General features: G+C 39.6%; 2 protein-coding genes across 13 annotated transcripts in view; both read left to right on the forward strand.

The window, feature by feature from the left end:
• Positions 1-66, forward strand: part of LOC118469919 (uncharacterized) — a 5108-nt gene extending 5042 nt beyond the window's left edge. For both annotated transcript variants that reach the window (XR_004846909.2, XM_055011155.1), the window contains exon 3: positions 1-66. This exon is cut by the window's left edge and continues 2016 nt beyond it. The gene's annotated coding sequence lies outside the window, so the exon portion shown is untranslated.
• A 23037-nt stretch (positions 67-23103) lies between these two features.
• pdzd2 (PDZ domain containing 2) lies at positions 23104-111626 on the forward strand. Of its 11 annotated transcripts, none has more exons than XM_035945717.2 (26): positions 23106-23513; positions 41122-41349; positions 42636-43114; positions 48255-48768; positions 50208-50353; positions 51069-51201; positions 52196-52351; positions 52861-52960; positions 53226-53374; positions 54216-54335; positions 62163-62277; positions 62412-62485; positions 62831-63053; positions 63955-64072; positions 64291-64423; positions 68220-68307; positions 69071-69174; positions 69688-69853; positions 71251-72185; positions 72353-72494; positions 85655-88229; positions 91519-91636; positions 91744-91845; positions 104196-104466; positions 104813-104947; positions 108204-108652. In XM_035945717.2, exons 2-26 carry the CDS (start codon positions 41230-41232, stop codon positions 108410-108412), a joined length of 7425 nt encoding a protein of 2474 aa, XP_035801610.2. In that variant the 5' UTR covers positions 23106-23513; positions 41122-41229; the 3' UTR covers positions 108413-108652. The 11 variants fall into 11 exon arrangements, with proteins under 11 accessions (XP_035801617.2, XP_054867268.1, XP_035801618.2 ...); XM_035945722.2 differs by having other exon boundaries at positions 88133-88229; XM_035945721.2 differs by having other exon boundaries at positions 72076-72185.
• Positions 111627-125653: the final 14027 nt, after the last annotated feature.

Genomic DNA, 125653 nt, shown 5'->3' on the forward strand with positions numbered 1-125653 from the left:
ATGCTACATTTTTTTTTTGTAAATCAATACTGCATTTGAGTTAATAAAACAGTGTTATGAAAAACATTTTAGTCTGTTTCAGTGCTTTTGTGACACTTCAGTGGAGGTTGAAGGCTGGAGGTATTGAGCATTGCCAATCTAAGCATCTCCTTTAATGGTAAGCAAATCGTATGTATCTTAGGGCTAAATTGTCATTGTTATTTGTCCTCACTGCTCTTGTGTAAATTATCTTGTCTTTCACTCCTGCCACCTTTCAGGCATTGCATCAAAACCCTTGTGAGTAGGAAAAACGGTGAGACTAATTCATTTAAACTCCAAAACCAAGCAGTTTTTAACTTACAAAAAATTGGTTTTGTAATATATGTCTGTTATTCATTTACTTTTACATGTATTTAATTCATTGAACAGTGTCTGTATAGATAACAGAAAACAATGGAGAGAGAGGGATTTGAAGCAAAGGGTCCAAGCTGGAATTTGATCTTGCTCTCAAGTACAGGCAAACATCTAAACACAGAGAGAGACAGATGGAGAGAGATGCAGAGAGACAGACAGACACAGGGACAGACAGACAGACACAGGGACAGACAGACACAGGGAGAGACAGACAGAGGGACAGACAGACAGACACAGGGACAGACAGACAGAAAAATAGACAGACAGACACTGAAAGATGGACCCAGACAGAGGAAAACAAACAGAAACAAAAAAACAGCCACAGTGCCTATAAAAGGAGAATTCCAGTATACTTAAACCTGAACCCATTACACCAGTAAAGGTAAATTCTCCATAAGCTGCAATGGATTCACCATCCATATGTAACCCTGAATTCCAAGTTCTCACAGTTTCAACAAGAACATAAAACTTAACCTATTATAAAACTGGAATAAGAACACCAAAGACATGTATAAAACCATATAAAATGGAACAGAACATTTTAAAGTGCATTTTTAGAAACAAATACAAAACAGAAGGTAAGCAAGTGCTTTGTTGTAAAGTACAGTGCAAAGGTTTTTAACACTGCAGACAACCATATTTTTTTCAGTGGATTTACAAACTAATCAACCTAAAATTAAATGTTTCCCATAGGAATGAACACAAATACATCATTAAATGTCAAAAATGTCTAACAAAATACAGCAGCTGTTTTATAAGCTGACTCAGATAAGCCAACTAAAAGGTTCCAAACCTTTGACACATTTTTTGGGTCAAATGACATGCTGTCAATTCAAGACCGAAAAAGGGTGTCCACCTGGCACAGCAATAACAAAGATGCCCTAGAGCAGGGGTGTCAAACTCATTTTGGTCCGAGGGCCACATACAGCCTAGTTTGATCTCAAGGGGACCGGACCAGTAAACTTATAGCGTAGTTACCGAGAAGTAACAATAAGTCTAAGTTTTCCAGATGTTTTAGCGCAAAGAAGAACAAGTATATGATAAAAATCTGTATATGTAATGAACTGTCCTTTTAAAAAATATATTATGAACAACCTGAGATTAAAGTAAGTGCAACTTCAACAACACTATGCCTCAGTTTAACATTTATTTTTGTGTGTTGTGCATTACAACTGATCACAGTGATTGTACAATGGCACAACATATTTAGTCACAAGTATGTGGAACTTAAAAACATAGTCCTGGAATTTTCAAAAAATCAAACTCATCAAAATATAGAAAATTTTTGAAGTCCATTTTTCACATCTGGAAAGTAATTCTGAACACCTAAATTAACTCTGCACACCTTTAAATCTTACGTAGCAGCTATTTTATACAGACAATTAAGAAAATAAAGTTGTCACCTGCTTTGTTTATGTATAAAATGTATACATTAAAAAACTATATACATAATATGGATGGCATGCATTAGAAATAATATTCCACTCAACCAAACACTTTTGTAGTGAATCTGTTGACCAACACTGAATTTCACAGTATTTACTAGAGCAAGTTTTCATTTAGTAACATTTTTTTTCCATCGTGCAAACAATGTTTAAAGCAGCATTTTAGAGGATTTACTCCTGCTTTGTATTTGCTCCTGAAACTTGACATCTTTGCCTGCACAAGTGCATCAATACCAGGCATCATGTCCTGAGTAACAGCCAATTTCAGAATGTCAGTTAAGTGCTTATGTGTGAGCTTTGTGCGCAGCTTTGTTTTATTAATGTTCATTACTGAGGAAACTTGCTCACAAAGATAGGTCGTCCCAAACATGCACAACACTTTTGCAGCCAGTGCTGTTAATTTAGGGTAGCCTGGAAGGAGATGCTGATAAAATGTTTCCAAGCCCAAAGAGGCAAATTTGTCCTTCAATTCTACATCACACTGCAAATCAATTATTTCAAGTTGCATGTCGGAGGGCACATCAGAAGCTTTTACTGTGAATGGTGAGCAAAAAACTGTGAATTCTGTCTCGAGTTCGCTAAAGACCTGAAATCGTTTCTCAAACTCCCACAGCAATCCCGTAATCTTGTCTTTGTACTGTCTCATGTCAGCATTGATGCTGGCTGCACATACATCTCTAAGACAGAGGAAATGAGCTGTGTCACCACTGGCAAGCTGTGTCTATGTGAGCTTCTACTTGAATGCACATATGCTGTCATAATACTGGGTGACAATTTTTTTGCGCCCTTGTAACATTTTGTTCAGATTATTCAAGTGCTCTGTAATATCAACCATAAATGCAAGGTCCTGCAGCCATTGTGGGCTTTGTAATTCCACAACAGGTTTACCTTTTTTCTCCATGAACTGTCCGATTTCCTCACGAAGATGGAAGAAGCGCTTTAGCACAGCACCTCGGCTTAGCCATCTTACTTCAGTGTGGTATGGCAGACCATGGGTAATGTTACTGTCACTGAGAAGGCAGTCAAACTGACGATGATTCACACCTCTGGCTCGGATGAAATTAACAGTTCGGACAACCACCTCCATGACGTGATCCATTTTTAACGACTTACAGCACAATGCCTCCTGATGCAAAATACAGTGGAATGTCCAAAAACAACTCCCTCCATTTGCGGCTTGTACTTTGTCTTTAAACTTTGCCACAACACCTGCCTTTTTCCCGATCATTGATGGCGCACCATCTGTAGCCAGACTGACAGTACGGGACCAGTCCACTCCAACCCTGTCCAGCGCACCAACGAGAGCACGGAAAATGTCCTCGGCTGTTGTGGTGTCTAACATAGGCACCAACTCAAGAAACTCCTCTGTGACAGTCAAAGTCTCATCAACTCCACGAATAAATATGGCCAGTTGAGCGACATCCGTAATATCAGTGCTCTCATCAATTGCAACAGAAAATGTCACAAATGACTCCACTTTGCGTTTTAATTGGTTGTCCAAATCCGTCGTTAGTTCTGAAATCCTGTCTGCCACGGTATTCCTCGTCAAGCTAATGTTGGCAAAAGCTTGTCGCCTCTCAGGACACACGATTTCTGCAGCCTTCAGCATGCAACTTTTAACAAACTCCCCGTCAGAGACTCTGATGCTAATGCTATTTTGCTAGCAACTATGTAGCTGGCTTTCACTGCAGCATCACTGACCTCACGGCTCCGGGTGAAAACAGACTGCTGTTTTCTCAAACCTGCCAACAATTCATTTATCTTCTGTCTTCTCAGTTCTCCTTGCAAGTTGTTGTAATTTTCGCCATGCCGAGTCTCATAGTGGCGCCGAAGATTAAATTCCTTGAGCACCGAAACTTGCTGCATACACACCAGGCACACAGGTTTCTCATTCACCTCAGTGAACAAATAGGAGTTGGTCCATTTTTCTTGGAAAATCCTACACTCGATGTCCACTTTTCTCCTTTTTGACAAAGACATCTTGCTGATGACTGTGTCAGGGCCAGCAGAAAAGCAGGTAAAATTCCAATAGACAAAATGCTGCTTACAGACCCGGATTCCGTATTGCTGCCATCTGCTGTAAGTTCTGAGTCACAGTGTTGTGTCATGCTGTCTACTCTGAATAAAACAGAGCGCCCCTAGCTGACAATATGGGAACTGCAGTTTTATCAAAAAACGTACTTCATAATTTTTAGGTATTTTTTTCATATTGTAGATTTATTCCATGGGCTGGATTGGACCCCCTGGCGGGCCGGTACCGCCCCGCGGGCCGTATGTTTGACACCCCTGCCCTAGAGGATGGCAAATGTCCTGTGATGTAATCACTGGGAGTGCATTCTGACTCTTACTGAAAGAGCCTGTTTTTGAGAGCGAGCGCTTTGTTGGAAAGTTTATCTCTGTCCAGTTCCATGAAAATCTTTTGGATGACCTCAAAGGTGTAGCAGAGGTTAGCAGGGTAGATCAGGTTCAGGGCATAAATCAGTCCAAATAGCATAGCAACAGCTGAGGCTATATTATCCAGATCTTTCAACACCTTGATGCCTTCAAGGACAATTCCAATGTTTTCTGGTTCTTCACTTGACACGTGTTCTTTCACAACATAAATTCCAATGGTTGTGTCTTCAATGGTCTCATTGATGGAGCCTTCATCCATGCCCTACACAAAACAGACAGAAGGAGGAAAATAAAATTGGGTAAATAGGACACTCATTATAGGTCAAGAGAGCTGAATGCACAACAAGTTCATAAAACACATGCAAACAGACAAAGCACTTTCAACTTAAAAAAAAAAAAAACTTCCTTAACTGGATAACATATGCAAGATTCCAACTTCAAATCTCAGACTGAGGTTGCATTGGCAATTCAAGTGCAAGTTCAGCCCTCTGAAGAAAATTTGAAATGATCAGAAGAGGAAAACAAGGAGTGAGCTTAACCTGCGAAACCATGCATTTTCTGTTCATCAACAGATTACTTCAGGTAGTCAAAACTGAAAAATACAGATACATGCCACATATTCCTGCACGAGGTTTTCTGGATCTTCACCCATGTAAATGCAGACTCCTTTGATGATACACTCCCATCCAGCATCCACATCATCACACTACAGAGAAATTCCTTATCAGTATCTTAACATCTACTTATGTAAAACTTGAAATTTAAAGTCAACTGCTATAAAGTGAAGTGTCATACAGTATGTATTGTCTGAAAACATAAAACCGGAAGACAAATAGAGCCTTGCTGTGTGCTCCAATTAATATCAGAAAAAGACATTAAGACATTAAAGTAAATGGAAAGAAAAGAAAATGTGCACAAATATATTGAGTAAAAATCAGAAAGGTTGACCTTCATCTACATAAACCTTTTCTATCAGAGTGCATTAAAGCACATGCCACAATTATAACACAGAGTCCAGGAACACCTACCTCATACATGTGTGCAACAAGTGCTTTGAGTTTTTTTCCCGAGCTGTCCTCCTCTGTTCTGAAACAACTTGGTCAGACTGGCAGAGTGGAGGTCCAGCTGCAACAGGAACTTGGACTGAAGAGGGACAGTGGTGATTCTCTTGAATTCAGCATTTATCTGAAAAACAGTAATAAGCACAAAGAAACAGTGTTAAAAAATTAGAGAGAAAGCCACCATCACATAATCAAGGTGACAGACCCAACTTACCTCAATGACTTCAAACAAAGCAGGCCACCTGGCCATGAACTCCTCCACCATTGGTGCATCACGAACAACTTTGTGTCTTCTGTGAGCAAAAGTCTTTTCCATCTTGAGTTTCACGACCTCTCTGTTGTTCCTCTGTTTTACATCCAAGAGTAGGTCTTTCTGCATGGCCTCCAGACTGCCCTCAGTTTCGCCTGACGGATATTCTGGGCAAAAATCACCTCTGCTCTCTTTGGCTTTTTGACACCAAACGCTGCGCTGCGCCTCCCTGCAGGTTTATTTCTTAAAGAGTTTACTGTGACCTCTGGCCAACCAAGTCTTCTCAGTTGTGTGTGGTAGTTAGACAGTTTATATTTCAAACTGATCTTCCATCCGCCACTTCCAGTGCTGGATCTCTTCTCAGATAAACATGTCTCTTGATAAGACTCTGTGCAACCTGCTCCATCTCCTTATCAGTTACATAGACTTTATACTGCACAATTTCTTGTACTAAACCATCGAGGATGGCTGACTTCAACTTGGAATCTGGGATAAGTGTTGTGCCATTCTGAATATAAGCAGTGTTTGCCTGTTGAAGTTTTAATTCTGCATCATAAGAAAACCTGGGGACATGAAAAACTGCAGGCCAAGAGGACCGTGAGGTTGTGGATTCACTTGATGACAATATGTCTGTATCCACGCATCCACTGGATGCTGACGAAGAGAAAGGACTCACTGGTTGAGAAGGGGCAACTGGACATGAAGCAGCACCACTATCCTCATGCTGCATCAGCATGGGCCTTGAAAGTTCAACAACTTTAAGAGTCCCTTTGTTTTCAACCTCTGACATTGAGGTTAGGTTAAGGAATTCATTCCCGAACGTGAGATCCATGAACTGCAGTCTAAAGTCAGTCTGAATCTCGCATTGGTTCATCACCTCAGCCATGAGGTCATCAGTGGTTGCTGGAATACCATGGGGTAGAGTCAGTCTCTGAGAGCTTCCATCCAATAATATGATCTTGAGGATCACAGGAGTTCCCATCTTTACAGTTTACTCTGTAAAGACACAAAAAAATTATCCGATCTCAGAAAATCCAGGAAAACTTTACATCATAATGTCACTGAGTGCTACAGATAAGCAAATATACAGTCAAAGAAGAAAATTAACAATGTAAAATATAATTATTAATAATGGAGACTAAACATACAGCAAAACAATATTACAAAGCGGACAATTTTTAGATTTTGACTACATTCAGAGCAATATCTTCCCAAAAAGACTTTTCCAAATTCAGTACAATGTATTATTGTGAGGTAGCAATGGTTGGCAACTATACATTTTAACACTAGTGACTTTAGTAGCAATAGTATTTTGAAATAAAGAGGTGATGAAGTCAAATATAAAACTTTTGATTACTTTTAGGGCAATTTTATTCTTGACTTCATTTAAGTGTTGTACTTTTTCCAATGGCAATCTTATTTTGAAAGTAAGATATGACTTCAAATATGATTTTGTTAAATATTTTTTAAAATGTTGTTAAAAAGCTTTTAAATTTAATTTTAGCAATTCCACTGCAATTTTAGAAATTAAGAAATGAACTCAAATTTAAGACTTATGTTTCTTATTTTGAAATTAAGACAATCAGTTTGAATACAAGACTTCAATGACTTTACAGACAGGTTTTTGGTTAAAATGAAGACCTAATGACTTTTAAAGCCAAACCCCTGTAAAATTCAATGTAGCTTAATTGACCAGCAGACACCTGGAATATCATTTATAAAGCAGATTAGGTTAAAAGCAATATTTTACAGGCACAAAGCAAAAAGATGATGCCACACCATCCTGTAACCATATTTAATAAAGAAAATCAAAATTAAGTTTTAAAAACACTCACTTGCATACCTTTTATTTCAATGTGCCTTTTCAAAGTCACCATTCGGACTGACCCAACCCTGTAGTCCACCAATGGATAGATGTCAGAGTTCATTGAGAGCCACAAGAGTGAATGTTCTTGTTGGTGATGGGGTGAGTTCAAAATATCTATAATGCTCTCTGTACCAACCACAGAGCTCTTTGATGATGTAGAATACACAATCACGTACGATGCAGATTTGGTCAATTTCACCAAATTCGGGCAATCCCCCTGTTGCTCTGTGTGCCAGTATCATGCCCTTCCTATAAGTTATGCCCTTGGAAGTCACACACTGGGCAAGGTGAACCTCACTTATGAGCTCTCTCATTTTTAAGTAAATCTACTGGTAGAGTAGACACAGCTGAGACCTCAAGGTTGGATGTGGTAAGACATGGAGCACTCTGGTGGTAGGCGATCATCATCTGATGCTTTGAGGCTAATGTGAGGGGTACATTTTTGTAGCACTTTGTATGCCTGATGACGCGCTCGAAAAAGCTATGCTTAGCTTCAAAGCTCATTGTCCACCAGCGCATTGAAGCATTATTGGTTAAAACTGATGATTCCTTAAGAATTATTCATCCTGAATTTTATTCAAATGAACTGACACTCCACCTGCCACTGAAACTAAATTCTTTCAGAACATTTATCTCAAAGTCACAAAACTGCGGAAAAAGGGCTGCAATATAAAAGGGACTAACAATGACATAAGTTACCTCTATAAAGCTTTTGAAGGCACAGGATTAACCTATGAAAGAAAATTAGAAAAAAAAACTGACATGAACTTTAAAATCTTGATACCAAAATAAAGATAACACTTGAGAAATTTCAGCAGAGGAGTCAGCATCAATACAGGTATTACTGGGTAAGACATAATAAAGTTGGAACATAATATAAATTCTTTCTTGCCTACCTATACACTATACTTTTAAACACTTCATTATTTTTTTAAAAATAAAAATCTCTTTGAAATGATGCTACCGCAGCTTAAAACCGTTTGGCATCTGTGCTATTTCTGTCTCTCTCAGTCCACAGAGTGTTTTTCTGCTGCCGTCTGTTTTCACTGAGTTTGGCGTTAAAAGCTGTGTGCCATTGATACTGACCCCCTCTTAGCGCTCAGCCGTTTTGTTCCGCTGTGCTCTCTCTCTCTGATGTTGTAAAAAGTCAGGATAACCGACTGTCCGGAGGGTGATGTTAAGGGCCGTTGTGTTAACGTTAATTAGCTAACTAGCTAGGTTGCAAATGTTAGCTAACCAACAATGTCGGTAACATAACCTACACTTACAAAAAACAATATAAAGTCGCTACTACAGTTGCTGCATGAACATGAACATGTCGCCAAAACAAAGACATTTATTTCATAAACTTACTTTTTCAGTGAGTCAGTGTCTGCCGAAGTTGACACTCTTGGCAACATCTCTCTCTCTCTTCCCGGTCAAAACGGCTTCTTCTTCTTCTTTGTGCCAGAATTAGATGGGTCCTCCAATCCAGCTCATTGGTTCAGTGCTGCCACCCTCTGCCCAATCACATGTCTTGGAACCCTTTAAATTTATTACTATTTCCGGTAATGACAAAACTTAATTACATCAATTTTAATATTCGGTTCTGTATTATTTTAAGTCAATGTGAAAGAAATGAGCGCGTTTAATAGGCCCCAGAGACACTTCAAATCTACGTCATTGAAACATGATCCCAAGAGAAATATAACTTAATCATGTTGGATACACTTGGTTCAATTTTGTAAATTCAAAGACCTGCATTTTCCCATTTTTTCAGTGTACTCCACCTCTGTCATGGAGCCCCCAGCTCCCCTGCCTCTTCTCCAGCACCAGCAACGCTCCACTCAGGCACCAGTTTTGACACCAGTACCAGCTCGGATACCGACACGTACACCATCAACATCAACCTCCAGCACGTCACAGCAACATCTTATCACTGGTAAGACACGGTAAACAGAGAGCATGGTTGATTTTCGCATTGTTATTATTGCTACAGGTGTAAATGCCTGCAAGCATGATCAGAACAGCGAGACCAACGACCAAGAATTCAGGCAGGTGTAAATGCAAACTGTGCAGCATGCCAGCTCAGGAACGCCTTATGAAAGCTACATGTAGCTACAGTGACATATAAACAGAACACATGCAGCTGCATTTTTTCCCCCATTGACTTAACAAGTAAGTTACTCTAATTAATTTACTCTCTGGTGCAATGTAGTATTGCAACCATCCTTCTTATAGTCACTAGGTAGCTGTGAAACTGAATGACTGGATGAAAATATAACACAGCTGTTCTTAGCAACTCCAAAATGTGCACAGGATGAAATGAAGTTCACACCATGTTGTTTTTAGTTGTGGTGGAGGAGGTACTGTTTGTGCTTCAGTTAAACTAAAGAGTGCCAAAAATTTATTAAAGTAAAACTATCAAAGACACGATCATGATTGAAAATGGATGGACAGGTGGCTAAACACATCACATCATAGCTGTGGAGTCCTTCAAGCTCCTGGGGACTACAATCTCTCAGGACCTGCAGTGGGAGACGAACATCCACTCCATCCTGATAAAGGCTCAGCAGAGGATGTATTTCCTACAACAGCTGAGGAGACATGGCCTGCCGCAGGAGCTGTTGATCCAGTTCTACACCGCAGTCATCCAATCTGCCCTGTGCACCTCTGGATCAGCCGCACAGCAGGACAGAAACAGACTACAGCCTATAGTACGGACTGCAGAAAATATCATCAGAGACCCCATAAACTGTCTCCCCCCTCCCCTCTGGCAGGCGCTACAGAGCCCTGTACACAAAAATCACCAGACACAAAAACAGTTTCTTCCCCACTGCCATCACTCTAATAAACAGCTGAGCCATTCCTACACACCTGTACAATAGTCAGTATTCCAATGGACATGTACAGCATTTTTTTTCACCATGAACAGCATTCTCTGCTTTTTGCACTACTGTGTTTATAGTAGTGGTGGGACGCGATTAAAAAATTTTATCTAATTAATTACAGGCTTTGTAATTAATTAATCGCAATTAATTGCAGTTTTGTCAAATAGCAATATTTGACACAATAAGTGAAGTTTTTCAGTTGAATCAATGAATAGACATATACGTGTTTATAATTTAAATTTTATTTTAAAAAAGGAAAATGGGACATATAAAAAAAAGTGATTTTGATGACTTAAAGCCTGAATTTAGTTGTTTTTTCCACTGTATGGCACATAAAATCAGCATAAGTAGTTCAAGGAGCTTCAGAAAGTTGAAAATCCAGAGATTCATTCTGTTTTCATCTTTTCTGGGTCTGATAAATAGTGTAATTTTGATGGTTATTTTTATAGGAATATCAACTTTTATGTAATTTTTTTTAAAAACAAAGTTTATAATTAAGTTATTAAAAGAGATATTTTTGTTGTTTAGGTTATTCCTCCTCCAAGGAGGCAGAGCCTCGACGGAGTAAAAACTTAAACCACAAAAATGTTTCATTTCTATTCATCTGCATTTTTCATCTGTCTGCTACATTCACAGATTACTGCAAATCTAAGTGCAATTTTTATTCAACATTTTCAGACTTTCTGTAAACTCAAGCACTGTGTAGAAAAGTGGTCTATTATGGGATGGCTACACCATTAGCTGTTAGCATGACTCGTAGCTAACGTTAGCTCTGGTGCTAACAGCAACATGTTTTACATTGAGGTGATACCGTCAGCTTGAAGAACTGCAGTGATCAGAAAACTCTTTGTTGTAAAGTTTGCACACAACCAGCCTTTTATCCAAGCTGCCATCGGGAAGATTTTTAAAAGGAAAATTTCTGCCCAACAAGCTCAATCTCATCTTCCTTCACTGTTCACACAGTTTTTTTTTGGTTTTTTTTTTATTCAGGCCAAATACAAACAAAATAGGTACAAAAAACAGTCTTTTACATTCAAGAAAACAAAAGCAAAAGAAAATAATAATATAGAACAGAGGGCTTGTGCTTTAAATAAAATCTTAATCAAAATGAAAATGGGCTATTATACAAACATATTGTCAATAAAGGAAGCTAATTTGGAAGCATGTTTTGTGTTAATCAAATGTAAAGATTTTGGCCAAAGTTTCAGATCATTTTTCCAGTGGGAAATATTGGGTTTTGTCTTAAAAAAGCGACATTTGTGTATATATTGTTTGCCAATCAAAATAAGGTTATTTAAGCCAAAGTTAATATGATTATTATCAAAGATTCCATATTTAATGTTTGTGACTGTCAAATTTGCTAATTGTAATCCTTTAGAATTAACCCACTCTTGAAAGTCAAGCCAAAATCTTTGTACTGTTTCACATAAGAAGAATAGATGATCCAAGTCTTCACACTCATTCTCACAAAAACTGCAATTGCCTACATCCATTTTAAATCTTTGTTTTAAAAATTCCTTTGTTGGATAAATGTTATTAATAATTTTGAATTGGAGTTCTTTTGTTTTTGGCGGGATTGGGGAAGTTAAGTATTTATATCTAATGTTTTTTGTTTCTTCTATTTCAAAATTTCTAAAAATATAATCTCTTTTAAGGGAGTTATTAAGGCAACTATTTAGAAAACAGCTCCTGATGAATTTGTTGTTACATTTAAAGTCTAGGATATTAATTCACTGTTCACACAGTGCCTGACTTCACTCAGTACTTCCTGTGCTTCTTCTTCACAGCTGCAGACAGACTTTAGGTTCATTACCGCCACCTACTGGGCTGGAGTGTTCATCAGAGTTACCGGTGTGCTAGAAATGAGGGAACTGAGGAGGGTGCAATCAATTACGCTATTAATGTTAACGCGTTATTTTAGCTGTAATTAATTAATCGCAATTAACGCGTTAAAGACCCAGCCCTAGTTTATAGCCATTATCATTTTGCTAATGTGTTCGTATATTCCTTTCTAGCTGTAAATTTCTGTCTATAATGTGTTCTATTTAATTTTACTACTATTTCTTTTTCCTCCCTGTTCCTCTTTCTATAGTTTCTTTATTTTTTATTATTCTCTTCCATATTCCTAGGGTGACACCAACAGCCGAAACCAAATTCCTTGTATGTTGTGTAAGTACTTGGCAATTAAAGCTGATTTTGATCACTTTTCTGTCTTTGGTCTAGGCAAGAGGAAAAGGTGCAACAGAAAATTGGACCTTCCAAGTGTACTTTTGGAGATGCAGGCTGAGGAGGAGCGGAACCGGCACCCAGCGTGATGAGAACATCCAGTTGCTCCTCAGTGAGGCAAGAGAGAATGAAGCGGCCTTGCAGCGGGAGGAGATGGCCCAGAATACTGCCTTCAACCAGTTACTCCTTTGTGTGCTGGGGCAGCTGGGGCAGGCAGTGGGCAGCCGGCGAGTGTGAGCGAGTCCACCTCCCAGAGACTTGAGATTTAGTTGTATATAATTTTACTCTTAGCCCTCCATTGTAGGAGAGGCCCATCACAGTTTGTACTTTGCACATTGTAAATAGTTTTGATTTTGCTGCTGACTAATAAACTATTTTTTGACCTTTGTGATTGCATCATAACTTTTCATTTTGTCTGTTAAGACACTGGTAGGAAAAGAGTCAACAGTCTGAACCAAACAATTTTGCATTCCCTAATAATGTATTTGTGTTTAATGGGATTTAACATGTTTTAACACAAGCTACTTTATGGTTCATAATTCCGTTGACCGAATTACACCAGAGCAATACTGATTTATCAAACTGGAATATTCTTAAAACAGCTGTTTTAATGTTTTGCTGTTTAATTTGTCATGTAATCTTGCTAACCTTCACAAATAAACAATAGCATAGACACATCTGCAAAAGGTACAAAAGTTTATTGTCAGAATTGCATTCAAGAAAACAATAGCGTCCGGGGACCGAAAAACAGAAGTATAACAAGAAGAATAACTTCTAACTTTTGCATGCCACGTCCTGCATCAGCGCATCCTGTACATCTCTGTCCTCCTCCTCTACACCTTGTGCCACTGCAGGCTCATGTGCTGCTGCTTCAGGTAAATCCCATGAAGTCTCATCAGAGAGCCATCTGAAACACATACACAGCATACATAGTTTAATACCTAATAGCGATAAATTGCAGCCATTACAGGGTCGTGCATAGGACTGATAAACGATAGCTAGCGAACTAGCATTAGCTTACCCTCATATGTCATCTAGTTCGTATCCTCTTGTCTTTGGCTTGATACTGCTCTACCGCCTCCCAAACTCTACTGTGTGTCTCCTGAGTGTTTCGACTCGCCTCTCAGCTTTCTCCGACTCTTCTATTGCTTTGAATCTGACAGAAAGCCACAGACCAAGCAGCAGGTGTACCATCGCCTCCGTGTCCATTGTAGTGTTGCGTTTGTGTTGCACACAAATGACGTTAAGGGACTTTTGGGCTGCCGTGCTATGACGACTCCACCCACGATGAGGTGGTACTCAATGTAATGGAAAAACAACTAAACTGAGACAAGCCGAGTCCAGTACAGTAGTGGTGAGCCATACCGCGCCAAGTAGGTGCTTATCGAAATGCGGCTTTAGTGTCTTTTCCTTCCAGCCTTGGTCTGGGTTATTGGAACATCTAGTCTGATGGACTGAGAGCTACAGAGAATATGAACATTCAGCTGTGCTTGTCTGAGGTGAAGAGTCTTCTCTCCTTCATCCCTGTGAGGAAGAGCAGCACTGATGTCCCCCTCATCCTTCCAGTAATAACAGTAATGTTACACTACAGATTCAGCTCTCTTCATAATACAACTTGTCTTGCGACTGTTCAGTGTTTACACTTCACTGTAAGCAACACATTATTTATTTCATCCATTCATTACGTGTTTTCACATCTTTCCAGTTCAGAATTGTTAAATCTAGTTTTTAAATGCACAATAAAGGTATTAATGAAGCTCCTGCCCTGAATGTGTTGATGTTTTAATGCTGTATATCTGCATATGACAGCAACATGTTCTCTGTATTGTAATTATGCTACAACAGTAGAGATGAAGATAAAGGTTAAAAATGGAACCTGCAAGAGGTTCCGGTTATGGCGGCTACGTAGCAAGACGTGTTTCACACTGCTCTATTCATATAACTTTAAATCTGACTAAATCTCTCTCACTTGGAACAAAAACCAATCCCAAAGTCTCGGAGTGATCATGGTAAAAAAAACAAGACAGGAAAGTTGGATGGAGAAAAGGGCAAATCATCCAAACAACCCAAGCTAACAGATTTCCACGCATGAGGCGAAACTGACAAAACACCTGAGGCTATGGCGGAGAAGGACGCTAGCGGCAGAGAAGGAATAATGGATGAGGGGACGAGCGCAGTGCTGGCTGCCATTAACGCCATGAGAATGGAGTTTTCATCTAAATTTGATGGGATTATAACAGCGATGGAAAATATGTGAAAGGAAATAAGTGACTGTACTGAACGAGTGTTGCAAGCGGAGCTTCGAATATCAAGTGCCGAAGATGATGTCGTCCGGTTGCAAACTAAACTGCTAATACTAGAGTTGAAATGTAGAACTCTAGAAGATAATGTTCTAGACTTGGAATTGCGTTCTAGATGGAACAACTTGAGGCTGGTGGGTCTCCCGGAGGGAGTGGAGGGACAAGACCCATGTTCCTTCTTGGAGAAGTGGATTCCAGATGCACTGAGCAACGCGGATCTGCAGTCATCGGTTGTTTTGGAGAGAGCTCACCGAATTGGCCCATGGAGAAATAGTAAGTCACCTCCGAGGACGCTGATCATGACGTTCCTCAACTATAGGGACAAACTTACAGTCACCAACGCGGCACGAGCTAAAAGGGAACTTAAATACCTGGACCAACAAGTGCGGTTTTACCCAGATTTGGTGCCAGGAATCCAGCAACTGAGGAAACTGTTTGACCCGGTTCGCAAAGGACTTCGCAACCTTGGGATTCGTCACGGGGTAATTCATTCGGCGAAGCTGGTGCTCACATATGAAGGAAAAACCCACACCTTCAAGACTCCTCAAGACACACAGGAGTTCATCAGAGAAATCCAAAAGGAGTAGATGAACATGACTAAAGTAGAGCATCCGAGTATATACGTAGATATGCACAATCTGAAACATAAATATGTCTACAAGTTGCAGACTGTAAAATGTTCCGATGATGTATAGTGTTGTAAAATTTCAAAGTAACTATTTAAAACGTTACATATAAGAGAGTTATTGTCATAAGAGCAGTAGTAGTGCCAGTGTGATAGATTAGTGGAGAGATAGAGTGGTTTGACTCATCCTCACAGTTGTGGAACAGTCACTATACGCTATGAAGAAAGACAATAGTAGTTTGGGGGGATTACCACGCAAGTGGGGAAAGGAAATATGTTTTTGTTTAGTGTGTTGGATGAATGTTTTATCATCCATGTTTGTGCTTCTCTGTATGTTTATCTTCACAATGCAAAGTAATCTAATATTAATCATAGATCAAAGTGTTAATCTTAATTTAGCTTCATGGAATTGCAGAGATCTACAAAAGCTTGTAAAGCTAAAAAAAAAAAGTCATGAATAAAATAAAAGACAGACTCAAAAATTGTTTTTTTTTTACAAGAAACTCATCTACTAGAGGAGGATAAGAATAAAATTAGAAGAAGATGGCAAGGTACCGCATTCACGTCTTCATTCTCATCCCGAGCCAGGGGAGTTATGATTGCTACACACAAAACAGTCCCATTCTATGTGGAAAATGTAATTAGAGACAAATTTGGAAGATATCTAATCATCCAAGGTTTCTTGCTATCAGAAAATATAAATTTGGTGAATGTATATGGTCCCAATACTGATGATTATTATTTCTTTGCTAATCTTTTTCTTACTTTAGCATCACTTACTGGTAAGCATATAATAGCAGGGGATTTTAACTGTACATTGATTCCCAGTATAGATAGATCAACAGATTTAGACAGTACTCACAATGGATGTAGAACGACGATTAAGCATTTCATGAAAGAATTGAGACTGTTGGATATATGGAGAGAATTCAAACCACAGGTCAAAGCCTACTCTTATTATTCTAATACCCATAAAACATTTTCTTGTATTGATTATTTCTTGATTTCCCAGAATTAAGGTCCAAGATTCATAACTCTTTCTATGACAACATTGTGATTTCAGATCATGCTCCCTGCTGTTTAGTGTATGTGGATAAAAAATTGATAAAGAACCCGGCTAGGTGAAATTTTCAACATAAGATCAGAATGGCTTTGTAACAGGAAGACAAGGCTCACACAATGTAAGAAGGGTACTTAATGTCATTCATTTCAATAAAGACACAGTGAACACAGCTCTCCTATCATTGGATGCTGAAAAGGCCTTTGATAAAGTTGAATGGCCTTATCGCTTCAAAATTTTAGAAAAGTTTGGACTTGGAAATAATTTCATAAAATGGGTCAAGATAATATACAATAATGCTACAGCAGAAATGTTAACGAATAGGAACATCTCAAAATCAATAAAAATCAACAAAGACTGTCGACAAGGTTGTCCACTTTCGCCCTTATTGTTCACTATTGAACCTTGAGCGATGGCAATACATTTACACTCACAATTTTATGGAATAAAAGTAGGACCAACAGAACATAAAATTTCCCTTGATGCTGACGACATAGTTCTATTCTTGTCAAATCTAAAAAAAAATGATTCCGACCTTGTTAGATTTAATAAAGAAATTTGGTGATGTATCAGGATATAAAATAAATCAAACAAAATCTTCAATATTATTGCTCAATGAGACTCAGAGAAAACACTCAGCCCCCGAAGTAACCCAATTCAATGTTGTAGAACAGTTCAAATATTTAGGAATTCAAATCCTACCTAGGCTACAAAATGTCACCCAATGCCAATTATGAATCCTTAATGACCAAAGTTAATGAGTCACTTCAAAGATGGAAGTATTTACCAATGTCGATGATAGGGAGAATTAATATACTTAAAGGTAATGTCTTACCAAAACTGCTTTACTTATTCCAAAATATTCCTTTGCCACCACCTTCACATTTATTTTCAAGAATTAAAAAAATGTTCATAGAATTTATATGGAACAATAGGAAGGCTAGACTATGTTTGTCTTTACTGTACTTAGCATTTGATCGAGGAGGTCTGAAATGTCCAAATGTAATATTGTATAACTGGTCTGCCCAACTGAGGTCTATGATGCATTATTTCTCAACAACTGATCCTCCTCATTGGACTGAAATGGAGTCTTAAACCTGCCTTTGCCTCTTCCCTTATTCATATGCTCAGACCTGGCTAAAAATCTATATATAATCTATATATATATATATATATATATATATATATATATATATATATATATATATATATATATATATATATATATATATATATATATATATATAAAATATATATATATATATATATATATATAAAAATAATATACTAACATGATCAAGATATGGAGTGATGTTAAAAAATATTTAAAAGAGTAGAGTAGAGCAGATGCAACATTTAAATTATGGCATTCAAAGGAATTTAAAAAATTCAAGATTTTTTCTGCCACATTCAAATACTATAATGTCTTTTGAAGAGCTGAGGATTCAATTTAATCTCAATAAAACACACTTTTTAAAATGCCTTCAGTTTAGAGATTTTATTTGATCAAATCAAAACAATGCTCTCACTCAACTTGCTTACTCACCCTTGGAAAAAATCTTGATTAAGGACAGTATAAGAAAAGGTATCATTTCAGAGTTGTGTAATTTTTTCATAGACTGAATGCCTGGAAAGAAGAACTCCAAATCGAAGTTTCAGAGGAACAGTGGGAAATGGCATGTGCAGGAGCTCAAACCAAATCAATAAATGCACATCTTAAAGTTATACATTATAAATGGTTAATGCGGCTCTATGTTACACCAGTGGAACTAAATGGACACGTACAAAATGTATGGAAAGTAAAGGAACTCTATTTCATTGTTTATGGCAATGTAGAAAAATTAGAATGTTTTGGGAAGAGGTGAGAATAACAATTGAAAGAATAATTTCAAAACAAATCACATTAAACCCTAAACTGTTTTTGTTGGGTTTATGCCCAGAAAAACATGACTTCAATAAAAGTGAAAGAGCGTTCATAGACCTCAGCTTGCTGAATGCCAAAAAATGCATTGCACTATTATGGAAAAAACTAATAGACCAGTTGTGACTCAGTGGCTGAGACAGATGTTATAAAATCTTCCACTTGAAAGAATAACATATATGCTAAAATCGAAACAGCATGAATTTAAGAAGATATGGCTGCCTTTTATTTATTATGTTATGAACTCAAATGTAACACCTGAAGAAGAAGGTGAATGATGTGGGTGTGCAGATTTCATGTTTGTGATTTCCTTTTTTTTAAATGAAGATCTTTGTAACATACTTTTTGTAACAGGTTACTTAGTCAAAGCGGAGAAGCACTGTTGTTGGTTTGATTTTGTCTGTGATTGTTATGACTGTATGTAGTTTTTGTTGTTTTGTTTTTGAAAAAATTTCAATAAAAAATACTGTGGGAAAAAATGGAACCTGCAAATACTAAGAACAGAACATAATAAACTGCAAAAGAGTTGGTCTGTGCTTCTGTAAGTGAAAGCTAAACTGGACGTGGTTCACTGAGGATGTCGTCCATTCAGTCTCCTTCTTCACAACCAGATGAGGTTTTCCTTCTGTTGACTTCACTCAGAAGATCCTCACAGTGAATATGAGACACCTGAGATGAAGACAGACGTAACACTATCAACAGCAGAGGTTCATTTTAAAGTGTTCCTGGAAAGATTTCCAATTTCATATAGTTTTCCAAGTACTGAAAGACAGAAAGGCCTGTAGTCACTTTAGCTTTAAGGGAGAGGATTTTATTATCCAGCTTATCTGTGCTGCAATTTAAATGTAATAACTGTAGTGTTCATCATTACTTTGGTCATATTCTGGGAGTTTATTTTTCCAATCTACACTGCAGGAATAAGTACTACAACGTGTCAATCAGTCATCAAACAACGCTAGCAATGAGAGAGTGGATTTACTGTTTTCTCCAGTTTAACTTCAGAGACTCAACAGATGTTCTGGACTACTGACAACACAGAACCTTAACGGTACTGTTTTAATCATATTTAGGTTTTATAAACATCACATTAATGTGATTCAGCACCTCCACACAGTTTTATTAATTAAATGTGCCACATTACACTAACAGAACACAAACATCGTTAACTTAATGCTGCTACATTTACCTTTAATCAGGCTACGACTGAACAGCTAGCTCGGTAAACATCGCTAATTCACATGAAAGCTAATAATTATTTATCAATAATTAATACATTTTAAATAAATTTTATTAGTAATGCACTTTTCATTTAGGCAAAATCTCAAAGTGCTACATTTACGCTATAAAACGGATAAAAACAAAACAGTCATGTAATAAAAACAAAACAATCAGATAAAATAACAGTAAAAATAGAAACATTCAGGGGCACGTTTAATTAAAGGCTTTGTTAAAAAGAAAGGTCTTTAGGCCTTTTTAAAAAACATCCACTGTGTGTGGAGCTCTCAGGTGCTCAGGGAGGGAGTTCCATATGTGAGGGGTGGCTGAGGGGAAGGGTCTGTCTCCCATGGTCCGGAGTTTGGTTCTGGGCAGGCGGAGGAGGTGACAGTTGTTGGTGTGGAGGTTTCTTTTTGATGCTAATATTTACTGGATGTTAACTCTTTTCTCTGGTCGACACACACAGAAATAAACTCCATTAGCATCTGGAGTGCATTGCACACATTATATCTGACACTAAAGCTGCGTATTGTTGGAGCTCAAGCCCAATTTACCAACAAAATAGACTAGGTGTCAGATAGCTCCTGCGCGTTCATTGAATGAAGCAATAGGAGAAAATAATTAGGTCTCACTACGAATGTTTATTTAACAGAAGATTGAATATAACAGAACAGAATTCTGGGTCCAGACTCCTTTCCCTAACAGCAACAGGGACACTGTCGGTTCATGAAGTCTGACTACGCCTAGTTTCACCCTGACCCAGGCTTATATACTACACAAAGTCATGCAAGCTTTTTTGGTGTCTTCTCCCTCTGATTGGCTTCTTCTTTCATCTTGTGTCCGCTCATGTACAGCTCGTGACCGCGCCCCTTGTTCTCCTTCTCACCTCAGGCTGGGGGCAACCCATCCCTGGAACCATTCAGCAGGTCCCGGTTGTGTAGTCTTCAACATGAGATACTGCCCTTGTTGATCTCTGAAACACAGATATTCACACAGCCCCAGACACCCGGTGCTTTTCCACTACAGCATACTACTCTAAGTTACAGCTACTGATACACATGTGGACAAAATTGTTGGTATCCCCTCAGTTAATGAAAGAAAAACCCACAATGGTCACAGAAATAATGTGAATCTGACAAAAGTAATAATAAATAAAAAATGCTATGAAAATTACCAATGAAAATCAGACATTGCTTTTGAACCGTGGTTTAACAGAATTATTTTTAAAAATAAATTCATGAAACAGGCCTGGAAAAAAATGATGGTACCCTTCACTTAAGATTTTGTTGCACAACCTTTTGAGGCAATCATTGCAATCAAACGATTTCTGTAACTGTCAATGAGACTTCTGCACCTCTCAGCAGGTATTTTGGTCCACTCCTCATGAGCAGACTGCTCCAGTTGTCTCAGGTTTGAAGGGTTCCTTCTCCAGACAGCATGTTTCAGCTCCTTCCACAGATGTTCAATAGGATTTAGATCAGGGCTCATAGAAGGCCACTTCAGAATAGTCCAGTGTTTTCCTCTTAGCCATTCTTGGCCTTTTTTAGTTGTGTGTTTTGGGTCATTATCCTGTTGCAAGACCCATGACCTGCGACTGAGACCAAGCTTTCTGGGACTGGGCAGCACATTTCTCTCTAGAATACCTTGATAGTCATGAGATTTCATTGTACCCTGCACAGATTCAAGACACCCTGTGCCAGATGTAGCAAAGCAGCCCCAGAACATAACAGAACCTCCTCCATGTTCCACAGCAGGGACAGTGTTCTTTTCTGGATGTGCTTCATTTTTGCATCTGTGAACATAGAGCTGATGTACCTTGCCAAAAAGTTCCAGTTTTGTCTTGTCTGACGTTCTCCCAGAAGCTTTGTGGCTTGTCAACATGCAGTTTGGCAAATTCCAGTCTGGCTTTTTTAGGATTTGTTTTCAACAATGGTGTCCTCTTTGGTCGTCTCCCATGAAGTCCACTTTGGCTCAAACAACGACGGATGGTGTGATCTGACACTGATGTACCTTGACCTTAGAGTTCACCTTTAATGTCTTTAGAGGTCATTCTGGGTTCTTTTCTTACCATTCATATTATCCGTCTCTTCCATTTGTCATCAATTTTCCTCCTGCGGCCACATCCATTGAGGTTGGCTACAGTCCCATGGATCTTAAATTTCTGAATAATATGTGCAACTGTAGTCACAGGAACATCAAGCTGCTTGGAGATGGTCTTATAGCCTTTACCTTTAACATGTTTGTCTATAATTTTCTTTCTAATCTCCTGAGACAACTCTCTCCTTGGCTTCCTCTGGTCCATGTTTAGTGTGGTACACACCATGTCACCAAACAGCACAGTGACTACTGTAACCCTATAAATAGGACGACTGACTGATTACAAGTTTGTAGACACCTATGATGCTAATTAGAGGACACACCTTGATTGAACATGTCCCTATGGTCACATTATTTTCAGTCTTTTCTAGGGTTACCATCATTTTTGTCCAGAGCTGTTTCATGAGTTTATTTTTTAAAAATAATTCTGTTGAACCACGGTTCAAAAGCAATGTCTGATTTTCATTTTTTAATTTTCATAGAATTTTTATTTATTATTACTTTTGTCAGATTCAAATTATTTCTGTGACCATTGTGGGTTTTTCTTTCATTAACTGAGGGGTACCAACAATTTTGTCCACGTGTGTATATGTATGTGAACTATTCTGAACTTCTACAATAAGGGCACACCGGTTAATAAACAAAAGTTATATAAGGCACAATAATCCCACAATATAAAGTGCATTAAAACCAACACCAATAAGAAAAAAAAAATTACTTACTGAACTATCAGAGCCCTTTCAGTGTCTGCTGGTAGAATCAGCCGAAGGCAGAAAACTGGTTAAAACAAGTCAGTGGCTGTGGTAAACTGTGGTAAATGTTCTGCTGCTCCACCGATAAATAAACAGCTATTATCTCAGAATTAATCCAGACAAGGAGAACAGAGTTTCTAGTGAATCAGACCTGTTAGTCATTCCTGACCAGACTGTCAATCAAGTAGTCCCGCCCCTTGATGTCACTAAAACTTTGACATTTTATAGAAAATTCAGTATTGATTTATTTTCAGATTTGCCACCTGGTCTCTGGTTTTGACCATGAAAACTAACGAAAAAAAAATCCTGATGTGTAGAAAAGCAGTCTTGTTGCAGTGTTTTAGTTTTTGTTTTGGGGTCCATGGGGTCTAACTGGGGTCTATGGAGCCAGATCTTTTTGGAGCCAGCCCCTGTCGGACATAGTAGTACTGCAAGTTTATAACACTTCACTTTTGGAGCCAGTTGTTATGTCCGTCGCTATTATACAGTCTATGATTCCCACTTCTGTGCGCCATGGTGAAGCCTGGCGGAACAGCAGTCTGCGGTGGGGGGTGGGGTGCCTGTCAGGCGAAGTTCAGGGCAAAATGGACATCTCATTGAAATCTGCACATTTTGACTCCGCCCTCCGCCTGCAGAGAAGAATAAGTCGGCCGAATGGGAACTCATCAATACCAACGCATTTCATCCATACTTGTGGAATAAGAGAACGGCAGTGCGTGCATTACTGCACTTCAGGATATTTTTCGCCCCTTGGATGGCTTTTCCTGCGGTGGATATCAGCTGAATGTAGCTTTGCAGTTTGAGGCCACTATTTTTTTCTTTTTTCTTTTTTTTAAGCTGAGCGTAAATGCGACTTTGCGCTACTTTATTCTCTCACGCGTCGAACGAGTAAAACGCGTTTTTAAGATGTGAATGTGTGGTTACGGGACGATCGGCTAACTTCAGTATCTTTTTCATTCTTTAAACAAACCCTATAACATGGATTATTGTTTTGAACTGGAATTAAAAGCCTCGGAACTGCATGATGTAGCCTAAAGGTACAGTGTGCATTATGTATTAGTACACTTTTTGACACTTTCTGAAACAGTATAAGCATATTGGAAGATAAGAGGGATGTTTCTCTCGAGTGTGTTAATAGTGTGTTGTTTTCAAGGCAGCACCGACGGCCTTACGTTAGAATGGAATGTAATTATAGTAACGACCTAATAGCAGCCAAAACACGAGTCTGGTTGGTTCCAGTCACCTTTTCAACTTCTGGCTATCCGTTGGAACACTTTTCCTTTTCAGACATTTCTGTTTGTGCAATTTGTCAAATTTACTCTTCAATCTGAGCTCTAGTCCAAATTAGTAATGTAGACATAGAAACCTCGACCATCATTATATCTCAAACCAGCTATTGGAACTAAAAAGAAAAAAAAATGGCGTTTTACTCTGTTCTTCTTATCAGACATTGTTTCATTGAAAATTCCAACCAGCATCTAATATATTTTCAAGAGAAACTGCGTAGCATTGATACCTTTGCTGAAATATTAAAATTATTGAGTAACTACATCAATAAAAGCAAATAATAGAAGGGAAAATGATGAATTGCACAAAATCAACAAACTGGCAGATTGTAGGTGTTCTGTGTGGTGTTGGTTCTTGTTTTTTCAACTGAAATTCAACAATCATACCAGTTTGTTAGCCCCCCTTTAAAAGTAAAACACACATCTGATAAGTCTTTTTTCCTCCCTCCTTTTTGGTACTTACAAGTGGGCCTTCTTCAGCACATCTGTCAGACACATCTGTTTGATTTCCCCTCTGTCAGGATTCTGCTTTTAGATTGGTATACCTTCTGCTTTCCGCTGAGGAAATTTTTGCCTTCTGAAACTCAGTTCAGTGTATTTTATTTATTTATTTAGCATTTTTCAGCTTTTTGGCTGCAGCTTTAATGTGACCTCAGTATGAAATAGTGTGATAGCTTTTACGTCTAAAGGCTGCCATCAAGACAGCTCTGATTATTCCCAGCCTGCCACCTTCAGGAACCAGACAGTTTTCACAAGTACACAATGCTTTAAGTATAGAAAAAGTAGATTATCTATTTCACATGAATGGCAGTACATGACCTACTCCACTTATAAGTGGATACAAGCAAATTATTTGTTCTACTGGAATTGTCTTTGCTTGGAGTAGACTGATGTGCTATCAACAAAGATGGCACTAAAACAGGTATCGTGGACTGACAATTCTCACTTTGACCACAGTGCCATACTCAGGTCATACTACACTGTTGTTTGTGCAAGTTAGGTATTTACACTGCACATCTGTTACTTGTTTTGAAATCACAACAGAACATGTAAATACGTAGCAGATTGTGTGATCGCTGGACTCCCACCACCACGTTTCTACACCTAGAATGCAAATATGCACAGACTGGCCCCAAGTATCACATACTGAGGTAAAAAAAGGTGGTTTAATGTTGGTTTGTTTCAAATTGAACTTAATAGAACTTGTTGCTCCAGAGTCAGGAACAAAATGAGAAATTAGGGAAACACCTGGATATGCTTGTTTTGGAATATTGCTGTTTAGCCTGATACACATGGAGCATTTGTGGCTATAAGATGCACACTACAGAATGACTAATGTGGCAATATTTGCATGAACACACCAAGGTTAAAGTTCTCTACTTGGCTACTAGATAGAATCAGCCTGCCGTGCTTTTTCTGCACACTGCTCACATAAACTGCTGACAGGAGCTCGCCATGGCCTGAAACAATAAATATCTCTAATCCTTGGCATGTTCCAGTGCCCCTGTCTAGCCTCAGAGCCTTGTATCAGTTTCACCATCAAACAAACTATGTCTGGTAACAAACCATGTCCTATTGTACATGGTTTATAAAAAACAGAGGAGAAAGTAAAATATGATTAATTACCAACTTCAAAAAATGTGTCAGGCTTGAATGAGTTTTTTCCTCAATGACCTGATCTTAATTGGTTTTAACTGCTACATTACTTTGAAATAGGTAACACTTTAGTGGATTCTTACTGTTCCCTGATATTGCAAAGAGGCATGCTGAGTAATTCCATCAAATAAATGTAGGATGTAATCAGTCAGTCATTGGTGGATTGCTCCTGCGCCATCTCTGCCAGTGTTACCATTCTGTGTGTCTTCAGGCCTGCTCAGGTCCACCACATCTTGGCTCACTATTCTTGAGTCTGTTAGGTTTAGGCCTGACTGTGTTCAGGTCCATTTTAGATAGTTTTAATGAATTGGGTCTCCAATGATGTTTTCTGCAATCTGTACTGTGCGCTGCAGTCTGTTTCTGTCCTATTGTGTGGCTGCTCCAGACCTGGGCCAGAGTAGAACTCATTTTCAGCCCTGGACTTTCATACCTCAGACCGGCCCACTTTAGATCACGACCTATTATTATTAAAATCATGTAATTATAACCTTACATGTTAAGTTTACAATAGCGTACTGTTCTGTAAAGCCTTCTAATTCAGTGTATTTTTCTAAAATATTTTCAATTCAGTGCAAGTAAGGGTTGCTTCACAATGTGGATTTATTTCAACATCAGTGCACATCTCCAACATTATTCTTCACAACAATATCAGAATCTATATTCTGTTCAAATAAGTGTTCACAGATATCTAAACCTTAAAAATTAAGTAAAAGAATAAATAAAAATATGTAATAATAAATGTAAAAAATAAAATAAAAAGTGTTGTACTTCCTAATAACACTATCATCTCTTTTTTCTCTGAAAGGAAACAGATCCATCACAACTTAGATTTCACAAATATGAGAACATCAGTTAAAGGCGAATCTCCAACACTATTCTTTACAACATCAGAATGTATGTATGTACATCCTGTGACTGAGGGCGAGCAAAGTAATCAGAACTATCAACAAGGCCAGTCTTTATTTGTCTCATTCCTACCTTGTGGTTCAGGGTTCTTCTGCTGAGCTGCTGCCTCTGTGTTCAGTCCCTGAGTAGATTCTGCTCTCCCTTTCACACCTCCTCCAGTTTCCCTAGACTGCACCTGTGTCACAATAAATAATAATAATCTAAACACATTTTGACTTAACCAATTAAGATGTTATCAATGGCAAAATATGCAGGCTTATTTCATATTACGTTCATTCTATTCCCTTTCAATTGTGGGCTTTATATCTTACTTTTAATGATTAAAAAATAAAATGGGTCACTACTATCTATCGTTCGGGCAAAGAAAGTGGTTATGTTGGAACTAATGCTTGCTAGTTCACTCTTTTACAACAGCTCACCTGTTCCTTTGCTGACAGGAGCAATCCCCTCATCACTACTGGCTCCTGGCTCTGCTTCTGACACTAAATCACATTTTAAAAATGCTCATAATTCTCAGCACAAATCTCTCCTTTTTTCAGAGCCTTCTGATCAGTTGAGGTCAGTTTCATTAATGTAGTGCTGAATCATCTAGTATCTCAGGGCACTTTTCATAAAAAGCAGGTCTACATCATTTTCTTCATTATATTAATTCTAATAATATTCACTCAATGAACAATCTTACCTCCCACTCTGGACTTGTGGGCTCATGGCTGGTGCTTGGTGTTGGATCTTTCTTGTGATTCTGAGAGGCAACAAGACAAATTTTCCCAGTGATGTGGCGTCACATCATACAATTATTTAAATTATATAACATTATGTTTTACGCCACAATGTCACACAATTCATTGACTTGATAATTAATTAACTTGAACTGTGGTTTGAAGGCAAATTTCAACATCTTGCCATACTCATTTCATCGTTCTCATTTGTCGTTTCAAACCGCGAGCACGTTTTAGTGAAAAAGTCTACAATTTCAGCACATTTGGCTGCGTGTGTTTAAAGAGCTTTCTTCTTTTTATTAATTCTTGCCTTCTCCGCACCACCTTTGCTCATTCTATTTTCCATCTTTCAAGCACCTCTGACCATGTGCACGGACGTGTTACGTCAGGGTGCGCCTGCAAAAAAATGGAAAAAAGAGCTGTCAGTGGAGGCGGCCCAGGGACCGCTGCAGTAGTATATGTGATCAGCTCAGTGCCATAACTGAACACCAGCCCAAAAAAACAAAACAAAAAGTGAACACCGGCCCTCGCAGCCCAAACATCAGACCGGCGCACCGGGAATTGTCCCGGTCCTCCCGATTAGCCACTCCAGGCCTGCTCCAAACCACACAGTGACAGAGGTGCACAGGATAGATTTGATGACTGTAGTGGAGAATTGGATCAACAGCTCCCATGGCAGGCCGTGTGTCCTCAGCTGTTGCAGGAAATACATCCATTGCTGAGCCTTTGTTAGGATGGAGTGAATGTTAGTCTCCCACTTCAGGTCCTGAGAGATTGTAGTTCCCAGGAGCTTGAAGGCTCCACAGGGCTGTTGCTGATAGTGAGGGGGAGCAGAGACGAGGGCTGTACCCTGAAGTCCACTATCGCTCAACCTCCTGCTTATATGCAGACTTGTCACCATCATGGATCAGGCCAACTGTTGTGTTTTCTGCAAACTTCAGGAGTTTAGCTGCTGGGTGCTTGGAGATGCCGTCGTTAGTATAGAGGGAGAAGAGAAGTGGAGACAGGACACAAGCCTGGATGGCACCAGTAATGATAGTCCAGGTTGTTGAGGTGACATCCCCCAGCCTCACCTGCTGCCTCCTTTCTGTCAGGAAGCTGGTGATCCATTGACAGATGGATGGAGACACATTGAGGTGGGAGAGTTTGGTGGAGAGGATATCAGGGATGATGGTGTTGAATGCCGAGATAAAATCCAAAAACAGGATCTTTGCATAACTCCTAGGGCCATCTAGATGTTGCAGGATGTTGTGCAGTTCAGACATTCACTTCACCTGCCAGCAGTTTTGATGTTGTGGCTGATCCATACAGTCTAGGGTAATCACCTAGACAGATTGACCACTGAATATTTGCTCTACTGCACACATTTACTTCATCAATTTAGTTTACAAAGTTAGCCCAGTTTATTGGATAGTGACACAGAGCAGCTCCCAGAATTGAAGTGTGATGGAAAATGGTTCCAAATCTGTTTTGAAAGTCAGTGTCACCAGCTGTGTGACCAGGACGTTAGTGTCAGTTCCTCATTTATTCTGTAACAATGTGACATTTCAAATGTACTGAAATGGGGCTTTTTCTCATCTTTGGCCATATGGCGCCCAGGGAAGCACAGTGTAGAGGGGGAGGGGGTGAGACATGTAGGTCAGCTTGAAACACAAAACAAAGACTGGGAAACTAATCCTTCTTGTCAAACTGTAAGATAGAGTAATTTGTTCACACAATTGTAGAACACTAAATGAGTCTGAATTTGTTTTCACAGTGTGCACACCTTGAAAAAAATTGTGAAGCTTTGCAGTCCATGAGTGGTTGTCTATACCAAGAGGTGCAGTATAGTGCAGCGTTGCACTTGGGTATTCCACAGATCTGAAATGTACTTTCTAACAGGTGCTATTTCTGCAAATCTTCTGGAAATCTCATATCAGACTGGGACTCAGTCCTACGTCAACTGTTTCTTAGGCTGTCAATGATATTATGGGTAGCATTGTGCTGCTCTGTTGATAAGTCTTTCCAGCTGGTTCAGAATTTACATGAATAACAAACTTCAAGGATTTGTGGCCCAAGGTTTCCCACTGACACTTCTCTAACAACAACTTTCAACAACTTGTATGTTCATAAATGTCACTTTCATTTCTGTGACATGTACTGCCTGTGTGACACTATAACATAGACAAATGTTGACACACCTGAGCATGTGGTTAATAATGTGGTTAAAATGAAAACCAGTTTGTCTCTAAATCTTAAATCTTGTAGCAGTGATGTTGAAGAATATCTGAGCCTCACAATAAATGATTTTTTCTGTATTATTTATTCTTTCTTTATTATGTATTAATTTATATCGCCTTGATGCCAGAGTTACAGACATGTGTCATTAACCTCCTTAGGCATTAAGATTCTGCATAGCACGTTTCCACAATACTCTGGGATTAGGCACACTGATAAGTTTCTCACAGTCCATCCCTATCGCTGAAACACTACAACCAGTTCAGTGTAAATGTTATATCTGATAGCTTTGGCTTTATTCATTAGTCTCTTCAAGCTAATTGTTTTTGTTTTATTTCAAGCTAACAATTTTGTGCATTCTTGTGTCGCTATTACATAAAACCTGTTTGCGTACTGCTGTAAGCAGTCATGCGAAATGAGCTTGCTCTCTGGGAGTTGCATAAGTAATGCATGCAATCAATCATTTTTTTTCCTTTTCACGTGGGTCCATGGGCTTGAGAGCATGAGGTCACTGTAATGTTTGGTAAGCAACCATCAGGTAAGATAGACAGGACAAATTCAGTTATTCTTGCTTATCAGCAGAAATGTTAGGTGTACATTAGTCAATACACTGTTGGAGCGCCAAATCCTTTATGGAGTATGTGGCTTGTAATGGAAGGGTAATCGAAGTTTGAAGGGAACTTTAGTGGTAGCAGTCAGGGGTGGGCCGTGCATTTCACACCTCGGCCTTCAATAGTGCCCCGTCTGAATCAATCCACCCCACAATAGCTCTTTTATGGCTATAAAAAACATCTTACTATGCAGAAATGCAGTATAAAGAGCCGTTGAATTGCAGACAGATAACTCGTGTAGCCACAATAAATGCCTTAACTGAAGAAACAAACCCAGGGTGCACAAGTCTCCTTCTAATGCAGCTACAGCTGCAACACACATAAAAAAAACATCAATAATAACCTCATAAAACTGCAATATTATTTAGGAAAATAGCATTTTACTCACCAAAAATTCTGATTATTTGTACACAAATCCATCCTCCGTCACCAACTCAAAATTTGATTAGTTGAAACAACAGTTTAATTGACACTTATTTTTTTCTGGAGGGCCCACAGAACTGATTTTGAAGGCCTCCAGACAGATTTCTTTGACTTTGACCCTGCCTGGCAACAAATTCATGGCTGAAATGTGATTGGTTAAATGCTTTAATATGAAAATACATGTCTGGAAGCAGCACAGCCGGGGGAAAAGCTATGAAAGGAAGTGGACAGACCATTTGGAATTATTTAACAAGTATTCATGGATGAAATATAATTAACATCAGTCTGTGGTTCAGATATTTTCTAGGCCAGCAAAGAAGGCCTTGCAGTGTGACTCTACTTATTAGCCTAATTTCCATTATTAGCTCAGTTTCTACTTTGCCCTCATATTTTCATTCAAATTCCTGTTGTCAGAACAAATTAAGTTGTCACAACTTCAGGTAACTAGACAGCCACAACAGACAGACTTTTTCATTGACAGATGGCTAAATCAGTCGATCCATTATCTACACACCACTTAATCCTCAGTTGTGTTGCATAGGGGCTGGAGTCTATCCAAGCTGACTTAGAGTGATAGCAGGGTTCACCCTGGACAGCTGCTACACATAGAGACAGATAACCAAACACCCTCACATTCACACGTACAGACAATTTAGAATCACCAATTAACCTCAGCAGTCTTCAGACTGTGGGAGGAAGCTGGAGAACCTTGTAGTCTATGTACACTGCATATATACCAAGGTTATACCATGTACTACATCTTACATTGTGACAAATACATAGTGTTCTATAATTTTGCTGCTGATTGCAAGTACATTAATAAATAGTTTCTTCTGATTCATTTGTCTGGGTCAGATCACATGAGGAGGGCAGTAAGGGCCACTGATCAAAATGTCTGCATGTCTCTCAGAGTACATTTGTTCACAAAAACTCTCAGCTTATAAAAAATTAAACTGCTTCACTATTATTGTTCTTTGCAGGGATTATATCACAAATTAAAGACAAATGAGCATTTTAACATGATTTCCAACAATTGATAACATTTGAAAAGAATAATACTATCAATGATCAGCAGAGACTTCTGAATCTCTATCAGTAGGTAGTTGTAGGTCTTTAATTCTGTTACAAGTGTTGAGCAGTGAGAGATTATCCGCAGAGGGGGAAGGGCTCCATTTAGAAGGATTTAGGTCATTACTGGAAATGTCATGTTAATACTGTTGTTATTTAACTGATGTATGTCAACAGCTGAACTGAATTCTGTTTGTGTTTCTCTCCTCTGTCTGAAGATTCAAATTTAAAGTACCATGAAATGGCCTAAATACTCACAATCATTTCAAGTGTGTCCTATCTTAATATAAGTCTAGATGTGAGTTAAGACACTTGCATTCATATTTAGGCAAAAACATGTCAATGTTGCCCAAGTCTCATCTGTATTGATTTTCCCAGGTCTCTTGTAAATTTAAATCTGCTGTTCTCCGCTCCACGAAATGCACCTTTTTACCTTTTTGGATAAATGCCAGACACACTTGGGCAATTTAGAAGTTTACTTAAAACACTAACAGTGTTTGTGGCTCCCGATAGTTATCTATCAGCTAACACAAACACATGGGTATTGAATTTTCATAGAACATAGACACCTGATTCGAAAGGTATATTTTACATAGGACAAACAATCACTGCACTTGTAAAGGGGCTTGAGGGAGTGACTTATGATTTTTTAAGTGATACTACCTAAAAATATAAGTAATCAGCTACTCATGCTAGAAATGGAAGTTCAAACTGTGAACTTTTTGGTTGCAAAAACAGACTATATATTGTAGGTAGGATGAGGCCACAGCACTGCTGTTGGAATTAGGGATCAGTAAAATAAAGTGTTTCTGGCACCTATTGCAAGACGTTTAGTGCAGGGTCGTCTGATGGGCAGCCTGGTAGCAATACATTAAAATTCATTTAAGGTGGCTGTCTTGTGTAAAGCTCTGAAATGTATTATTTGAAAAGATGCCAGTCCTGGTATATTATTTAAATAATCCAACCTGAGCAAGGCCCTACATTTACAATGCACTGCAATAATAAATGTTTAAGCAGTAAACAGACTAAAGGTCCATCACATTTCTTTTACAGAACAGTTCTGACTTGCTGAAAAGTTCAGCTGTTGTTGGGACAAATTCTAGCATTACTTTAGACAACTTGCACGAGCACATTTTATAAGTACTTTGTAATAAGTGAATGGCCTGGATTCATTTACTCAAGTACAAGAGTACAAGCAAAACTTGTTGATTATTTCATTTTCAAAAATCCATTTCACAGTGTCTAATATTGCTATTACGTATTTGTTGTATGCTGGAAAAACTATTTTGATGCAATAACAAGCTACATTTGAATCTCCTCCTTTTTATAGATCAAAATAATTTTGTACGTTTTAAAATGTGTTGTTTTTTGAAATTGTATTTTTAAATGTATAAAAAGCAGAGATATCAGTCTGTCTGCATTCCAATTAAAATGTGGAATTTCAGGCAGTAATTTAGCAAGGCTTGGACAAAAAAGGATAGGACAATGATGTATGCACTCAGTCAGGTCCTCCTGACTCTCAGGTCCTGAGATATTAGGGACGAGAGAAGTTGTAATTGATTAAAATCTTTGACAGAACTGTTTTTAATGTGTTTTCAACTCATCTGTTGGTTTGCGGTAGAAACTGTAAATTAAAATGATTATTTAAATTATTAAATTAGGTATGATGTGCATAACCACAGAGTGTTCTGTGGTTCTTTAGTTAACAGCTTTGGTGGCTCTGCAGTGAGTACTTGTGCTCCTTTTAACAACTGTAGCTGTAATTTACCTAGTACCTTACAGCTACAGTAAGGTACCAGTAATTTTACTGTTGTATATTAATATCAGTCTCCATCAGGGGGGTTACCCTTTAAGATTTGTGCAAACCTCAAACAGCTCCGATAACATAGTTGTCTGATATGGGATCTTTGTCTTTTGATATCACATTATGAATGCTTAGTCTCCCTAAGATCTTTTACTGTACCACTTTCATTTTTTTGCTGTAAACTTACACTACTTTTTCCAGGCCATGGTTCAACTTGGGCCAGAACAGGGCAGGCCCTGTTTGCCTTCAGCTGAGCATACAGGAATAGTAAGGACAGATGGTACCACAAAGCCCACAGTTTATTTGAAGCCCTAGCTCTGCATAGTCATTAAAGTGTGGTCTCAGAAGCATGCATGTTTGTCTATATCTGCCACAGATGTGGCTACACTCAGCTCTAAGTGTGTAGATGAAGGGTCAGCCCAGATTCCACAGGAGCACTTTATTGTGAACAGGGCCCCTGAAGGACTCTGCTGGTTTTGTATGTTTTAAACCTTTAAATGCTCTATCAACATACCTTGCATTACTGTCAATCATTTCAAAGTGTATTGTTTGAAGTTACAGAAGTTAAGCATAGGTTCGTAGATTTTTATCATTCAGGTTGTCATTCATTTCAATTTACTTCAGTAGGGCAAAGTTAAACTTCATGAGTTTTTGTGTATTCTAAGATGTTTTTGGCATTGCTGTGAAAATGATTAGATATATACTTTGTCTGTAACATAACAGTTGTGATTTTTAGGTTTGTTTGGACCCAGAAGCACAACACTAAGAGTGATTTTAGAAAAGGTGGATTTATTAAACAAACATTCTTTAAAGGTGAACTGAGATGGCTGTCTGGGGGTTCTGCTGCTCACACAGAGTACAAAATGCTCTGAGTGGGAGTCCATGATTTCAGAGCAGGCCTTGACAGTGCAGGTGGGTCCTGTTTTGCAAGTTGATGAAGTGAAACCAGAAAGAAAAGTAAAAGGTCCTTAGGATGTTTCTGCTGACACTAACAGTGTTGAGTTTCCTCAATAGATACTGCTGGCATTTTCTGAGGATCTCCTCAGTGTTTTAGGCAAATTTGAATGCATTATCAAAAATTGTGCCTGGATATTTGTATTCATTCACTATCTCTACCTTCCACCCATGGATTGTGCTGACAGCTGTGTAGTCAGCTCCCTCTGCTTGCTGGAGAAGGTCACCACCATCCCTTTGGTCTTTCAACGTTTAGCTCCAGGAAAGATTTATCACACCAGTCGACAAACTCATGGAGTGCTGAGCTGTCTTGGTGTGATGGGCCTGAGAGCAGAGACAAGAGAATGCTGGTACATCATCAATAATCCTGAGAGGAGGGATACGGACAGGGAGGGCCAGAGAACTCTCCATGACTGGTTTGACCTGAGAGACATGAAACGTAGGGTGAATCTTCATGGAGGAAGGCAACTTGAGGCGTACAGAACTAGGGTTAATCATGCGTTCATCTTCGAATGGCCCGACAAACTGTGGAGCCAACTTTCTTGATTCCACATGGAGGTGGAGATCCTTGGCCCGAAGCCACACCTTCTGGCCCGGTTAGTAGGAAGGGGCAGGTGTCCGATGGCAATTGGCTTGGGCTGACATCAGCTGGGATGCTAACAGGATGGGTCTTTGGGTCTTCTTCCAGGTCATTTTGCACCTTTTGTTCAGGGCCTGGATGGAAGGAATGGTGATTTCCTGTTCTTGGGAGGGGAACAAGCGTGGTTGGTAGCCAAGGGAGCACTGAAAGGGGGATAATCCAGAGGATGCATTAGTCAGAGAATTGTGAGCGTATTCTATCCAGGGTAGCTGTTCACTCCAGGAGGTGGGATTCTCAGAGACCACACAGTGGAGGAAGACTTCTAGGGACTGGTTAGTACGTTCAATTTGACCATAAGATTGTGGGTGAAAACCAGAAGTAAGATTGACTGTAGCTCCCAAGGTGGCACAGAAGGATTTCTAGACTTCAGAGGTGAAGTGAGGGCTGCGATCTGACATGATGTCTGCAGGAGTTCTGTGGAGCCTGAAGACTTGCTGGATCATGACTTCCGCTGTCTCTTTGGCCGAAGGTAACTTGGACAGGGCAACAATGAGACCAATTCATCCTTCAGAGCCTCTTGGAGTCCTTTGTAGAAAACGCCTCGGAGAGCCACATCATTTCACCCTGTCTCTGCTGTCACCATGAGGAACTCCACAGAGTATTTAGCCACGCTGCGGGACCCTTGGTGTAAGGTCAGTAGCTGCGTTGTGGCAACTCTGCCTCGCACTGGGTGGTTGAAAATCTTCATCTCAGCGATAAAGGCAATATAGGAGTTGCAAACCTCACTTTGGCATTCCCAAACAGCAGTACTCCATTCTCTAGCTGAGCCAGACAACAGACTGATTAAATAGGCTATACGGGCTATATCCGTAGCATAAAAATGAGATTGTAAATCGAACACTAGAGAAAGCTGGGTCAGTAAAGATTGACAAGAGCTGAAGTCCCTGCTGTAACGCTCAGGGACTGGTACATGAGGTTCATCACTTGGAATCGTAGCAATGGTACTAGTGCTAACTGCGATACCGGTTCCTACCGAATGTGCTAGCATAGCAGAAACAGGAGCCGAAGGCTGAAATGCGAGTTGAGTGATCTTCTCTGTGAGTTGGGAGAGTTGGTTAAACAATGCACTATTGCTGCTAATGAGGCTACAGAACAGCTCCTCATGCTGCCCAAGTACTGTTCCCTGATTATATAAAGCCTAAAGAATGGTAATGCTAGCTGCCATAGCCTCGGTGCCGGTCTCATTACCTGCTGAGCTCATCTTGGTTGGACTGTGCTGTTACGAATCCCTATGAGGCTCAAGTACAGGGTAATAGACACGACACGAGGATAAAAGATAACAGGCTTTTATTTTACAAATTGAGAATCAAACAGCAAGCGAACTACAATTCACGAAGAATGATTACAAACGGAAGTGATGAAATGTCACAACTACAACTCGCAGAAGGCGCAAGAGGAACGGGAGCCCTCTAGAGGGCTAGTGGACTACTTACACTAGATACAAAATAGAGCAAACTCAAAAACACAGACCCACGATAGGTAATACCTTGGTAGGAATGGACGCTACACTAAGTAGATGAACAATACAAGAAAAGTAATGATACAAATACGAAACGCTAAAGCAACTGCCAGTCTGGCTCAGAAGCTAATGGGAAGGATATGGAGAGGAGGATAAGGGAGTCTGAAGCAGTGGGGGTTGCAGGTGTGTGGTGTTGGTGTGTGGCAGAGGTTGGCGGTGGTGTGTGGCATTGGTGGAGATGGCGGTGCAGCGGTCAGAACCAGGTTGGTGTGGGGAAAGGTCCAGAGACGGTGGAGGGATGAATGGGGATTCCAGAAACTCCACAGTGGTGACAGACGGCAGAGGCTTGGAGCAGGTGGATTCAGGGAAAGGCACGAGTAGGCAGGAGTCCAGACTGGAAAGGAGCACAAACGGGAATTAAATGGAGAACAAAGGCAAGGTGAGCTAGACTGAACAAAGACTCAGGACTGACTGTTGGTTGGTGAGTGGAGTCTGCTTATATGGCTGAAGAAGTGGTTGATTGGATCACTCTCACCTGCCAGTGACGTGCAGTCAGGTAGGCACTGCCTACCCAAGGCTGAAAGAAATAAATCATTCCATTTTCCATCCATCCATTATCTATACACTGCTTAATCCTCATCAGGGTCACGGGGGAGCTGGAGCCTATCCCAGCTGACTTGGGCAAAGGCAGGGGACCCCCTGGATGGGTCGCCAGTCTGTCGCAGGGCTACATATACAGAGAAACACACTCCCATTCACACCTATGGGCAATTTAGAATAATCAATTAACCTCGGCATGTGGACATGTGGGAGGAAGCTGGAGTACCTGGAGAAAACCCACACATGCACAGGGAGAACATGCAAACTCCATGCAGAAAGGTCCCGGGAAAGCCGGGACATGAACCAGGGATCTTTTGCTGCAAGGCGAAAGTGCTAACCACTACACCACTGTGCAGCCCTCATTCCATTTTAATAATTATTTTTAATATAATTTTTCTTTTATCATTTTTTTTCATAGAATTTTTTTATAGTTTCCAATAGCCTGTAGTACCTATCGGTTTGAAAGTGACAGCATTTAGTACTTTTCATAGCCCAATAAAAATGATTCAACACCGCCTCCTCTTGGCCAGGCGAGAAGCTGCACAAGTAACTCATCCTTTTGCTGCATTACGGCGAAGGCCACACCCTCTCCTGAAAGGCAGATCGCCACGCTGCCTTTTTACGTTACTGTGCTATGCCAATGCTCTATGTATGTTCACAGAGAATTAGCGAATTGATACTTCGTGCTCAAGCTAGCTGGCAGGCTCACAAAATTGTTTGCACTTTTCAAAGTCAATGGTACAAAAGGAAGGATTGGCTCTGTGGATGTGCTACACTGAACCAGCTGTTCTGCTTTCCATGTTTGCTGTTTGGCAGCACCACTGACAAGGTCTGGACTAACAGGCATGGCAACAGCAAATTTTGATTTCAGCTGAAAATGTTCGGTATACAATCTTCAGGGGGGGTCCAGGGGGGCTGCTCCCCCCTGAAGCCGAGAGGTTTTCAGTAAAATAGAGGTGATTTAGAATGAAAAACATGCATAGAATTACAGAAGACTAGATTGTAATGAATAAGTTAATTTAATGAAAAGTTAACTTACTTTTTCTTCAGTGTTGTCTTACTGCATTTAGTCCTACAATTTTTACAGTTCTATAGGTCTTTTAACAATATTTACACTGGAGTTCTACACTGGTCACAAAGTCATTTCTAATGTCACAGTTTCCTCTATGGAGTCAGCTGTGTCAGTTCTTTTTACATTTCCAGAACATTCTTTAAACGCTATCAGGGATTCATTTTGCCCTCTACCATCACTTTTCTCTCAAGCCAGTTCCATCGGAACTTGTTTTTGACACTTTTATCTATTTCTAGCACCGATGACTCTTGATCTTTCGATAAAAACCTCATGATTCCACCGAAAACGATCCCAATAGCTCAAAATTCCAACACGAACATGCCGCCATGATTTGTAACAAAAGAATGCATCGAGCAATTTGATTGGTCCAATCGTTGGCAGCTAACCAATTTCGACCAATCGCAAGGCCTTTTGCAATGCAGCAGGAGCTAGACTGGTTCTCTTCGTCTGTTACGCTGCGGGAGAAACGCCGAGCGCTTCTCAAAAACCGGGAGCAAGAGTAACAAAAACATACCTCACCCCCCCTAAAATTTTCTCAACGGATTTGGATGATTCACAGAAATGATCAATTTGAAAATTAAAACGGCGGATTTCCGCGGAACGGCGGAAGATTGCCATGCCTGGACTAATGCTGGATATTGTGATTTGAACAACTTGCCCTGTGCCATAGCCAATCGGTGGTCCACATTCAGACCCAGATTGCTCTGAAAACATTTGGCCACAGCAGAATCAACCTAGCTTTGGATGAGCAAAGGCGACTGAGCATTAGCATGCACAATGAGAAAGTTAAGAAGAACAGAGAAATCCTTAAGAGTCTCATAGATGTGTTTCCTCGGTGTTTTCCATGAACAGCCAAAACAAGGCTTGACTTAACCACTGTATAGAGCAGGGGTGTCCAAACTTTTTGCAAAGGAGGGCCAGATTTGGTGAGGTGAAAACGTGTCAGATGTGGGGAGCACAATGGAACAACTTATCAGAGCTGCAGGATGGATAGTGATGTGAGGTTGCTTTTACTCATAACCTGTCTTTTTGGTTCAAATTAATTTTGTGGCATTTGTCCTTTTGCTGCTCTTCTTTTAAGCTGGTGTGAAAGCTAACAACAGAACTGCAATGAAAACTGTGGTTTATAATTATGCAAGGTAGTATACTGTCTAATGGACATCAGCATGTGTATCAGTCCCATTCTGGGAAGGCATCATAATGTAGGTGTATCCTGTTGAAAATAATGTAGGTGTGGATACAGGAGACTGGAATAATTTAGACTTGTTTGGAAAAGCGCATTAAAGTGAAGTATTTATAGAATACAGACTTGTGCATACATGCAGAGAGACTTTTTTGTCGAGAAACTTGAAACCTGCAGACTTATTTCTGTGCCAGGTCAATGCTAGTATTAATTTAAAGCCCATCACAGCATTTGCACGACTAGAATCACCTTCAACCGTTTCCTTCTTACACTGTTGATAGGAGAGGTCACAGCAGAAGCACTCTATTAGGAACAGTATACAAATCCTTGGTCAACCCTCCATTTGCTGTCAGTTCATGGTGTCATTCGACAAGATGTTGCAAGCATTCCTTTGAGATTGTGTTCCGTCTTGACATGATTAGAGCAACCAAAGATGTTCTACCAGAGTCACATCTGGTTTGAGAGAGCACAGAAGTCTGAACTCACTGTCATGTTCATGAAACCTATTTGAAATTGCTGTTTGAAATGCTGCATTACCCTGTTGAATTGTGTCATCAGAAGACTGTAACTTGTGGCTATAAAGGGATGGACATGGTGGGCAGCAATACTCAGAGAGTAACACAAACCATAACTGATTGTTATTATGGCCCCAAGTGTCAAAGAAAAAAAAACACATTACACCACCAGTAAGAGCCTGGGCTGGTGACACAATATGACTTTATGGATTCATATAGTTGGTGCCAGATTCTGGGGCATGCCTCAGCAGAAGTTGAAACTCATCAGAAATTGCAATGCTGCCACATGATTAGCTGGTTATGTAATTGCATGAATAAGCAGACGTACAGGTGTAGTGAAGTGCTCTGTGTGTATATCTGTGCACACCTCCTTGAGTACAAAGTTACTGCTATGGGATCTGGAGGAACTGCACTCCTCATTAAGGAATGTAAGGATGGCCAAGGATTTGACTGTGGTTGCTCAACTTGAGAGGAGCTTACAGGGCTCCAGTAGATCTGAGCTAATCACCCTCCAGCCCTTCAGGTGGTTAGAGTGAACCTACTTAGACTCCAGGCCATTCACCATAAACATCCTCACCAGCCAGTTCTGTTTTGAAGGACAATAGCAAGCACATGCTAACAGTGGCATTATAAAACTCAAAATTGGGGAGGTGGCATACCTCCACAATGTTTCATTTCACTCAAAAAAAAAACTTTTGTCGATGCTTTTACTTTGCAGTATACAGTATGAGCACATTGATGATATGTGGGATAAACACAGTTGAAACATGTAAACGATTAACATTTTGAGCTAGTTAATTAGTTCAATCAAGAGAGGCAAGAGCGATCAATTAGATAAGTCTTAGACAAGTTTTTCTTTTTGAGAACAATGAGTGCTGTATGCTGTACAGGTTAAGGGCTTCAATTTAGTAACATTAGATTTAACTTTTGCTATTGTAATTGAAATCTCAAAATTGTTCCCACTCAATCTTAAGTTCTGATATTTTGGGTTCACTGTCATTTAGGTTGAAATTTTACCCAAAAAATAATTATAATGTACAGTATCAACAATAATAAGATGAGAGACAAAGCAGCCAAAAGGGAGACATCTAAATTGGAATCAAATAGACGCAAAGTGTCATCTTATATTTAGTTTCTCATCTGCATATTTGTGATACATTTTATATCTGATTTTTGTAACTTTATGCATTTGCCAAAGTTTCAATTGCCAAAATGACAAATAAAGAGATTTCACTGGTATATCTTATGTGACAGGCTTTGAATGCAGATTATTTCTTAAAATTGAAGCTCAATTAATTAATAAAAAGAGGAGGGCTGGGCGAAATAACGATAATAATTCATCTTTTTTGTTGGTATATGCCTTTTCATTGTCAGTTACAATGTGACATCTTACTGTGTTCTGTTTTGATGATGGTCTGATGCGAAAAACACTACAGCAGACACATCCTGCCAGTAATCTGATGTTTTCACCCTGGTTCACTGGAAAATCTCTCAGGAGTTTGTACAGTTTCTCAAAAGTGGTCTTCTTTCAGGGATGGATTTGTGGAAGTCAATCCCTTCCAGTTCTTGTGCCTATACTAAGTGTTGGAAGCTTCTGCGTGGCTGCTGGTGAGGGATGCCCAAAGGCCCAAGATGCCAGGATGCCTATCACTCAGGACAACGCCTTCAGCATCCTCTCACTGCTGGAGGACTGGCATGGGGCTCAGAACAAAGGATCACAGCAGGATGACAACCTGAATAAGGACAGTTCTAGTTTTAAGGTACTTCATTCACTTCACTACCTTCCCACCACATCCTCCAAATTTTCCCAATTTTAGATTCTTTCGATTCTTTTCACAGTATGACAAGATATTTTTCATGTTGGTCTGATGTTGCCATTATTACTTGATAAATGGAAATTATTTTAGTTATACATTAAACTGTTCTTGTTAAAACAGTCTGTAGTTTTGTTAAAAATGAAAGTCAAATATGTTTTGCACCTCTTTCTCACCACCAATAGGCAGTGTCTTGCCCTTTGTCTAGACACGCTCAGGCTATACACATAAATTTGTATGTATGTACAAAGCTGATTAACCTAAACTATTCAGGACCAAATACCTTGCATCAACCATCATTGTGACTGTTCACTTTCCACACTGATACTTGTTAACATTTTTAATCAGAATAAAACATAGTTAACTAGTAACCATTCTAAAAGTTACTTGTGCATGTAAATGTCAGTACAGGTGTCTCTCTGTGGCAACCCTGTGACAGACGTATGTAGCCTACTTTAATTAACTCACTAGTTTCAGAAGTGATAGTATTATCTGAGCCCCCAAACATCCTAGTGGGTTTGAAGAGCATGCTGTCTTTAAAAATGACACCAGTACTCAGAACTAGAGACAGCATAGACGGAAAGGATCACCTGAGTTACGGCATTCTTTGAATTATGATATTTCTCATGTAAAATTTTGCCAAAAATTCAGCAACTTTTTAGCTGAACTGCAGGCTGTACTTCACAGTCGAAGTGTGCAAAGAAATATCTATGGGTCACAATTTTTTCACTAGTGGGCACTTGGAAAAGTGTTGGTCATGCTAATTCCAGTTTTTTTTAATTTATGGGATTATAAATTTGTTATACTGCACACAAGACATGTTTTGATTAGCTCCACTTCTAGGGATGGTTGTACAATTACCATAGATGTGCAAAACTTATTATTACAGTGAAAAATGTGCCTTCTGTGAATAAAAATGTGAGAGGAGCAATGAACACCAAGGAACTGCTTGAAGTTCAGAGACATAATACATGATTTTTTATTTAATTAAAGAACCTTTTTCTACCACTGTCAATACCAACACTGTCAGTTAGAGAAATGGTGAAGTAAGGCCACATGAAAGCCATGCCTAAGATGTCTAAATCATCAAACCAGCCCCAGAGCATAACTTTAGAACTGTAAATAGGAGTCCTCATTAGTCATGATATATGACTATGGAAAGCTATCCTGTGCACAAAAGCAAATGTTATCATCGAGCTTCATCTGATAATTTACTCTTCTTGTTCCTCCAGCATGTGGATCAGGACTCCTACCAGAATGAGGAAGGGGGCAGTGTTTGCAGTAGCAGCAGTATTAGCAGTGTTCACATTGAGGACATGTCCCTGTGTTTTGCTGCCATTCAGAAGTTGGTGGAGTACATCAAGTTTAACTTCATGGAAGGTGACACAGCGCCATCAGGCAGTCCATCCTTCTGCAGGGAGGGATTAGACGTTGAAGTTCATGCTGTTTCCCTTAGTAAAGATGAAGGGGATACTGCAGAGTTTGGCCTCAGCTTTGGGAACATCCCTATTTTTGGGGATCCTGACAGAAGAAAAAAGGGAGGCCCAAGGAGAAGAAGGGACATGGGCCCCATCATGGATGTGGGCTGCATCTGGGTGACAGAGGTGAGGAAGAGGAGCCCAGCAGCTCGTTGTGGGGGGATCAAACTCAGAGATGAACTGCTGTCAGTGAACGGGCAGCTGATGGTGGGAGTAGACGTCAGTGGAGCCAGGTAAGATGATTTTAATAAAAACTGAAACTTGAACCAACCATGTGAAAGGAAACAGTGATTGCAATAGTGACTTTGCATACTGTAAGCACAATGCAAGAAGATGAGATGGCGAAACAAACTGATTTATTACATTAAATACCTTAATTCACTGCACTTTTTTATATCAAAGCAACAAGCCTCTAAATCCAACATTGCCATAGAGGTGAAATGCTCAGTGATTTGCAACGTTGGCTTTTTAACAAGCACAGACTCTTCTTTTCTAATTTAACGTGCTACTTTGCAATAGCTTTGGACAACATTTTTAGATGACAGTGGTATACTAATATGTAATCTGAGGTAAACCAGACAATCCTTATATTTAAGAAGGCAGAAGCAGGAAATGGCTGACACTTCTGCTAAAAAAAAACGTTTAGCATAATTGTTGCAATAATTTTTAAAAAACTTGTTACCCTTTTAATTCCACTTGAGCTTGCTGGCCTGTAAAATCCTAAACCAGGTCTAACAAACCTCAGGTCTGTTTTTGACTGGGTCTCTTCCTTTGGAAAATATACACTGGCTCTGATAGGTTTAACACAGGTCTGTTTTGTATCATGCTAGTAAAGAGATTTATTGACTACAATGGTCTAGCTGGAAGAGACATTTGACAAATCTGCCAGCCCCTCACATCAAAGTAGGCAGGGTAGTACAGTGGTCTCATGCATGATAATGATCTCTGTGAATTCTTGTTAAAACTAATTTCTTGTATTCCAGCATACTTGTAAAGGCACAGCAACTGACAAGAGACCTTAAAAAGTATGGGTCTATGTGACAAGCAGCTCTGTGGACCTGGTCCAAGCTGGATTTGGTTTGATGTGTGGTTCTGCACTGTTGCAACATTTAAAGTTACCGATAAACCTAACTTCCTAAAGTGTTCTTAAAATACAGTATAATATATATATATATATATCTATATATATATATATATATATATATATATATATATATATATATATATCGCTCATTCTTGAGAGTTGGGACAAAACATGTCCTACGTAGAAAAGTCAAATTTACATCAAAAATCAAGAAATTTATCATGATTGTTATACTTACAAAGTTACATCTAAAGGAACGGTGTATACCTTTATTATTTTTTAGCAATCATTTTAATCTTTTTTGGGAAATTTTCTTTAAATGCATGGTCTATCTTTAGAAGGTCCATGTTATTTATTTGTCCTCAGCAAGGGTTCACAATAGTGATCTGCCCAAAAAAACATTTAAACACTCTAAAATTATGAATACATATATATCAAATTAAACAGAAGGGTTATAAATATGTAAAACAATGCATGAATATAATGTCAAACAGGATTTTCCATAAAAAGCTGTCGATCAAAGTTGTGTGCTCAGTTTCAGTCAATTTTGTCAGATTTTTTCATAAACCTCATTAAATCAGGCAATACTGTGGTCAGCACATCCCCGAAGACCTCTTTTCGTCTTCCTGGCTGTGCTGAGAGCAACATTACCACACATATTCTGGTAAGTTTTAAAGTTTTTGATATTTTCGACAAGCAATGTCAATATTCCTAAGGTCACAGTTGGACCCTGTCAACTCCGTCTTTCTGTTATTTTAAGTTTTTTTAAACCATAGTGGGTTGAATTTAAGTGTTTTAGTGAGGTTACTGAGACAGCTAGCAACTGAGGAAAAACCAGCTAGCTGTAGTGTACATGTTTTGGAGGGAAAATACTTGCCCTTATGTCAACTCCGTCAGACATCAACTCCGTCAGATTCCTTGTCTTACAGAGTTGATGTGTAAGCTGATGGAGTTGACAAATCCACCTGTGACCTCTTATTGTGCTAATATAATATTATTTGTTAACTTATTAAAGGATTAAAATTTTATTGCAGGTTTTTTTTTAGACATATAAGTACATACAGTCATGGAAAAAATATTAAACCACCCTTGCTTTCTTCAATTTCTTGTTCGTTTCAATGCCTGGCACCACTAAAGGTATATTATCTGAAGAATACAATGAACACGACTAAAAATGCAGCTGATTCCATAATACCTTATGTCCTATTTGACATGCTTAAGCTTAATTGTATTCCCAGGATATATAAGAGGCCTTTTCATGTCATAAGCAGCACTGCACATGTAAAGGCCTAGAGTGGTTTCCTGCTTACATTCAAGCCGTAACACAACTCAGAAGTTGTCAGCTCTCACATAATGCCTAAAACTAAAGAGTTATGTGAAGCCACAAAGGCAGCCATCTTGGCACTGCTGGAAGTTGGCATGAGTGAGAGACAGGTAGCGAATAAACTGAAGATCTCCAAGACAGCTATTCATTACACCAAGAAAAAACAAGTCCAACATGGTTCTACCAAACTGCTAGCTGGTCTTGGCAGGAAACATCTTTCTACCCTCCAGATGACCGTCACTCATCCATTCCTGTGTCAGGAATTGTCCTCAGACATCCAGTGACCTTAAAAATGAGTGGGCACCATCGAGAAATGTCATTTGCCGGGCAAGGACAGTTGGAAACGGACTTGTTGAAGCTGGTCTGAAGTCACATGGGGCAGGAAGAAGCCCTTCATCAAGGAAAGGCAGAGGAAAGCCTGGTTACTCTTTGCTGGGATCACAAGGATTGGACTGTTGATGATTGGGCTAAGGTTCTCTTCAGGGATGAATCCAGTTTTCAGTTGATGCCCACTCCAGCCAACTTACTGGTTAGGAGGAAGCCTGGAGAAGCTACAAACCAGACTGTCTGCCCCTACAGTAAAATATGGGGGTGGATCAGTGACCAACTGGGGTAGTTTCAGTCTGGGTGGAACAGGGCCAATGAACCAGGTCATGTTTGGGGCTACCCTTGAAAACAGTGTTCTTCCGTCAGCTGGAAAACTCTTTCCTGCCTCCAATGACTGGATTTTCCAACAAAAGCCTGGATGGAGAAGCAGAACATTGGAACATGCCTTGGCCTGCTCAATCACCAGACCTAAATCCAACTAAAAAACTGTGGAAAATCATCAAACGCAAAATGGAGAACCACAAGCCCAAAAACAAAGCAGATTAGTTAGAATTAGTGAACAGGAATGCACTGCTGTGACAACAGAACAATGTCAGAAGCTGGTGGAGAGCAGCCAAGATGCATGGCTGCAGTCATCAGAAACAATGGTTATGAATCAGTACTAACTCCTGTGTGGATCATGGGACTAAAACAGACAGAAAAGAAACATGGAATGCCTAAAATCACTGTTTTTGGCAGAACAACACCATATCTATTGATGTAAGAACTTAAGTGGTTTTGGTTATTATCAAGAAAACCATAGAAAATGTCTGATATCAGCTCTGAAATTAAACTCTTATAACCTATTTGTGTTGTTATCATTATATTTGTCCAAACAAATGTACCTTTAGTTGTACCGGACATTAAAATGAACAAGAGATTGAAGAAAACACGGGCGGTCTAGTCATTTTTTCCATGACTGTATATAGCATGAATTACATCATTTAGCCATACGGTATAACCTACACTTCTAACTTGTACAGCATGTTCAGGCTTTGGTCTACTTTTTATTGTGTCACTTTCCCAACATTTATGTATTTAATTTTTTTAAAAAGTCACTCTGTAGATTTTCGCAGCATCTGGTTGCAACACTGAATATTACATTGGATGGTAACCTCTGTAGATGGACCCACTTCTATGTATATATAAAGCACAAATTCTAATTTCAGGAAAATGCAACATTTCTTATTTTCGTGGAAGTATACTGGAACTTATTTATAAATATTAGTTTATATTCAATTTCTGTCAACACCGTCAGTTCTTTGTCAACACTGTCAGTTCCTCGTCAACACCATCAGATGTAGGTTTTGTTAATTTTTGAAAGAAAATATTCATTCTTTCTTCAGTTTATGTTGTTCATGTAATAAAGGATCATCTGATCTACATCCTCTTATATCTTAATTATTTAAGGAATTGTTTTTTATAATATTAAAATTAAAAACAAAGTATGAAAATGAAGACATCTAGAAATCAGATTTTTCAGAATAATGTGAAATCACAACTTAAGTTTACATGATGTATTTTATTACATATCAGAGTAACTAAACCCTGTTGCAACATAATTCAGAACTTTAGATTCTTGTTGGACTGGAAGAATCAAAATTGTACACTTCTTAGTGTGTCTGACGGAGTTGACACAAATCAAGTTCAAATGGGAAATATGTTTATTTTTCAAAAAAGTGTTTTTATTTAGAAACTGTTCCTTTACATGGTTAAATAGCTAAGACATTTCTTTACAGACATATATAACTCTAAATAATAGTGTGGATTTTAGAAAATGATTTTTAAAACCTGTTTTGTCCCAACTCTCAAGAATCAGTGATATATATATATATATATATATATATATATATATATATATATATATATATATATATATATATATATATATATATAGTACGTGTGGTGTGACCCTTCTGTCTTGCAGTTCTAAGAAAGCATATGAGCATGTTCGTGTTTTGATTTGTATTAAGGTTGGTCAGTTTGAGAGTCACAGAATGATAATACATTGCTAGCCACATTGAGGGTACCTCAACCCTAACCTTCATAACTCTGTGAATTTAAGGATAACAGGTGTGTTTCAGACTGGTTTATTTACGAGTAATGTGACTGCTGTGGCTCTATTGCTCATGCACTCTCCACCTCCTTAAAGTTGCTGGCCTAGCTAATGCAGGGTAAATAGGTCGGTCAGCATGTTGTCATAAATGGTGTTCACAGGCAGCTAATTTCTTTTTCATATTAATCATTTTTGTTAACTTTTGACTGAAAACAAATGCTCAACATGCTTACATCATTCTGTAAACATTACATGATTTAAAAAAAAACTCAGAGCTTGTGTTTTTTTCATATCACAGGAGCAACGAGACTAATGATGCGTAGTCTACATATCAACTATTATGAACTCCTGTTTTCTAGTTTAGAAAGTAAAACCATTCACTCACGTACAGGCATGACTTGTTAAAGAGTCCTAAAGTGCAACAAGACTTTCTATATATCGTAAAACGGTATATGAAGCATTAAATCATAATATTCTTATTCATAAACGTTCCCATTTAAATTTCTCTGATTAAACTTTAGAGTGGTTTAAATCTTTTTACAGTTACCTGGCTGACCAGTGCTGGAATGGAGGCTGTATCTACCTGATCCTGCTGCGTCGAGTCAAGCGAAAGGCTCCTCTCCCTCCCTGTGACATCAGTGAAAATGTCAGTACGACTCTCCGCAGTGACAGTTGTGAAGACCAGCAGCAGGGCACAGCTGGGTCTGAGTCCTCCAATAACTTGGCAAACTGTAAACGCACACGCAAGTTTGGTGTCATATCACGTTCGTCCTTTAAACGAGACAACAGGGACAGTACTTACTCAGAAATTCGGAGCTCTTACAATGGCCACAGCTGTTCTGCTTCCACTGATGGAGAAGTCAACCCTCCAGGAGACGACTCGGGTTGCATCCTCTCCACACATACACCTGCAGAGGAAAGTCCAAACACCTGTCCTCAGGTGAAAACAGTTCCCCAGCGTCTACACAGCAGAGGAGCTGCCACTCTGCCTGCAAGATGCCACAGTGAGCTGTTAGAAAGCAAAATGGACTCTTTGAACATTGACTCTTCTGGCCAGGTGAGACACACTGCTGACATACAGGGCTCGAAGATATTACACAAGCAAGGGTCATACTAGTTACTCTACCTGAAAATTTGTTCTGATGACAAGGGATTGAGACAAATGATTTCAGCCCAGCTAAAAGAAACTTATTCTTTGGTCAGTTGAGACAGTACTTTGATGTGTGAGAAGCACTGACAGCATCAGGATGTGAGAGAGACAGAAGGAAGGAGCATACATGGACTGGAAAGCAGTGTGAACCTGAACTTTAGATGCTATTTGGTTATTGCCATCTTTGATGTAAAAAACAACAAAACCAAATGCAAAAATTGGAAATGATCAGTGAAAATGCTTCCTTTTACATCCAGTCTGTTTCCTTAACTTTGCGCGACACAACCATCCACTGTTCACAGAGATGTAGTCAAATCACATCAAAAACAGTTTAACTTGTAGATGGAAAATTGTTTCTTAGCTGATCAGAACTGAAACTATTAGCCCAATTTACCCTTGAGCCTAAAAAACATATGAAAGTAAGCATCCTTTAAACAGCATAACAAAACAATCAATGATTACAGTTGAAGTATATATTTTTAGTTAATTATTTAATTATTTTATCACATATTCAAAATCTTTTGATTTGGTCTTGCTTGGATGTAGTTTATTCCTTAAAAATCTGCAAATCACCCTGAACAGGTTTTCAGAGTTTGTGGTCAAGGTGTCTGTTTATTGTCTAATGTCTGCTCTTCTTTTGAATCATTATTTTCTTTTCCTCCATTTTTCCCCATATTAAAATATTTGAACCTTCTTTTTTCTCCACGTTTTTGTTTACACTGTTGCATTTAACACTGGGTACTTTTATTCCCTTCTCATCGTATGTAGCTAACTGCAATACCTTCTTGGTAAATTGGTAATGGAGCTGAATCTGACAGAATAAGGCATCGAAGCTTTCTGAGCCTTATTTGATGCTTGGACTAAAAGAGCATCAGAGAGACGGGCAGAGTCGTTGTGTGCTGACTAGGCAATAGCATTTTGCATGTAAGGTTGGAGCTGGGGTTCTATTATGAAGACAAACAGTAAGAATGACAGAGACTCACATTTGTAAGGAACTGTACATAGAGAAACCTGTTATGGTACTAAGATATAAATAATTGATAAGCTTTGCTTTTTTAAACCATTTCATCTCTCATGGATTGTTTAAAATTTGGCCCTTGTCAAACTTGCTCAAATCCTTTGGCTTGCCCATTTGTCCTGCTTCTACCACATCACTTTGAGGACAAAGTGCTTGCTTGCTGCCCAATATATCCAACCCACTAACAGGTACCATAATGAAGAGAGAATCAGTGTTATTCACTTCACCTGGTCATAGTGCTGTGTGTGTGTGTGTGTGTGTGTGTCAGCCCTGTGTGATATATTGTTTTGTGTGCTTGTTGTGTTTATGGGTTTTCTCTTTTTCATAGCCCAGAGACAGCTGCCTGATCTGGAAGATGCATATGGTGAAGGGTCAAGAGGGCCTGGGCATACAGATAACAGGGGGACGTGGCTCCAAACGCTCTCCACATGGCATCATTATAGCTTTTATAGAGGAAGGGGGTGCCATTCACAGGTACTTTTATTTTCAGTTACTTTTTTGTTGCAATTTACAATTTTCTATTTAATTTAGCATATAATTTTATCCAAAGCTGAGAGTAGATACAACACAAAGTTGGTAGGCAGGCACTAAGGATCTTGCCTCAGGGTCCTTCCTGGAGAACTGCGCCCTAACTGTGATTTGAACCATCGACCTCCAAAGTCAGGGGTGCTAGTCACTGAGCTATCCATCTCATAATTAAGGTCATAATTCATTAGCTCTTTCTGCACTCTCCAGTAATTGTATCTGTTTCTGGTAAACTATCAGGTGATTAAAAGATTGCTAAAAGGTTGTTAATTTTCATACTGGTGTTTCCAAAAGTTTGAAGGTCCTGGTTATTTTTCTGTCTTGTTTATTAGTCTCTCCTTTTTCTATGGCAGACATCTCAGAATGTGCTGAAAATTAAAGTCAGTTTTTGATATATTTGAATTACCTTTGCTTGAGCACTTGCAACAACAACAAATCTGAAAGATATATCACACAAAGTATATTTTATTCTTAATCCCAACTCAAGTTGAAAATTTCAAGACATTCATTCAAAATTCTCTTTGAATTCTACTATGAGTCCTGATATAATAAGTGACAGCTAAGTTATCTGAAATGGTTGAGAATGGTTCAGCTTAGGTGTCTGTGCATATGTACAGTGTAAGTAACTGTTCTGCCTAAATGTGTGTGCATGCGTGTGTTTCAGGGATGGCCGTCTTCATGCTGGTGATGAGCTGCTGATGATTAATGGTCACTCTCTGGTGGGTCTCACTCATCAGGAGGCTGTTGCTATCTTCCGCTCAACTACTGGTCTCATCCAGCTGGTGGTGGCCAGCAGGGTAAGTGCTAGTAGTGCTTCTACCAGACATAGTAGTGCTGTTATAGCTAGGATAGGTAGGAGAAAGACCAATTTAAGTGCCACAAGGACACACACGGGCACGCACATGGGCATGCACACACATACACACACACTTCCATGGTCTAGACTGGTTTTAGTTACTTACCATTCTTTTACAGTTGTGTAACAGTACAGTGTAACAGAGTAATGTGCAGCAGTGGAGCAGGAAGACTGTGTGAATTATAGTTGGTTGTAGCCTTCCCTGACCTCTCAGTGTCTACTAATGAAAATTATTCAAAGAGAACCTGTATCCTGCTTATTACAATTTTTTTTTGATTAACTAAAAAAAAGTCTGTTACATGACTATAGTGTGAAAATGCAAAGTACAGCAACAATGGATGCCCTAAGTTAAAACCTAAAGGAAGTGGCCTCCTGACTTCATCCTGTTTTGGAATAATTTTTTTTTTATGGATATGCGTCTGTGGTGCAAACAAGACCAGTACTGCTAAATACATACTTTCTAGCTGATGATGATATTGTCCAACTTTGTGAACAGAATTTAAATGACAATTACAGGAAAATTAATGAGGACATGCAGCTTCAGACTTCATAGTGGATGTCAGCACCAAAGACAGCTTTAGAATCTGTAGCCTGAACAGCAGACAAACTTCTGAAATATACTTTCTAAAGACAAACACAAACACTTCACGCACTTTATCACTTAGAAAAAAAGGGAAAAATGCTTACTCTAGACTCTGTTGCAATTTCTGCAGCTACCCAGTGCTGCAAACTGCATAAACGCTTACTTTTTCTATACTGCGGGAAGAAATTTGAGCTGAAAAAAAGACAGTAAAAGTTTCAGATAATGATTATGCTGCTATAGTTTTCTATTCTATTCTTAAGTGTTCCTATTAGGAATGTTCTATATAGAAACATGTATAATACATATAAAGAAAAATGACACACATGTATACTCTATTTTCTTTCTGTTCCAGCAGGAGGAATCAGATGTGGGTTTCGAACGCTTCCCATCCACCAGTCTACCAGACCTCGTCAGCACCTGCAGTTCTTCTTCCATTATGTCTCAAACAGCTACCCTGCCCTCTCTCCCAACCTCCAACAGTAGCACCAGTCTGCAAAACACCTGCCTGGTATATGTAGATCATATGTGTGTGTGTGAGGGGGGCACTTAAATTAGTCCTGCTCCAATCGAGAGCAGTGACCTGTGTCACAAAGCGGAGTTATAGACCAAGTCAATAGTAGTTATTTATTTTGACAGAGTTAGCAAGCTGATATCTTTGTACCCAGCTACTAATTTCAGCTCCTTCTGGAGGATCCAGAGGTGTTCCTGTGCCAGGTGGGACATATGTTCCCTCTTGAGTGTTCTGGGCCTGCTTAGGCCTCCCATTTGAACACATTCAGAAAGTCTTCATCTGGAGGTGTCAGGATGTAATCTAATCACACACCTGGATCTCTTTAAGTGACTCCTCACTCCAGCAATAAAGAGTTCACTTGGCAGTAGTAGAGGGCTCACGCATCAAGGTGTATACAGATACATTTGAGTACCTGTCATGACAGTTCATTCTAAAGTGGAGCATGGTCTGAGATAGGTCAATGCTGTTTGCATGTAAAAACATAAAACCTGTGTGTATTCTTGTAGTTGACTGGCCTGGAGAAACTAGAAGTGAAAAATCAGGGAGAGGCACTCAAAGGATCCTGCTGCACCCCCACACCAATGAAGCTGTGCAACCGATCCCAAGGTTGGTGCTCAGTAAAAACAAATTGTTCATTTACATCAAAATGGTGAAACACCAAAAGCCTGGAAACATTTCATCTGTTTCTTACATCACTGCTTTTGCAGTGTAATGAACATATTTACAATGCTTCCAAAATTATGCACTTTGTCTGTCTGGTAATTTGGTGTCTAATACAGTATATTGTGTGTTGAAATTTATGCTTATAGTGTTGGGAAAAAAAGTACTTGTTATGTGCAGAGGAATAAAATTATGAATTTTCCTGACTCAGGAGGGAGTAATCGCCTGGAGTCAGTGGGTGAGGATGATGAGCTGTTTGTGGAGAATGGTGTGAGTGGCTGTGACGTTTCAGAGAAGCCTCCACCTGGCCATCGTAAACACTCCTTACCTCAACAGCTAGATGCTGCTGGAATGAGACAGGTAAGTGAATGCACCTCCCTCTCTTTATGCAGCTAAAGATGTAAAGACACGCAGACAAAGTATACATAGGACTATGGTCTGTTTTTTCATTTTATCACGTAATAACGTAGAAAACATAAATTTTCTTCAGTGTGCTGGGCCTTATGGCCAACAACCTTGGCACTATGGAGAACGTGTTCCGGAGCATCCTTTTAGAAAAAAAGACTCTTTCAACAAGATTCAATCTGGAATTAAACTGCTTTTTTTCAGACTGTGTGTGTGTGTGTGTGTGTGTGTGTGTGTGTGTGTGTGTGTGGGTGTGTGTGTGTGTGTGTGTGTGTGTGTGTGTGTGTGTGTGTGTATATGTGTGTGTATGTGTATATTCCATATATGCATACGTGTGTGTGTGTGTGTGTGTGTGTGTGTGTGTATGTGTGTGTGTGTGTATACACACAGCCAGATCAGGTCAAATGCTGGTCACTCATTTTGACCATGCTATCCTGGCAATAATAAGAACGTTGCTGAATGAGAGGGTGAATAGGAAAAGGAAATAAAATGTTACATGATGACGTTCAGAGTCATAGACTCATACTGCTAATGGGGATAATACACAAACAAACCCTTTCATGTAAAATTGAGTCATCAAGTTACAGCATCAGACCTTAATGCGCAGCACTACCAGGGAAAAACAGAGTTGTCAACCTCAAGTGTGAGGAAATAAGGCAAGTGTATATTAGAATAAACTAGGACTTAATGAAGAGAAAGAGAAAGCCTCATAATAGTAAACGTGAGTATTTAACGATGGAAAAGATTTGAAAATTTGATTGAAGATTTTTTCTTTTAATATTTATCTTTCCTCTAGGAATATCAGATTATTAAGAAATCAGCACGCTCCCTGAGCACCATTCAAGTGGAGTCGCCATGGCGACTGGCACAGCCATCCATTATCTCCAGTATAGTGCTGATGAAAGGCCAAGGCAAAGTGAGTGCACTTCTTTCACATGTATGCATAAATAAAGTTCAAAGAGTATGTGTATGTGTATGTAATCTCACAATTACAAAACAAAAGCATCTGTCTGGTTTTAATGTATTCTGAAATGATTTACAAATGTTTCTTTCTTTTGTGCTTTCTCTTCAATCACTTATTGGTGAAAGGCTTTTCTTACTAGAAGTAACAATGGAACTAGACCATTATATTAGTGCCAAAAAAGGTTCATATTGTTTTGATTATGTGCATTATGTTAATGTTTATTATTTGACTATCAGAATACTGTGGTGCTATAAGTCTGTATTTAAAATGCAGGATAGTATAATTATAACAGCCACAGCATTGTAGTAAGCTTATGATATCAATATCAACTTAGCCATCATTTCAAGATTATAGGGATTATAAGGACTGTTCACCTGTGCGTCTTGTGAAGAGACCGTACAGATTACAGGGAGGTAGAGTTTTCTTTTCTCAGCATGTTTAAAAAAGCAATGACACTAATAATAAATACCAACAAAATGAACAGATATGATCAAAACAAAAAAAGGCACACAGACCCAACAACTCTGGTCTCAACTGGAAGAAATGTCATGTCTCTAGAATGAGGAATAAAGGAATAAAAAGGTTAAATTACAGTAAAAACCCAACCCATGTCATCGATAGTAGCTATCAGCAGTGGGATAGATATGATAAAAACAATAAACGCTGCAATTAGAAATCCTTAAAATTTGTTTTTATCTACAGTATTTTTTTAGGTTTGCTTAATTTAGCGAATAGTAGAATTAAAAATACACAAAATGAAAAAAAAAATACAATCTTTTCCCTGTGATTTCAAAAAAGCAGTGCCAATGAAAGTAGTATAGTGACACCATTTATTTGACTATCATAATAAGAAAAAGCAGAAACAAACATTTGTTGTGGTAAAAAATTAACAAAGTTAATGTTCTTCAGTTCACTTGTAGATTTATTGGTGTTGTTATTACCACACACAGTAGCCTACAAAAAACTAATCTTGAGGTCAGCTGAAGTTGTCACAGAAATAAATTTCCTCACACAAGATTATAATTTCTTCCACAGCATGACTGGAATGTCTGACATTCCAGTCATGCTGTCTGATTATTCACCTAGACTGTCCAGCTTTCTCATCTGTTTTTTATTGACTTTCCTTAGTTCTTGAAATAGTGAAAATAAATATAAATAAATATATATTATATATTTATATACTCTACTGGTCAAAAGTTTTAGAACGCCCCAATTTTCCAGTTTTATATTGAAATTCAAGTAGTTCAAGTTCAATGAATAGCTTGAAATGGTTCAAAGGTAAGTGGTGAACTGCCAGAGGTTTTAAAAAAAGGTAAGGTATCCAAAACTGAAAAATAATGTACATTTCAGAATTATACAAAAAGGCCTTTTTCAGGGAACAAGAAATGGGTTGACAACTTAAAGCTGTTCTGCAGCAATGGAGGTTGATCAAGCCTTGAAAGTTGGTGCTACCAAATCCTACAGGTGTCCCAACTTTCACACCGTAGCACCATACCCTCGACAGCATTATTTGAACAGTGTTGTACTGCAGAAAGTAGTGTGTTGCTATAAAAAAAAGGTGAGGGAAAGGCACTTAACTATAGAAGAGAGACCATCAAAACACTTAAAAATGTAGGTCTTTCCTACTGAGAAATTGTGCAGGAAGTCAAGGTGTCAGTGAGTAAAGTTTTCTTCACCATCAAAAAGCACATAGAAAATGGGGGAAACTCTGACAGGAAGAGGTCTGAAAAACCCAAAGCCACAACAGAATCAGAAGACAAGTTATTTTTTTGTTTTTTAACAATATCTTTATTGGGCTTTATATTATGAAAAACTTAACAATATACTCAACATAAAACAGACAAAGAGCAACATGATCCCCCCAAATAAATGAGTGAAAGAATGAAAGAAAAAAATTTAAAAAGTAAATAAATAAATAAATAAAAATAAATATAAATACACAGCATACAGCTCAACAATTCAGCACCACTGTCAAAATTAATTGGCTTCATAACATCTGAGAAACTCAGTTAAAGGTGACCATATTTTCCCAAAGTCCCCTCCTCTTCCTCTGACAATATAAGTAAGTTGTTCTAGTACAACACAAGATGCCATCTCCCACACCCACATATGTATTGAGGGTACGTCCATTTTCTTCCAGTATAAAGATATCAGCCTCCTGGCCTGCAGGAGTCCAAAATCGATGAGTGTTGACTGACTTGAAGTGAAAATACAGTTCTCTGGAAATATACCCAACACACACGTCCTTGCATGAAGAGGCACCCTCACACCAACAATCTTAGACAAAGTTCGTATGACTGATTTCCAGAACTTCTGTAATTTTGAACAGCCCCAAACACAATGAAACAGAGTACCCTTTTCTTCTAAGCATTTGCTGCAGGTGTCTGGGATATTGGGCGACCAACGATTCAGTTTGATTGGAGTTATGTAACTTCTCATCAACCATTTATATTGGAGGGGTTTCATCCTTGTGTTGATTGATTGAGTTTGGGCTTTTAAACATGTACTTTCCCAATCTACTTCATGTATATCCTCTTGAAGATCAGATCTCCATGCATCCAGTTTGTCAGTGGTGGTTTCCTTATCATGTGCCAATAGAGCTGCATAAAATAAAGAAATTTGACCTTTCTCCTCTAAGTTTTGGAGTGTAAGGTTCTCCAGATGTGATAGCAGAGGTTCAGATATAATGTGTTTGTATTTTGACATGATAAAATGTTTTACTTGTAAATATTTTAAAAAATGTTTCTCTGGAATGTCGTATGTTTGACATAGTTGGTCAAATGAGAGGAGGCTACCATCCCTATAAAGGTCTGCCACCTTCTGTACACCTTTATGTGCCCAAGTTTTGAAACCTCCATCTGCTCTTCCTGCCTTGAAGCACTCGTTGCCCCATATAGGGGAAAGACGTGAAATAGGAGGGAGATCGCCAACATGTTGATGTGCCCTATATCAAACGTCTATGGTATTTTTAAGAAAAGGGTTGTTTGTTATTTTCTTTAAGCGTTTGGGATTTGCAGAGTACAAATACAGTTTTAATGCAAAGTTTGGTACTGATGTTTGTTCAATATTTACCCAGGCTGGGGGTATCTCAGTTGAAAAGTAAAACATGGCTGAGCGTAACTGCGCAGACCAGTAATACCATTTCAGATTTGGCAGTTTTAGCCCTCCTCTTTCATATGGCAGGTACAGCAAGCGAAGTCTCAGCCTGGACTTTTTATTATTCCAGATGAATGCATTAAAAATACTGTTTACTTTATCAAAGAATAATTTTGTGGGTTGTAGAGGGAGTGATTGAAAGAGGTATAAGAACCTTGGTAGCACGTTCATCTTAATCATGTTTATTCGGCCAATTATTGATATGGGCATTGTCATCCATCTATCCAGAGTTGCCTTCACTTCTCTGATCAAAGGGTCGTAATTTCTTGCAACAGTGGTTTTAACGTCAGGGATAATTTTAATTCCAAGATACACGAATCCCTCGTATGCATTAATAAACTGGGTTTGTATGATTGATTTTAGCCTTTCGTCCTCATTTAAAAATAGTATGGAAGATTTTGAGTGGTTTATAGTATATCCAGAGAACTGTCCAAGTAGTTCAGTTTGTTGCATTAGGTTTGGTATGCTGGTAGACAGTTTTGTTAAGAAAACTATCAAATCATCAGCATATAGAGCCAATCTGTGTTCTTGTTCTCCTATACGGATACCAGACAAATCTGTATGTGTTCGTATTGCCATAGTCAAAGGTTCTATAGCCAGTATGAACAGCATTGGTGATAGTGGGCATCCCTGGCGTGTGGAGCGTTCTAATGTAATTGGTTTTGAATCTATATTGTTTGTTAAAATACTGCCTGTGGGTCCTGTATACAAAATCTGAATCCATTTAAGAAAGTTGTTTCCAAATCCGAATCTTGGCAGAACATTAAATAAATATGGCCATTCTATCCTATCGAAGGCCTGATGGGCATCCAGCGATAATAAGGCTGTATCCTTTGCATCAAATTTCTCATAAATTATATTGAGAACTCTCCTAATATTGTGGAATCCTTGACATTTTGGTACAAAGCCATTTTGATCATTATGAATCAATTGTGAGATGTAGGAGTCTAATCTTTTTGCTCAACCTTTACAAAGTATTTTAGTATCAACCCCCATTAGACTTATTGGTCTAAATGAAGAGCATTCTGCAGGTGGCTTACCAGGTTTTAAGATCAGTGTGATCATTGCCTGTCTCAGAGTGGGTGGGAGAGTTCCATTTTGATAAGCTTCTTCATACATTTTAAAAAATGGGATTGTTAATTTTTCTTGAAAAGCTTTATAGAATTCAATCGTAAATCCATCCGGCCCGGGGGCCTTACCACTGTTAATATTTTTGATGGCCTGTGATATTTCTTCAGTAGTTAAACCTCTGTCTAATTCCTTTTTTGAATCTTCTGCTAGTGTTGGGAATTTAAGTTGGTCTAAGAATGTTTCCTGTTCCTCTGAAACTTGAGGGCATTCTGACTTATATAGATTTTGATAAAACTCTCTAAAGCTGTCATTGATTTCAGATGGGTCTACTGTTAAGTTCCCTGAAGAGTTGATTATACTGTTAATCACTCTGTCACTCTGCATTTTCTCTTCCGCATTCCGTTAGTTATCTCCGGTGTGCTTGCGATGGAACTCCTCTGCTTCCTTTGGAGATGATAACAGCTGAATTTTCCCATTGTGGAGGATCCTCATCTTGCATGGGTTGTACTGGAACCCGCGGAACATTCCTTTTTCGGTGAACACTTTTTTTGACAGTGTTGGATTCGGATCTCTGCCGAACGGTCTCAGCTGATAAGTCCTGCACAAAAAAAGAGCTTGTTTCCATCGTGTGTAATGTTGCGCTGCTTTGTGGAGCGAAACACAAACTCCCGATCTTGGAAGTTCAGAAAACGGATAATGACTGCTCTATCCTTGTTCGGTTTCGGCGAGGCGAGGGTACGATGGGCCCGCTCTATAGTGAAGGACCTGTCGGTCTCCAGCCATCGTGGTAGCATCTCCCGTATAAACTCCATCAGTGGCCGCTTGCCCTCAGTGCCCTCCCGGAGGCCAAACAGACGTAGATTTTTATCTTCGGCTCCGGTTCTCCAGGTCGTCGGTCTTGATCTCCAGGTAGGCGATTCGCTTCATGGCCCTGTTGAGATCCGCTGTGCTCTTTTCTAGGTGTTCCTCTGTTGACATGATTCTGTGCTCAGCTTCCTCCAGTCGTGTAGCATTGGCAGCGACATTTTGCTTCATTTCTGCCATGTTGTTCTCCAAAGCGGTTACTGATTTAGTCATTTCACCCATGAGGCTACTTATACTGTCCAGTTTAGTTCCAAATCCACCGAATTCGGAGCGGAGTGACTGAACTAGTACCGCTGTGAGGTCGGTTGTGTTTCTAGGGCTAGCGGCCCTCTCCCCATGCAGATCCGGTGGTGAACTATCAGTTTTACCTGGCTTTTGGGAACCGCGCTTTCAGATGAACATATCACAGTCCTTAATTGTGGTCGTTTTGGACATTTTCTCAATTCAGTTGGCTCGTCTAATGTAGGGTTATTACAAGTTTTAAATGCGGGTTACACGGAAAATCCATGTTATGCTGCCTTCCGGGTCTGCGGCTCCATAGCGCCCCCAGAAGACAAGTTACTGAACAACAGCTTGTTTGATCGGCGGCTCACAGGCCATCAGCTTCAAGCACAGCTTAAAAGTGGTCGTAGCAAGCCTCAGTTTCAACTGTGAAGAGAAGACTTGGAGTTGCAGGTTTGATAGGTCAAGTTGCAGCAAGAAAACCATTGCATCATAATAAGAAAAAGAAGCCTGCCTGGAAAATTTGAAATCTTTGGTTCATCACACAGGATTTTTGTACGCCATCGAGTAGGCCAAAGGATGGCTCCTCAGTGGGTGACATGAACTGTCAAACGGAGGAGGAAGCGTGATGGTCTGGGTCTGTTTTGCTTGATCCAGGGTCGGTGACTTGTACACAGTGAGAGGGACCCTGAACCAAAATGGCAAACACAGCATTCTGCAGTGCCATGCAGTACCCTCTGGTATGTTCCTACTTGATCAGGTGTTCATCCTACAGCAAGATAATGAGCCAAACATAAGTCCAAGCTATGCCAAAACTACCTTAGGAAAAAACAACAAGATGGTAAGCTTGAAAACATGGAGTGGTCAGCACAGTCTCCAGACTTAAACCCCAGGGAGATGGTTTGGGATGAACTGGACAAAAGAGTGAAAGCAAAGCAACCTACAAGTGCCACACATTTATGGGAACTTCTGCAACAGAGTTGGGAAGAACTTATTGAAGAATATTTGATTTCCATCGTGAAAGAGTGTGTTCAGCTGTTATATCTGCCAAAGGTGGCTACTTTAATGAGTCAACAGTTTAGAATACATTTTGGTTTTCTAAATGGATCTTTTGTTTACTTCAGTTGTTTATTTGTTCTATGCTTCATTTCAGAGTACAATGAGACATTAACATGCATACTTTCCAATAAAAAACTGGAAAAATTGGGATGTTCTAAAACTTTTGACCAGTACTATATATTATTTATAAAATATATACAAATCTCCTGTACATCTATTGCAGTGGTTGTCTGTAGTAGATCGATGGTTCCTGTTAGTGCAAGGTGATATGGCTGAAATCAGTATTACAATATCAATCAGACTATTTATGTGTATTATATTTGGATTGGATTCTTTACAATTTATTATGAAATAATATGTACAATCGCCTCCACATCAAGTCCTTTAAATGGTCTGACTTCTCAGCATAAGTCAGACCATTTTTCCACAGAACACAACTCAACCAACCCAGCTGCTGAGCACAGGTGGTGTAATATATTCTAAAAACATAAACAGAGAAGTTGAATTCATATTTTATATCATGTAGCAGAATGCTAAGAATGGTGTTTTGTAATGTCATTTTGACATTGTGCTGACCTAACTCCTCACCATTGAAGCAGTTTATTCAGCTCTCTAAACAATCATCATGCCCACAGAGCCTTTTAGACCAAGGGGATTGTGCTAACTTGGAGTTCCTTACGAAACACAGCTTGACTCTAAAAGACATGGTCCTCAAGTGGCTTCATTGTGCAAAAGGAAGTGTACTTCCACAGAATACAGAAAATGTAGCAGTACTGACCAAATGCTGTACTCTCAAAACAAAAGTGGAACTTAAAAGTCCCATACTGTGCCCCTGGCCTAAATGGGCTGTTTCATTGTCTGTGGCTTTAAATACCGCTGAGCTGCTGCTGCCCTCACATCCTTTGAGAAGAAGACTCTTTTTGTTTGCTGTGTGCACTGATTGGTGGAGCACAGCATCACAGTTAAAAGCGTGGCAGCTGACATAGACGTGAATGAATGTAAGACTGCATGCGAATGTAATATTTTTACTGCTTTTATTTACACCTCCAAGTTTTTGAATCATACAACATAAAATAAAAACAGATTTTCACCATATCTGAACCGCACTTTCACATGCTGTCAACAGGTGGCACTATTAGACTGGAAGATATGGAGTAGCTAAACTTATTTCTCAGGACATGCAAACTAAGGCCATGACACACACACATAGTCACAGTGTGATTAATCTGTAAGAGATAACATATTACCATGGCAAAATGAAATGTGAGTTTTTAAAGCTGGACCTCTGTTCTTTGATATCCCTCCTCTCTTGTATTCAACCAAACTGCCAAAGCCAATAATCCTGGAAAACTCAAACATTTGACAACTGTGTCTTTACTAGTCATTTCTGAGATGTAATTTTTGCAGGGTCTAGGATTCAGCATTGTTGGTGGACAGGACTCGGCACGTGGTCAAATGGGTATTTTTGTCAAAACTATTTTCCCTCATGGAGCTGCAGCAGCTGATGGACGACTGAAAGAAGGTAACCATTCCTTTCCACCCTGTGTTATGGAACCGATGCGTACAAGAAAGTGAAATGATAGCACTGAAATTGGTCTATATTTACAGTTTACACTAGATGCCTGTCTCCGTCTAATTGTGTGCTTTCCCTTGTAGGAGATGAGATTCTGGAGGTAAACGGAGAGTCTCTCCAAGGACTCACACACCAACAGGCTATCCAAACCTTCAAGGTGGACTCCATGTTTACAATGGGTTTTGTCTAACTCTCTCAAGAACATTAAAATGGTTATACGTTTTCAGAAATATTTTTGACAAAGTGTGTTTTTCTTCAGACAAAAGACAGCTTTTGTCTTATATATCATTTTTTTAATACTCACAGTGCAAGCTAATTTGCTTGATCACATTTTTTGAGAGTAGAACAAAGGTGTATTAAAAAGCCATTTTTTGTTCCTTTGGGGGGGAGGACAGGGGTGGAAGTTTAGTTTTTAATTTTTCTGAAGCTCAGAATGAAAATTAAAGATAAAAGTAATTTCACCTCCGCCTGCTCAACATTGAATCTGATTTTTTTTTAACAGCAACTGAAAAAAGGTGTGGTGACCCTAACGATTCGAACTCGTCTGCGCAGCCCCAGCTTGACACCATGTCCCACCCCCACCCTTCTCAGCCGCTCCAACTCACCTAACTCCTACACCAGTGGGGGTACACCTGCCCTATCTGGGTTTGAAGAGGCTGATGGCCGCAGGTGCCACGGTCCAGGTCCAAAAGACTGCATCATCATGGAGGTCACACTTAATAAAGGTTAGCAAACTTGATGGACAGCCTAGAGAGACATTTAGATACCATTACTTGGTTTTGTATTCACTTCCTGTGTGGAGATGTCACGTTGGAAGAAACGGTCAACGTTTAATGTCTGTTTTGTGGTCAGTTTTCATTAAAACTGTACTGTAAAGCAGTAAGAAAACTATGACAGCTGTGTGAGTTACAAGCAACAATAGCATGTCTGTTCATTTATACACATGCTTTTTATGTTATTCCACAGCACACAAGAAAACAGCCTCAGTTTAACTTATACAGACTGCTCAAATCAGTCACAGATGTAGTGAGAGTTGAACATGTGACAATGGTGCACATTCCTTTGCAAAGTGGCCAAACATTCCAGCCATATGTGAAAGTTGAACATGTGGTTGTGACAACAGGGCCGTTAATCTGATTCTTTCCTCCAGATGTTGAAACCTCGATGCAGGGTTTTGCTTCTGCTCAGACACAACAGCATCAGTGAGGTCTAACACTGATGTTGGGTGGGTGATGAGTTGATGGATGGGTTGGAGGTCAGGCTCTGGTGCTGGCCAGTCAACTTTTTTTAGAGCATTTCTAAATTACGCTAGCCTTGTGTATAGGAACACTGTCTGAGGTATCACTATAAATTGTAAGATTAATATATTCAGATCCTGAGAAACAGGGAAACACACTCAGATCAAGAAATGTACAAGGGCAAGGACAGCTTGTCTTTGCACCTTTATATAGAGTGTCCTTAACTGCTTTTTAGGTGTAGAATATTTTCAACTCATGAATTACAAAACATATTTGTGCCAGTTGTCATATTTTAGATGACAGCTGGCACACTGGTTTATGTTGTTTCTGCAGTTATGGCTAACTTCCCTTTTGAGGACACTCTGATTTTGATTTTTGATTGTTTTAGAGCCAGGTGTTGGTCTGGGAATTGGAGTTTGCTGTCTGACACTGGAGAATTCTGCTCCTGGTATCTACATCCATAGTTTGGCCCTGGGATCTGTGGCCAAGATGGATGGAAGACTCAGGTAACATTTTTAGAGTCATCTTTGAATTGCAAACTGATGAACATAAATTAATATGTAGTTGCACTGATACAAAGGTACAAAAAGAGGGACATGATATTTCATTGACTGAAACGTTCATTCATGACAAACTTAGTGGACAGATAACCTGGACATCTATACCCATTTATGCTGAAAATGCTTTGACAATGTTGTGCTACCACCTGTGCCTCTCTGTGTAGTCGTGGAGATCAGATACTGGAGGTAGACTCAGTCAGTCTTCGTCATGCTGCACTCAGTGAGGCCTATGGCATCCTCAGTGAATGTGGCCCAGGACCAGTCAGTCTTATTATAAGCCGGCACCCTAATCCCAAGGTACGTCTGTTTTGAACTGGAAAGACTAATTTTCTTTTAAGATGTTCAGTATCTATCTGGTATTATGTAGTTGTCCCATAATCAACAGAAAAGTCTTAACTCTGCAGTCTTGCGCTATGCTTGTCATGCTGAGTGTTTTGTGCACCATTAGTCCTTAGAGCAGATTGTTTGAAAAAATAAAATTGTATCCAGCCACTGTTGATATAAGGCAGGAGAAGCACATGCGGTCTGGTCCATAAGCCTTTGGACTGTGGCAATCAAGATGTATTAGACTTCCAGCTTTTATGCAAGGGGTTTAACAAAGTAGTTTTTTTTTTTTTTTTTAGCATCATTAAACAACAATCCCATATTAACCTTTCAGTATTTTATCATTCAAGTTTCTTCTAAGAGGAAACTAGACTTGTGCATTTTCATCTAGTTCCATTTGCAAACTTTAGAAAAGGTAGTCTATGTTGGGAGACTTCAACTAGGCACAGAGGTTTTTGAACAGATCAAGTGAGAGATGACAAACAGCAACAAAGTTTGCAGTGGAAAGAGTAATGGTGCAATGGGATTTCCAAAGGACTTTACCTCAGGAGAGTGGGGATTGAATCCCCCAAAAGTGAATGTTGATTTTTAGTTTGACTATTTTCGTGCAATTAAAGCACATACATATGCTCGTGCCCATTTAGTAGGATGGGCACGGGACAGAGAAAAGCGAGGAAAGAGCTGAAGAAACTCTGGGAGTCTGGTGTTTTTTTTCTTTTTTTTTTTTTTTTTTCTGGCTTCTGTAGCTTTTAGGAATTCCAACCATTTTTTCCTTTCTCACAAGCTCAAAATTAATGGGACAGTTGACGGACAAGCAGTTTCATGGCCAGATAATTTGATGACAAAATAACTAGTACGAAAAGTGTTTAATTTGCATTTGGTAACTGATTAGAGGAATTCTAAATATGTGGGCCAAAGAGTCCAAATCGACAATTTGGTACATTCTTGCACTGTTGAGCTCATCAACATCTAAATGCCTGCAAGCCCACGAAAAACAACTGGAGTGGATGATTGCGGAATTCTTTACTTTGTGAAGAAAAACCTTTCACAACATCTAGCCAGGTCAGGAACACTCTAAAGTATGTCAGCATATCATTGTGAGTTTTGAAATTGACAGAGATTATTTTTCATCAATATTTAACCACTTATTCTAAAAAGATAAAGTGAGGCCTGGTGAAATCAGATGGCTCAGTCAATGAAGATGGCTGGAGACAAGCAGAGTCAGTTGGAAAGAGTTCATTGTGCTCTATTAAGACAGCAACACAAACACAGTCATGCTGCTTCAAACAAACTGCCTTCTGGCTTCTGAAAAAGCATCTGTTGACAACAATATTTATAGAGAAAAAGCTAAATCAAGTTACAAAGTACTTCACTAGGCAGCAAGATAAAACAGACAAGTCATTAAATCATCAGAATTTAGGAAACAGATAAAAACACAGCATGGTGGATAAAAACCAACATAGAATTTAAAAATGTGAAAGCAATATTGAAATAATTAAAAGACACTTCAAAGGCAATAAAAACTCAAATATAATCAGGAAAATCTCTCCAACACTCAATGGACCTGATGTTCTCGGGCAGGTTGTTCGAGAGCCAAGAGGGTCTCTGCCCAAGGATCTGAGGGACACAGGCCATGAGTAGTCTTAAAAGCTTAAAACCCACTGAGAGCCGGTGTAAGAAAGTTAAACAGCAGGAGTAATATACTGACGTTTCATTTTTTATGAATAAAAACCTGGCAGCTCAGAGTCTGGAGTCGATCAATACATTTTTTGTTCAGGTAGGTAAAAAGGCTGTCAAAGCATTGTAAGCATGATGAAATTAAAGCATGTATAATATTTTTGTCTTCAAAATTTATAATAGACCATATTTTTGAAATATTTTTAAGATGATAAAAACATGAATTTACAAGCTTTGTGATGTGCTGCTCAAAATTCAAATTAGTGTCAAACAAGACACCATAATTCTTTGCCACTTCACATGAAGGAAAATCAAACCAGCTTGTGTCAAAATCTGTGCTGCGATCCAATTACAAGAATCAATGTTTTGTTAGAGTTCAACTGAAGCAAATTATTCGACATCCAGTTTTTGTCATTGGAAATCTAGTCATTTAGAGAAGTTAGCATACCAGGCTCAGAGGATCATGTGTCATTGGCAAAAAAATGAGAAGAGACACCATGTATGTGAATATAGTGCCTAAGTGCAAGAATGTATACTAAAATTTTTTTCCCAAATCTGACCCTGTGGCACACCATACTTAACAGAAAAAAGTGATTATATGTGATTGTTGATCAGAATCTATTTCACAGATACAATGAGAACCAAAGCTGTATCAGATATACACACCCTCTGCCTTAGTCTGTCCAGCAGGATGCTGTAGTAAACTGTCAAAGGCTGCTCTGAGTTCTAGTAGCACAAAACCAGAGTGAAAAGGACATTTTCTGAACAGCAGTTTTTAATACTTAGGATGAATTGTGGATTGCAGCTGACTGACAAATGTAGTTGTGTTAATGGGATCTTAAACCTTGACAAGCCATTCAGCTCCTGTTTGGCAAAAGGAGTCTGGCTGCAAAATCTAAAGTTGGTTAGATCACAAAACATTCTTCTACTTGTTTTGGAAATTTTCTTTCCTCGTGTCTTCAGGCTTTAGTCAAGGGATTGACTACCGATGAAGATTTTTGCCAATCAAGAACGGCCTATACACATTTATTGCTTCAGGGTAGTCTCTGGATGCCTCCTAACTTTTCCACTATCTGTGACTGTAGTCTTAACTAGTGTAAAAGTACCTAATTTATTAATTTGTGGCCCCAGCTTGTGTTTCTTGTTCAGTTTATACAGGCTGTGTCTCTGCTAGAGAGATATGTCTGACTGTCTGAAAGAACAGATTGCTAGGTTAACTTTACCTAAAAGATTATATGTTACTCCTGATAGCATTAGCCACACAGTCCTGACAGCAAGCCTCAGTGATGCTGTGTGATGCCAGTAACATCTGCCACCTCACCCTCCAAACATAGCTTCACTTTGCAAATGTGCTTGTCTGTATGCAATAGCGTGCAGGGCTGATTGATTGTTACTTGTAACAAATAACCAATCAGATAGAGCTGCATTTGGGACATTGTTGAGGTCATAGGGTGACTGCAGAAAAAGGCGACTGTGTCACGGAGTGGGTTTGAACCCCGAGTGCAAACACTCAGCCAGGCGCAGGTTCCAACAAAATGTGTTTATTGTAACAAAGGTCAACAAAAAGCGAGCAGGCTCTTTAACAAAACAGAGTCCGGACAATACTCACAAGACTGAGGAGCTAACTGAGGGAAAGGAGCGGCTGGCTGGCTCGGGAAACCGCCGGTCCTGAGACGCACACCGGCGCAGCTGGTCGTGCCGCGGTGAACAGCGGCTGAACGTGCCGTAGAGAGAGCCGGTAAGGAAACCGACACGGAGGCAGCCAGGAAGACCGGCGGAGCAGACAGGCAGTGGATTGGTCGGTCCAGCGGAGAGCTAGAAGGAATGACCAGATAGCCAGGTTTAGCACAGTGGCTGAAACAACAGAACGTGAGGTTATCCAGGCTACTAACAACAGAGTGTAGCTGACGCTACGATCTGGCAGGGAGATGAAGGACGAGCCCGGCTTTATCCACAGCTGATGACTGATCAATATTTTCATAAAATACAGTAATTGCTGATGTGTTGATTTCTGGTTGTTGCCATTGTGGTGATGCTCCAGGATTCCCTGTTTCAGTCATACAATAAAACGTGTTTCTTTGTCTTGTCTCAGGTGTCAGAACAGGAGATGGATCACATTATAGCTCGATCAACACAGAGAGACAAAATGTGCAGGAACAGACATTCGTCACTTTCCCAAGGTCTGTTCTTTACCTACATTAAAGTTCTACTTAATTCCTCTTTTGTTATTTTTAAAATTTTATTTCTTTTATTTATCTTTTATTTACTCGTACACTGCAATCATTTTCAGATGCTGTTACTGTTTTCCATTTAATAAAACAGCGGGTTTTGCATTATGGAATCAGTGCATGGGACAGTAGTTGTCACTGTTCAGTTTAAAGCTCAACTGGTTTGACTGCTACATACCTGTTCAAAGACTGCATCAAGTTGTTAAGTTGTTTGAAGTTGTCAAGCTGCATATACTAAAAGAATGCCTTCTCTGGTAGGTGAAATTATGTCCAACCTCTCCAGTATTTCATCTGAAGAACATGAACTTTTGTCAGCAAACAAGATTTAGTTACACAGGGTAGACTGAATAAACTCTTTCTATTTTTTGATCTGTGTGGACTCAGCACCACAGGTGGGACTGATGCATTTGATGCTCTGCAGCCACTTATTTGTAATTTCTGATGTAATCTATGTTATTGTCGTGTTTGTTAGTTTTTTTGGTTGTTTTGTTTTTGTTATTTATATGAAACGGTGTACATCATGAGACACAACACAAATTTCGGAGGAATATTCACAGGTTAACTCCTGTTATTTTACAGATGTCCTTGTTATTATACAGTAGTTCAGCAAAATATTGAAAGAGTTCATCAGTATGGCTCAGCTGCCCAAGAAAGTTTTCTTATGCTGTGGTTGTCTGTCTCCTCTGGGTTTACCTTCTATGGTTGTACCCTATAGGTCAGTCCTGGAAGAGCTCCAACTCAACAGTGAGGGACAGACAAGGAGACAACTCCCCTTCCCTCAGCTGGACCATGAAGAGGTTCCTTGAACCTGCCAGTAGAGTAAGTATTCATTCAATGTTAATCTTTTAGTGTAGTTTTACAAACACATCCTAGATGTAGTAACCTCTCAGCAGTCAATACTCCAATAAATCTTTCTATGACTTGCAATGTATAGGGCATATGATGTGTATACCTACTCTTCAGTTCACATCTGTCCTACAATTTAAAAAAAGATGAACTTTTATTAAACATCTGCATTTTTTATTTCCATATTTACATCTTTAGTTTTCTTCTTTTTGTGTTTTGCTGCCACAATGCAATCTTTCTTGATCAAAGGCTGCTGATCTTTAAAACAATGTAAACTTGTTATAAATATGCTCTTTTGTGTGATAGCCATCATGTACTGTATGAATTTCATTCTACATAGTTGTGTATTTTGAGTTAAACAATTCATTTCACTTGCTAAATATGTACTTTTGCAAAGGTTAATTAGGACTACTTTAAAAAATGTATGATGGTAGTTTTAATCTTCCTTTAATTTGTGATCTTTGGTACATTTTGTTTGTTCATAAGCAGGGATCCCTGAGTTCAGAGACAGAATTATCACAGTACTTCTCCCAGGACTTTTCCAGCCACTCATTCCTGTCTGAATCCACACTGATGGGCTCAAATAGTGAAGAAGGGCTCCATCAACAGAGCTTCTGTACATTAATGGATGAGATTTCATCACAATCACATGGTAAATTTTCACTCATTAAAACACAGTGGAGAAGTTTTCAAAAAGGTTGTGTAGGCAGGGATTAAACTTAGCTCAAGAGGACTACAATTAAACATTATTTATCTTACTGATTAATCAATGTTTTGTTTTGTCTTTGAAATGTCAAAAGTAGTGTCAACACCCAGAAAACGATCTGGAGCATAAGAGGACGTCCTCAGTTTCCTTGATTTGTCTGTCAATTAGTCCAAGCATTAAAGACATTTCAAAAACTTTTATACAGTGTATCACTGAGAAAAGGAGCTCAAAGTGGTAAAGATGAAGTGATTGATGTCTATTAAAAGAAAATTTTCATTGATTGGTAGTAAAGTGACTTTGAAACCAAATGAACAGAAGATTGCATTCTGAGATGTAGAGTTTGTTAATATACTGTAGAATTAACTCAATCAAAATCCTGTGGGAATGTTTGTGTAGCTCTAGGGAAAAGGTTGGGCCTGGATTAAATTTTGGAGGAGACACATTTATGTGTCTATGTTTAAACACAATTGGACTATTTTCCATGACGACCAAAAAGCAACACCAGCCTCACAGACGCAAACTGACAAGGCAACCCATTGAGTAATTAAACACGTTAATAACATTTCACTTGTTAAAGAAAATAGGTGTGTTCAGATGAAAGTCCTTTATGGAATGGTGTATGTATTTTCATTTCATGCTTTTCATCTAGATAGTCAAACTTTGGTTCACTAAATTCAGTGGCCACCTTTTTGTGGTTTCTTTCTTTACACTGCCTCACCAAATTTACCAGATGTGAAAGGTCTATACCAATACTTTGACCTTCTCACGTCACGTGCCTCACAACCTAATAAGTTAAATTTTCAAGATATTGGAAAATTATTAGAGATATTTTAAATGACTGCAGTCAACCATAAAATGATGGTCATATCCTCCTAATGTCATCTCCTACTGTTTAGCATGCATACTTTTTTCAGTGTTTGGGTGGCTTATACATATAATTTTTTATGTATATTGCAATACAGTTAGATGGTTGTCCACATGGCTTAGAACATTTGTAGAATATCTCCAACGCTCTGAATCATTCATCAGTGGACATGCTCTACAGAGCAATCAAGATCATGATTTAGATTTTTTATGTATCAGACAGCCCAAAATCAGTATATTAACAAACTCCACTGTATGCAGTGGCATTATTCTAAATATTTTATGTATTTCAGAGAGCCACTTTTAAGGTGGAATTACCTGCTTAGAATGACAGTCTATTCTTGGTTCAATTCAGATGTAGTCTAATGTAGAAAATTTCAGTATTTAGAGACACTGTATCTGTTAATTTAACCATTACTTACCAACTTAATTTTTGTTACCATATTTACATTGTCTGATTATCTGCATCTCATTTTCAGCACTCACTCACTCTCTGACAGACCTGGAGAGCAGCTCTGTGTACAACACATTGCAAGAAAAAACCTCTGTCCCTCTGAGTAACCATGTAGAGGCAGTTTGCCAGCCGATTACTGTCTCTAGCCCTGCCTCGGTGCAGAGCCCACTTCTCCGCCAGCAGGGGGTGATGTGCTTTGAGGATGAACTTGGTGATGACGATGACTCAGACAATGCTGGAAACACACGGATTTTAAAAAGGCCAATAAAATCTGAACCCTTTGACTTTGCACTTGAATCCAAAATTTCCAAAAGTGGTTTAGCAGCCATAATTGCTACATCATTGCTAGATGCAGACAGTAAAGATGATGGAGATTTGCGAAGGTGTGGAAGCAATAATGTGACATCACTCCACAGTGGTCTTCCACAAGTTGAGAAAGGTAGTACCTATAAATTAGAGTCACCTGGTTCTAAGTCACCCTTTATACCTATTTGCAGCCACTTTGACAACACTGCAGGGGCAGCAAGCACTATGAGCTCTGTAAGTAATCTGAGTATCCAGAGTGACAACTGTCAAGATGATGGACAGTTGGATCCAAAGCGCTCCCCCAAGCTTGAACATAAAGCAGTGACTCGGGTCAAAAGTATGATGAGCACTGAAACACCAAACATGCCTCAGCAGCAAAAATCGAAGGCTGATGAGCTCTTTTCAGGTTTGGCTCCACTCCAGCTACCATCCTGTGACACACAATGTGGACAAAATCCCAAGACTTCTGCAGGGTTAATGCCCAGTCAGCTGTGTAAGAAAGGAGATACCAGTGAGCTTGTGGGTGTTTGTACCATTGATACAGTGACCCTGAACAGACGTGAAGACGAGTCATTTGGGCTTGACCTGGAGATAATGTCGTCACCTCTGAAAGTTGTGATTGCTGGATTAAAGCCTGGAGGCGCAGCAGAAAAGGTATGTCTAAATGGTGTCATCTTCATCAGTCCAGCCTTGACACAATACTTCAGGCCATATGCCAAATTACTCATTTTTTAAAGAATAAAAAAAAAGTTCCTTGTCTTTTAATGATACTTGAGTCTGTTGGTCACTAAAAAGCTACATTTGTGTAAATGCACTTGCAGGAAAAGGGCAAATTGTGTCCTGGAGATGATATTGTCAAAATTGGAGAAAAACTTGTGTGCTCCTCAAGCTACCAGGAAATTTGTGAGCTCATGCACAATCTTCCAGTGACATTGTCCTTGGAAGTAAAGAAACCAGTTTCAGGTAAGTCGTTACAGTCACTTTATTCTGGAGCTGGGTATCACGGTGGGGTGGTTGTTAGCAGTGTTGCTTCGCAGCTAGAAAGTCCTGGGATCTTTTTGTGTGGTGTTTGCATGTTCTCCCCTGTGTGGGTTCTCACCAGGTACTCCGGCTTCATCCCACAGTCCAAAAACATGCTGAGGTTAATTGGTGATTCTAAATTGTCTGTAGGTGTGAATGTGAGTGTGCTTTGTTGTCTGTCTCTATGTGTAGCCCTGTGATAGATTGGCAACCTGTCCAGGGTGTCCCCTGCCTTCACCCTAAGTCAGCTGGGATAGATTTCACCATCTCTGCGACCCTGCAGAGGATAAAGTGGTGTGTCTATAATGGATAGATGGATTTATTCTGGAGCTTATACATCAACAGTGTGGGAGCTATTGTTGTGTATTTAATTTGTTACCTTACATGTAAGTTTTTGAAGTAGAAATGCGATGGGGTTCTTTTTTGGAGTTAGTTTTGCAACCCTGGAGTCTACAGCAGTGCCTTTACCTTGAAAATGTTAACAACAAAAACAGCACTATCCAAAATCACAGACTCCTCTTAAATTCATTTTATTGAGACATCTGCACTGCTATATCATAGGTTCTGCATGGGCCCTGTTGCAGAGAAATTAACAAATAAAGGGGCAATCTAGCATGGAGGTTTTGTCCTTGTGCAATGTGATGTCACTGGAAAATGCACTGAGAACATAAAAGTATGTAATTACAGTTAAAAAAAAAAAAAACTTATTTTTTAACCTGCATTTGCAATTAACACCTCCTTAAGAAAATTTTGGACAACTTGAAGTTTCACATTAAAATATATTGGGGTCAAAATGCATGAGCCTCTAAATGTCTGACTTAAACTTTAGTGACTTAAGTCAATCCTTTTAAATTCTTTGTGTCTCTTTTGGACCAAAGTAAACACAGGAAGCCTCCTTCAGCAAATATCCATAGTGCTAATCCTGGGATCTACATTCTGGGTGTCTTTCTAGCATTTTTCCTCAACTACCATTTTAATGTTAGGTCACAGTGGGTTGAGAAAATACATACAACCAGGTGCTTGTGTATATGGCTATGGGGTCACAGTTAAACACTCCCCTAATGCAAAAAAATGTTTACATGCTGTATTTGCTTTGCCTATATTGCTTTTCTTTCCCTATTGAGTGCTGCCTGTTAGGTCCACTTGGCATCTATTTTCCTCCAGCTGATATTAGGAGGTATAATAAAGTCTGCAGGACACCAATTTTGATTAGAGCTGCAAATTGACTTCTTCCAATTTAGTTTCATAATTGCATCACACTTACCTATAGACATAGGTAGGCATCAAAAACTCTCATTCTCTTCAACACCATTTTTCTCTTCAGTTGGCTGTGGATATCTGTGACTGCAGGAACGCCATCAGAGGCATTTGTAACTTCCTCCTCCTCTCAGTGAAAAAGAAACAATTAGCAAGTTTTAAAAACACAGACAGTTCACATGACTGCAAAAACAGAAGAGTATTTGTATTTCAGTTGGGCTTTATTATATTTATGTACTCTCCAGATGTTATTTTTTAAATCCGTGCAGTTTATCAAACCCTTGCACCTTGCCTATATGTAGTATAGTGGTGTTTATTTATGCTACTTTTCACTTGTGTTTATAAACCAGTGGGGCAGGATGCTGCTCTGTATACCTTCAAAAAGATCACCATGTGTTTCCCTTTTATGCTGACCTAAGATGTAGGACCAACCCTCCCTCACTCACATCCCCAAAGCAGCCTGCAAGTATCTGGCTTTCAATCCATGGTGATTATTTTATACAGCATAGTTACCAATGCTTGATTTACCCTGTACCCTGTAGCTTCAGTCCCTGTACACTTTCAATGACTTATTTCAATAACTAAATATTATGTAGTAGTAGTGTAAATCTAGATTTAGCATAGACATTGCTGTGGATTGCTGTTTTGTGGTCACTAAAAGACAAACATTTTATCTCCATGTCCTTACTATGAAAAGCAGGTTGATAGAGTTAAATAAAAGAAAATGTCCTTTCTCCCAACTAACTTTTCCATATCGAAGTCAGTATTTACATCTTTAGTTTGTAAACACATACAGTTAACAAAAGCAAAGCAAAAGTGACTGGATTTTTTTGGAACTGAGATAATAGCTCAGATTTTGAAGCATAATGGGACTATGACTTGGCTCTAAGACATATTGAATATGTCTGTAAGGACATGAGGCAGTTGGTCCACACACCTCCTAAGCCTGGTAAAGCAAAGTAGTTATTATAATCATTAAGGAAGTCAGTACTGTTGTTTGAGGACTGGGGAGCAGTCCTGTAATCCGTTGCGAGTTGAATTCCTGCCACAGTCTCCTAATGTTCCGATATTCTTCGAAGTGGCTCTCAATTTTTTGTGCATATGCTTTCTTTGCCACTCTACTTGGCCCTTGCAGACCTGAGGGCAGTTTTTTTTTGTGCCAGATTTAAAAGCAGAATTTCTTGCTTTCAGCATGGCTCCAACCTCAAAGGACATCAAAGGTTTTTAAATTGCCTAGACTGTGATGTTCTTATTGACACAGACGTCATCCATGCATTCATGTATGTAGCCTGATACAACCTCAGCATACACTTCTATTGTCTGATGTTTGGTGACAGCCTCCCAAAACACAGACCAGTCAGTGCAATCAAAGCAGTCCTGAAGTGCTGGCATAGTTCCTACTGGCCAGACTCTCCCCTGCTTTAAGGAGGGCTTTATTCTGATGAGCAGAGGTCTATATGGTGGTATTAACATCATCAGGATGTGATTGACGAGCCAAGATGAGGGCAATGGATGGATTTAAGTGCTGTTTTTAAAGAGTTAGTGTAGGCATATTCTTGCCTATTGGCTCCCCTTGTAGGAAAATCCACTTGTTGGAAAAAAAAATCTGGGGAGAACTTCCTTTATTTTTACCTGATTAAAGTCCCCAGGACCAGTGAATACCACCACATGACGTGTTTTGCAAATCACTGATAGAGTCAGTGATGGAGGATATGTCCTACTATCCCCACCCCAACAACTCCCTCATCCCCACTTTCACCCCATCTGGTTAAGACAGATGTCTGCCCTCCCTGAACCTAGTTCTTTCTCATGTTATTTGTTTTTTGATTATTGTTTTTTTTGTTTGTTTGTTTTGTTTTGTTTTGGTTTTTGTCCTGCTGGTAAAGGGGAGGTTTTTTGTGCCCTCCCACTGTTGTACAATGCTTGTTCAAAGGGAAACCAAAGGAAACTTTGGAATTGTTGGGTTTCTCTGTTTAAAATTCGTAAGGTCTTCACATTACTATGTAAAATGCTATGAGATGACATATGTTGTGAATTGGCACTATATAAATACAATTAAGCTGAACTGTATTCAACTGAATTGCATTGAATTCATAGAAAACATTACAGGCCACCTTTGGTTCTGCACCAGGAGGTATGTAAACAGCAGTAATGACTCTGAAAGAGAATTTCCTTTGAGAGATACACTATACTGTCAAAAGTATTGAGACATCTCTCCAAATAATTGAATTTAGGTATTTCAGTCACTTCCAAGGCCACGTGTATAAAATCAAGCACCTAGGCATGCATACTACTTCTATAAACATTTGTGAAAGAATGGGTTGCTCTCAGGAGCTCAGTGAATTCGAGCGTGGTGCTGTGATAGGTTGCCACCTGTGCAAAAAGTGTTAGTGGTATTATAGCAAAGTGGAAGCAATTGGGAACAACAGCAACTCAGCCATGAAGTGGTAGGCCATGTGAAATCACAGAGTGGGGTCAGCGGATGCTGAGTCACACAGTCCGCAGAAATCACCAACTTTCTGCAGAGTCAATAGCTACAGACCTCCAAGCTTTGTCTGGCCTTCAGATTAGCTCAACAGCAGTGCATAAAGAGCTTCATGAAATGAGTTTCCATGGCTGAGCAGCTGCATCCAAGCCTTATGTTGACGAGTGCAATGCAACGCGTCAGATGCAGTGGTGTAAAGCACACTGCCACTTGACTCTAGAGCAGTGAAGATGTGTTCTCTGGAGTGAAGAATCATTCCTCTCTGTCTGGCAATCTGAAGGACGAGTCTGGGTTTGCTGGTTGCCAGGAGAACGCTACTTACCTGACTGCTTTCTGCCAAGTGCAAAGTTTGGTGGAGGGGGGATTATGGTGTGATTTTGTTTTTCAAGGGCTGGGCTTAGCCTCTGAGTTCCAGTGAAAGGAACTCTCAATGCTTCAACATACCAAGACATTTTGGACAATTTCATGCTCCCAACTTTGTGGGAACAGGCCCTTTCCTGTTCCAACGCGACTGTGCACCAGTGCACAAAGCAAGGTCCATAAGAATGAGCGAGTTTGGTGTTGAGGAACTTGACTGACCTGCACAGAGTCCTGACCTCAACCGATAGAACTCCTTTAGCACAAATTAAAACAGAGACTGAGAGCCAGGCTTTGTCATCCAACACAAGTGCCTGACCTCACAAATGCGCTTCTGGGAGAATGGTCAAAAATTCCGACACATGTTCCTAAACCTTGTGGAAAGCCTTCCCAGAAGTGTTGAGACTGTTATAGCGGCAAAGGGTGGGCCAACTCCATATTAAACCCTACAGATGAAGAATGGGATGTCATTAATGTTCATGTGCGTGTAAAGGCAGATGTCCCAATATCTTTAGCAATATAATGTATAAGGGCATCACTTAATTGTCAAAAGCTCAATATCTGACGAAACCAGACACGACTTGTGAATGTGTGCATAAGCCCTGTTTGCTTTTCTGCACCATCTGTTAATATAAATGCATATCCCATCACGTTGAGTTTTCCACTGAGAGCACTGCTCCTATCGGCACAAAAAATTGTTAAACCTCCATGCAAATGGTGTTGTCTGTAACAGTGTCATTAATGCAAATCTGCATACACTGCCTCTGTCTTCTCTGAAAATGGGTTGTTCTGGTAAGGGGTGATGGTGTTGTGCAGGCCTTTCCTGTACATGGAGTTGTAATATATCTAGATAGATAGATAGATAGATAGATAGATAGATAGATAGATAGATAGATAGATAGATAGATAGATAGATAGATAGATAGATAGATAGATAGATAGATAGATAGATAGATAGATAGATAGATAGATAGATAGATAGATAGGTAGGTAAAACCTTTATTGATCCCGCAGCGGGGAAATTTTTGATGTTACAGCAGCGAATACAAGAAATAGTGCAAGAAAAAGAAAACGAGCAGCATACAATGCATACAGTGCACAGATATAATCATTTTCTCCTTCTAGAAGAAATATAAATGTTTACAGCAAAGTTTCTGCGAAATTGCACATAGTGTCCTCATATACATTTTTATTGCACAGTTAATGGGTGAGCTGAGCTACTCTGAACAGGCTTGATTGTACCGTCTGACTGCAGCAGGAAGGAAGGACCTGCGGTACCTCTTCTTCAAATGCCACAAGTGAAGCAGTCCGTCACTGAAGGAGCTGCCCAGTGATGTTACTGTTTCCTCCAGGTGGTGGGAGGTGTCCTCCATGATAGACAAGAGCTTTGCCGTCATCCTCCTGTCTCTCACCACCTCCACAGGATCAAGTGGGCAGCCCAGGACAGAGCTGGCTTTCTTTACCAGTTTGTTTAGTCTCTTCCTGTCTGCAGTTGTGATGCTGCTGCTCCAGCAGACCACTTTATACATGATAGCTGATGCCACCACAGAATCATAAAAGCTCCTCAGAAGTGCTCCCTGCACCCCAAAGGACCTCAGTTTTCTGAGTAGGTGTGCATTGGCATTAGTAGTTCAGTCCAGTTTATTGTTTAAGTGAACACCCAGGTACCTGTAGGAGTCCACAACTTCAATGTCTGTTCCCTGGATGTTCACTGGTGAAGGACAAGTGTGTCTGTTCCTGCTAAAATTCACCACCAGTTCCTTGGTTTTCACTGCGTTGATCTGGAGGCAATTCAGCAGACACCAGACCACAAAGTCCCGGTTGAGTTCTCTCCACTTCTCATCTTTGTCCATGATGAGGCCAACGATGGTGGAGTCATCAGAGAACTTCTGATGGCAGTTTGTGGTGTGATGAAAAAAGTCTGCAGTGTAGAAGTTGAAAAGAAAGGGGTCAAGGACAGTCCCCTGTGGGGCCCCTGTACTACAGACCACAGTGTCTGACACCCAGTCCCCTGCTTTCACAAACTGTGGCCAGTTGGTCAGGTAATCCAACAGCCACATTGTGAGGTGGGAGTCCACTCCTGTCTGCTCCAGCTTGTCCCCCAGAAGAACAGGCTTGATGGTGTTGAAGGCACTGGAGAAATCATAAAACATGATTCTTACAGTGCTCTTTGTCTTCTCCAGGTGAGAGAGACATCTGTGCAGGAGGTAGGTCACTGCATCATTAACCCTGATGCCAGGCTGGTAGGCGAATTGCAGCGGGTCCATTGATGAGCTCACCAGGGGTCACAGGTGGCAAAGGACCAGCCTCTCCAGGGTCTTCATCAGGTGGGATGCTAGTGCCACCGGCCTGTAGTGGTTGAAGTCCTTGGGGTGCGAGATCTTTGGTACCGGTACCACGCAGGACGTCTTCCACAGCTGTGGTACTCTCCCCAGCTTCAAGCTCATGTTGAAGACATGCTCCACAATCCTGCTCAGCTGATCTGTGCAGGATTTGAGGAGCCTGGAGCTGATGCCATCTGGACCCGTCGCCTTCCTGATCTTCAGCCTGCTCAGTTCTCTCTTCATCTGGGATGTCGATTGGGACAAGTTGGGGCAGGGGGGCTGTGTGCTGGTTGAGAGTGTGGGGCCCTGTGGGGGAGGGGAGGTGTGATGGTAAGAGAACTGTGGTGGAGCAGTAAGGAGGGGGGATGCAGCGGAGGTGGTGCAGTCAGCAGGGAGTGCAGACAGATGCAGTGGTGGCTGCTGCAGGGTGGACTGGTCCGGGGGAGGGGTGGCTGGCTGTTCAAAAATCTAGTCCAGTGGTTCCCAACCTGGGTTCTCGCCCCCCCAGGGGGGGCCCAGAGATCAGAGGGGGAGCACGAAGCTTTGTCGGCTCTGAGGCTGTGATGTTATAAAAAGAAATAGATTTTTACATTCTGGATAAAATCTGAGTAACAGATTTACTGTGCGATCACAAGTTTACCTATAAAACATTTTTAAAACACAGTTTTTAGATCTTTCCTCAAAAATCATTTGCTGCTTCGATGGCCACACCTCCTTGACCTCTCAACTTCTCTCCACGTTATCTTCAGGTTGACTCGCTAGCTCATCCCGATTCACTAATTTGTGTGCAGTTAGAAAATTACTGATGGAAACGGTGTCTGAAAAACGCAAAACGGGTGAAGATTCATCAGTACCTAAAAACTCCGGCTATACCTCGAGAGTTACCTTAAATTTGGTTTTATTAAAGGACAAGACAGAATTATGTTATTTGTTTTGAAATGCTTGCAAATGACAGCATGAAGCCAGCGAATTACGGCAACAACAGGAAACAAAACACAGTTTGGTAAAGTCGGAAAGATATTCACAAATTCGGACTTCCGGGGTGCAGCTTATAGGGGGGGCTCCAAGTCAAACAGGTTGGGAACCACTGTTCTAAAAAAAATTGTGTTAAACGCGCTGCTTGAATTTCAATTTCTCAGTTAATATGTGTAGAGAAAAACATTAATTTAAGTTCTTTGTATCACAGCATATCAGTAATAAAGTCATTACAGTTTTCAGTGATTTTGAATGTCTTTTATGAGTGTAGTTAGTATTTAAATCAATGTATATGCTTGCATTTACTGTATCAGAGACTAGAAAATTGTCTTGATGTACCTATTAAAAACCATGGATATCTCACATATAGCTGCCACTTGTGCATGTCTAGCATACAGGAATATTTACTGGGAATACTGTCCTTAACAAAAATGCATATGAGAATTTGCCCCCCAAAGTGGTACCAATGACCCAAATTTTACCTACTTGGCTCATGGACTATTCCTGTAGCTGCATTTCCCCTCTTTGATCTTCCTTCTGAGTTCTCTCTGTGCAGACCTCATCTCCTCCTTGTCTCCTGACCTAAAAGCCCTCCATTTGTCCTTTAGGAGAGCCTGTATATCAGGAGTAATCCACGGTTTGCTGTTGGCAAAACAGTCCTGGTGGGCACGGTGTAATCCACACCGAAATTAATATAGTCAGTTATGCAGTGAGTGAGGTTGTCGATGTTCTCCTCATGATCCTCATAGAACACTTCCCACATCATCATGTCGAAACAGTCCTTCAGAGCCTCCTCAGCTTTTTCGGACCATCTCTTGACTGTGCGGGTGACAGCTGGCTGTCTGTGTACCAGAGGTTTGTACACAGGAAGGAGGTGAACCAGGTTATGGTCACATTTACCAAGTGGTGGAAGAGGAGACGATGTATATGCCTCCTTGGTGTTGGCATAAAAAAGATCCAATATTTTATTGTCTCTGGTGTGGCAGGTGACATATTGTGTGAAGGTGGGTAGTGTGGACGATGGAGAGGCATGGTTAAAGTCCCCAGTAATTAGGAAGAGGGCCTGTGCTGTGTCTGCAGCCTACTTGTAATGGCGTATAGGACATTTCAGGCAGAGTTAGCGTTAGCAGAGGGGGGGAACGTACGCTCTGCAGTTCTAATTTTGCTGACCGTGTGCAGAAACGGCATGTCTTGATGGTGGTTATAACCAATGTCCTGTGGCTATGCCAGTCAAATTTGGTGTGTTTTTCACACCAAATCCTTGTGGAGCTCGTGCGGCTACAGCCGAACTGGGCACTGCCATCTTCTAGAATGTCGCAAATATTAAAGCTCCATGATACACATTATCCAAGGCACACAGACTTTTGGCTTCCCTGCAGAATGCAGAAGCAATCCTCCCTTTTTAGTATTCCATTTACTTTGTGTAAAGCACCAGTTTCAATGGCAGTATAATAGCCCCAGAGCATAGTACTACCACCACCATGCTTGGCTTGACAGTAGGATTGGTGTTCTTAGGATTAATGACATCACTATCTCTCCTCCAAACATATTGCTGGTCATTATAGCCAAATAGCAGATTTTTTGTTTCATCTGACCACACAACTTTCCTTTTGGAAGAAAAGTTCTGTGTCCTTGTGATGGGCAGCAAACTTCAAGTGAGCTTTAAGATGTCGTATCTGGAGAAAGGACTTCCTTCTTGCACGACAGCTTGTCAGCCCATGGCAATATACAACATGCTTGACTGTGGATACTGACACCTGTGTTTCTGCTTTAAATTTATTGTAGACTTGTGATTTTTGGTTGACTCTTGATGATCCTGACCAATTATCTCTCAGCAACCGGTAATCACTTGCATTTTGTTCCTCATTGTGACAGTGACACAACTGGACAATGGACTTTATACACTGCTCAAAAAAATTAAAGGAACACTTTGAAAACATCATATTTCAATGCGGGGAAAAAACAAACTGGATATTTACATTGATATGGACTGGATGTGTTAGGAATGAAAAGATGCCACATTGTTTGATGGAAATGAAAATTATCAACCCACACAAGGGCTAAATTTAAGACACCCCAAAACTCAAAGTGAAGAACTGATGAGGCAGGCTAGTCCATCTTGCTGAAATTCCTTGGCAGCAACTCAAAATGGTACTCAGTAGTTTGTATGGTCTCCATGTGCTTGTATGCATGTCTGACGATGTCTGGGCAAGCTCAAAAATGAGACGACGGATGGTGTCCTGAGGTATCTCCTCCCAGAACTGGATCAGGGCATCACTGAGCTCCTGGACAGTCTGAGGAGCAACCTGGTGGTGTGGGATGGACCGAAACATAATGTTCCAAAGGTGTTCTATTGGATTCAGGTCAGGCGAGCGTGGGGGCCAGTTAATGGTATCAGTTCCTTCATCCTCCAGGAACTGCATGAATTTTCTTACCATATAAGGCTGGGCATTGTCGTGCACCAGCAGGAATCCAGGACCACTGCACCAGCGTAGGGTCTGACAATGGGTCCAATGATTTCATCCTGATACCTTATGGCAGTCAGAGTGCCGTTGTCTAGCCTGTAGAGGTCTGTGCGTTCCTCCATGGATATGCCTCCCCAGACCACCACTGACTCATCACCAAACTGGTCATGCTGAACAGTGGCCACGTTTACATGAAGTTTTTTAATTCGGAATTATTAATTCGGAATTAACTCATTCGGAATTAAAGTTTTGTGCTTTGCGTTTACATGGAAATATTAATTCTGAATTAAGGTTTACATGGACCGCACGTTTATCCCCTTCCTTAATTCCGCTTTAACACTTGGGTGTTGGAAAGGATTCTGATTGGACAGGGAGTGGACGTGACGTGTCCCTGTTTACTGGAAGAAAACAAACTCCATTTGCCGCGGCATTTCTTTTCCCCAACAACATGGAGGAACAACTAATAAGCACGCTTTTCGCTTTGCTTTTTATTGTCGTTTTGAAACAGCAATTCGACAATGGCGTACTACTTCTGTTGCGTCACTTGAGAAGGAGAAGAGAGATAGAATACCGGTGAAGGGAGGCAGACGACCAAGCTGTGTACGTCGCTACATCATCAATACGTGAGGAGCCAAGCATGTGCAGAATGACCGGAATTAACTAAGGCAGAATTAACTGTATACATGAATAGAACATACACAGGAATTAGTTTATTCGGAATTAATATCAGAATAAACCAGGTAGTTTATTTGGAATTAAGTTTATTCGGATTTAACTTTTTAATTCTGAATTAAGTGTTTACAAGGAGATTTTAAAGCAGAATCAACTTTAATTCCGAATTAAAGAGGAATTAAAGGTCTCATGTAAACATGGCAAGTGTTAGAGGCAGCATAACTTTCTCCACAGCTTCTCCAGACCCTTTCATGTCTGTCACATGTGCTCAGGGTGAACCTGCTCTCATCTGTAAAAAGCACAGAGCACCAGTGATGGACCTGCCAATTCCTGTGTTCTATGGCAAATGCCAAACGAGCTCCACGGTGCCGGTCAGTGAGCACAGGGCCCACTAGAGGACGTCGGGTCTTCAGACCACTCTCATTACATCTCTTTCTGATTGTTTGGTCAGAGACACTCACACCAGTGGTCTGCTGGAGGTCATTTTCTAGAGCTATTGCAGTGCTCATCCTGTTCCTCCTTGCACAAAGGAGCAGATACCTGTCCTGCTGATGGGTTGAGGACCTTCTACGGTCCTGTCGATCTCTCCTAGACTAACTGCCTGTCTCCTGGAACCTCCTCCGTGCTCTTGAGACTGTGCTGGGAGACACAGCAAACCTTCTGGCAATGGCATGCATTGATGTGCCATCCTAGAGGAGTTGGACTGCCTGTGCAACCTCTGAGGGTCCAGGTATTGCCTCATGCTACCAGCAGTGACACTGACCCTAGCCAAATGCAAAACTAGTGAAAAACAGTCAGAAAACAATAGGAGGGAAAAAATGTCAGTGGCCTTCACCTGTAAACTCATTCCTGTTTGGGGGGTTGTCTCATTGTTACCCCTCTAGTGCACCTGCTGTTAATTTCATGAACACCAAAGCAGCTGAAACTGACTAACAACCACCTCTGTTACTTACTTGACCAGATCAGTATCCCACACGTTTGACTGACTTGGTGCAATACTTAGATTAAAAAGTGTTCCTTTAATTTTTTTGAGCAGTTTACTTACAAACAGCTGTTGGCACTGCTGACCTCAAACAAGCATCAAAAGCATTATAGAAGTGGCTGGCTTAATCAGGCTGTAATTGAGGTTTTAGACTGGCCCTCCGCGAATCTGTTGACTGTGCTGAGAAAAAAGTTTGTGTAGGAAAGTCAACAAATTTATTTCAACTACCCCAATTCTGTGAAGAGGAATAAGCAAAGATATCACCAGAAGCTTGTGGATGGCTACAATAAGTGCCTAATTGAGGTGAAAGTCTACTAAGTGTATCAAATGGGCCCTATTTAAATTGGCTCAGAGAAGTAAGCAGCTGTTGTCAAACGCTATCACAGGATCACAGGAAGGTAAGAAGTCATGCCACTACGAGCCTTTGATTAACACAATTGTCTACATCACAAAAACTGAAAAATCAAATTTCTGTGTATATTTTTGACACAGCAGATTTTGTCATATTTCCAGAAGACCTGTAATATCTGTCAGGTATTCGAAAGGACCAAAATGCGTTATTGCATGTTTTGTTACACAGATGCATGTTTTATTTGTAGGAGTCATTCGAAACTCAAGACTACCATCATATGCATTGCCTTTGCAATTGCATGTAAGCTTCTGTTCTTGACTGTAAATTCTTTAGTTTTCTTCTTTCTACCTTCCATGAATAGAAGTACTACTCAGCGGATATCCTGGAGCAACCACAGCAATGTCTCTAGTCAAGTCTTGTAATTTACATGCTGAACGAGCATGAAAATGTACCAAGTTTTTGTGGGAGAGAATCAATTAGATGTCTACTGAAGAAGAGATGTATTTATACTTTTAGTCTTCGCTAATAAGACTAAAAATAATCTAATGCAATCTAACACCTCTAGTCAATAGGTAATTTTATGTTCTACAATATGGCAGCATGCATAGTTGTTGTTTCTAAGAATGTAATTAATTATTAACTTTTATTTGGCCTGAGCTCCAGTTACAGACCTAGGGAACGATATGTTATTCCCTAACTTATTTCAGTCTTTGTTTTCAATAACTTTTGCACTGATCTAGTAAAAAATAATTTGTAAGTGAAAATTAGCAGTCCACCTTTTTATAACAAGGTGCTTACTTTGCTTGGATTTGTTTGATTTTCATGTAGATATCTTACTGCCCTTTGGTGAGCTGATAACACAGGATTAATTTTAATGTAGAATGAAATAAATTTCATCTTGTGACCGGCCTGGAAGTAAGCCACAACTGTAAACTATGATAAAACATTTAAGAATGCAGATTTTAAGAATGCTATGGATATTGTAGGGTGTAACTGTTCATTGTAATATAGTTAGCAAGGACCCTCAGACTGACCAGATTGATAATTCCTAACTGAAAAAGCATTGTTCTGTGGCATGGCATGTATAAAAACTCACTGTGCTGCAAGATGAAAAAAAAATGTTTTTGAAAACAAAAACTGCTACTTTTTTATTTTATCTAATGTGAATTAATACTTGTCACCCTGCTCTCATTCAGGCCTAACTAAACTGCTCATTTTTCATCCCTGGTCCCAGCTGTAGATCGACTGTCCAGTTTGATAATGTCGTCAGTGAACAGTGATAAAGCCATCAGAGAGGACACAGCCAAATATTTTCAGGGGACATCTGATGAAGGACAAGTAACAAGTGCAAATTTGGGGAATTCCAACCACAGAACCCAAACAGACTGCAACTTTCAAATACCCATCACCAATATAGATGACATTTTATCAGAAGTGAGCCCCTATTGTGACACAAATACACACATTAAATCCCCATTTATAACACTATCTAATGAGCCTGTATCCTGCTGTTCAAGCCAAAACACCGTAGCCCAGTCTGAGGAGGATCTAACGCAGTTCAGGTGCCTGGATTCCACTGCCTTGGAGACAAGAAATGAAAATGGTATCATTAGGCCTATGGAGACAGGTGTGGACCAACAAAAAGAAAATAACTCCGAATCAAGTCTGGAAAGGCCTGATGCTGGTTTTAAACAGATGTACTCCATGGTAGATGACGATTCCAACAGTGACTCCACCACTGACAGCTGTCAAACTATAAATAAGATGGGTGACAGTAATCTACATGAACCCCTCTCTGATGAGGAGGAAGTGGAGTTTTATTCTTGTGATGCCCAGCGACCTGGTGCCAGTCAACACTCCCAGTTTAATGAGTCACCAAATGGGTGTTCACCTCTTCACCATGTCCACAGTCAAGATAAAAAATTCAAGCATACCTCAGCTGCAGTACAGGAATCATCTGATGTCTCACTGACAAAGAAAGAAAACACTGTTGTAACAATCCATTGCTCACAGCTTTCTCATTTATCAGAGGCCTCCTCTACACAACAACCATGCCTGTCTTCCAACAGTACATTATCTGTGTCAACTACAGGGTGTTCCAACAATAGTGCCACATTCAAAGCGTGCGTGGCATCCAGCCTGAGAATTCTAAGCATTTACAGGAACCACTCTCCAACAGATACCTGCAGTGTCATTCATGATGCTACTGCAGATGTGCTTACAAATGCCTTGCAGAGCTCAGATTTAGTAAAGCATCTAAATACACAAACACCTTTAATTGCATCTGGGACATCAGGTTCAAGCAGCAGATTAGATCCAAGTTCGTCAACATCAGTAATGAACACACAAAAAGTCTTAGAGTGTAGACCTAATTTAAACCACGATGCAAGCTCTTCACTAAAGAAGACCTCAGCCCTAGAACTCCTTGATAACTCAGATGGTCCTGTATGGAGTCGTAACTTAAAACTAATGGCTGAAAGTGGTCCTCCCAAACTGAAGGGCTTAACTATTAAGAGTAAGAACCAACAACAGGAGGAGCTTCAACGAAAACCTTTCAGGAGTAAACATGGCGTTTCTTTGGACATCAATGCATCCTTGAAACAGTTAACAAAATTACCACCAAAGGTAACCATGCCAAGCTTTTTGAAGACCGTTAACCAGCCTGATACCAGCAAGATCTGTCTTGCTTTGTCTAGAGTAAAAGACAGAGTTCAAATTCCAGCTGAGTATGGGCATTCAGGTGGCACATCACAAACTGTACAACGGGCCAAGGAGAAGGATATTCATTTAGGTTCCAAAGTAACAGTCAAGTCACAGGACCAATCACACCCTCCTGTTATTCAGAGAACATTTATAGAGGTTCAACTGTCTTCCGTATCTGGATCATCATCACCAGCTGTTACACAAAATGAAACAATGATTTCAAAAGAAGCGGAAGCTCCTAAAAGTAATACAAATGCAGGATTAGCACCGATACTTTCTCCCACCATTTCCACAGCAAAGAAAACAAATGGTATTATCAGTAACATAGTGGTGAATTCATTGTGTTCTACTGAAGCAGCTCCTTCAACCACAAGTAATGGCTTAAAACCTAGTCCTATTGTGGAGAGAGATGAGACCTTAAAGTCCTGCACATCCAGATTATACCTTAAGACAATGAAAAGAGGAAGTCTCTCCACAGATAATACCTTGTCTGTGGACTACAATCCCTTCTCTGTCCGGCATAAAATAAAATCTTTTGAAAACTTGGCTAACTTTGACAAACCTGTGGCTAGAAACAGTGACATTCAGTCTTATGCCCTGGCATATAGAGCCTCACTTAACCAAAGGATTGCTTGTTATATGGGCTTGGTTAATTCCGTTGACTGCCCGGAACAGCAAAGGAGTTTTAGCTCTTATGTGGACAATTTAATTCCTGTCAGACCATGCTCACCACTTCTTGGTAAATCTCCTGAGGTTCAAAAAGCTGTGGATGCGATTTCGGCACAAACCCCTCCTGTGCTTCAGAGGAAAAACAGCAGACTTCCCCACTGCCGGTTACGGAAACTCAAGGCTATCAGTATGCCTGAATTGGAAAAACTATGCACAAAGGACTTTACCAGAGGACATGGTACAGCTGTAGATAAAACAGAGCCTGACATCCATCCCACAACAGTTACAAAAGCTGCAGTGACTAAAAGCTTTCTATGCCCTGCCACGCCAACAAATGTAGATGTGAACAGGGTGAGAAGAAGTGATGCTGGATCCATTGGAGAGACTCCTCAGGGAACCCCAGAGACCCATGGACAACAGTGTAGCTGGTCCATCAGGTGGGTAACTCAGATAAAACCAGCTCATTTTCAGTTCTTTATATTCCAGGTATATTGTATATCTCGACTGGAAATGTCACCCCAGTTGAGCACTTGGGATGAGTACAAGTACGCTACAGATAGACATCCTAATAATTGTGTAGTTTGCAAGACTAATCACATTATGAGAATATTGAACTTTATGTGAAAAAGTCCTGTATTGCAAGAAAGATGAAACATTTTTATAAAAAGGTTGCCTTTCCGACCATCATTGACTTAAAACACATTAATTCCTTGATTTGATTGTTTTTTCAATGAGTGCTACAGTGAGTTACAAGGAGATGCAATCTATGCCACAATAGTTCCAATGGCTGTTTGCTTGTGCTATGAGGCCACTGTCAGTCAAACCACATAGGTCACACACACATACACAGTCCAAGTTTTAAGTATTAGATTTTCACTTAATAAGAAGATTTTTCTCCAAACTTTCCCTTTAGCTATGACATATTTAGTCATGAATATTTACTGCTAGGGAACTAGATGAAAAAAATTATTTCACACTTAAACACATTTCTTTAGTTCATCACTAGAAAACAATTTGGTACATATTGGCCAAGTAAATCACTGCAACAAAATTTACAGTGTATCAAGTGACATGACAGATATTCCCAATTAAGCAGTGCAGATTTCTGACAGGTTGGACTGGTATACTCTCATGCCCATCTATTCAACATTTTCTAAGAGAATGGTTAGGATGGGTTTTGCAGAGTAATGTTTGGGACTTTGAGAAAGCTTCCTGAGCGGTGATGTTTTCATGCAATCATTTGTAAACTTTTGTCAGTGATTTGCTTCTTCAGTAGGTCAAAGCTGAAGAAATCAAAACTACATTGCTGTGAAAAGGTGTTGTCTTCTGTTTTTGCATATTTCTCACACTTAAATGTTCCAGATTCTATTAAATATTATGCAGACATAACACACAAAACATGAACTGTAGTTTTTCAATTGTGGTTTATTGAAGAATTATTGAAAACCTATATCACCCCTGTGAAAAAGTAATTGCCCCCCTAAACCTAATAACTGATTGGACCACCCAGCAACAACTGTAGTTAAATGTTTGTTACATCTTGTGAGCAGTCTTTTACATTGCCATGGAAGAATTTTGCCCCACTCTTCTGCCCACTCTGGTTAAATCTGTTGACTGCCTGGAAGAGCAAAGGAGTTTTAGCTCTTATGTGGACAATTTAATTCCTGTCAGACCATGCTCACCACTTCTTGGTAAATCTCCTGAGGTTCTAAAAGCTGTGGATGTGATTTCAGCACAAACCCCTCCTGTGCTTCAGAGGAAAAACAGCAGACTTCCCCACTGCTGGTTACAGAAACTCAGGGCTCACAGTATGCCTGAATTGGAAAAACTATGCACAAAGGACTTTACCAGAGGACATGGTACAGCTGTAGATAAAACAGAGCCTGACATCCATCCCACAACAGTTACAAAAGCTGCAGTGACTAAAAGCTTTCTATGCCCTGCCACGCCAACAAAGTAGATGTGAACAGGGTGAGAAGAAGTGACGCTGGATCCATTGGAGAAACCGATCAGGGGCAATTACTTTTTTCACATTAATTTTTACTTCAATAAATGAAATAAAGATTTAAAAATTGAATTTTGTGTTTTCTTGTGTTATCTTTGTCTTATATTAAAATTAGTTTGATTTTGTAAAACATTTACATGTGACAAATATGCAAAAATAAAATACATCTGTAGAGGGGAAAATACTTTTTCACAGCACTCTATGTGCTATAGCAGATGGCTGTTGTGCAGGTATTTGAATACATATCCAAGCACAGATTTTCCTACCTTTGTACTGTATGTCCTAAAGTATAATGAAGGGCGTTGCTGTGAGCCAGATTACACAGGCAAGCAATAAGGAGTTAAGTCAGAATTACAGAACAGACATAAGCCTTTTAAAAACAATGACGCACAATAACTGTTTGTGTTGTTCTCCAGCAGTGGCCTCTTCTTTCCTATACACATGCTGAACAAATTGGGCAAATCATCTCATGTCCTTAAAACCTATAATAATGGCATGCACATTAGGAAAACAGCCAAACTCTGTTAGTCAGAATCAATATGATGGGTGTGAAACTCTCAGACATTTCAGTGACTACTCTAGAGTGCTTGGTTAGGAGGCTGCTTGGAAGACTGTGTCGCTTACTTGAGTTAAGTGTTTTACTGTGACAGTTCAAAAGATCCTTCTCCTTCATTTATCCAGTGAATAAGTAAACATTGAACACATGTATATAGGTCATGATCAGAAAAAAGACAAATGGAGGTGATTAATCTGGGAACAGTGATCTATCTGTCAGGTCTAGTATCACTAGCAGGCTGAGTTAAAGGGGTTTGCAGTGCTGGATCATCTTTGCAGAATACAGTAACTGCAGTAAGAGAGGTTCCAGCACAGAGATACATCAGGCACCACCTGCACTGCCTTACATTTTTCAAGTCTCTAGCAAAAAAACTCCTCATGGTAATGGGTATGTTACATGTACTGTTATTGATGTAGCTTTTATACTTTCATAGGCTATTAGCTTTCATGGAACTTTGGAATGCATTTAACACACACACGAAAAAGCATCCCATATGCTGAAATCTTGTATTCTATAATAACTATAAATATCTGTACAACTGAGTGAGTTATTTGAAGCTTGACCTCAAATAACTCTCATTTGTCAGTTATATGAATCTACACCAAGCTAAGCACTATCGCACAAAATATACAGTAACGTTTGTAGCACAGCTTAAGCTAATTACATCAGTTCTAATCTGGAACATCTAAAAAGAGCTGAATGGTTGAACACAGTCTGGTAGCAACACTCCTTTATATCTTATGCTAAGTAGATAATAAGTTGGCTTTTGGTTTCTCCAGCTGCAACCTTGAATCATTACCCTTGCAATATTGTGTTTATTTAGAGTTTGACTGTCTCTTCTAAATGAACAGGACTTGCAATTGAAGTAATACTGCAGCATTTGTAATGAATGCATTATTGTAGGTGTAAACTAGACTTTACTAAAGAAGGGGGGAAATGGTGCTTTCATAGTATTGAAGGGCTTTTTGTCTGATAAACATTTAAAACAAGTTTCTGTTCCCGGTGCATCAATTTGATGGATATGGCTACCTGTAACATATGTTCATCCTTTAATTTCATTGTATTTTATTAGATCATATTTGATTTCAATGGGTATTCTTGCTTGAAATTGCAATCATTGGGGAAAATAGAGTAAACTTCTTTATCTTACTCCTTTTGTTTGCAGTTTGAAGGAGCTGACTACTTTTTCTGGGAGTCAGAGTAAGCTGGAAACATTGTTGTCCTCCCTGGAAGCTAAAGCGTATGTGTCTGAATTGCTTCAGGACACTAAAACCATTTCAGAGGTAACAATACACTGCTGATACACATATTTGCGCGACACTTTCCATAGTATATATTGTTTCAGTCCCACTTTCACTTTTGTCACACTGACTGTGTCTGTACTCTGCAGGTCAACAATAATACTCAGCTTGTTGTCCTGAGTAAAGAAGAAGGCTCAGGGCTTGGGTTTAGTATTGCTGGTGGAGTTGACCTTGAGCAGAAGGAAATAACTGTAAGTACAAGTTGTAGACTCATGAATGATAATGTGTAGTTGTCACAGTTTGAGGGAAATTTGAACCCAAATGAGAATTCACAGAGCGGACGGCAGATCAGAAATAAACAGGTCTTTATTCAGAAATACCAATTGTTTCAATAATGAACTAACTGCCACTAAGGCCAGAAACCAACCGGCAGTCAGGGAGGCACACGCCGGTGCTGACAACGTCCAGCTAAAAATGGCAGCTGCTGGTGTGACGCGGAGAACGGCGGCTGTGGGCAGGGATGACTCTGGGCCCTGGAAGTGGGGGCAGAGTTGGTCAGAGCAGTCCGGGAGGGGGGTCCACGTCCTCTATCTGGAGGCGGTCTGTGGGTCTTTGACTGGAGGCAACTAAGGGAGTCCAGGTCCTCTATCTGTAGGTTCCCTAGAGTGGAAGGCAGGCTGCTCTGTTGTACAGCCTCACACCATTGTCTGCAGTAGACTGGCAGTACAATCCCACACTGAACGGTGTGGGGAGACAGTCTTTACTGTCAGGTTGATGGTGATTAGCTGCAGGTGTGTATCCTCACAGCTGCTCACCCTCTGCGCTGATCACCTGCAGTGCAGAGGGAGACGGGGGAGAAGTAAATGGGCAGAAGAGCCGACAGCAGGAAGGGGGGAGTCAAACTCTGTCCATGACAGTAGTCTGTCAGAGTGTGTACAGTGACACTGTTACTGGGAGTAGCAAAATCAAAAATTTCCAATATTTTTTTATGTTATGATGCCATTTAGCCTGACATATTAATTTGGCTGTCATTTTGGTGTCTGACTATTCCTGCAAGCTTTGTAGTGGTCCAGTGGTTACTTAGGTGCAAAGCTAAAATAATGGTGACTGGTTATGCTCTAAACAGAGTTTGTTGACTTCCCAAGATTCACTCCCCAGGCAGCAGAATTCTTAATTTTTTTTAATATATATAATGTGGTTAAAGCAGTAAATTCAGTAAATCACACTTTATTGCAATATGTAATGTATGCTGCTCATCTATACTGTAGGGTTAGTGCGTAAATCAGTTTATGGCATTTTTGCAGCGTATTTTTTAGCAGAATATATTGTAATCTTTGGGCACATACAGCACCAGTCAAAAGAATGGATGCATCTACTCTTTCAAGGACTTTTTTCTTTATTTCTCTATTTCACTGATGCCAATTCTTGTCTTATCAATGTGTTTGAGACCAGTGCTTTTGTGCCAAGGTAGTGTTGGTCTACAGAAAATAGTCCTATTTACAGACAATATTAATCCATATTAATGGAAAGAAATGACAGTCCATCATTACTTTAACATGAAGGTCAGTCAGTCCAGAAAATCAGAAGAATTTTGAGAGTTTCTTCAAGGTTAAAAAGCATTAAAAGCTTTGATAGAATTGGCTCTCTTAAGCAGGGCCATGCAGAGATGTTTGGAGGGACAGGTACTCAAAGTTAAAAGGGGGCACATGGAGCATGAATTGGAAACACCATACAGAAATGTGCCTTACAATATAACTGGCTGAATTGTAGCAACCCATATTCATAAAGAATGTAACATGGAATCACAACATACCATATCATTGTTCACACCTCATATCTTTGTTAGGGGCAGTTTATGTTTGACCTGATGGGGTACATTGAACAGCTTCTGTTGAGGACGTTGGTGAGGATGATGATGATGATGATGATGATGATGATGATGATGATGATGATGATGATGATGATGATGATGATGATGATGATGATGATGATATTGCTGGAGGTGGGCTGTATTGATCTGAGAGTGTAGACACTAAAAGAGCATGGGAGAGATAGTAGCTGATTAAACAAGTGTTATGTGATCATGACAAGATGCAAAGATAAATAACACTGAAAATGGCTGACTGTGACCTGCCATAATGCTGATTGTTTGTAGGAGACTCCTGCTGACAGGCTGCAGCCAAGGCTGACTGAACTAAGCAGAACTAGTTGCTCATTCGTAAACTGAAAGGGGAACATTAAAGGGGGGACCAGAATAAAGGAGGGGTGGAGGTACAGCCTAAATCCACAAAGCCATAATACAAGCAGTGCATTAATTTGTGACATAGGAAGATAATGTATTAAGTTGAATTTAGATCACCCTTAGACACTGGACTGTTTAACTGTGGCTGCTCTTCCTGGAGTCCTTGCTTTTAAATTTCATACCTTTTCAAGACATATACTGCATAGCCACAGATTTGCTCCATGGTACTGATTCATAATCTGGCCTTTATTATTCGTAGTGCTAATAATAAAGTAAAAAAAATTTAATGACATAGAAATCATGTATTTAATTGTATTTGTGCTTTTATTCAGTTTGACTATCCACTTTGCGCAAGACAGCAAGGTTCTAAAAGTTATTATATTTTCCATTTATGCATATTATATTTAATTTGTGTCTATGTATATAAATGTTATAAACAAGTACTGATATGTTTAAATGAGTAGTTTAGAAAATAATTCAAATTCTTCTAATTATAATTGTTATTGTATTTATACTGTAATAGTCCAAAATTATGTGAAAATGCATGTACATATTTTTAGTGAAATAACATAACCTATGCCTCATTTTCCTCTAGAAACACAGGAAACACACTGCAACTCACTGACAGTAAAATAATATATCTCTCTAATGCACTTTGCCCATGACAAAAGAAACATATAGAAACAAAAAGAAGCCTGGCATACTGTTTCCCCTTAGCACGCTGTGTGTGGTTAACTAGTGGCTATAACTGATGAGAGGTGTGTGCAGAGTAAGACACATACACAGGATGCTGACTTCACTTCGTCAGTCATCTTGCAAGAATACACCGTGCACAAACGGTTCCCGCTGCAAAACCTCCTCACTGGACCATCAGTTGTTGAAGTCCTCCCTCCAGTCTTCGGTTTCTAGCCTAGCAGCGCTAGCGCTGAGCTATAGGGCGCATCTGGGCACCTCAGGGTAGTGGGGGACGTCTATGTGGATCACGTGACCCACTGAAGATAAATCTGAATTATATGATTTATTTATATTATATATTAATTATTAAAGGGCACTTTGGGCATCGAGGAGCAAAGGGGCAGGTGCTCCAGCGATGCAGAGTAGTATTTTATTTATATCTTATCATTTTAGTTGTTTTTCCATTCATACACTGTGGGTCAAAATGTTGGTTACAGCTTGTAAATACTGGGAATTTGTTGTAAAGCACCATTTTAGTGAACATAACAGAGAAGTTTGCATTATCAAGTTATTAAGTAATGATTCAATGTGTAAATGAAACTCATAATAGGCGTTTCTGTATCTAATTGAATGTTTCTGGGACACTAGAGATAGATAAACATGCTGCTGCTTCTCTGAGGCAGGATGCAAATATCCAAGTTAGTCATGAGACAGTCAGCAGGAGATTGGTTGAAGGAGTCTGAATGCCAGAAGGCTGATCAGGAAGCCACATCTAAACACGACACACAAGCAGTAACTCCTCCAGTGGGCCAGGCAGTACCGAGCCCCTTACTGTAAATTACTGGCAACACGTCCTGTTGGAGATTACTCCCATTTTCTGTTGTATAGAACAAATGGCCATGCCAGGATACATCAAATGCAAGGTGAAAGACTCAATGAGGATTGTGTACAGCAAAGACTCTCCAGTGGAGGCGGATCTGTACATGTATGGGGCCGTGTCAGACCTGCTGATCTTTGGGGCCAGTGTCACTGGGGCTGCAATTTAATAATACACTGATACATCACCTGTTGCCATGGCTTGGCAGACATTCACAGAGGTCTTTAGGCACCAAGCTAATAATGTCACAGCACACAAAACGTAAACTGTGCAGGATTTTCTTAACCAGTAGGGAATCTGTGTTTTGCTCACTTGACACTAATCCCATCGAGCATTTGTGTGATGCTCTTGGGCGTGAAGTTGCTTCGAGAAACCTACAGCTAATCTTCATGAACTTGCCCAATTTTTATAGGAAAAATGGGCTAGTTTCCTCACTGTTATGTCACATGCATTAGTGGAGAGACTGCCTTGGAGACTGGCAGCCACCTTGCAAGCAAAAGAAGGCTATATATGTTATCTGTTTAGGTGCCCTACATGAACTTTTGCAATATATTTATCATTATATTATTTTCATTTATTATCATTTGAAAGATTTTATTAGCACTTGTGACACACTCAGGGAAGTGCTATTTATTTGTTTTACACATTTAATTTGTAATTTTTGTTCCATATATCTTATGAAATAATAAAAAAATTATTCATTATGGAAACACAATTGGTATTGTTTTATGCAAGAAATAGTTGTCTTTATGCAACCAATTTGGAACCAGAGCTAAAACTTTCCACAACATCTCTTGTAACCAACATTTTGACCGACAGTGTACATTTTTGTCCAGTTTATCTGTCCTTTAACACTTTAATATTATTGTCTTATTTTGCTATTCTGAATTTCCCATTGCAAAATTATGAAATTGTTTATATTTATTAATGACGCTTCCTTGGCTCTCCTTTTTTCAGTTATTCATTTAAGCATTTATCATCCTCTGCTTTTTTCTTTTTGTCTTGTAAAACACTTTGCATGACATTATATTTGTGTGAAACAAAAAATTAAGTTTGACTGAAATGCTCAGCATGTGGGAACTCCTTCAAAATTGTTGAGAAAAACTCCAGGTGACAATCTCCTGAAGGTGGGTAAGAGAACAAACTGTTGACGCAGCTGTAATGAAAGAAAAAAAAGGCTACTTTGAAGAAACAAATTGTACTGTGTTTATACTTTGATGACATAGTTCCATATTTGTTACGTCATAGTTTTTATAGCTTCAGTTTAATTCTACAATGTGGAACAAAATCAAACTTATGAAAAACCCTTGAATGAGTGGGTGTGTCCCTTTTGACTGGTATTCCACAGTATGCTGATGAATCTGCTGCCTCTGGTCTGACACATCAGGCAAGTCTGTTAATTAAATCAGTAATCTGCCTCTTTATGAAAGATACAGTGCAGTGAAATAGTATTTGCCTCCTTCTCAAATTGTAATTTTTTTGCATAATTTCCCCACTTTAATGTTTAAGATCATCAAACAAATGTGAATATCAGACAAAGGTAACCCAAGTAAACACAAAATGCAATTTTTAAATGATGATTTTATTTATTAAGGGAAAAAAACTATTCAACGCTACTAGGCCCTGTGTGAAAAAGTAATTGCCCCCTAAACCTAGTAACTGGTTGAGCCACCCTCAGCAGCAACAAGTGAAATCAAGCGTTTTGTAAAATAATTTCCCTGGCAATGAGTCTTTCACATCTCTGTAGAGATATTTTGGCCCACTCTTCTTTGCAGAATAGTTTTAATTCAGGAACACTGGAGGGTTTTTGAGCATGAACAGCCTTTTTAAGGTCTTGCCACAGCATTTCAATCAGATTCAAGTCCGGACTTTGACTAGGCCACTCCAAAACCTTCTGTTTTTTTTTTTTTTTTTTTTTTTTTTAAGCCATTCAGAAGTCTACTTGCTGGTGTGTTTTGGATTGTTGTCCCGCTGCACAACCCAACTGCACTTCAGCTTGAGGTCACAAACTGATGGCTGAACATTCTCCTTCAGGATTTTTGGTAGAGAGCAGAATTCCTGGTTCCATCAATCACAGCAAGTCATCCAGGTCCTGAAGCAGCGAATTAGCCCCAGACCAACACACTACCACCACCATATTTGACTTTTGATATGATGTTCTTTTTCTGAAATGCTGTGTTACATTTATGCCAGATGTAACGAGACACACACCTTCCAAAAAGTTAAACTTTTGTCTCATCAGTCCATAGAATATTCTCCAAAAAATCTTGGGGATCATTCAGTTTTTTGTTTGCAAAAAACGAGCCTTTATGTTCTTTTTGGTCAGTAGTGGTTTTTGCCTTGGAACTCTGCCATGGAGGCCATTTTTGCCCAGTCTCTTCCTTATTGGTGAGTCCAAAGTTGTTTCAATATATCCAACTGGACTTTAAGAAGATTCCTTGAAGACGTTTCACCTCTCATCCAAGAGGCTTCTTCAGTTCTGGTGGTAGTTGATGTTGCCTTAGTTTATAACCTCTGTGAGGTGTGGTCAGTGCTATTCACATTCTGACAACCATTGCCAAGACCCGTCTGGCTCCTCAGCGATGGTTGTTGGGAACCAGGGAGTGACAAAGGGGGTCGTTGGAAGGCGAACCCCATTGTGGACAGGGAGGACAGATGGTTTGAGAGAGGTGTGAAAGAAGCCATCCATGTCAAAGTGGAGAAGCCATCTCTGGTGGTCTGCGACATCATCTTTCACCGATTTACAATCAGGTTCTTTCAAAACTCCCCAAAAGAACTACTCAGCAGAATGACTCAGGTGATGTGGCTCATGCTAACGACCACCATTAGCATACAAGGGCTCGGTGAAACTCGCATTCCAACGACCCCCTTTGTCACTCCCTGGCTCCCAACGACCATCGTTGAGGAGCCAGACGGGTCTTGGCAATGGTCGTCGGAATGTGAATAGCACTGACCACACCTCACAGAGGTTATAAGCTGAGGCAACATCAACCACCACCAGAATTGACGAAGCCTCTTGGATGAGAGGTGAAACGTCTTCAAGGAACCTTCTTAAAGTCCAGTTGGATTGATTTAAACAACTTTGGATAACCATGACCTGGATGAATGAGAAACTACACACAGTGCCGTAGCAAGGGTTCCCTGGGGCCCCAAGCAAAAAGTAACAGGGGGCCCTCTGAAGTACTGATGGAAATATGGGGTGTAATAAATTATACTTTGCCATTATAAGGAATTGCCACAGGTCAAAGAAGTTGTTATATGCATGTAGTTTTTATTTTAGCATGTACTCAAAAAATGTAAACATTGAGTGTAAACATTAAGTGATTAAGACAATGACATTGAAAATCTAGTACCCTGGCAAATTCAACAAGAATAAGAACAAGATAAATAAATATATGTTTGTTTGTAAAGTGTCAGTTTTTAAAATGCTTTTAGAAAAGAAAAACTATATAAAAAGAACTATAAACACCACAACAATAAAAGCAAACCACATAATCAAATAAAAAATAAATATTAATCAAGTATGTGCACAGGTTCATGAAATGCAACGTGTAAGAAACACAGAAACACTGAAGAGCACGCTGCACACGCTGTCGGCACCTCTCTCTCCCCTCTCCCTATGTCTGACAGAGAGAAGGAGGTGAGGGAGGGGCGAGTTTGACTCACGGCAGAGGGGGCCCCTTCAGGGGCTGTGCAACGGGCGGTTGTCATTGCACCTTGTAACGGCAGCTGTCTAGTGAACGTATTCTGTCGCTGTTTGTGTCAATTCTGTTGGCCCACTTGGGGCCCTTCCTAGCTAGGGGGCCCCAAGCAATTGCCTGCCTTGCCTAATGGGAAGCTAGGCTCTGACTACACAGACATCTTATTGGTGAGGCATGAACACTGACCTTTAATGAGGCAAGTGGGGCCTGCAGTTCTTTAGATCTTGTCCTGGGTTCCTTTGTGATCTCCTTGATGAGTCATTGCTGTGCTCTTGGGGTAATCTTGGTGGGCCAGCCACTTCTAGGAAGGTTCACCACTGTTCCGCGTTTTCTCCATTTGTAGATAATGGCTCTCACTATGGTTTGCTGGAGTCCCAGAGTTTAAGAAATGGCTTTGTAACCCTTTCCAAACTGATAGATGCCAATTACTTTATTTCTCATCTGTTCTTGAGTCTTTTTGGATTGCGGGATTGTGTTGCAGCTTTTTGAGATCTTTTAGCCAACTTTATTGTGACAGGTTCTATTTAAGTGACGTCTTGATTGAACAGGTTTGGAGGTAATAAGGCTTGGGTGTGGTTGGTGAAATTTAACTTGCTTTCCAAAAAATGGGATTAGCCACAGTTAATTCATATTTAACAAGGGGGGCAATTACTTTTTCACACAGGGCCAGGTAGGTTAGGCTAGCTTTTCCCCTTAAAACATTAAATCATCATTTAAAAACTGCATTTTGTGTTTACTTTAGTTAACTTTGTCTAAAATTTAAATTTGTGTGATGATCTTAAACATTTAAGTGAGGGAAATAGTCAAACAAACAAGAGTTCAATGTCACAGCTCCTAAAAAATTTCAATGGCAGAAAAACTGTGGCGTTCGAAATCTTATGACAGCAAGGTTGAAAAAGGTTTTTATATACTATTTTCAGCACAAATATCCTTGACAAGTAAAACCAGACTTTAAAAGTAAGAGAATTTCACAGCATTTAATTGTTCATTTAAAGTGATTTTGTGCATAAGAGGGGGCAGTTTATATACTACATATGAAAGGTTTAGAGAACCCAAATGCATGAAGTATATTAAAAGAAATTAAAAATGAGTTTTATGTACTACAAGAACCATAGGAGCTCCAGTTCAACTGGACTTCTCTTGTACGTTCTTGAAGACGTTTCACCTGTCATTCATGACTAATGGGGAGTTACAGAATATATTGTCACTTCACTTAATGCGGTTTATGCCCCATTAATGACCAGGACTCACCTGTCTCCAGGTGTGAATTGTTGTGAAAATAAGTAGTCCAACAACAATGACAGCAATCATGGCAGTGGAGCTGCCAGTTAACACAACAAAAGATATGAATCTGCCATGTCAGGAGTGTCTCAAGACGTTAACGATGGTGACACTTTCTGTGGAGAGACCTTATCACTGCATAATAGGTGCTTTATAAGTGGTGTTGCAGAACTCCTTTTCTGTTTGGAGATGGTTGTTCCAATTTGACATAGATGGCTTTCTTTACTCCTCTCTCAAACCATCTGTCCTCTCTGTCTATATTGTATACATTGCTGTCTTCAAACGTATGTCCCTTATCCTTCAGATACAGGTAGATGCTGAATCTTGTCCTGAGGAGCTTCTCTCCTGTGTTGAGCCATACACTTGTGAAGCTGTTGTTTAGTCTCTCCTATGTACAAATCTGGACACACGTTGAATTGGACTGCATATACAATGTCTTCAAGAACCAGTTGATTTCTGCTGAAGCTCCTACAATTACCATGACCTGGATGACTCAGAATCTACACAGACATACAATGGTGGAAAAAACATTTTGGACACCCCATTTGTGAAATATTGCAGTAAGAATCACTCTTTGGTCTTCAAGTGCAATTTCCTTTTATACAGTCACAGCCAGAATACTAAACAAATCCTTAAAAAGCCACTAAGAACTTAAAATTGATTGGTTACATAAAAATACATAAGAAATTTTGAGTTTTGGGTAATTTTGGTACAACTGATCCACTAATGAAGGTTGTGCTTTTATTAAAAATACAATTTTTGTTTCCATGCTTCATGCAGTCATGGAAAAACTTATTAGACCACCTTTGTTTTCTTCATTTTCTTGTTCATTTTAATGCACGGTACAACAAAAGGTACATTTGTTTGGACAAATATAATGATAACAAAAAAACCTCATGAGAGTTTAAGAGCAAATATCTAAGCCATTTTCCATGGTTTTCTTGATAATAATCAAAATCACTTAAGTTCTTACATCAGTAGCTATGGCATTGTACTGTCAGAAACAGTGCTTTTAAGCATTCCATGTTTTCTTTTCTGTCTGTTTTAGTCACAGCCCATTCCTTTTGGACAAATTCAAACAAATTAGCTTCGTTTTTGGGCTTGTGGTTCTTCATTTTGCATATGATGATTTTCCACAGGTTTTCGATTGGATTTAGATCTGGTGATTGAGCAGGCCAAGGCATGGTCGGAACCTTCTGGTTCTCCATTAAGGCTTTAACTAACCTTGGCCCCAAGGGACATTGCCTTGTTGGAAAATCTGGTCATGCGAGGCAGGAAAGAATTTTCCAGCTGATGGAAGAAGGAAGGAGTAGCCCTTTACATGACCTGGTTTATTCGTCCTTCACACAACTGCATTTGCCCTGTTCCACCAATACTCAAACAACCCCAGGTCGTCTGTGATCCACCCCCATGTTTTACTGTAAGGGCAAGACAGTCTGGTTTGTAGGCTTCTCCAGGCTTCCTCCTAACCAGTAAGTTGACTGGAGTGGGCATCAACTGAAAATTGGATTCATCACTGAAGAGAACCACAGCCCAATCATCAACAGTCCAATCCTTTTGATCCTCAGCAAAGAGTAACCAGGTTTTCCTCTGCCTTTTGTTGATGACGGGCTTCTTCTGTGCCCTGCGTGACTTCAAACAAGTTTCAAGAAGTTGGTTTCCAACTGTCCTTGCCAAACAAGTCACATTTCTCGACAGTGTCCACTCAATATAAGGTCCCTGGAGGAACAGATGAGTGCACAGACATCTCGTGGGGTAGAAAGACGTTTCCTACCACGACTAGCTAGCAATTTGGTAGTACCATGTTCGGCTTCTTTTTTCTTGGTGTAATGAACAACTGTCTTGGAGATCTTCAGTTTATTCACTACCTGTCTCTCACTCATGCCAATTTGCAGCAGTGCCAAGATGGCTGCCTTTGTAGCTTCACATAGTTCTTTTGTTTGAAGCATTTTATGAGAGCTGATCACTTCTGAGCTGTGCTACAAATTAAATGTAATCAGGAAACCACTCTAGGCCTTTGCATGTGCAGTGCTGCTTATGACATGAAATGGCCTCTTATATACCCTTGCAATACAATTAAGCTTAAGCATGTCAAATGGGACATAAAGTATTATGGAATCAGCTGTATTTTTTGTCGTGTTCATTGTATTCTTCAGTTAATACACCTTTAGTGGTACCAGGCATTAAAATGAACAAGAAATTGAAGAAAACGATTGTGGTCTAATACTTTTTCCATGACTGTATATAAAGCCAGCACATTTGAAAGTTCTTCAGAGACCAAAGTGGCTAAAACAAGGAACCTAACACAGAAACACACCTGAAGATACAGATTCTCTGCCAGGAAGGGTACAGCTGCCGCCGGATAGCCAGGAAGTGCAGATGCAGTCCTTCAGCAGTTGGATACAATCTGCAGAAATACAGACAAACCAACAGCTTGGAAGACAAACCAAGATCTGGGCATCCAAGAGTTTCTTCAGTAAGAAATGGCCGCACTGTATGTGGCCGACTTTTAGATCATGGCTTAAGGTCCTACAAGGCTGTCAAGAAGCCCCTGATCAATGAGAGACAGAGGTTAGCCCGACGTTGTTTGGCCCAAGCACAAAAAAACTGGACAATGCCCCTTGCCACACATCCATCGCCAGTAGACTTTGGCTGCAGGAACACAGTATCCAGGTCTTAAACTGGCCAGCTCAATCCTTGGACATCAGCCCCACTGAAAATCTGTGGTGGATTATCAAAAGATCTGTTTCAAAGCGTAAACCAAAGAATTTAGAAGAATTAAAAGCAGTCATTCAAGAAGAATGGAACAAGATTACCCCTCAACAGTGTAAAAGGCTCATGGGGAACATGCCAGCCAGGATTAGAGCTTGATTGCGTGCTAATGACAGAGCTACTAAATATTAATTTGATGATGTGATGGTTTATTTATTTTCTGTTCAGTTTTGAAGACATTCTCTGTTATTTGTTGACTTTGATACCGACAGTGTTGAGAGCTGATATAATGAAACTGTGAAGAATTTAGTTTTCTTAGTTTTTCTTGCAAACAGTAAACAAAAAAATATAATGAGGGTGTCCGAAAACTTTTTTCCACCACTGTATGTACTACAAGCCATTTCAAAATACACTGACCAGGCATCCTTTAGCAGCAGTAGGAAAATGTAACAAGGCATGAGCTGAGAAACTGAATGCAGGTCAGCTATGGCAGAAAGTTGGTAGGATAAAGCTCGTGCTGTCTGTGATTACTTTAGCTTGTGCTGTGACAGCCTTTATAATTAATACAACAGCATGTCTGCAAAGGGACTGATGCTACAATACTTCAAGGGACCTTCCTGGTTGATGAAGATAAATTTAGAATGAAATACATAAATATATTTTTCTGCTGTCCCCGAGACCTGACCCCAGATTAACAGAAAAAATGGATGGATGGATTTGAAAAATAACAAATAATTGAATGATATATAATTGTCACAGTGAGAGAAAAAAACTGGAGAAGAAGAAGAAGAATAGCCACTTTACTGTCAACCAGAACATACACTAGTTGGTGCACATTCTGACTGAAATTCCGATGCAACAAGCTCGCTATCGGACTGATGAATACAAAAACAAACAAACAAAAAAAATCTAAATAAAACTAAATAAATAAATATATATATATATATATATATATATATATATATATATATATATATATATATATATATATATATATATATATATATATATAAATACACACACACATATATATATATATATATATATATATATATTTTTTTTTTTTTTAAATCATTTTTGCCAATACCCCTAACATGAACTTTTTGTGTCCAGGTTCATCGGGTCTTTGCCAAAGGTGCAGCTATCCTTGAAGGCACAATCCAGCGAGGTGACAGAATTTTATCTATAAATGGCAAAAGTCTGCAGGGTAAAACCCATGGAGAGGTTGTATCTTGCCTTCATCAAGCCAGACTGTCTAAACAAGCCTTAGTGGTTGTTTTGAGAAACAAGGACAGCGAAGAAAGTATCTCTGACAGAGCAGACTCGACTATTCAGCCAAATAGTATGTGTTCTGCCACCAAGAAGATTTTGGAAATTGGAGCAGGTAGGTGGTTGGAGCCTGTACAGACATTTCTAATGACAAAGACCAAAGTGCTTGTATTCAGAAGTGTATAGCTGTTTGTCCTACTACAATAGAGCTTCCCCTCATTTTCCCATTATATTGTTAACTATGAAGTGAATGTCAAAACACTCTGATCTACTTAGCACTTTACCACTCTATCTCCTGTTGACCATTTCACTGTTTTAAACAGAAGCATTATCATTATAACCAGCCCTTGCTGTTATAGTGTTTACTATCTTTGGTTCTATTAATAAGCAGTAATAAGTTTTCAGAAATTACTCATAGTGTTGTTTAACTTGTAAAATTCTGGTTGTTGAATGCTATTTAGTGGGAGATGTAGGTCCAGATGATGCTTTAACAGTGGAGCTTCACAAGACATCTGCTGGCCTTGGCTTCAGTCTGGAGGGGGGGAAGTCCTCAAGCAATGGAGACAGGCCTTTCATTGTCAAACGCATCTTTACAGGTAAACTTTGTCTCTAAGTAAGAACATACTTAAAGTAATTTCCCATCTACAATCCTATTGAGTGACATTGTAGTGGCTTGTAGGTTGGAGTACACCTGTGGTCCTTCTGTTTGCCCTAGCCAACTTTTGTTGTTCTGCCACATACCTAATCTGCATAACACAGGCAGAACCATGAAGCCTTTTGGCTGCACTAGCTACAACTAGGTCACAACAAACACAATGCCGAGATTACCAGCATTACCAGGAATGGGGCCTTAATAGAGGCCTTATAGTACATAGCAGGATATGGAGGTAGTGATCATAGTTTGTATTTATTGTGAGAAGTATGTGGCTCGAGATCTGTCCATGTTTGCAAGTGGTCATTAAGCACCAACACAGCTGCTTTTATGTGAACATAGTTTCACAAAATCCTGGGTTGACTTAATGAGCTGATAACCAGTTATGGTAACTGCTTAGCATCACTGTGGTTGCTAGGTTTAGTAAAGTCACACACACAGACATTGTGGATATGTGAAACTAAATTTGCAAAATACTAAAAGTTCTCTGTACTTACAGTAGTTAAATTAATACCAATTAATAATTTTCTACCCAGTAATAATAACTTTCTATATATATAGTGGTGGGACACAATTTAAAAAAATCAAATTATTACAGGCTTTGAAATTAATTAATCGCAATTAATCACATTTTGTCAAATAGCAATATTTTACGCAACAAGTTTTTCACTTCAAATAACTTTTGGTTGACAGTTGAATCAGTTAACAGACATATACGTGTTCATAATTTTAAATTTAGAAAATGAATACAATTTTAAAATGGGACATATAGAAAACAGTGATTTTGATTATTTAAAGCCTGGATTTAGTTAGGTTTTTCCATTGTATGGTAAATAACATAAGCATTAGTAGTTCATGGACCTTCACAAAGTTGAAAATCCATAGATTTATTCTGTTTTCATCATTTCTGAGTCTGATAAATGGTCGAATTTTGATGGTTCTTTTTTTAGGAGAATAAATTTTTATTTATAAACAAAATATTTTTTCATAAGCTGAAAGTTTATCATTAAGTTATTAAAAGACAGACATTTTTGTGGTTTCAGTTATTACTCTGCTGAGGCCTCGACAAAGTAATACAGTTCATTACTGCCACCTACTGGGCTGGAGTGTTCATCAGTGTTACCGGTGTACCAGAAATGAATGAATCCAATTTTCAGCTAATGCCCACTCTAGTCAACTTACTGGTTAGGAGGAAGCCTGGAGAAGCCTACAAACCAGACTGCCTTGCCCCTACAGTAAAACATAGGGGTGGATCAGAGGTGATTTGGGGTTGTTTCAATATAGGTGGAACAGGGCAAATGCAGTTGTGTGAAGTGCGAATGAACCAGGTCATGTACAGGGCTGTTCTTGAAAACAGTCTTCTTCCATCAGCTGGAAAGCTCTTTCCTGCCTCGCATGACTAGATTTTCCAACAAGGCAATGTCCCTTGCCACACGGTAAGGGTAGTTAAAGCCTTAATGGAGAGCCAGAAGGTTCTGACCATGCCTTGGCCTGCTCAATCACCAGATCTAAATCCAATTGAAAACCTATGGAAAATCATCATATGCAAAATGAAGAACCACAAGCCCAAAAACAAAGCTAATTTGTTTGAATTTGTCCAAAAGGAATGGGCTGCTGTGACAGCAGAACAATGTCAGAAGTTGGTGGACAGCATGCCAAGACGCATGGCTGCAGTCATGAAACAATGGTTATGCAATTAAATACTAACTCCTATGTGTATCGTGACTAAAACAAACAGAAAAGAAAACATGGAATGCTTAAAAGCATTGTTTTTGGCAGTACAATGCCATAGCTATTGGTGTAAGAACTGAAGTGATTTTGGTTATTATCAAGAAAACCATGGAAAATGCCTAGATATCAGCTCTTAAATTAAACTCTTATGAGTAATTTTTGTTGTTATCAATGTATTTGTCCCAAAAAATGTACTTTTAGTTGTACCAGTTATTAAAATGAACAAGAAATTGATGAAAACAAGGGTGCTGAAAAATTGACAACCAATCATAAGGGGTAAATGAAAATGATTACCGTCTGTTCATCACAATAGTACAATGTACAATAATGGGCCGAAACGTTGTTAAGGGCAATTAATTTTTAATAGCAGTACACACAACACAGTGTTTAAGAACCCTTATTGTATAAATCTTCAGTGAATTGAGAGAACAAGGTTTAGAGGCAAATGCCATGGCTGGCGAGGGTGTAGGAGTGTAGGTGTGGCTGAACACACACTGGAAAGGAATGCAAAGATGGCAAATGATTGTCAGGTAGAGACAGGGCGTTGGACACAGTGTGCAGCTATGAGGCTGAGGAGCTGAATGTTGAGAATCTGGAGTAGGAGGTAGATGGCTTGGTCACGACTGACTTAAATAAAAAATAATTTGTCTGGAACCTGATGCACAAGAAAGAAAAAAGGTTAGATGTGAGTTTCAAAAACACTATAAAACTGAGATAAACAGTGGCTTGGCAAGATAATACTCTGAAGTAAAAAGAATAATCTGGTGGCGAATGGAAGGATGATTGGAGAATGGCTCTCAGATCTGTCAGGTGATTGCCAGTGGGGGAAAAGAAGGTCACCACATCAAGGTACCCAGACAGATGGAGCCAGGATCATGACCTAAACATTATGACCATAAACATTATGACCGAGTCAATGTCTTTTAACGAGAGCTTATGCAAAGGTCATAGGATATACTAAATGCAAAGGGAATTGTCAGTTTTCATAGTCAGCATGTTGGATTCTAGAGAAATGGGCTGGTCAAAGACATGAACAACTTTGGCAAGGGCCAAATCATTTTTGTCAAATAACTAGGTTGTGCATCTTTGAAACACCAAGCTTGGGAATGCAGCAATGAAGTCAGTGTCAGTGGTCCGAGTAAGAAAAAACCAAGAACCAGTGACAGAGTGTTTAGGATCTGCTGGAACAAGTCTGAACTCCAATGTGAAACTTCCAGGACTTAAAGGATCTGCTGCAGAAGTTTTCAGCCTGAAACCACTGTTATTGCCTGTATGCTGTTTTGACATATAGAATATAAGGCCCGAGGTCATAATGTTTTGGGTCTTAAATGGAAGTTGTCATATCAGTATTTTGTTGTGGCTTCCTACCTTGGTCCTCTTTGTGAGCTTTTTGCAAATATGAATAATGTCTCATTTTGTGCATCTTTAAGTAAAGCTGAAAGCTGAATTGCTGTACCTCTCTACAACAGGAGGTGCTGCAGAACTGTCTGGGATTATTGATGTTGGTGATGAGGTTCTGTCTATTAATGGCTGTTCTCTGGAGGGCCTGATGCTCCATGACGCCTGGAGAATTCTCAAAACTACAAATGAAGGGCCCAACCAACTCCTTATACGGAAGAAGAGTAAACTGACTGAAATTAACAAAGAAATACCAATATCCTGTAAAGCTGCACTGTGACAACACCCTCAAAAACAGGGCATGGATGAACAATAAAATTAAGGACAAGTATTTACAAAGTTTGATTGATGGACATTGGTTGAGACTTTATGCTGTGTTGTTACTTGTGTTTGTACTAAATAGGTCAAATAGGATTTACAATGTACTATTGTGGTACACAGTGCTGAATTCAGATTTTTTTTCAGAGGAGAATTGCAGTTTGTTTACAATAAACTGACTTTGAGAGAGCAAATAAAACAATTTGTTTGTCTTTTGTTCCTTTTCTGTAGTAAAGTAAGTACGTGAAAATCTACAGCTAGTTGTGGATATAGCAGTCATACTATCATATGGCGAAATGGCAAAATAAAGGTAGTTCAGCAAAGTATTAGTGCTCCCGCTGCAATGTCTCAAACTACAGTAGTGCTACCAGGAAGAAATAGAAATAGAAATAAACAGAAATAGATCTGTGGAGTCACATCAATAATGTAAGCTGCCAGTGTTTCTTCAAGAGTAAGATTTGATCATCAAACACACTTAAAAAATAGCAGCAGTAGGTGTCAACTGTAAAATATAACTGAAGGAAGGCGGTCACATTACTGCAATAATATGGAAATGGTTTGATTTCGCAAAGTTTGACATTAAAAGATCACTTTGCTGAGTAAAGTTTGTAAAAATGACAAACCTGTTCTCTTACTTGATAAAATAGCACACTCTGGAATGGCAACCATGTGCTTCTTGGAGCTTCAGAAGGCAGCTCCTGATCTAGTTCTAAAAGCACAGCAAACAAGATGTGAACAATAGCTGTCTTACTTTCCAATGTCTCACCTTATGACTTTACAAGATATTGGTGGAGGGAAATCACAAACATGGCGTTTTAAATTGTGAAAGACACCCTTGCAAGTGTTGCTATTTTGTTCTTGTTGCACAGCAACTCTTTGTGTTTTTCGTTACAATATGTAAAATAGCAGAAGAAATTTTTGTGGCGGATTTCTTTTAATAGCCTCGTTCCTGAAGGAGGGTAAGCAGTTTTTTGTTTTTTTTGTTTTTTTTAAAACAAAAAAAAAAAAAAAAAAAAAAAACTACTTTTAGAGTCATGTTTTGTTTTGATTTATACTGGAGAGAAAACAGATCGTGAATCATATCTGAGACTGAAAGAACCTAGGTTTAGTGTTTTCCCATATTTTTCAGGCCTAAATGTCTTACAACTGAAAACCCACAACAATATTTAAAGCTGTCATTCCGTATTGCTCTATTTCTTATTTTGTCAAACTGTCAGAACATATTCACTAGGTTGGGATGAGGTCTTCATCGGAACAATCAGTTATTAAATCTTTAGTTTGTGTGATAAGTTTAATACCTGAGCAGATACAACAGGTGACTCCATCACCTCCCGCAACCACATTTTAATTCGGAACTGCAGCTCTAGTAGCTTTGTGTAAAAGTTTCCCTTCACTTCAGTTGTTTTATTTAAATAGCACCAATTCACAATACAAGTCAACTGAAGACGCTTCACAAAGTTAGGTAAACATCTTACAATGTTATATTATAAAGAGAAACGCAAAAAAATCCAAAACTTCCCTTTGAGCAGCTCTTTACCAACAGTGGGAAATAAAACTCAATTCAATTTTATTTATATAGTGCCAATTAGAATTCAAATTGTCTCAAGACACTTTACAGAACCCATATGCCTGAACTCCCCCTTGACAGGAAAAAAAACTCCATCAGAAGCAGGTTCAGGGAGGGTGGTCACCTGTTTAAATGGTTGCGGTGACGGTAAAGTGGAGAGCAAAATAATAGCAGGCAGAAATCAGAAACAGTCCATAAGAGAACAATAAACACTGGGGAGGTTGGTGAGGCCAGTAATTGCAGTTGAGAAACATGCAGCTCTGGAGCCTAGTATATCTGCAGATGGTAAAACTCAATCTACAGGAGAGGTAAGAAACAAAGTTAATGACGTGCACTAGTGGAATATAAATGTATGACGAGTAAAGAAGATGATTGTGCAGGAGAGGCCCTCAGTGCATCGTGGGATGTTCCCCACCAGGCTAGACCTTTAGACTGCTAAAGGTCTAGCCTAAGCGGCAGGTTCTCCTCCCTTCTCTCTCTCCCGCTCTCTAGGTGGGCATGTGTGTGGAGTGTGGTATGCAGGCAGGTGCTGCCAATCACAATCAGCAGAACTGGCACGAAAGCAGGTGGAAATGATCACCTCCCATACAGAGCCAGATGCTGCCACTACTCGGTGCTGGATCTTAACAATACCACAGTCAGTATTGTTTGCCAGTCAGTTAAGTTCTTTGTTTCTGCATCATGCTTACCACCTCCCCCTTTTCCAGTACCGGACTCCTGCCTGCTCTTCTACAAGTCTGCCCAAACCTGCCTCCTCTGTCAAGTTTGGATCAAGTCGTCTCTCAGTCCGTTCTGCCGCTGCATCGGCAAGATTCCTGGCTATCCTCCACTAATGACAGCACCTGCCCAGCTGCACCAGTCGCAGCTCTGCCACACACCATCACCACTCGCCTCACGCCCCTGGCTCCCCTATTCTCTGTTCATTGCTCAGCTAAGTTCTCCGCTCACTTCCGAGCCTGTTCAATTTAGTATTTAGTCTCTCAGTAGTCCTGAGTTTTGTGTATCGCCGAATTTTTGGCTCATGCCTGTAGAGTTAACCCTTTAGGCGCCACAGTTTTTTCAATAAAATATTCAGTTTTGATATCACTTTTTCAAAAGGTTGTGACTTGAAAATGATTAGAGATAAAGGCATACTGTAAATGAGTAAAATCATCAGTATGATCCAAAGTTTGTGATGGGAGTAAGTTCACTCATCTAATTTGCATATTATGACGTCATCAGGCGGCGGACATATGGATTACATAACTTTCACAGATGTTTATCGATCAAGATGGCATTGCTTGGCTCAGAATTTGTCAGATTCCTGTCTCCACGATACCCAACAGGCTCATCAGAATGTCTGATCCACTTTGTGTCCTGAAACCATATGCAATTGAAATAGCATTTGCCGTACTATTTAAAACTACTAACATCACTGTAATAAAATTGTTCATCATGAAATTGCCATCCATAACTCTGTTTTGGTTTATTAAAAGTATGAGCAGTCTTTCAGATGACATCGGTTAGTTTATTGCTTTCCTTCCTTGCTAAGCTGCCATATAAGGACAATGGGGCAAAGATGGGTTAGATAGACACTAAAAACACTGTAACCACGTTATGCACATTTAATTTGACTAAGTCAAAAAAGCCTTCCATTATGGATTATGAAATATGGACTTTTTGCATCACTTTACTCTGAAAACGCTGTAAGAAGGATACTCTTTTTGGCCTATAATAATTAAGCAACTAACTAGCTCCTTTAGTATACATGTGGGACATGAATATTGAGAGGTCTGAGTAATTTAAACCTATAAAGTGCTGTTTCACTGGAGTATGTAATGAGATTCATGATGTGACACAAAACAGCAGAGACTGCACACATTTAACTTACATTACTTCTCAGTCTCCACTTCTACCATAAGAGGTTCAAACTGTATCATTGTACTTCTAATAAATAACACATGGAACAGATCATCAAGCACGTTACAGTAAAACAAACATAATAGTTACATTAATCGTGTCTTAGTATAAGAAATGACCACCAGATGTCAGTAAAAGCACACGTCTCAATGTCAAATATCATTTGTATCAGTGGTTCCCAACCTGGGGTCCGGCATCAATAACTCATTAAATATACGTTGTCAAAACATAAACGATGCCTCTTTTCCATCGTTGTAAGGTAGACAATATGCTACAAGCCCAGTTTAATCAAAAGTATCTGTCTTTCAAGCTGCAGAAATAACATTGTTGTCTATGAGCAGCCGGCTGTGAGACGAGTGAACAGGGACCGTCTGCAAATAGCAAACCCGCTGCAAACAGCGAAGAGACACAAATATTCAACAAATTTACTGCAGCCAGCAACTGACTCCTGCTAGTCATACTACAACTCTTGGTTTGATATTAAATTTTTTTTCCACAATTTTAAGGATTATGGGGGGGCTCCAAGCCAAACAGTTTGGGAACCAGTGATTTGTATGATAATTCTGTTGCAGCAGCAGGATCACTCCCACCATTGAATGAAACACTGTTGAATGTTGAAAAGAAACAGTGCTTTCTCTGTCTTTATTTGTCTGAGTGATTCATGTATGTGAATGTTTACTTTTATAAAGAGGCTGTGTAACTCCACTTTTAGAGTTTTGTCAAATCTAACATCACATTTTGATGTCAGGTCCCTTTGGACCTGACAAAAAAAATGACCTTTCTTTAAAGGTCTTTTTTTTTTTTTTTTAGCCATACAAGACAGATACAAAAGAAGCAGATATGTATATATAAATAGAAAGGCAACAAAGGCTTAAATGGAACTGAGGGGTGCTTATAAACTACCCGCATTATTTACATTTTTTATAGTCCACAAAATCTATGAAATAATTAGAGTGAGCATCAGTCCAAACTACTATAGAGTTTAATTGAAAATGAAAAGAATGGGAGAGCAACAACATTTGCTAAATTTACAGTTTAGGGGCTCGACCACAAAATGCTGTGTGTTTTTTAAAATTACGATTATTTAAAATACTGATTATCAAAATTAAAGTAGTTCATTTTCAAAGCTTATCAATTAATTGGAAACACGTCAGAGCTTATTCCAGTCATATATCTTAGTTAAATATGGTATTGCTACACCATGTGGATTAATCTACAACTAACAGTGGTTTCAGTTTTTCCACTAGTTTTTGAATCTCGGTCATAATGATTTGCTCCCATTTAGTCATGAGAGAAATTATGAGGCACAGAATGAGGGCAATAAAGCTAGCCTGACAGTCAGTGCTCCTGTTCATCCCAGAGGTGTTGGATGGGGCTGAGGTCAGGCTCCAAGCCTGTGCGGTCCAGTCTCTTCAACACCCAAACTGGGAAAGTGGTTGTTTTTATGAATATGGCAGCATTTGAGCAAAAATGGTGTAGTCATTATGCCAGAAATGTTAAAGCATGGGGAAAAAACCCATCAGTGGCCCAAAAACATGGCAGTTTGCACAGAGGAATCTAATACAAATAAACAGAGGGGAGCCTGTTGTTATTGTGCAGCAGGATGTCGCCTAATGCCCTGGAAAATTCTCAGACTGTGTTCCCACAGACTAAGCTACATCCACAGCTGAAAGATGTCATTACATGACAAGGTGCTGACTTCAACTTAATGACCATAATTACAGAATATCTAGAAGTTACACTTTGGTATAATTTGGAAATTTCAGATAAAGATAGAACAAAATTATGCTTCACATTCAGTATAATAGTTTACCTTTTCATATAATGATTTAATGATTATAAGCATAATGAGACCTGGGGAAAACATAGGCACTAACATCAGCAAATTTCACTCTGCTTTCCAGCCTACAAAATGTGTCTTCTGAGAGACTCAGTGGGTGAGTCATTAGTGACACATGATAATGAGCCATGATAAGTGCAAGACTGCTAACTGAAATGTACTGAACAACTTATTTTGCATTCTCAATAAAACACCTGTCAGCATTACTCCCCATGAAATCAAAACAAGTTTGAACAAGACATGCAAGAAGACCAATGAAATTATGTCACTGAGTAAATTTGAATGTAATTCTCACATATTTGGAATTTACTTTCAGATTGTGCTGCTTTGTACTACTTGTCCACTACATGTCAAATGAAAATGTTCTAATTTCAAGCCAACAGCATTTGTTTAACAGTTTTTAGTTTCTGGTCACTTACATACATAGATAACCGTTCCCATAAGACATAGATACTACACACAGCACAACCTATTAAATGAAATGCATTGTTAGAGCATGAACCCAGCAATGACTTACAAAATAAATTTGATCCTCACATCATGTACATTTGTGCTGAAATGCCTCTGTAGTCCCCCCCCCCCCCCCGTTTGTTTATATAAAAGCATTGTTTAATGACAGTTACAGGATGACTGCTCTGTATAACCCAGCCTTTATACTTTCCGCATGAACGAGCTGCGGGGAAGTCAGCCACATGGAAATCCGTGCCAGAGAACGTGTGTGCATTTATACTCCATGCAGTGTCTGCTCCAAACTGCAGGGGGCAGTGTATCGCAAACACACGTCTACCTAATCTACTCTAGTACTAAACTAGAGTAGAAGAAGTTTGCCATTGTTTACACCACCTAAAACATGGCATTTTACCGAATAAAAGCATTTCAGCAGTAAGTTTTAATTTCACACCATGAATAGTTCATAACACGGTTACCACAGTGATCTCTGTGTGATGAATCGTATAAGTTCCCGTATTTCTAGACTTCAGCTACGAGTAGGTCCTAGTCCTCTGCCATGTTTTTCTGAGCAGCTCCGTCTGCGTAGTTAGAAAAATGTGGAGGTGCATGGCGCGGAAATTTTCAGGGTGAGAAGGGCTGCTCGAGGGGGCGTAGCTGCTAAAATGATGGAATTTTTCCACACAGAGCCGCACAGACTTCACAGACGTGGAAAGCATTAAACAGGCTTAAGTCAGCTAGGATAGACTCCAGCTCACCCCAACCCCGCCAACCCCCCACCCGATACCCTACAGAGGATAAAGTGGTGTATAGATAATGGAAGCATATACATAGCTAAAAAAAAAAAGAGCCCCGATACCACACTATGCTGGGCCCAGGAGGTCACCACAAAGGTTGATTATGCTTTTACATGCCACTTACCCACACACTCACCCAGCGAACCCAATAAACCAGAAAAAAAACGCAGTCTACAAAACCCCAAAAAATAACTAAATAACTAAACACAAGATCGCTAGAAAGTGACAATAAATGAAAATGGCTATAAATCACCCCAAAATCTGTAAATAATGATAATAATAATAATAATAATAATAATAATAATATCTAATTATGATACAAGAAAGAATGATAATTAACTACATATTAATGAGGATTAGTCTGCCTGATGCAGCTTTAAATCCTACACTGCCTTAGTTTCCTTTAGAGACAGCAGGTTGCACTGCATATGAATGCAGTGCAACCTACACTCAAATCTCGTCCAGAGGAATTTAATCCAGACGTGCCAGGCCACAGGCACACGCACACACAAGGGTTGAAAAAAAAAAAAAAAAACAATAGTAAAACAATTGCAGACGAGCAGAGGGCTTGCCGCTGTGAACCCACAGACAGAACAGCAGTAGCAGTGCAGCGGCCCGCTTCAGAGGTGGAGCCACCCGTAAGTGAAGGCGTAGCTTCACAGGCAACACGGGAGACAGCCACAGAAGAATGCAGCTTGATAACTCAGGAATCCATGCAGTGCGGGGATTATTACGCACGGTTCCGAGGCTACACAAGGAAGACACAGGCCGACTCTGCTAGAAAGCAGAAAGCGCATCAGACATGCGTTGGAATATACAGTGGCTTGCAAAAGTATTCATACCCCTTGAACTTTTCCACATTTTGTCACGTTACGACCACAAACATAAATATATTTTATTGGAATTTTATGTGAAAGACCAACACAAAGTGGCATACAATTGTGGAGTAGAAAGAAAATTATACATGATTTTAATTTTTTTAACAAATGAAAAACTGAAAAGTGTGGTGTGCAAAAGTATTCAGCCCCCTTTTCTCTGAGTGCATCCAGTTGCCTTCCAAAGTTGCTTGATGATTGCTGAATGATCGAATGTTGACCTAATGACTAAATAGAGTCGACCTGTGTGTAATTTAATCTCAGCACAAATACAGCTGTTCTGTGACGGCCTCAGTGGTTTGTTAAGAGAATATTGGGGAGCAAACAGCATCATGAAGTCCAAGGAACACACCAGACAGGTCAGGGATAAAGTTGTGGAGAAATTTAAAGCAGGGTTAGGCTATAAAAAGATTTCCCAAGCTTTGAACATCTCACGGAGCACTGTTCAGTCCATCATCCAGAAATGGAAAGAGTATGGCGCAACTGAAAACCTACCAAGACACGGTCGTCCACCTAAACTTACAGACCGGACAAGGAGAGCACTGATTAGAGATGCAGCCAAGAGGCCCAGGGTGACTCTGGATGAACTGCAGAGATCCACAGCTCAGGTGGGGGAATCTGTCCACAGGACAACTATTAGTTGTGCACTGCACAAATCTGGCCTTTATGGAAGAGTGGCTAGAAGAAAGCCATTGTTAAAAGAAAACCACAAGAAGTCCCATTTGCAGTTTGCCACAAGCCATGTGAGGGACACAGCAAACATGTGGAAGAAGGTGCTCTAGTCAGATGAGACCAAAATGAAACTTTTTGGCCTAAATGCAAAACCCTATGTGTGACGGAAAACTAACACTGCACATCAATCTAAACACACCATCCCCACTATCAAACATGGTGGTGGCAGCATCATGCTCTGGGGGTGCTTCTCTTCAGCAGGGACAGGGAAGATGGTCAGAGTTGATAGGAGGAAGGATGGAGCCAAATATAGGGCAATCTTGGAAGAAAACCTGTTTGAGTCTGCAAAAGACGAGACTGGGGCGGAGATTCACCTTCCAGCAGGACAATGACCCTAAACATAGAGCCAGGACTACAATGGAATGGTTTAAAATGAAACATATTCATGTGTTAGAATGGCCCAGTCAAAGTCCAGACCTAAATCCAATCGAGAATCTGTGGCAAGATCTGAAAACTGCTGTTCACAAACACTCTCCATCTAAACTGACTGAGCTTGAGCTGTTTTGGAAAGAAGAATGGGCAAAAATTTCAGTCTCTAGATGTGTAAAGCTGGTAGAGCCATACCCCAAAAGACTTGCAGCTGTAATTGCAGCAAAAGGTGGTTCCACAAAGTACTGACTCAGGGGGGCTGAATACTTTTGCACACCACACTTTTCGGTTTTTTATTTGTAAAAAAAAAAAATTAAAATCGTATAATTTTCTTTCTACTTCACAATTGTATGCCACTTTGTGTTGGTCGTTCACATAAAATTCCAATAAAATATAGTTATGTTTGTGGTCGTAACGTGACAAAATGTGGAAAAGTTCAAGGGGTATGAATACTTTTGCAAGCCACTGTACCTGACGAAAGTGAACGGAGGAAGCTCGACCGCCAGCGTCTCAAGACAGCCGCATGGATCAAACACAGCCACACCAAACCACACTGCCGACACGACACTCAGGCTCCAGGAAGAGGTAGGAGGATGCACAGGTGAGACGCACAGCCCTCCCCCAGATATAGCTTGGCACGGCACCGCCCAGTAATCAAGGTGCAATAGGATTATTACTCCAACACTATTCACCTGGCCCAATAAACACAAACAGCATGAGTGGAGACGGGCTGGGCCATCCAACACACTATCAAAACTCTATCCAAACTATCCAAACTGTCAACTGACCGCAACTCTCTATCAAAAACTTACATTTTGAATGGAACTTGAGGGATTTATTTTGCTCTCAAACCTCGCTGCAAAATCTGAACCACTTCCGAAGCAGTCACGTGGTACAGCCAGGCAGCGAGGCTTCGGATGTTATCATTTTTGGCTCCTCCCCTAAATAAAGCAAGCCTCGATACACACTCCGCAGAAACACCCCCTCCATCACTCAGCACATGCTTTGAAATATTGGCACATCTTGTAACATCACTACTTATCTCGCATCCCTTGCCTTCCAGTTTGGACTCATGCCTGCTTGCGCTACACCTGGATTCCCCTCTGCAACCAAGCCATCCATATTCCTGCTGGAAATCTGAATCCGTCTGCCTTCAACCTCCGTAATCTTCTGGATCATTCCCACGTCAGAAGAAGCCCTGCAGCAGCACCTGCCCCGCCATCCTACCACCTGCCACACACCACTATTCCCCACTGCCACAGCCTCCGGTACCCCCTCCTCTCAGTCTTCATTATCAGCTAAGTCTCCGCTTGATCTCTGAGCCAGACCTAGTATTATTGTTTAACTTCTGTTCTGGTAATTTCTAGCTAAGCTGAATTATCTGTCTTCCTGTGTTGTGTATAGTTCTAGTTCCCTGATTTCTAGCTTTCCTACTTGGGTATGTGGATCAGTGTTTAATCTTGTAGTTTTTGTATAGACTCTGGTTGTCATTAGTCCGCCTGTCCTCCAGTGGGTCAACTCCTGTTCCTGTACTTCCACCGTTCAGTGAATTTGTACTTCCTATTGTAGTTCTTTGACTACAGTTGTAGTTCTGTTCATTTCTTGTCATTATTGTAAATAAATCTTATAATTTGCCTATGTCTTGTGTCGTGTCTCTTTGCCCTGCACTTGAGCCTCTGTCAGCAGATGCACAACACAGGAAGCCAATGAAGAGAAGCCAGTATAGGAGAAATATGATCCCTTGCTAAATCCCATCCATACTCTCGCTGCAGCATTTTGGATCAATTGTAGGTTTTTCAGGGAGCTATTGGGACATCCTGATAGTTATGAATTGCAAAAGTCAAGCCTGGAAGAAATAAATGCATGGACTGGTTTTGCGCATAACTCTGAGACACGATGTTCCTGATTTTTCTACAATATTTCTCAGGTGAACGAAGGAAGTCTTACAGACTTGTTTTTTGTGCAAGTTAAAGGACATGTCCTGGTCAAAATAACTTCAGGGTTCCTCACAGTAGTACTGGAGGCCAATGTAATGCCATCCAGAGTAACTATATGCTTTGAATGCAAGTTTCTGAGATGTTTGGGGCCAAATACGATGACTTCAGTCGCATCTGAATTTAGTAGTAGGAAATTATAAGTCATCCAACTCTTTATGTCCTAAAGACAATCTTGCAGTCTGGCTAGCTGATTAGTTTCCTCTGGCCTCATAGATAAATACAACCGAGTGTTGTCAGCATAATAATGGAAGTTAATACAGTGCTTCTTAATAATGTTGTCTCAGGGAAGCATGTATAATGTGAACAGTATCAGTCCTAAGACAGAACCCTGAGGAACTCCATGGTGAACCTTGGTGTGCTTAGAAGAATCGGTGTTGACATCCACAAACTGGAACCTGTGCGATAAGTAAGATTTAAACCAGTCCAGTGCTGTCCCTTTAATGCCAATAGAATGTTCGAGTCACTGTAATAAGTTTGTGGTCAATGGTGTCAAATGCCACACTAAGGTCCAACAAAACAAGTATAGAGACCAGTCCATTATCTGACGCTAAATTCTTTAAACAAGCTATTCCTTTGTAAATGTTTACATAACTGATTTGCAACAGTTCTGTCAAGAATTCAAGAGAGAAGTGGGAGGTTGGGTATAGGTCTATAGTTAGCTAAAACATCTGGATCAACAGTAGGCTTTTTGAGTAAAAGTTTGGTTATAGAACCTTAAAAGACTGTGCTACATAGCCTGTTACTAGTGAGAGACTTGATAAAATCTAACATTGAAGAATTAAAGATAAAGCCTCCTTAAACAGTCTAGTTGGGATAAGGTCTAAAAGACATGTTGATAGTTTAGATGAAGAAACTGTTGAAATTAGCTCAGAGAGATGTATCGGAGTGAAGAAGTCTAAATATCCATCAGGTGTTACAGCCAATTCTAAAGTAACTGTACTCATTGATACATCTGTGACAGTTGTAGTAAGGGCAAGATTAACTTTTTCTCTGATCGTAACAATTTCATCTGTAAAGAAGATCATAAAATCATTGCTGCTCAGAGCGAAAGGAATACAAGGCTCAACAGAGCTCTGACTCTTTGTCAGTCTGGTTACAGTGCTGAAGAGAAAGAAACCTGGGGTTGTTGTTGTTCTCCTCTATTAACAATGAATAATATGCTGTCCTGGCATTACAAAGAGCTTTTTTAAAATAAATTACTAAACTATTTTTTTACGCTACATAAACTTCCTCTAAACTAGTAGAATACCACTTCCTGTACAGCTTTCGCAGTGCCTGTGTTGAAGTCCGCAGTGGGTAATTGCAGCAAGGACCAAGGAGCAGGTCATCTCTGAGACAAAGCTTTCTTTTTCAAAGGTGCAACACGATCGAGTGTCGTACGCAGTGAGACTGCAGCATTATTAACAAGATAATCCACTTCTGTGGGGGTAAAGTTAGAATAACTGCCCTCCATTTTATCAGTAAATGGTGCCGAGGTAAACAGTGATGGTATCACTTCCTTAAATTTGGGTACAACATAGTCAGACAAACATCTACTGTAATGATATTTATTCCCAACCGCTGTACAATCCCTTGCTTTAAATTGAAATGTTATCAAAAAATGATCAGACAGAAGAGGGTTCTAGGGAAATACTATTAGCTGTTCAGTTTCTATGCCATATGTCAGAACAAGGTCAAGGGTATGATTAAAACTGAGACGGCTTATTTACACATTGAGAAAAGCCAGTTGAGTCTAGTCGTGAATTAAATGCAATCGTAAGGCTGTCACTATCAATATCAATGAATGTTGAAGTCACCCACAATAATGACTTATCTGAACTGAAAACTAAGTCACATAAAAAAATCTGAGAATTCAGATAAAAACTCAGAGTAAGGAGCAGACGGACAATACACAAATTGAACTGGTTTCTGAGCTTTCCAGTCTGGGTGTCAGAGACTCAGAGTAACACTTCCAAATGAGCTGTAACCAGGTTTAGGACTCTGGTTCAGGCAGACTCTGGTAAGCTAGAGTGGAGGATTGCTGCCACTCATCCTCCTTGGCCTGCGATTGGAGGAATATAACAGTTAGCATCACTGGGAGGAGTTCATTCACACTAACAAATTATTCCTGCTGCAAACAGGTTTCAGTCAAACAAAACAAATCAATCTGGTGATCAGTTATCAAATCATGTACTAACAGAGATTCAGACGAGGCAGATCTAACATTTTAAAGACCACATCTAATTGTCCTGTTTCTTCACTCTGTTGAAATCGTGGTATTCATTTTTATTAGATTTTTATGGTTATACTCTTTGAAATATTTATTTTGTTTATTTTTTATTTGTTGAATTTGTTGAATTTTGGTGGCTGGGGGACAGACACAGTTTTAGTGGAGTTAACTGAGTTACTGGAGGGTGACAGCTGTAAGGAGACTGCAGAGAGGTGTGTAAGACTACAACTCTGAATCCTGGTCTTAACTCTGGGTTATCATACTTTAGGAGTTCTAATAAAATTAGTCATATTCTTAGAAATGAGAACTGCACCAGACAAAGTGAAATGGATGGCATCTCCCCTAATCAGACTAGGTTTTCCCCAGAAAGAGCTCCAATTGTCTATGAAGCCCACGTTGTTTGCCGCACACCACCTCAACAACCAGTGATGAAATGATGACATGCGGCTATGCATGTCGTCACTAGTCAGATCAGACAGGGGTCCAGAGAACACTAAGGAGTCACCCATAATTTTAGCGAAGTTACACACCGATGCCACAATAACTTTGGTGATTGGCGTAACTGAGTAATATAACCATTCCTTTATCACTTTTGATGTCTGGTTGATTTTATTGTCCTGGTGGAACACCCAGCTGCTTCCAAGAACCAACATTCTTGCTGATGATTTTAGGTTTTCCCAAAGAATAAGAAGGTAATTCTCCTCCTTCATTATTCCCTTTACTTTTTGTAAAGCATCAATTCTGCTGGCATCAAAACAGCTCCAGAGCATAATACTACCACCACCATGCTCGACCGTAGGTTTTTTTGTTTTGGGGTTTTAAAGATCTCATCTTCCCACCTCGAAACAAATTTCTGGTCATTGTAGCCAAATAGCTCAATTTTTGTTTCATCCGATCACAGGGCCTTCCTCTCGAAGGCCTTTTCATTGTCTGTGTGATCAGCAGCAAATTTCAGTGCCACATGGTAATGTAAAACACGCTTGACCGTGAACACACTGACACCTGTGTTTCAGCAGATTCTAATTCACTGCATATCTGGTGACTGAGACTGAATTAGTTTTTTCTTCTGATCATGGCAGTAGCACAACTGTGACATGCACTTTATACTTAGAAACAATTGCTTTACAGTTGGATCTGTAGCTGCTTTGAAGAGACTCCAAGTGACTTTTTGGCTTCTTCAAGTCAGTGATTTGTATATTCAGATCTTTGCTGAGCTCCTCAGACTTTCCCACTGTAGTGTTTGTGGCTGAGTATACGGAGTTTATCAAATGGTCATTAATCAAATTGGCTCAGAGAAGTCAGCAGCTGTAGTCAGTCATGATCATTTATGAGACGTTAAGAAGCTATACCACCAAGGTCAGTCAATTAACACAACTGCCTACATCACCAAAACTGACAATTCAAGTTGCTGTTTGTATATTTCTGACCCAGCAGATTTTGTTATACTTCCAGAAGATCTTTGATCAATTTGCTAAAGACAAAATGTATAGCTGTTTTTAGTGACAAAGACATGTGTTTCATTATTCCATCACAGAAAATTAAGAACTGTAGGAGTTCTTGCAAACTCAAGACTGTCATGATATACATGATCTTTACAAGTGTAAAAAAACTGAACGTTTTCTTTAGATTTCCTTTGAGCAAGCACTTGGCAACAGTGGGGAGAAAAAAAATCGCCTTTACCAGGAAGACCATCTGTTTTAATCTGTTAGGGTGAGAGTAAAGGGGAGCGAGAACAAGACTGCAAATGGAGAACAAACAATGCATGTGACAACAATAACCAGATGTGTACCTCCAGATCTGAAGATCAAAGAACACAGGACAGGACAGGACAGGACAGGACAGGACAGGACAGGACAGGACAGGACAGGACAGGACAGGACAGGACAGGACAGGACAGGACAGGACAGGACAGGACAGGACAGGAGAGCATAGTGGGAAGTCACCCAGTAGTCTAGGCATATAGGAACATAACTAAGGGATGGTACAGAGTCACCTGAAATCAAAAAAATTAGCCTAATTTTAACTGAAGGTTCTACCTCCCATTCTACTTCTGAAAACACTAGGGACTATAGGAAAGTAAAGAGCAAAGGGCTGTATTAGGATAAAGAAGGATTCATTCTAATCTGAATTTTACAGGGAATCAGTGATGAGAAGCTAATATCCCTTTTACTGGTTCCTGTCTGAACTCTGGCTGCAGCATTTTGGATTCAGCTGGAAATTTTTCATAGGGTTACTGGGATGTCCTGATTTTAAAGAATGATAATAGTTCAGAGTAGATGTTACAAATGCATGGACTAGTTTTTCAACATCACTCTGAGACAAGATGTTCCTGATTCTGACAATATTATGTAGGTGAAAGAAGGCTGTTCTGAAGACCTACTATTATGTGTGAGTGAAAGGACATATCCTTATCAAAAATAACTCCAAGGTTCCTCATAGTAGAACTGGAGGTCGAGGCAATGTCATGTTAGACAGTGTGTTTTGGGATGTTTAGGGTCAAAATACCATTACTTCAGTTTTGTCAGAATTTAGAAGGAGAAAATTACAAGTCATTTTGTATGTTCTGAAGACATATTTGATGCTTCATGGATATAAACAGACTGAAATCTATCTGATAAATATAATTTAAACAAGCCTAGTGTGGAACACTGAATACTGATTTAAATGCTGGTGTCCTCAGTAGGCCTTCATCCTCACACAGGCCATGCTACACAAAGTAGCACTGAATCATTGCCTATGAATACGATATTAATCCAATGTCATATATCTGGACTGCAGTACCAGATCAGTATTGTTGAATCATTGTAACTAAATGTTGGCAGCCTGAATTATCTGTGCATTTGCTGACACATCCCATTCAATTGACTTTCAGCCAGTCATTTATGCTGAATGCTGCCATCTGCCTGTTCCAAACAACCATCTTTTTTACAGGCACTGTGCAAATTATATTACTTACAAAGGTAAGTGTTATAAACATTACACACAGCAACAATCAAATGCTTTGACTGTCATGATGCAGTTATTTAAAAAAGAGAAACATGAAAAATCTACATCCGCATGTTCAATGTTCTGGTTTTGCTTTTTTAAAAAAATAATCTTAGGAGCCAGACAGCAGCCAAAACAACAACAACAAAAATAAACAGAGTACGTCTTGATTCTGTTCTCTCTTGTTTCTCCCATCTGTCTGTGTGAGTGTCTGGGTGTGGTGACCTGCTTTTTTGTCTTCTGGTGATCATCTGACACACCTGAGCTACATCCTCCAATCAGTGCTCTGCAGCATTTAAACTCTGACGTAGATCTCCATTCCCTGCTAAATTATTCTGCCTTATTACGTAGTATATTGTGCTGGCAAGCTTCTGTTTTTTATTCTTGTCTCAAAGTGTTTTCTAAAAACCAAGCCCAACCTCTTTCTTCCTTGTGCCTCAGGTTCCAGTCTTTTCAATGGCTGTCAGTCAGCTTCCTTGATCCCCGGATCACTGTGTAGTGTGTGTTCCTCCATGTTTAACCGTCCCAAGGTGCTGCCTGACATCACCACCTAAGGGAGTCCTCTTTGAGCCTCCTTCACCATTTACTACAGATTGATGCAATAAACTGTCATTAAATATTGCTTGCTGTGTCTTGTGTACTGCTTTTGAGTCAGTAGGGAATCTCACAGGCCCTAACAATATCAGGCTCTGATTCTCACATAATAGTCTTGGAGCAACTTTTTAATAATCTTACTTACTTTAAAGTTGAGAGCGAGTGCAGGTGTGAAGATGTCGGTGTGCAGTCAGCCTCTTCCCTATTTTCTTTAATCACAAACAAAACAAAACCCCAAATCTTCAAATAAAGTATTGTTTGCATTTAGGTTGTCTATATCTACTATAATTTTTGCATCTGAGTAGTAAATTTGTAATTGAAAGTGAATGGTTAATGTTTACCGACACACTAATGTGAACTGCTAAGTTTCAAAGCAACAACTAGGAAAATGGTTTTCTGTCAGTTCAATGCAAAGGTCAAGAATCAAAGAGATTAGTCTATTGTTGATCATAACTAGAGGGGGCTGACATTCTGTCCTTGGTATAACGCCAATGTAAGAAAGAAGGAACAAATTTACAAATTGACTTTCTATGCATACCTACAGTACAGTGTGAGTTTGGCTGCATAGTAAAGCAGTTAATTAGCTGCTTGTCTGTTTTGTTTATATATATTTTGCATAGTATATTTTTTATTTAGATATGTTATCTTATCTGTTGCTATCGTTTTATCCCAAGAAGGAGATACACTCAAAATTTCGTTGTACATATGTCCAACGACAATAAAGCCATTTCATTTTTGATTTTGATTTGATTGATTTTGTTTCTGACAAAGTAGTGTTGGCTATGTTGACCAGCACTCTCACTGCAGTGTGCCTGGGTTCTTCCAAATCAACTATAACAAATTATTCTAAGCAAATTCAGACTATATAAACTATATTTACTCTATAGTGTGT

This window comes from Amphiprion ocellaris, chromosome 6 (genome assembly GCF_022539595.1).
Source record: "Amphiprion ocellaris isolate individual 3 ecotype Okinawa chromosome 6, ASM2253959v1, whole genome shotgun sequence".
Classification (NCBI taxonomy): Eukaryota; Metazoa; Chordata; class Actinopteri; family Pomacentridae; genus Amphiprion; species Amphiprion ocellaris.

Bases quoted from the DNA above. Each gene is read 5' to 3' on its own strand.
- pdzd2 (XM_035945717.2), top strand. From the start codon at position 41,230: ATGCCTATCACTCAGGACAACGCCTTCAGCATCCTCTCACTGCTGGAG. The intron at 64,424-68,219 runs GTACGTCTGTTT...GTCTTGTCTCAG, and splicing joins GCCGGCACCCTAATCCCAAG to GTGTCAGAACAGGAGATGGA. The intron at 88,230-91,518 runs GTGGGTAACTCA...TTTTGTTTGCAG, and splicing joins CAGTGTAGCTGGTCCATCAG to TTTGAAGGAGCTGACTACTT.